General features: G+C 34.4%; 1 protein-coding gene across 4 annotated transcripts; it reads left to right on the top strand.

The window, feature by feature from the left end:
* The first annotated feature begins 30,350 nt into the window (after window positions 1-30,350).
* On the top strand, window positions 30,351-139,037 carry LOC123552095 (discoidin domain-containing receptor 2-like). 4 transcript variants are annotated; one of them, XM_045341503.2, is made up of 14 exons: window positions 30,351-31,259; window positions 78,775-78,880; window positions 110,129-110,270; window positions 118,378-118,467; window positions 123,251-123,398; window positions 125,846-125,983; window positions 126,383-126,772; window positions 127,379-127,513; window positions 127,987-128,313; window positions 128,978-129,288; window positions 129,525-129,661; window positions 131,074-131,268; window positions 131,844-132,078; window positions 132,999-139,037. In XM_045341503.2, exons 1-14 carry the CDS (start codon window positions 31,145-31,147, stop codon window positions 133,317-133,319), a joined length of 2,790 nt encoding a protein of 929 aa, XP_045197438.2. In that variant the 5' UTR covers window positions 30,351-31,144; the 3' UTR covers window positions 133,320-139,037. The 4 variants fall into 4 exon arrangements, with proteins under 4 accessions (XP_045197438.2, XP_045197424.2, XP_045197431.2 ...); XM_045341489.2 differs by having other exon boundaries at window positions 128,909-129,288; XM_045341496.2 differs by having other exon boundaries at window positions 128,906-129,288; window positions 129,525-129,652.
* Window positions 139,038-144,179: the final 5,142 nt, after the last annotated feature.

Below are 144,179 nucleotides of genomic sequence, written 5' to 3'. Positions count from 1 at the left end.
CGAGTAATTCAAGGGCCATAATCGAAGAGTGCCTGGGGCAATTTGGTTGGTTATCGGACTTGGCTGAGATATTATGCCCACAAACATTGTCAGCAAGTTTGGTGAAGATCGAATGAAAACTGTTTGACTTAGAGAGCGGACAAGGCTAAATTCACCGTTTTTCAAGTAATTCAAGGGTCATAATCCAAGAGTGCCTGAGACGATTTGGCTGGTTATCGAACTTGGCCGAGATATTACGCCCACAAACATTGTCAGCAACTTTGGTGAAGTTCTGATGAAAACTGTTTGACTTAGAGAGCGGACATGCTTTGGACGCCGACCGCCCGTCCGCCGCCCGCCGCCACGGGTGTTCACATAATACGCCCCGCTCTTTCAGAGACGGGCGTACAAAAAATATATTGGTTTCTCTCTTATAGTTTTCTTTTAACCATTCTAATGCCTTAAGATAGAGTTCTGCTACCTCTATTACCAACAATAAATTAAAACAACAGAACCTCTTGCGTTAATTCATTGACATGAACAAAATTTCAAGCACAAGTATTTAATACATGTATATGGAATTTATTGTAATATAATACTTACAAATGTAATAATGTCCTACCAAGATACAAAATCAATGCAAATGAAGAACAGAGAGATAACAAACGATTTAACACAAAATTTGACTTCTCGGAGATGACTCATAATGCTGTTATTCTACCTTCCAGCTCGATTTTTTAAGAAAAAAAGGCTCTTCTGTAATGTACGAGGGTCCTGCAAAAAGTTCTGTCACTAATGGGCTTCCGTAGTTTTATCCCAGGTATTTTTAAAACGCTTAATTTCACTTGAATGGGGTGTCCAATAGCTAATTATTTGTCGAATATGCTACCTATTCTGGTAGGCCTAAAACCCCTGTTATCAAGGCAAACACCGCTGCTGTAAAAGCTGTGGTCGAACAGGATTGCCGGTGAAAGACATAGCCAGTTGTACTGGCATATCAGAAGGCAGTGTGCAAACAATTCTGAAAAAGCGTTTGGACCTGAGAAAGGTTTTGCGCTAGATGGGTACCTCATTTGCTCACTGAGGAGCAAAAGAAACAACGCCTTAAATGTGCCCTGGAACTTTTGAAAACATACAAAGGCTGTGATAATCGGGCTATTTTTAATAATAATTATAATAATGACTTTATTTTACGAGGCAAACATATTTGGCAACCAATCTTACATATGGGCCTCAACTTAGTTTATAACTTGCTAACAGGTGACAAAACCTTGGTACATATGTTTGAGCCACAGAGAAGGGCTATGACAAGCAACGGAAGCGAAATGATCAGAAACGCCCCTGTATTGCCAAGAGAACCATAAGTTCGAAAAATATGTTGTATGCAATTTTCTTCAATTCTAGCGGGCCAGTGGTTCAAGTGACTTGTCATACAGTCACTGGACGATTCTGCAAGTACTCTGTACCGAAGAATGGTAAATGGTTTACAATAAGAAACCTCCAAGCAAAGGATGGTCAGGAGTCCATCTTATACACGACAACGCCTCCTCTCACAAGTGCGGGGTATATTAAGTCTTTTTGGCTTCTGAAAAGGTGGAAGTTATAAACCATCCGCCTTATTCACCTGATCTGAGTCCCTGTGACTTTTTTTATTTCCAAGGCTTAAGAAAATGCTTTCTGGGAAGAAAAATAAGTCCAGAAGTTCTCTTGGCAGCGCCATTCAACAGTGTCTCAAACATATACCAAAAGAAGACTATTTATCTGTTTTTCGCGATTGGGTAATAATGATACAAAAATGTGTTTCGGTAAAGGAATACTTTGAAGGTTTGTAATAAAAATATTTTTGATAAAACGTAGCGTAGCACTTACGAAATCCGAACCCAATGACAGAACTTCTAAACACATGTCACTAATTAGGGCCATTCGCAACGTTAACGTTGTAACTGGTCAAAACAGATCCCTTCGTTCATGTACTTCATATCTATGTATTGAGGATCTTTCCAATGTTCACATACGTGTATAATTCTACTAAAATTTTAAAGCCTATTGTGTATTACACAATAATGCTAGAACATTCAAACTGTGATGTGTTCTTAAACATGCTTCTTCCGTAGTAAATTCCTTTCCACGATATTTTTGAAAAAGCCATAGATATGTTTTGTTTCTATAGCCGAAGTTTGTATGAAAAACAGTATCAACAAAAGAAATCAAAAGCATCTTAATATTTTTATTGCTAAGTATGGAAAATACAGAAAACACGAATTCCCATAACAATTTAGAAACAACATGTTTTAGTACGAAACTCTATAACCAATTGCTTAAAATGATATTTCAAATGTACCTGAATATTATTGATGATGGCGGAGAAAATTGTACTCTCTTATATCCCCTTACACCCGCTTGACGCGTGATAAATATAAAAAGAAACGAGATAGCAGTTTGCCCTTTCTAACATAACGTCTATAGACTTTTAGAAAAAATATGATGAACGCGGTTCTGATGTAGTTTTATCCAGCAAGAAACATATGATAGCGTATAAAATATTCGAAATATCACGGTAAATATTAGCATCTGAATGTATTGTTTTCCAATCTGTCAAGTTTAAACTGCAAGCCTCGTGTCTTTGGAAATATATTTTTTAACAGTCTCGTTTCCATGGTAATCAGTTTTAACATTTCGTTAAAAATGTGGATTACTTAAATGTCAAGACGGAGCATCAGTTGCCCCCTCTGTAAAAAAATTGTGTTTGCAATGGTCAAGATGGCACCCCGTATTTAATTAACCAAAAGTGCTAAATGAAAATGTTAAGCAATTCATCTGTCGCACTTAATACTTCATTTGAAGATTTTAGCAAGTGTTTCGCCCTGACAAAGCTAATCAATATCTTTTAGCCTTTAGGAAGCTATTTTTGGAGGTTAGCAAGGTAACATTAAATGAAAGTAAGGGCTTTTCTGCCTTATCTGAGAAATGTTACCGATGCAACTGGATATAGAAAAGAAACTCTTTTATCTTGTTATGATAACATGTCTATACATAATCGCCAAAATTCATTGGTATATGAAGGGATACTTGTGTTCGTATTGTTAGATTTTACGATACATTGACACAGTTCCAGTTATTTGGCAACTTTGTAATGTTTAACGGCCATGACCAATCACCATCCCCCTCCCCTCAACGCCACCGCTTCCACCAGGTGTCCATTTTTGCGCTATTCAGACTGGACTGTTACATAGCGCATGTGCGCTTTTCAAACAAACAAGTGCAATTTATTTCAATGTTGTGTGATAGTCAATATGGCAGCTAGATAAAGCCCCAAACCCTCTGAAAGCCAGTTGTATGGTGTCCTCAAAAGACGACCCGAGAAACACTCTTATAGATTAAGTATTATCAAATTATCTTGAAAACAAATTGACATGTTTCTATCACTTAGTTTAAGGACATAAAATACAAGCGTGTAACTCAAATCTATTTTCGATGAATTAAGGGAAACAAAAAGGAAGACCGGGGTAGTTATCTTCAAAAAATGGCGTCATGCCATGTTCTACCATACACCGAACGAAATGCATCTTCAAATGACACATAATGATGTAATATTAATACTACATATTATTATGTTTTTTTAGATAAGCTCTCTTATTAAAGGAATTGTGTAGCATTATGAGAAATCTACAACAAAGAATCTTTTCTTCATATTTTTGTTAAACGTTTGGCAGTTTGAAGAATAGCGCTAAATTGTCGGTGTGAATGTACGATATCCCCTGTTCAATAAAACAATCAAATCATAATAAGATTAAAAGATCGCTAGTTCTTTTTTCTTGCTGGAATTGAAATTTACAAATCCGCTTCATCCTGAAATCAGTTTGCTCAGAAACCTATACCTTATACCTTCAGGGATCATATCTTTGTGTGACACATCTCCCTAATTCAATTCTGCTTCCCAAATTTCTTCAAATTGAATTCAAAGCTGTTATCAAACATCAATGAATTGTAACGTTGCTTTATGTGTATATGATTTTTGTTTTCATCATAAAACGGAATTTAGGATATCTCTGCAAAGTCGCACCATAACCTAAATTGTATCGATGTGACTTAAAAACAAAATATTTGTTTAATGCATCATTATGAAATGGCAACACGTATTCAATATAATGTATTAATTGTTCGTGTTTAACCCTACCGACTTAGTTTCCAGCATCACGACTAGGCGAGAGTTCAGGTTTTATACTAATTGCTTACATCAACTATATAGCACATTACTGATAATACTGAGAGCACTTTTTTCAATTAAATCTAAGTTCAAAGCAATATCAGTTCCACTGTGTGAAACATTTATAGGATAGAACTTAAAATCGCGTAAATCTATTCCCAGTTTTAGCGCTATATAGTCATAACAAGAGCTATAAACCTTACATATTTTCCGTAGAGCTTGAAATTGATTACCCATGTACAGGTATATCATCAATATGTTGAGAAATAGAATGATTTTTCTAAAGGTGGTATTTTATTGAGAAAAAAAATTAAAATTGTCTCTTGTTTCTCATATTTAGAAAATGTAATTTAAAATTCTATGGTATTGTACTGCAGCATCAAAGGTTTCATACAGCGTATTTCGTTCGGAGTACGGTAGAACATGGCATGTTGCCATTTTTTTTAAAGATTACTACTCCGGTCTTCCTTTTTATTTCAAAGACATATCTTCCTTAGTTCATCGAAATAGATATATTCTTGTATTTTATGTCGCTCTACTTAATGATAGAGAGATGTCGATTTGATTTCAAGATGTTCTGATCATATTTAATTTATAAGAGTGTTTTCCGGTTCGTCTTTTGAGGTCCCCATACAATTGGCTTTTAAAGGGTTTGCGGCTCTACCCAGCTACCACCCCGTATCTGAAATATTGACTATCACACAGCATTGAAATATATTGGACTTGTATGTTTGAAAAGCGGGCATGCACTATGTAACAGTCCAGTCTGGATAGCGCCAAGATTGACACCTAGTGGAAGGGGCGACGTGAAGGGGAGGGAGAATCGTGATTGGTCATGGCCGTTAACATTTCGAAGTTGCCAAAATAACCTGAAAGGTGTCAATGTGTCGTAAAATCTAACAAAACAAACCCGAAGTATCCTTTGATATGCCAATACACTTTGGCGATTATGTATAGACATGTTATCATAACAAGATAAAAGGGTTTTTTTCAATATCTAGTTGCATCGACAACATTTCTCAGGCAAGGCAAGAAAGCACTTGCCTTATTTAATGTCACCTTGTAAATCTCCAGAAATAGCTTACAAAAGGCTCAAGTATATTGATCAGCCTTGTCAGGGTAAAACTGCTAAAATCTTTAAATGAAAGTGCCGCAGCTGAATTGCTTAACATTTTCATTTGGCGCTTTTAGTTGATTAAATACGGGATGACATCTTGAACATTACAAACACAGTTTTACAGAGGGAGGGGGACTGATGCTCCGTCTTGAAATTGAAATAATATTTTAACGAAATGTTAAAACTGGTTCCCATGGAAATGAGACTGTTAAGAAATAAATATCCGACGGTTCAAAGACATAATGCATGCAGTTTAAAACTGACATTTCGCAAAAACAATTAAGAATGTAAAATATATGTAAACGCTTATATTTACCGTTGATATTTAGAATATCAGTAACATTCTCCGTATGTTATTTCGGCATTCTTCTTATGTTATTTCGGCATTCTCCCTATGTTATTTTGGCATTCTCCAACATTCTCCGTATGCTATTTCGGCATTCTCGGCATTCTCCCTATGTTATTTCGGCATTCTCCAACATTCTCCGTATGCTATTTCGGCATTTTCCGTATGTTATTTCGGCATTCTCCAACATTCTCCGTATGCTATTTCGGCATTCTCCGTATGTTATTTCGGCATTCTCCAACATTCTCCGTATGTTATTTCGGCATTCTCCCTATGTTATTTCGGCATTCTCCGTATGCTATTTCGGCATTCCCCGTATGTTATTTCGTCATTCTCAAACATTCTCCGTATGTTATTTCGGCATTCTCCGTATGCTATTTCGGCATTCTCCGTATGCTATTTCGGCATTCTCCGTATGTTATTTCGGCATTCTCCGATTGTTATAAAAACATTGTTCTGTCATTTTCTAACAATTGCATGCCAAGCATAAGACAGTATTTATAAAACTATACTAGAATAGTTTACTTATGTACAGTCTTAATTATTCTAATGAGCCCTTGAATTTGCAGACAGATGAATAGTCTAAGAGTCTTACAAGACAAACAATGTTTTCCGAGGAGTGTTTTAAAGTAATTGAACAAGGGATGACAGCTTGAACTTTTCAAACACGATTTTCATTTCTAGAAACTGGTTCTTCGTCTGGACATCTGTCCGGGGAATCTTAAATAATCAAAATCTAATGGAAAATTTAAACACTACGTTGTAGTTGTCACGGAAACGAGACTGCGGTTAAAGAAGGTTAAGAATACGATTCAGTGTTGAGGCATACATTTAAAACTTGACGTGTAGAAGTGAAGTATTTTAAACAACAAAAACATGTGCATTGAATTTCTAGTACCGTTTTTGTACCGGACAATTTGATTTGCTGTCATAAGAGAGTTAAAATAAGGGAATTGTACGACATGAGGGGAGCATGGGGTCTTCCTCCACCATCAAGAGCTGTGACCGAATTTGAGGTCCGTAATCAATGTTTCAATCTCAGTTTCAGTTGAGACTGCTTATTTTTCGTATACGAGTTTGAGTTCAAAACTGGTGGTCACGAAACATTTCGAAATCATTATCTGTTGAGATCAAAAATCAAACTCGACTGAAACTGATTTTCTTATATGTAAGCGATTCTACACTCTTCACACTGTAAAACTTCGTCTGCATCTGTGAATGTTATTATGTCTCAAAATTTGAAGTCATGATCAAACTCAGATCGAGACCGAAAATCAATCTCAAGTAGTTTTGTATACGCAGTACTGACAAATTTAACTTTTCTTCGCCACCAGCTTCTAAACTAAACAAGCGGCAATGATTAGCAGCTGTGCAAGATCTAAGATATAATAAAATGTGTTTATAGTTTTCATAAAGTGGAACTTCTCATATCCGTAAGTTTGTTACAAATCGCGAAATAGTATTATTATCGTTTTAAAATTTGTACGAATACATCAACTTATCTACATTGAATATTGAACAAAAATACCACAGCAAAATTATTCGAAATAAAAAAATAGTCGAATGGAATGGGGTACCAAAACATCAAGACAATAATATGATGTATAAAAATACTTACGAATTTTGGCCATAAAGTAGGGTATCTTGTTTAACAGGTAGGTAAAAGATAGGCATATAAAATGGCTATCAAATACTCTACAAGCCCATCCAGACGAAAGTTCATAGCATTTTTATGGTCAATATAAGTGTTATACATATGTATGAAAAGCAAAATAAGTACGTACAGTAGTTTACTGTTTTTATCGTATAACTTCATAAGGTATATCAAACATATAAAGTCGTATCTAAAGATATAAAGTACTTAAAAATGAATAAATTTATAACAGTTAGGAAAATGTGAAAACCACAAAGACCTCCTCTCCCGTGTCTTTATCATAATGTGACGTTTATAGTTTTGATAAATGTCTATGATTTGTATATGATAGTTTAATATACTGATTACAACTGATTCAGGGTTGTTTAGTCCCTTCTCGTTTTTATTTTCAAGTTACAATACAAAAAGGCGATAATGGTACCAAACGTTATTGTCTATTAAAGTGTATACATTTTTCTTAATCTGTTTGCTTTACTGATTGGTATGAACATTGTAAAATATTTTTTCTTAAGCTACATTGCTTCTAATTTATTTGATAAATGGTTGTTTGAAACAAAAATTAGATATATCTAACTAAAATTCAAAAGCACCAGCTGGTATCAAACCAATGTATGTCTTTGACCTTATGTTTAAAACTAAACGTATTTCAACCAAATTTCATGAACCACTCGACCAAGGATAAGTAAATGGATCGGAGATCCCTGCAAATATGAGCATACTCCGCAAGCTTGAGAGACTAACCTTTCTTGCCTACTAATAGGAGAAAGATAATGTTATCCGGGTAGGATATCACCTTATTTTTCCCCAAGGGAAAGGGTAAGCTACACGTGCGCATATGAACGTCATGGCTTGACGTCATAGTTAATGAGTGATTTTTAATTTAAAATATCTTTGAAAACATTGCAATAATATTATTGGTAGGCAAGAAAAAGGATTTAACATGACTGCCTGTGTTAGGCTTGTGTTTTCTCAAACTTCGTGACCGCGTGGATAAAAAAACCTCACTATCGTTCGGTTTTCCATTCCACGCTGCCGGATGCGCAGGCTGGTCTGGATCCATGCTGGTCGCAAACCCACTATGTTGGTTTCTTATGGCGCGGCTCAAATGTGTTTCGTCTGAAACCTCTGTCTCAAAATTTGTCTCAGACACTACAAAGTTTCAGCAGAGTAATCTTAAATAAATCAACTTTAACTGCGAGAAAACAAGCATGAGTCAAAGTCGGAAATATAAGGGAGCCTCGCCAAAATTATCTTCACCAAAGTCCCAGTAATAATTATGACTAATCCGTTATTTTTTTCTAAAATTTTTCTTGGATTTCTGTCGAGGATCCGATTGGCTTATTGATGTCGGTTATATACGGTTAAACATAGAACACTCTTTATCAATACCTTTAGAAACCAATTTACTTGTCAATACTTGAACCTTGATCTTGCCATGTACATTGAGGTAAGATTACTAATTTCTGGTGAAATTTCAACAACAAACAATTTACGTTGTACAGCTTTAAACGTTACATTTACGAACTCCCTTTTTAATAACCCTAAAAGCACGAAAAATGCGAAAAGAACCAATATCGCGACAGAAAAAAAGTCAGTTCGACCGTGAGTCCAGCTGAAGGTAGGAGACACGTCATAAAATGGCGATTTTTGAGTTACGTGTGGAATCGGCTGACTATATAGACCGAGTATTGCTGAAACTACATCCGATAAAATGTAATCGTATGGGAACTTTACCTGGCCCTGTACCTTAATAGGTGTCCGTCGCGTGATGGTGAAGACATCTTTCAGATATTTCCGGTTTGCTTCTTTTTTTAGTATGGCATTAGACAGTGGATTAAAATTCAATCCGTAAAGTTACTGCACGCGGTTTTTGAGAAACTAGGGTGTCTAGTCAGTCAGCAAAGAAAAGTTTACGATACCATTCAGACAAAGACATTTTTGATTATGTGAAAATTTTACTTTCTTGAAAATAGGCGATCAAAACTCCAACATTGGTATTTAACCGTTTCATTGCATTCGTCCTCTTGTCGGACTGTATATGCCTGGACACATTGAGCCGCCGAAAATGCAGTCTCGTTTCCAAGGAAACTAGCTTTTAGAATTTCGTTAAAATTTTGATTATTAAAGATCCCACGGACAGATGCCACGACGATGCATTCATTTTCCGAACTGTAAATTGGTTTTCGATATTAAGGAATTTATCACTGTTAAGTTAATTACAAGACATTGTTTGGCTTGTGAAAATGTTTAGCAAGACACCAACGGTCAAATGTCGTTTTGGAGAGTTATTTTTTTAATTATTTTATAATTCTAGCAATAAGTTTTATAGCATAAGATATGTTTTCCCTTTTGTGATCTATATATTTTATAGTTATATTTTGTTCCATCAATTCAAAGAGCTAAAGAGCCAAAAGTGTATATGTTTATATATTTTATAAATATGGTAGAAAATGACACAAACCTTTGAGGTTTTTCCTTTGTGAATAACATTTCGTTAAACGTCCACCTTAGATGGACTAACCAAGTAATATCTTAGGTTGGTCATGCTAATTAAAATACAAAATAATATCTTAAATTCGAAAAATAAACCGTCGTCATCACTAAAATACTGTCTTAGATCTGACATTTCGATTTAAACTCAGATTTTCTGTTGTAAACAAGAAATGTTATCTTTGGTTGGACATGTCGTTTTAACCACAAAATACCATTTTAAGTCGGTTATGTTGTTTTAAACAAAAATGCTATCTTCAGCCGGATATGCATACTACCTATAGTCAGAGTGGCGATAAGAGGGAAAGGGGAAAAAAACTTTCAGGTTGCAATTTCATTGAATTGGGTCAATATGTAATTAAAGGATGCATTAGTTTAGATGGGATTTTAGTCAAATTGACACAACTCATGTCATTGCGGGTTTTAATGGAGCCATTGTAGCCCATGACCACCTCTTTGCATTATTTTAGACTAGACTGTTAATCTGCTCATGTCCGGTTAAGGAAGATTCATTGGACAGACACCGACCTTTTGGATGGCGAACGCACCATAATAATCCGAGCAATATGTCTATAAATTAATAACATTACGAAATTTCATACCTTACTTCCATTACGTATGTATAAGGACAGTTCTACAGGTTTTAAAAATACAAAAATAAAAGTAAAATTTGTATTCATTAACTAAGGGGGATAATCATATTAAACAAAATTGAAGGCTAGCCAGTTATCTTGGAAAAGGGCGAGTTGCCATGATAGTTTCTCGTATAGCAAAGGAAACACACTGTGAGAAACCTTTGATGTTGTAGTGCATATGAATCTGATTTTATTTTATAGAGTTTTTATTGAGTATATAACATTTTCGAAACATGAGAAACAATTATGTCCGCTGATAAGCCTATCTAAGTTTTACTTTATTCAATAAAAATCGCATCTACAGAAATATTATCCTATTTTTCAAAATACTTATCCTAAACACACGCTCATGATGTACTGAAGTAATCTATTTACAGTTCTAAGGAAAGTTTGAAAGTTAATAATTTTTTTATTATGGTTTTATGGCGCAACAACAAGGAATGGAGGTGTATGCGATTTTGCAGGGTTAAACTGGAATCAAAAATGTTTTGCAAAGGGGAAAAAAGATGCTGTTTAATTCGATTACAAGCTAACCACAACATGCTTGATGAATGATAAAAACGTTCAGGATTTTACCAGAATTTCCACCCACCCTTGATTCTTGAAAGTAAGCCGGTAGGATGAAAAACACAATACGTTTACATTGAATAAGTTTGTTTTGATCGAGTATGTTTTTACTCTTTATTAATAACGTTTTCACATCGTGTTATCACGCTATCGCATCTTCGCGTCTTCGCATTGTATTATCTTACTGTCGCACTTACTAGCCTACGAAGCGAAGTGGCGAAACAACGATGGACCGAATCGAACATCATAGTTGCCTGCTTTAACAGACATTAGGCCTACAGTGGTTTGTTTTGCCATGCACATCACTGACACCGTTTGCAAAACAAATATTTTACGCTGCAATTTTATTTACATATTTAAAATCAAAATTTTATACCGTTTTAGGCTTGTACGCATACGCTAACATGTATCACTCAACATTTAACATCACACAGCAAAAATAAACCCGAAATAAAATAATTTCGAAGACGAATGGGGTATCAAAGATTTCAGAAAAAAATGGATATATATAAAAATCCTGACGAATTGTGGCCATAATGCAGGATATCGTGTTTAGCAGGTATATATCCTTTCGACTACCGCTATCGTACACCGACGCACTACCTGAGACGCCAAATGCAGAATATATTTTTGGGGTTCTCCATTACCGCTACTGTTTTGCAGGCGGGCTACCGCAGACGACTAATACGTACCAGAAAAATGGGGGTGCTCATTTCCATAGCGTATAATGCAGTATTTGGGTAAAAATTGTATATTTTCGCAATTGAAAATAGAAGGAATTAACAAAAATATACTACATTTTTATGCTGCGGTAATTTTTATGTAAAACGGTTGCTACACTATGGTAGTTATGTCCATTGTGTGGTTATTGGTATAACTACACTGTGGCACAACATAGTTTCTTGTTTCCTGCAATAGTCTACTATGGTATTTATATGCAGATAAAACAAACAGTTTATGTTATTTATTAAAAGTCACATATTTAAACGGCCACTGCATCACTGTGGCAGTACATGCTATTTTGTGTGAATATGTATTAATACGCTGCGGCACTCTCTTTGGTTTCGCATGCCCTGCATTAAACTACTGTGGTAATCGGTGGAATAAATAATGCCTACAGGATAAGTTTTGATTACTAGTATAATCCTTTCGCAGGGTAACTTTCTCAGCACTGTGGAAAAGCACTTAATTTCATTTAATATGTATAACTACAGTATGGCACTGACGTAAAATTCAAGTTTCTCACAAAAGTCTACTATAGTTCTTAGTAACAGGACGAGTAAAACTACACTGCGGTACTACATTGAAATTCGTTCTTCCTGCAAACGTCTACTGTGGTAATTATTTGCAGAGTGGTTTGGTTGCTGTACCACTTCCTCCCTATGTCAGCCCCTCCCCCTCCCCAATCCCGTCTAACAAGACATATGCATCCCCACTCCTATACCTAGATCCTCACTCCCTGTAATTACTATAAGTACTCTTTTTTTCAGGCACCATAGTGCTTTGGAATTCCCTTCCAGTACAACTTGTGCAAGCCCCAACCCTGAACCAGTTTAGGCAGGGTGTAACCAAACTTGCACACAATGCTTAACATGATAGACCTGTTTCTTTAAACTGCTTTTATCTGTAAATCCTTCTTGTTTTTAACACTATCAACTGTATTCATGCTTGCAATACACATCGTGTATTACTTTTATTCTCCTGTCGTTTCTACTTTTAAAATTCTTGTACAGGCGCGCAGCTGCACGTAATACTCGTAAAGAAGAGTGATGCAGTCTAAAAAGATAAATAGATAAACATTTAGTTAATAGTATGTATTAAAGAGAGGCTTTAAAATATTCGTTTTAGCAGATGCAGTTTCTGCATATCTTTGGAAGTTTAAAGTTTATATTAGAGGGGGAAAAAGAAGTAGAACTAACGAGGAAGGTTGTTGAACATCTGGTTGAACCGTATAGTGCTTCTAGACACACCCCTTTGGCACAGTCGTTCCTTGCCAGCTCAACCCATCTTTGTGGGTCTTTTAATAAGGGCGAAAATTCTTGCCATATGATTTGAAACCACAGAAATAAGTCCGACAGAAGGATGTTTCGGCAGGAATAATGTAATACATGTAATACATTATAATTCCTGGTTTCGGTTAGTACAATGAACAAAGGACAGCATATGACACGTCAAATCAAAGATGGAAACATGGTAGCTAGAGTATGGAAGGTTACCGTTCAGGAATTAGGAAACCCAAACAAACGCAGGTAGTTGATACCATTGACCGAGAGTTTGCAGACTCACATGAAATTATCTCAATGTCAGGGCGAACAAATGCTTGTCAGTTTTGCAGTATGAAGAAACTAAAGACCGCCGGTGGTCACCGAACACCAACGTCATCATTTGGTTGTAAGCAGTGTAAAGACAATTTACACAGGTATAACAATACTCTTCTTATTAAAAAGTTATATTGATCTAATAAGTAGTTTTAAAGATTTCATGGTATTATTGAGTCATTGCTATGTTACGTGAACGTACTTTCTTTTACTTCATGTATATAAATTGGGTCTGAGTCAACAAGTCGCTCAAATCCAAAAATGTACTCAAATAATCGCTCTGGGTCAAATTTCTCGAAATATGTAAGCATGTCAGAAGAGGAAAAGTCTGTTATTGCATTATATATTCGATTGCTCTTAACAGGTTAATCTTCTTAGTACAGGATAAAATGTTTCGAGAAATCCAGCCCTTAATAAAAAAAGCCAGTTTCAGAGAAGTTGTGCAATAATTGTAGTTGAAAATCAAAATGTCTTGCTTACATAAAAATATTTGTCATCTATTTTCAGGGTTAATCCCCGTGATCTTTTAAATAATACTTTCAGGGAATGCTTTCTTTCGTATCATGCGTGCAGAAACTGGATCGGCTAACTTAAAAGACAAGTCATACAGACCTCCATCCGAAAACGTCCGAAAACTTATGGCAACAAGAGCAAAATTGGAAACTCCAGAAAATCGATTTTAGTATATAACCATTGCAAATCACTAAATGTTATAATTTGATACGTTTTATTATTGCTCATTATTACTACATTTTAATAAGAAATCCCTTCCTTCAATTTAGCTACATAACGGTTGCAAAAAATCACCCAGGAAGGTACATATTAAAATAGAAACACCCTGTAAAATGCCAACAAAATTATCTTGGAAATCGACGAAGAAGAAATGACTGTCTGACTAGCGGACAATAAGCACAAACTGGAGAAAGAAACAGACAGTGTCTAAGATTAGTGACAACATTACATGGTGTACACATTTTTACTATGTGTCGTGTGTATATGTACGTTATGTTTTTAGTACGAATGAGAAAGTTTGATTGATTCATCTTTTGATAATTAGTTTTCACATGCAATATACTTTTCTAATATGAACTGTCTCAAGGGAAAAGATGTTTAGAGTTAAAGTTTTGAAATTCAAGAAAAACATGTTTCATAAAGTTTGGCTTCTTGTGAATTTTGATACATTGTAATATGGTATAGAAATAATAATCATACAACCGGGGATATTAAATATAGACACATAACTAACTTATTAAACAGTTCTACCGATGACATGTTTATCACAGTAAATTTTGGACATTTTATCTTTCTATGCGTCATTAACAATGCTAATTACCCTACCCCCACCCCCTTGGCTTTAGACGGATATTCAAAAAATACATGTATATATAGATTAACGGTTATTGTCGTAAGTTGTTGACAAAATTGTTTCATTTTTACTCGGTTTAAACGGACTACAGTACAAATTCAACAAAAAACAGGAATTATTTCATGACTTTCAGTGAACATTTTGTGTAACATTACATATGCTCTATGTTACCTTTTGCGATGATTTGTAAGTAATGAATGATCCTCATCTGTTATAGCTGTTACAACTTGCTTTTGTTTAAATATATTTTGTTTTATTTTCTGTCAAATGTTTTTGTTTGCTTTTAATGTTTTACTTTTAGTCTCCTACCCGTTTCTCCGGATCGGACTATAAGTAGACTGTCTATCATGAAATTTAGTCCAAAATACATTGTTCAGGTTGTGTAGCATTTGATATATGATTCTTCTTACTCATACCCGTTCATAGGAGATTGCCTGTACTGTAGTGTTTTCAATCAGTTGTTAATTTTATTATTTCATCTTATTATTTTCTGTTATAAAAATGTTTTTGTTGCATTTTACTTTTAGTCACCTACCAGTTATGTCAGCGGATCGGACCATGTAAACGCGTCAACTATACGTTATTAAGGTTCATTTAAATTTCTTTATATTCATAATCTGTTTTTGTGGTGTATACGATGCAAGTGCCAAAACAAAACTCAAAAATGTCGAATGACACTTCGTGGTAAAACTTATAATAGTAGCTAAAAGTGTCTTTTTCTTAGCTTGTTATGCCTTACTGACTTTCAAACAGATTTTAAAATAACTGAATTTATTAATAGCATTATATCTAAATTAGAGCATATCCCAGTTGCGAGCTGTATTCCGTTGATACTTTTCTTTAAAGTCCCAATTAAGGTATCAATTGTTTAATCATATAATGAAGAATTGTAAGATCTCATTTCACCGAAAGCACATTCATGTACGGTTTTGGAAACAGATCATTTTAGAGTCTGTTTTTGTTTGAATTTACGGCCATTTTCAACATTATTCCAGTTATATCAGGCAGCCAGTTCAACTAACCATCGTTCATGGGAAAGACCAGTACTAGTCGCCAAAGTCCGTAAGCAACTGTCTACTTTCTCACATAAAAAATCCTAGTCGGTAGCACAGTTCGAACCTGCGACCCTCCGTCAGTGAGAGGATTCAGAGATTACAAGTGCACGAATGTATCTCCTACATTACGGACCCGGACTATAAATTAATATAATGAGTATACAAAGGCACATGTGAAATTCTGAATACTGTACCATTTATAAAGCATTCCAGAGTATCCATGCATTATAATGAATAATGCATGGAGCTCAAAGTCAAAATTACCATTGTGTACTTTGGGATAATTTAAATGCATTCTTACCTAAAGTTTGAGTTTTAAATTTGAAAAGTGCAATACTTCCATAGTGGATAAATTTACACACGTCTAGTATGCAACTGGAAGAAGCGATGTGTGCATATATATTACCGTTGCGGCGTAAAAACGATGAAGCGTTCTGTAGAGAATTACCACAGTGTATATATGTATGTTCCATGTGCAATAACAATTTAAAATATTACTGCCGTAGTGTATAAATATACACTATTTCTGATTACCACAGTGAAATTTTGTATTTCAAGGAAAAAAATTGAGAACTACCGTAGTGCCACAGTAAAAGTAACTGATGAAAGTCTACAAAACGCATCAGTGGCAGACCCGTGGTTTTCACATTTCTAGAATGCCGGAGCCGCATAATGCAGACGTAGTAAAATAGCTTTAAATACCGTAGCGTAGAAATGAGTAATTAATTAAGTTTTAAAAACTGAGTTCGGTAATTACCGCGACGAGCAACCATCAAAACTAATGGGTATTTTTGGAGAGTAATGATCCCTTAATTGTCTGAAAAGGATTTTCTTATCAACAAATTGCGATAACAATGATTTTATAACATTATTGCGCACGAGACGTTTGTTTTTGTTTTTAAATTTTATGGAGACCTGTAATTTGTTGCGTAATATTATTTAGTATGTCATATGAATAATTTAACTTATTAGTTTAACTGATTCTATACCGTTTTGTTAATAACATAAATGAAAGTTTACACTTCAGATCAAATTCTGCAATAAATAAAAAGCATTCAAATTCCCCCCAGATACAAAGAAAATTTAAAAATTCCGGTAGTCCTACGCTGTACGATGTCGGTAATCTGGACCCTCGTTTTGATGGTACGTTTTAGGCGTCTGCGGTAGTCAGTCGGTGTATGATAGCGGTAATAGCGACCCCCGTTTTTGTGGTACGTATTAGTCTGCTATGGTAGCCGAAAGGATATAAGCTCACATTCATGTCTCTGAAAAGCAAACGAAGACCTTAAAATGGTTTTACTGCTGTTTTATCATATAACTTCATAAGGTATAAAAATTACCATCTCGTAACCGTATATAGAGATATAATATTAATGTAAATTACATGTAGGAAAATGGAAAAACAACAAAGTCCTTCGCTTCCGTCATTGTAAAAAAATACAGACATTAGAAGGTTTCGTTTATGTACGTTTTTTAAAAAAAACTTCTCGCAAGTTTTATGGCTGTTAAGTCTAGTATAACCGGTTATCTAGGTGGATTTCAACAAAGCATGGTAATATCCAGTTCATAGATGAGTCTGTCCCACTGTGGGGTCAGATTAGCCTGGAATCGATTCTGACAACTGACTACAAATTGACAGCCTGGGGAAACCTATTTTCTGACCACATTTTCGCATATATTACACCCGATGCTTACGATGCCAAAATCGTTTCACTCATAGACCTTTTTGATTATATGAAATTTTACTTTTCTGACAATAGTCGGTCAAAATATCTGGCATTGGCTTTTAAACTTTTCATTGCATTTAATATAGAACAATAACTTCTGAAATTAATAATCCATAACTAAAAATAGAAATGGTTTATATTATTATATTGGCTATATTATACCAATTAAATTTTCAGACTTAAGAGCATTTTAGTGGTATAAAAGCCATATATACCCATTAAGTATAACATGTATGCTTATTAAAAATCCAGAATTTATTGAGAGAAAAAAATATAAAAATAATTTGTTTTGCTGAAAATGCTCCCATGAAAATGTTTGTCGAGCAAATACGCGTAGGTAGACATTTGCTCAATGAATAAATACTAAAACATGGGAATGCACAATGACAGTGATTTAGATTTTTTTCTCAATACAATCAGCAATCAAACTAAACCAAAAATGTAACTGTCACATTATATCATTTTCTCAACAGTATGGAAAAATATTTTAGAACATTTTGACAAAGGACTTCCCAGAGTAAGGTCAGATTTGCGGGATTCTGATTATATCCACCACGTGATGTTGAAGCCGGTTTTGGAGCTAATTTTTCCGCAGTTTCCTATTTTACCAGTATGGCACGAGTCAGTCGATGGAAAATCGAATCCAAATTTTGGTCAATGCTTGGATATCTCGCGATCAAAGAAAAAAAATGAAGATTATGACTTTATCACAAAATTAAAAACATTGTTTACAATACAAAAACCTCCTTAACATGAACATTTAACTCTCCTCGTGAGAGCAAATCAATTGATCTGATACAATAGTGGAATTTCAATGCATTTTACATTTTGCTTCGACATGTCAATTTTCAAATGCACGCCTCGTCTCTCTGAATCGCCAGAATTGTATTCTTTAACCACAGTCTCGTTTCTATGGTAACTAGTTTTTTGACATTTCGTTAAGATTTTGGTTATTTAAGATTCCCCAGACAGATGCCTAGACGAAACATCAGTTTCTCCAGCTGTAAATTGTGTTTGCAATGTTAAATATGTCACCCCTTGTTCAACTGTTTAAAAGCGCTAACCGGAATGCATTGTTTTTCTTTTGAAGATGTTTAGCTATTCGTTGGCCTTTTGCACTTTAATGTTTCATTATGGAAATTCGGCTTACTCAATAGAAAGTATTTAGCAATATTTACCTAGACATTCCTTTATTAATCTCAGATTGAGGATTTTATTTTTAAAACAATAGACAAATATGCAGTTTTAATCACAAAATGTTAATTCAAGTCAGACATGCCACTTTAAACCCAGTCGTATGACTTAAGTTTGCTATGCCATTTTAAACATAGACGTATGGTGTCTGCAAGGTATCATTATAACAAACAGTGTGCCGTTCCGACGCTTTTGAAATAACGGAGAAAATCCCCATTACTAACACTTATTTTCATTAAATTAAAATTTAACCATTCCATATACACACATTCTATGCCAAACCTTCGTGGAAATGTACTTGTTGAAAATTTTCACCCAAACTATGGGCGTGTAGCTTTAAATACATAATACAATCAGCCGCGTGAACACATTGTGTGATCCTCTTGCTAAATTGTTACACTTTCAAACTTTGTTTCTACGCTGCGGACAGACACATGGGTAGAACGAACCAGCAGGGTGACGTACACATATGATGATTCAAGTAACGCACCTTACATTTTTCATTACATGCGTATATGCGTTTTCGAACAGCTCTGCCATCATTTTTTTATCAACTAAGGGAGATCATTCAAATGGATAAATATGAAGACAAGTGCAGTTATCTTGAAAACTGGTGACTTGCCACCGAACAAAGTACGCTGTATGAAACCTTTGATGTCGAAGTACATATTTTTCTTATTTCATTTTATATACTCTTAAATGAGTTTGTAACATTTTTGAAACATGAGAAACAAGAAAGCCTTTGTTAGCTTATAAGCGTTTTACTTCCTTCCAGCAATACAAATAGCATCTATAGATCAACAGTAATTTTATAGAAATAGTATCCCATTTCTCAAAATATTTGTCCAAAACATACTAAAGAGATTTAGAAGGGCAATTAAATGTTTTAATTGTGATCTTACAGTTGTAAAGCAAGGAATGTAGGTAGACCTATGCATGGCTTCCTTTCCAGAAAAGTTAACTTGTCCTGATTACCTCCCTTTCAAACTTTGGCAAAATCTACGCCACATTAGTTGTCGTCTGCTTGTTATGTGAAACGGAAAAAGAAATGAATAACAGCATAGTTAGGTAATGCACTGGATTCTTATATTAGGGATTACGGAAACTGGAGTAAAAATCAGTTCCAAGACGGACTCGGACACCCAAAAGGGACAATTCCCATGCACTGACCATCACTAGATCTCTTTGCTGAAACAGTACAAATGTAATAATTTTACACAGGTCTATGCTTCAAAGCAGATGCAAGCTGTTATTTTATAGTTTTCTGTTTGTTATATCTTTATATTCGTTTACATAAAACGTGTATACGCTAACTCGTCAATTACACTATCATTTGACAAGCATGCGCAGTGGAACAATCTAGATAATGAAAAGAGTTTGGGGTATCAAAGATTTAACAATAAGATTTAAAAAGTATGTACTGATGAATTTCGGCCATAAAGTAGGATATCTTGTTCAGCAGGTAGGTATAATGTAGGTACATAAAAAGACAATCTGATATACTATGAGCCAATCCTTAACATAGTTTATTACATATTTTATGGTCAATATAAGTATTATATATACATGTGTGTGCAAAGAAAAGTAAGAACTTAAATTTTTATAACATTTTTATCGTATAAATTCATAGGGTGTATAAACCTGATAACGTATATGATAATTAGATGTACCCAAAACTATATATAAAGTAGGAAAATACGAATTCAGCGAAGAAAACTTTAGCCTGCTGGGGGGGGCAAGTGTTTCTGTCTTTGCGACCAGTGCAGACCAATAAAAAATGGCACCGCCGAAAATGAATGATGGGCCAGCCCATATTAGTAATTTAGCAGGGTAGAGATGTGACACTTGTAGTTATAATATGAGTATGAATTCTATATGATCGTTTATACCTTTTAATGCTGGTATAAATTTGTCAGACTGTGAGGTCTTTGAAATGGTGAACACGATTAACATTCTAATATTCACTATGGGGTACTGAAGTATTTTGTTTATCTAATTGTGAGTAAATGAACATTTTCAAAACTTGTGATTATTTTCCTCCACCGGTGACCGAGTCACTGAATCAAGCGCTTTAGTTCATTTTGAAGTTTCAAACAAATTCATGGTATTTTCGAAACCCGGACTTATCGCTTGACCACCGCAGTAATTTCTTTGTTTGATATTTGCTTAATTAATTCAATTTCTGTCTAATGAAACTAACCAGCTCCAACTCCTTTTACCTAAATTTATCACACATATTTGCATATTAATGCGGAAATTCTATTGTTTCATTTCGTCAGAATATATTTATCTGCGTATTTATCATCGTGGCACGTGACGGAATGTACGGTTAACTTATCGTATTGCGTAATCGAAGTCGCACAGATGATTAGTCGGTTAATGGGGAATTGATTTACGGGACTATTTGTAATAGTTTGGTGTGATTTGGGACAGGTTGTTGTAGCGTAAATCTTTAGATAGTGCGCACATGTCCCCCGGGTAACATTAACCTTGTAACGTACAGTATGGTATATCACCTCTGGTACAGGAAACTGCAGTCATTGACAACTTTCATAATTAATGTACATCTAAATATTCAAATTATCAAAAACGGGAGAAAAACAATTTCCATGTCACAGTGTCCGCCATTTTTGTTTTCCTCCCAAGTTTTAAATGGAAATGATTTTCTTCCAAGATATGTTTCTTATGGTAGAGTCAAATTGTCGCATCCCCTGTATGTACGAGACAGCACTTAAAATGCATTTTTTTAAAGTATTTGATATTGTATGGGTGTTGAATATACAAAATAGTTCATATATTTTCAACGCGTACCTCTGACAGTGTTTTTCTATAAAAATGTTATCATTTTTTAGTATATTTTTCGAACCTTCGGGTATTTTGGTATTTTTAAAAAATATATATATCATTAAATGCCGCTTTCTAAGATACCGCATTTTTTTGTGGAACATTATCTTTTACAGTTTAAAGGCCGCGCAGTTTTATTACATCTTTTTCAGTGAATTATCGAAACATTAGAGTGAGATGGGTAAATTTAGTCAAAACATAAAATTAAATGAAAATATTTTTGTTTTACATGTAAGATCAATACACTCATGGTAATGCCACTTAAGAAAAAAATATTGCATCTACAGTTCACTCGTGAAAGATATTTCAAATTTAACTGAAACAAACAAATATCCTCTATGTGTTTTTCACATTCTTTTTTTGTTTATTTGTTTTTTCGGACATTTATTTCTCCCAGTCCATTATTATGTAATCACCGTGTATATTATGTTTAGTGTCTGGAGCATCATCAATGGACATTGTCTGTCCAATTTACCGTTGTTTATTAGACGGACTGCCAAGTGTCAAAAGTATACTCCAATACACAAACCCCAAATGAAATACGATAGCTGACACGCAAATAAGCGAAATTGACGGTATATGATAAGACATTGACTTATGCTTCATACACATATAATTAAACAAAATGTACCTTTAGGTGGGAAAAGACTCTTTTTTGTGAAAGGTCCATTGATTTGAAGATTTATAAAATCTCCCACCCACTCGTTATTAGAGAAATTATTTTTCTACGAAGAGAGAACTTATACTCAAACGTACGGATAGCTCTTACTTATTAAACTTATTTAAAATTAATAAGTATGACAAAAATAAAGAAAAGGGGCTTTTCTATTCAAAATGTTTATATCAAAAATGTTCACACAGCTTGAAAGAAGTCCATTCAACGTTCAGACTTCTTTACTTCCACCCATAGTATTTGTGATGTTTCTTCAAAATTATAATTGTTTTTAGATATTCCTATTATATTTCTACTTCATATTATGATTATTTTTTACTTACCCTTTAGCCTGCTGGCGACAAGTGATTTTTCCTTTGCGTTCAGTGCAGACCAAGATCAGCCTACACTGTTCGCTATTCATTCAGTTAATTTTCAGTGAAAACCCCTTTGAATAATAAGTGGTACTTCCAAAAATGAATGACGGACAGTCCATTTTAGAAATTTAGCAAAGTTAATGTTTTAAAAAAGCCGGACACGTTTAGTCAGTCAGTCTTTTATGCAATAGACACAGTCTTACATTTTTTTCACATAAATGAATTAACCTTTTCCTATTTATTCGTGAAAATTCAATTCTGTTTTAACGTTCAACCATCTGGTCTAATAACGGGAGAGTTTTTTCTCCGAGTGTTTTAGAAATGAGAAAAATTTAAAGCGTAAACATCGGTAATTAATAAATGGTTGTAATGTTAGATCAAGATAACAAGGTGCAGTATTTAACACGGTAACAATTACTGCCAAGTGAATAGCTGACATTATTCGTAAACGACACAGCGAAAATACTTGCAACGCCATTATGTATTTGATAGAAAAGGAAATTGATACAGTATTCTGACAACCCCACCCCACCCGCTACAGACAACCCCTCCTCCCTACTCTCCCTTCGAAAAGGCGGATACATAGACAGTGTTCAGACCCTATGTTTTATTTTCACAGAAAACTCCTGAGGTTATTCAAATGTTGTACGTCCATTTTCTTAGACTGAATTTGCTAAAATAGTATCAATTTTAAAAGAATTATTAAAAAAAGAAAATAAAAAAAAATAATTATTCTGTAGCAAGACTAGAGGAAACGATATCCCTTCAAATATCTATTTTGCTTGAAATGCCAAGTAAAGAATTTTAATTAGTGATAGAATATGTTCGTTTTATTGAAGTAAAGCACATTTATAGGCAAAACTTCTCCTTACAAAACATAATTTATGTGCTGTCTTTAAAAGAAAATGAGATGCAAGCTAAAATTAAGGCGAGCGAAGCGTTCTCTGGAGCCGGGGATATTGAAAACACGCATTTTAAAGAGATTTATTTCATGTTTAATTTCTTTCATGTTACATATACGATAAGCGTTAGTATGCACAGTGTGAGTTTGGGGGAGCATGTGTGCGTGCATGCGCGTGTATGCGTGCGTCCAAGTTTGAGCTTACAGTCGCCGCTGGTAGTCCATATGGGCAACCTCCAGAAGACAGTTGTTAATCAAATAAAGACGACAGTGCAAGATACAGAAGACGCTCCAGTGTCAGAGGCTTTCCTGAGTCAGAAGGGGCCTCCGTAACCGGGTTGTTAATGTAACTTTATGTAACTTACGTCAAAATACTTGCTCCTTTCCAATGTGGGTTCGAAACCTCGCTTGGAGTTAGAATTCTTTCATTTGAGGAAGTCGTTCTAGTTTGCATAGCTACAGACGGATCTTTTTAAGGTATCCGATCCACAAATAAGCAAATTCTATATAACAGTGCTATTAATATATATATATAAAATGATGCCTGGTAAGCTCATATAAGTTTGGTATCATTTGAAAGTCACGGTATTGTCTACTGAAAAAGAAAATATGAATTACATGACAAAATATATTACAGAATTCTTATTTTTTTACTTTATAGTCTTCAATGATATTTCAACAGAAATCCAGTTATTACAGTGTAAGATTTATCATTTCCCAGTCCAAAATATAACTCTTGCATATTATTTATGGCCATCTTATTCAGCAGACGAAACTGTCACAAATGATACCAAATATCGAAATGGTACCTATTTGTGGATCGGATACCTTAGCTCAGAGTATCTATGTAGAAGGGAGTAGAACATAATTGATAAATGTAAGAATATTTGAGAGTTATCTCCAGTGCTATAAAACACATTTTAAATATAGCGGTCAATATAAAGCGGCTGAGAGATAAAAAACGATCTGGTCAGATCGAAATGCGACATCTGATCTCTTGTAAGTTCAATCTTCAATGCAAGAAGCACCGTCTAATCTAAGGACTAGTTTGCACTGCCGTTTCGCATAATGCGAAATAAATACTGTCAAAAAAAATTGATTCTGTGTCAGTTTTGTGGTACAAGAAACTATCTTATGCAAAATAAAGATTTTTATTACAATTACATTTTTGTACTATAATACTAGAAAAAGTACTCGGCTGATTAACTTTGAGACGTGGTCTGCATATTGTTTTCTCGGCCTTATTAAATATTCAGTCGGTAATTTACAGATTTTCAGGCAGTCACTTACAACTGCACAACACAATTTAGCATAATTTAGTGTAATTTAACCTCCTTGAAACAGAGGAAATAGAGACGAAATTTTTCAAACAAAAACACTTCAGATAATGTTCCTGGGAAAAACTGTGAAAGGATCTCTTTTTTACTAACTGATTCGGTAACTATTTCTTTTAGAGAATGAACCAAGTAGTCACTCTTGAAGTGTAAAGTGGAACCCTGGCGCGTGTCATAATTTACAAGAGACTGCATTGCAATCCCCTTGTTTCCGCCCCGGGGTAACGCCGGCGCGATAATTAGGAACATGATTCTAAATAAATAAGCAGGCGTGCCAACATTTGTTATGTACATGTTAAATATTATGCAAATTATTTACATTAAGAAGTGTCATATGTATAATATGATATACTTATATTTGTATTTACAAGTGGTACTTATAACACGTTTGGCATCTATTTTGCAAACTTCTCAGCGGAGAGACGCAGCGGACCCCGGGGGGTTGCAGCGAGATATATCACTTGATGACCGAGGGGGATTAAGCTATATCAACACCTGCAATGCATCTATTACGTTACAATAGTAAGTATATCAGTCTTTTCTCTCTTTTTCATCACTAATATAGTCTCCGGCAGGGTAGATTTTTATCTTGCATTCTTTTACGAATTATCAAACATCTAACATCGTTATCATCTTTCATCTGATGGCGGCATTGTGTTAGCCAGGTCCCTAAGATCTGACTTCGATATTAGATATATTTGTACTGCCAACAGTTCATCATCGGTAGTCTATTTATATTATGATTAAATAGCTGACAGGGCAAATTATAGAGTTAATTTAGTTTCTCCATCCAATTTGGTGTATTCCTAAATTAAGTCTCGTTTTTCATGTCTCGTAGTTAGGGATTTGCTTGGAGTCAGATTTTGATGGAAGTATATCACGGCTGTGACTGCGCATAAAGAATGAATATTAATATGCAGACTCACGTTCCTTGTGTGGGAACTCGGGAAATGAGTAATTGAGCTGTATTCATACATGTTGAAGAATCAAGAAATAAATGCTCCTTCATTATTACAGCATGTTGTATTCTCACTAATTACATTCAATTTGGTGGGATGAAATTGTCAGCTTACTTTTCTGCAGACTGCATTTACAAGTGACAATATTCCGAGTCATTGCACGTACACTTTGCTATGAAAGACACATTAAAAACAGAAGACGTCCAGACGTAAGTCTTAATTCAAAAGCGGGTTGTAACGACAAATTGAGGGGGCTCTGTGAGGAAGGCATCTAGATGGCTTGCAGAAGTCGGTGGTTCTACCCAGGTGCCCGCTAGTAGAGTGGATATTCATAGCATAATTAATAACTAATTATTAACATAATTAAATAGCATAATAACTGACAACCTGCTTAACTTGAACCTATTTCGGAAACATGTGGAATATACACGCGATTGCTTGAACTTAATTGTTCGAGGCCCTGTAAACAACAATACACGTTTTAAAATGTAGTAAATGAAAATATGAAAAATACTTTGTATTTTCAGTTTTCATAACAGCATGTTATAAGTACTGCCTTTTTGCCTCGAATGTCTTCTCTTCCCTCAATAAGGAATCGGATTTTCTACAATGTATATCAAAATAAGAAGAATATCTATAGTGGTAGAGCGTCCGCATTGGTTGCGGGAGGTCGTGGGTTCAATCCCCGGTCGCGTCATTCCAAAGACTGTAATTGTACCGGTGACTCCCTTGCTTACTAATCAGCATTAAAAGTGAAACTGGTTACCCTCGTGGTGATGGATTCCACCAGAAATGAGGTGTCGACAGTTGTTAATGTAAGTTGTAACACTTGCTTCTCAATCACCTATTAACCCTTACCCTGCTATATTTCTATAATGGACTGGTCCATCTTCCAATTTGGGCAGTACCATTTATCATTTGAAGGGGTGTTTACTAAAAATTTACTGACTGAATAGCGAACAATGCAGACCATGATCAGGCTGCACGGATGTGCAGGCTGATCTTGGTCTGCACTGGTCGCAAAGGCAGAATCACTTGCCGCCAGCAGGTTAAGGGTTAAAGTAAAATTAATTACTAGTAGTATAAATATACCATGAGAATGAGATGCGATAAGCAAGACAGTCTGTATTATGACCGTGCATTTAGTTCATAAGATGTAACTCCCAATGTTATTGAAATTTTTTAAAGATAAAGTAGATTATATAGACAGTAGCCATAGTTTGATCAGGAAAAAAAGAAACCAATTAATAAAAATAATTGTAGGCGCATTCATGTTCAATATCTGACTTCATAATGAATTATATTTGATATATTATATTTTTGATTCGGAATGTCCAAAATCTGCTCCCCATCGTTCTGTCCTAATTTTTCTTCTATTTATTTTATGATTTTAAAAATATATAATGTTGTCATATATGGGTTTCTTTGAAGCATTTAATGAGATTTTTCTTATAACCATAACTTTTAAACGTTAGATGGTATTAATTTCGTGCTCTTAACGAATTTATCTTTTAAATATATATCAAAGTCATATTTATAAATGATGCTTTTAGAATCACTGGCGTATTCCTGGAATCTTTGTAGTTCAAGCTACTTTAATTAAGAGTTACAGACATATATCAAACAGAATGACCATAGACGTGTTTTAAGCTAGCCAGTGATGTATGGCCAATAGCTTACTTTTTCCTTCAGAACGTAATTTCAATTTTGATACGGCCGGCAAATGCTGTTGAGTAGAAAGAGGCGAATTGCGGAATTTCACAAAACCAAGAGAATTGGTTTCTTGTCAGCATGTTGACTTTGATAATGCAACCATTCAATTATCAGTCCATTGTCGGCAATAATTGAAGTCCACATTGCACAGAAGTCTAGATAGAATCTAACGTCTACTTTCTATGTATATTAGATCTATCAAAGGTCTCATCACCCCACCCAATTAACTCGTGGACGATCTTGAATCGCTAATGTGACGTGTATCGATGTTATCATATAATCGATTACGTCGAAATAATAATATGCTAACGGAGTTTCGGAGAAATCAAAGTCAGTGCGCCGATGCGTGCACATGCGCAGTTGATTTAATTTGGATAGGAAGAGACGAAACCTTTGAAACCGGTAGCACAGGTGTGTTCCGAACTAGTAATAAGCAAGGGCGCACCTGTTGCTCTGTTAAAGATATACACAAGATCAGGAACGAACCATAAAAGCGGCAAGCGATAACCTAAATTTCAATAACCGCAGTTTTTTTAAGAATTAGAAAATCGTTACATAGATTACGCAGAAGAATGAAAGAAAAACGCTTTTATAGAAATAAATGCAAAGCTGAACTATTTTTATCTTACGTTGACTGCCATTCCCTTTCACTTCCAACATTAGACATGACATTCGTTTTTTATTCCCGGGCACCAAACCTGTATCTGCTACCTGCCGTGTACCAAATCCTTTGCACCCATACAACAGCGATCAAATCACTCGCCCCTCGTTCGAGCCCCACTCAGGCGTTGAATTCTTCATTTGAGGAAGTCAGCTGGCTGACGGAAGGTCGGTGGTTCTACCCAGGTGCCCGCTCGTGATGAAATAATGCACGGTGGGGCACCTGGGGACTTCCTCCATCATTAAAGCTGGAAAGTCGCCATATGACCTATTATTGTGTCGGTGCGACGTTAAACCCAACAACAAAAACATACAACAGCACATGCGTCAAACTAACAGAAAGCGTATGCATTTCATACCTACTTCTTCAGTCGGTAACCCTGTATACATTTGTCTATTACATTTTATTCTCGTGACTTAATTAACATATAAATATTGTACGAAGTGCACTTTACAAGAAATATGAAACGAATACATTATAAAAGGTTAAATGTTCGTGTAGCTCATAGCTTATTAAAGCAATGCATGACGATGCATAATTTGATATTTGTAAAATGAAATCTGATATCATTCATACTGAAGGAAACTTACTATTCTACAGCCTGTATTGCACTAAATTAAAATTTAAAAAATTCGAATTAGATAAGGGTTAGGTGTTAATATTATACGTGTTCAAACTGTTGTAGTAAAACTATGCGAATCTTAATTTAATACAGAGTTCGGTATGGAATATATTTGAGCCGTGCCATGAGAAAACCAACATAGTGGGTTTGCGACCAGCATGGATCCAGACCAGCCTGCGCATCTGCGCAGTCTGGTCAGGATCCATGCTGTTCGCTTTCAAAGTGTATTGCAATTAGAGAAAACGTTAGCGAACAACATGGAGCATGGATCCTGACCAGACTGCTCGGATGCGCATGCTGGTCTGGATCCATGCTGGTCGCAAACCCACTATGGTGGTTTTCCCATGGCACGGCTCATTTGATTATTACATAACTCCTTATACAAATCGCCGGTTTATAGTTTGTGCCATTGATCGGTCTAATGTGTAACACTCAATTTTGCTGAACACTTTCAGAAACAATATGAAAATTATTATTTTCTGATGTCATGTAATATCACACTTTGGACTGAGGTTCAATAGTTTTGACAGATAAAAACAATTAAGAAAACTCGTTTCAGACGTTTTTCAACTTTCGGATCTTTTTTCACTAACAAGGCATAAAAAATATGTGCAGAAATTCATATTCCCATTTATTTTCTACATAGGGAGTTTCATCATGTGACAAATAAAATACGTTTAGCAAATTTGAAACTGACCACCATTTCTCCCACGTAAGAAATGTGAAAAATTGCTGTAACATGATTTAGGGTTAAAAGCCAAATTGCCTATACAGGTATAATAAGACGTTTCAATATTTATTTTGTATTTCTCTGTTTCCTACAAACCCTCAGATAACATCAGTTTATAAGTCCATAATAAAGTCTCTCTTGTTGACGTATTTTTATAACATTTTACACCCTGCTGGATTTTTTTGTTTAATTTTGGCGATAAGTTCAGAAATACTTTTGTTCCCTACTCGTTACTATTGATTTATTTTAGAAGTTATTAATTTGTTTCTATTACTCATATAAGTATTCACTTTTACATAAAGTATTGCATAGATAAAAAGATACAAGTAACATACACGGTGACGATAAAAGTTATAATTTATAATGGTTATTATATATTATTGTGTTGTAATATTATCTATTTATTATATTATATTATTATATTGATTATTTTTATACATCATATATTATTATTTTTTATTATTATTATATTTAATCACATCATTCATCTTATTATATTTATTATTATTGTATCATCAGTCATATATCATTATTATTATTATTATTATTATTATTATTATTGTTATCATCATCGTTAGTATTATCAAATAGAGAACTTTAAGAAGGAAATCATACATGTCGTGGTAGCTTAAAGTTCCAATAATTCTTAAAAAAGTCTCCGCGCAAGGAAAATTGATATTCGATTTTTATTAAACTAAAATTTTCGACTTTAAAAATAATTTAACGGTAATAACGATCAGATACCAATAGAATTAACTCAATCAATACGTAAAATACGCCAATAACATCGTTCGTAAGGAATTTCCTTCCCTTGTCTAATAAATAATGCAGACGAAGAGAGGCAAGTCACAGTGATCCCCCTTCGATAACAGTGGACTAGCCCGCAATCGCATAATGACAGCAATAGCGAAGAAGCTACTATTAATGATTTGGTGTTGAAACGGTGAGGATGAGCGGGTTATTGTGCGGAATGTAGAATTATTATACGGGTACATTTGATACACCTTCCGTGACAGTTAAAGTTTAAAAGTGTTTCAAATCAAGGATTTATTTTATTGATAAAATATTTGAGTGGCAGACTGTTCGCTGATTTTGTAAACATATATCGTCAGTGGTTAATTGAAGAAGTTTATGTTTTTTACAACGAAATAAACACTTGTATATCAACTGGAATATAATAGATTTTTATTTTTATATATAAAAAAAAATAAAAAAAATATCGAACGCTGGAATTAATTGTGTATAAAACAAAATACATAAACGGGGTGTTAAGTTAATATTGTTCAATGGTCTATAGATGTGCGAATATAGTATAATTTGATTTTCCAGGGAGAAATATAAAAACTCAGAAATATTTCACGATAAATAATTGATATGTACTCTCAAGTGATTTACTAGAAAATTCATGAATCGCATGATGGAAAAATTGTTCTATGGAGTGACGTTTTTATGCGAAATGTGATTTTATTGTTTAAAGTAGGAGCTGTCACCAAAAGTATAACTAATTGAAATATACATGTACAGAATTGATGTGTTATAGTCTGTCTGTATTCTAATCTTAATTTCAGGATATGTAACACGACATTTCCCTTAACTTTGAAGAAACTTGGAATACTTGGAATTAACATGCAGATATTATTCTTATATGATTTTAATGTGGATTGGAGTGCTCTACAAACGGAATGAAGGGATTTAGATGGAAAGAAGAACAAGTAAAATGAAAGAAACAATGAAGTTTAAAAAAGAGAAGTTCCTTCTAATTTTAACTTGCGTTTTGGATATAATCAATGGAATAACTGCACTAAATATAGGTAAGTAAAAAAAATATTTTGATATAAATGTAATTTGAATCATGTCCTTGATACTTTATCACTCCATCACGTATATTTCCAACGGGCAATTTGTATAGAATTTTAATTAGCTTTAATGGCATGTATTAAATTCCGTCAGTTGATTCGGTTCCAAGGTTTTACTTTTTATTTTACAAAATTTATATAGAATTTAAAAATTAAGTCTTGAACTATTAAATGATTTGATTTCCTTCTTTCTTGGTGCTGAATTTGAAAGGTAATATTTTCAGGCGGTTGCAGAAAAAAATCCCTTTATATACTATTATGTTAACTTAACCTGAAGTATGACTGAATATTGACTGCAAGATGTGAAATATGACGGAATATTAACTGCAAAATGGTGTTGATAACGGTTTCGTTTAATTCAGCAACACCAACCACAACAATAGTTCAGACACACATATATGGATAATTTATTCTTCATAAAACAAGACAGACCAATTTATATATATCAAATTTGCATACACATTACACATGCATCATCTTAATATACCGTAGGTAGTTAAAGATACGTTCACAAATCAAAATTAGCATGTTATTATATATTTTGCGATGCTCTAAAATATATCCGACAACATTCCACAACCAAAAAAAATGCACTGCATATACTGTACCTTAATTATGCGTATTTTTTATTCAAAAGCACACATAATTGAGTAAAATACCTGCGTTCACTTAATAGAATTAATGGCATGATAAAATTCCATTTAAGTTAATTGTTCTCTGTCTATGAAGGCGTTTAAAATGCTTTTCCTGATAGAAAAATCATTAAGAGTGATAAAAACCCCGTACAAATCACTTGGACTGTAGATTCCTTCAAAAGAATTTTATCAGAAAAGTTCTACTGGAAACACAATGACATTTTGTCTTCAGGTAATTTCTATATATAAATAAATACATTAAAGGTCCATTACTAAGGGAAAGTGAGTTGGCAATTTTTTTCATAGCCAGTGCATAGACTTCTGCAAGACACTAAATAATGAAGATTGGCAGGTCAAAATTTACAGAAGGTCTTTGGAACTCAAAGAAATGTATGTGTATTATGTTGAAATTTCAATGAATCGACAGAATGACCCCCAGGTCTTTTTAACTTTCTTCATACTTCATAGAAAAATAATTGTACATATACTGCGATTTATTTCGAATTTCTTCATACCAACTTTCATTTTCCAATAAAATGAAATAGTTTCTGTGCTTTTTAAAAGAAATTAAAATATTCACTTTCCTTAGTATTGGACCTCGGAAACCTGGAATCAGAATTTTGATTTCTTAATGTCTTACGTCGATATTATTATCATTTTGAAGGAATTTTGCTGTTGTAGTTATACGTAGCCGAGTGAAATGAGTTGGCTGTGTTTTTTTTTTTTTCAAGTACATCTTTGGTACACGAAATTCACTGTCATATTGATTTATACCCTATAGTATGTAATTTCGCCAGTTAAGGTGAATTTTATATGATAAATTTGATATACAAATTTAAGTTCATGATCTCTTGAATTGTATATCTAAAACGTATTTGCTTTCGCCATTAAATATTTGTGAATACGTTGCCTGTCTAATTTGTTTCCATTTGTTAATCTTATATTGACACGGGCTATAAATCAGCTAAAAAGTAATATCACATCTCGACGCGCATAGATATTTTATTTATGCTTTGTTGATGTCAGAATAGTAATTTTTCACCATATCTCTTTAATAATACCACTTAGGAAACCTCTAAATACAGTTAAACACAGACTATTTATAGTAGGACTGTGATTTGCCTTTTTAATATTGAATTTAAAACTTTCCTTTGAAATGAAGCAAGTCTTTAGTCTTGCTAGAAAAAATGCTAAATTAGACGTTTTAAGATTGTCCTTTTTAGCGCAACGAGTCACATTTTTTAATGAGTTGATGAAGGTTCTGCCTCTGTTTGCAGCTTTATTTACATAAATAATGGATCAACATCATTTGTCTTCTTCTAATAAGGTAGAAATTTGCTGAAATGAATATTCAATTTTAAACATGTAAATCAACAGAAAAAAAAATTGTCGTGATTAGCATAAATAATCTTAAGAGTTAATATGTATTATTTTCAAGAACAGCTTTCATGAAGTACAAAAAAAAACGATTGATAAAGTAGAAACTTCAAAACGGCTTAGCGAGGCCATAATTCATTTGAAGTATAGTTAGTGGTGATAGTATAATTGTAACAAATGAAATTTCAGTAATATTTATTGGCCCTAATTTACTGCAGTCTATCCTTTTTTAAATTAATTATCAATGCTAGAGAGTTCTGATAAATTCAGACGACGAATTGGCAGGTTTTTTTAGTGGAGTCTCCCGGGCAATGTGTGTTGTCTCAACATTTTCATAGCTGTGTCTAAAACTGTGCCGAGTTTTATTTAATTCGCTCAATAAATTCAGTACTGAATGTACACTTTGATATCGTCAGTTCATTGTTTTTTCTTTTGTTATTTATCTTATCTATCCACTTAATATGTTGATCACAAATGAGCCGCGCCATGAGAAAACCAACATAGTGGCTTTGCGACCAACATGGATCCAGACCAGCCTGCGCATCCGCGCAATCTGGTCAGGATCCATGCTGTTCGCTAACGGTTTCTATAATTGCAATAGGCTTTGAAAGCATACAGCATGGATCCTGACCAGACTGCGCGGATGCACTGGCTGGTCTGGATCCATGCTGGTCGCAAACGGCCACTCTGTTGGTTTTCTCATGCCGCGGCTCAAATATTCTTCAGTTATATAATACGTCTTTCATAAATCCAACAAATTGACCTCGTTTGACATTGGAGCTTGAGCTATTTTGTTTCCACAGACATGCACTTTTCAGTTCCATAAATGTTCATATATATATCTCGAATAACAAAAGCCTCTTAAATAACAAATGATGCAAATTGCGCCGCAAAATATTATTCATAATCAGATCTACAAAGACTTCTACACTGCAGGTATACAATTTCTAATAGAAATTCTAAGAATAAATAACACAAAAAATTGTTACAAAAACAGCTTTAACCTTCCCAATAATGATATGTGTCTTTGGAAATCAGATAGCGTTGTAAAAGACAAATATTAATAAGCAAAACATGAAGGTGGTGGTGTTGTGTTGCATTGGATATATATAACCCTTAGCATTGGTGATACATGGACGAGTTCAAAGACTCCATTATTGTCAGAAATTCCATTCTTTAAGTGCTATCAGGAATGGTGTCGTGTTTTCCTCGAAAAGATGCAAAACTGTCATCAAATAAGAAATATTGCTTTAAATTAAACCGAGTTTGTTATTATATTGCTTCGTTGCTTTCTGTGCCCCCAAAAGCTCTTCTTGCAGATTTTTTTTAGCTTTTTAATTTCTATATGATATTTAAAATACATTATCTGTTTTCCTTTGAAATGACAATATGATGCAGAGCTGATAATGATGTTATTATTATTAGGTGTATTAAAGATATATCTCAAAACCGTTTTAAAAAATCCCACAACGATATTTTGCAGTATCATATTCGTATCGAATTTAATGTTGCATTTTGATAAAAGGTTGTAAAAGATTTTTTTTTCAAAGAAACTGTGTTATTAAGCGTAATGCCGCGGCTTAACATAAAATTGAACTATTCACTTCTGTGCTTTTATATCTTTCTTAACAAATTAAATTCTTGCATCAAAGAAAACCTTAATATTATGTGAAGAAAGATTTACATTTTCATTAGCGTTTCGCTGCAGCGTTCATTACGTAAAAAAGGTAAAAATGAAATACCTATGATTTTACTGATAACATTTCTGCAAAAAAATGTTTAATAGAAATATGGGCGAGTGAAGAAACTTGAAATTGCATTGCTGTTAATAAAGTACAGCTGTCTGAGTAAAAATTTTGTTTTCCGAAGAATTCCAACATTTCATATGTTTTACTATTGCACACATTTTAAGTTCACACACACATTTAGCAAAAGTACATTTCATGAATCACGTGTACTCTTAGTTATGTCTGGACCTTTTTTTTAAAAAATAGAAGCCGACTGTTCTCGCGAAGTTACCTTGGATTTCAAGCAATTTGTAAAATATCTAGATAATTCAAACACTTATCAACTTAAAAATTTGAATTCTTGGTGCGCCCTATGAAATCTAATAAATTACACAACAAGAACACCTTTACGATGGCGTTTGAATTAGAAATGTTATATTATCAAAAATCTTGCCTATCTTTAGGCTATACTCATTTAAAAAATATTATGTACAAAGTGTTTTGCAATAAAAACCCTCCTGTTGAAACTAACTTTAGTAACAAAACTTGAAAAATGTAATTACACTTTTTGACAATACCAGTTTTATACAGTGTAAAAACAGTTTTATACAGTATGAAGACGTTAACGCATTTTTCTTGTTGATAACTTATCATTTTGGCATGTAATTCAATAAATTCCATTTACCCGTGCATACAGGGAAAAAGTACAAGTAGCTCGAATAACATATTTGTACGGATTTCTCTATTTCTCTCTTGCCAGGGAAATATATCGCAGCAATATTATTGTTCGGGGAATATTGTACAAATTAAATTATCAACACCACGAACAAAATCATTCTCCCACGTGGCTGAAACATATCCTTGATTTATGTTACGAGCGTACTAAAGTTGCTTCAACATAAGAAAATGTCATTATCGTCTGCTGTTACTTATTTTTAGGTCATCTCTTAGCAACACTGACCCTCAATCATGCTAATATGCAATCGATTTTTATAACTTCATATAATTAACCTTTCTGGGGTCCAAAATCATGCTTTTCTGTATTTTTAAAAATTCTTTTGTTTTTAAACAGTCCAGTGACTGTTCAACACTCTGATATCGTCTGCTGCCTACATCAAAACAGGTCAACATTTATCGGACACAGTCCTGGTAACCCAGGTCGGCCTCTGGTATGCGAAAATGACAATGACTTTAAGCACAACTTCTGCATATATAAACGACTGACTGTTCACATCTTGTCTATTGTCTTTTAAATAGTATGTTGAACCCCTTATTTTATAGAACTGTTTTTGGAAACACTAGAATTTCAGTCTTCAGAATCTATAGTGACATTTGTCGTAAGGGCATTGTAATTCTGTTACAGATTTAGAAATAGCTCGGTTTTGTTTATCCTTCTAAATTAGATTGAATTAAGCTGACACAGATTTTTTCTTGGGAACAAAGGCGGCTTTGCTTTCCCCGTATTTTCCAAGAGAAACGTCCGTACGTGTCATACAAATCTTTTGTTTTCGGGCGTATCTCTAGGCATTTACTGCCGTAATTTCTTATTACTGTCAATTTAAGAGCCGGTATTTCCTAGAATATCTCTGGTGTAAGCGTTATTGGGAAATGTGATGAAATCGATATGGAATTTCCTTCGAGTTTAGCAGAACAGTAATAGAAAAAAATGCAAGCTTAGCCAAAACGTTCCTTGGTGGTCAGTCTGTGATAGGCAGCAAACAGATGAGAGTGTGAACGCTGATTTTCACTTTTGATAAGGAACATGTGAATGCTAATCCTACTGTAAAAAATGGCATGTGAAATTTCTTCATGTACATAGATCTGATCCGTTCCCGCGATCTGAATTTAAGATTTCTAATGCTTGTCAAGGTCTCGATCTTTCCATTACCGAAGTTGAAGTACAAGTACTTCAAAGTTCATCCAAAAAAAAAAAAAGACAGAATTTTTTTTAAGCCATTGCTTATGGCAAAATGTAAAATACGACAAAAAGAAACATGTTTATAAAGACAGTGTCCTGCAGATTTTGCTGTAAGGATGAAATGAGAATTGGCGTTCCTGCAATTTATTGCAATTCTAATATTTTATCTCGCCATTTTACAGTGTCTTTTTTTTCTGTTCCATGCACGGAATTTGTGTTCTGCATGTTAATACATCACAAATAACGCAACGAGACGCGGACTGCGTTTCGAGTGTCACATGCAATGAAAATAAACCTCCTCAGACTGTGATAAACACATATGTGTTTTGTTTTCATTTTTATACGAGATAGGATCGGCCAGACGACATCACACCATGAAAATGTAAGATTTGTACATGAGTACTGTTGGTGATTTCAGCGGTTTTTTCCTTCAAGCATGATTCTTTCCAAAAACATCTAAGACCGAAGAACCGAATACTTGTAAGTCGCCACGTCATAAGGCTTTAACGTGGCAGCTCCATTTAATTCAAGTTCTATTAATCGTAAATTCAGATAGAGCAAACTTTAAAATTTCACCCAGGTCTGTCAGTTTAAACGATTTAAGAAAAACACATTAATCTAAAGTGGATAGAAACATGAATCTTTAGCAATAATTCACTGAAATAATGTTTATAATGATTACAAAATTTTATCAAAACTTTCAATATCTTTACCAAAATGTCGGCTTCCCTTTTATTGTAAACTTAGGTAATATATGGACTGCGGTATATCAAATTAATTACTTTTATCTAGACCCTAACAAGATCGCAACCGATGTTATCAGTTATCGACAAGGTGATCTGATAAAGGTAGATAAAAAAGAAAAGCTAGACCATTGAAGAAATAGCCGAATATTGGTGATCAACCGATAACAGTCTTATTTGTTATATCTTCAGTCAAATACCCGGATGACGAAGTGTGCACAAATGTGACAATAATGGTGATGGTGATATTAATGATAAAAATGATAATAGTAATGATGATAATAATAGTGATGATGATAATAATAATAAGAATAGTAATAATAATAAGAATAGTAATAATAATAATTATTGGAGGAGGAAGAATTATAACGATAATGATTAATAATAATATACATTATATTAATGAAAGTAATATTAATAAAGATAAAAAATTATGATAATGATAATGATGATGGAATTGGTGGTGGTGGTGGTGGTGGTGGTGGCAGTGGTGATGGTACTTCTGCTACCGCTGCAAAATGATATCTACACAGAACAAAAGAGAGGGAAAATGAAAAATTACTTATATTAAACAGTTTCCTGCAATTATTCTATCTATTTAAACAGTAATGGGCGTACTTTTATTTACCATTTGTTTAACATAATTTTGTTAGTGTCTATAACCTTTGAGTTAAAGAAATTTGACCAACTTAGTGAATCGCTTAAATACTCATTTGTTTGCTGAACGAAAGTGTCTGTGTGACGGGGGTAGCATTTGAGTACCCATTTGTCAACATTTTTATCACCTAGGAATGTTGAAGTAGCAATGTTTGTAAACTGACAGTATTCAAGGCGCAAAATTTATGACCTTGTTGGGAGATTTTGACACTTGTTTTAATCGAGTATGATCGCCCATACAGAGACGGACATGCAGTGAAATATTGGAGTTGAAGGACTGGAAACGATGTTACGAGTATTTGAACTTTTGTAATGAAATTTTATGGGATCGTAGAGGGGGTGTAGATATTCAGTTGTTTTAAAGAGAGTGATACTTACTTCCCACGAAATTCCAACTCTGGAGACCACGTTAAAATGAATTATTTATCTTACAGTCTGAAAATGAGATATTAATGTACTTCGATATATTTGCTCTCTTGATATATGAAATAAGGCCTAGTTTTGGAACATATACGAACTGATATTTGTATTATGCTTTAGGTCTTGTTAAAATTGGAATCAAAAGTGCATTGTTGCAGTTTGTGGTATACAAATATGTAGGATGTTCTTGGGGAAGGTTTTGTTGTATGTTTTTGCTTAGGAAATAATATATCACAAAGGGTGGTTTTGTCGTTAAATAAAATCATTGTTTGGAGCTCAGGTGCAAAGATATTATAATAGTACAAATCTGAAATTTTATTCAAGAAAAAATCACTAATTGTGATAATGTTTTCCTATTCGAACACGATATCAAAGATATAAATATCTACATCCTCGTCTCTTCAATATAAACGAGATCTCATTTGGCCGCCGCGAGATTTAGAGAGAAATCACTCTTATGTTTTTCCTTTAGGGAATTTCAGATCAGTTTTATTTTATAGATACCTGTCTAGACCAACCAAATTTAGCAGACTTAAACCTAACGCTGATTGGCTTATAAAATATGCATGAAGTTTGTTGATTAGGTCAAACAGGGGATGCCATGACGTCATTAACACGATGATTAAGCTATGTAGTGCATGATAAAAGTACTTTATTTCAATTAACCGCTACCGAATTTATGATTCAATAAAAGATCTCAAAACCTTCCAAAAAACAAGTATATTAAATACTCAAGTGTTTTCTTTTCATCCCTCCCAGGGAGATATGACAATATCGGTACGACAGTATTTGTCAGGTAGACCTACCCAAAGTACATCAATCTAATTTTATCTGATTTTATTATTAAACAAGCATGCCTTATCAGTTTAATGGCTGAATTTGACACTTTGATATACCGCTTTACAAGGTTAAATTCGATAAGCCTGCAACTGTTGACCTTCGACAGAAAGACAGATAAACCTATTGACAACTAGCTGAGCCCAAACTTTCAAACAAACATTTATCAGTTTGCGAAAGATCATATACCTTTTTGAGATCTCAAGAGGTTTTATAAGAAAGTGCTAGAGAGTCTTGGCAAAACTAAATAAAAACCAACCTCTCTCTTAATTAAAAAACTAATTAGACGAATAAATAATTTTTGATAATGTCAAGCTTATTAATATTTGGTAAAGAAGTGCTGGTGATCAAGTCCCGGCGTTGTTTGCTGCCCCCCCCCCCCCCCCCCCCCCCAAAAAAAAAGCATTATTCAGTACGGCTTTGTGTATTAATGACGGCTTTTACAAAACTATTGCCTCCACTACTGAGGATCTGAAAAAGTTCAAACATACACAATCTAAAAGGTCCTCATGAGCTTTTGCAAATCTAAACTAAGCCGAACTTTAGCAGACTAGCTTATCAATCGGGAGCTGTTGCTAAGTTAGGGGATCTTAATCTAGATAGCACAAACTGTTTTGAAATACCGGATATGGGATATTAACATGTCAAAATTTTATGCAGTGCTACGACAGAATGTTAATTAATGTGCATTTATTTCTTTATTATCCAAATTACGTATTCAGTAAAATGCGTTATTTTAATACAGTATATAATGTTACGAAACACTGATTCCCACGAAAAACCGTTTCACAAGTTTTACATTGGCACTGACAAAAGTCCCGTTTTGGCACTGACAGAACACCATACCACTACTTTATTAACCCAGCATCGTTTATATTTCATTACGCGAGTGCGACGTGGATTTTTATTACATGAAATCAATTTGTCAGTTGACGTAATTGTTCTTGAACCTTTACGTTTAAGATAAAAGGTTTAACTTAATAATGTTATTCATATTAAGCAATTCATATACAGAACACTCAGGCGTAGAAGAGCTTCTTCAGAAATAAGTTTTTGTACTTGATAATATTCAATTTGTCAAACGGTAAATAATTCACTTATGATCTGAACGATAAAATATCGCAGGCTACGCAAGATCAAGTAGATGTAAAGTCAGACAGAGGGTATAAACAAGACAAGTCCTCATCTTGCACTATGATTTCAATTCTGATGCAAGCAGCTTTTGTTTATGATCACATTTAGGAGCTCGTGTGTCACGTGGAACTTGATCGTCTCTGCACGACTTTTTTCTTGCGCACTTTTATTCCCTTTCTCCAGAATAGCAACCGATTCAGAAAAACTAGTCTAGAGCTTGAATTATCTTTCTCATTACATTTTCTTACAAAATTTGTAAGTTTATTTATGGAAAATGGAATGTTTCTATATATGTTTCTCTTTTAGGTAATGAAAAAGGTTAAAAATAAGTCAGTGTTTTAGTCTATGCTCAAACGTATTACGTCAGTCACTTTATCGCGCTATACTTGTCTGTTTCAGACAAGTTTGTTTCACACTGTATTTTCTACATTCAGACCAGCAATTATGAGATCTCAATTTCACTTTATAGCCTAGACAGTATGTGAATTAGTTTTATAACATTTTCTCGTATTTTCTTGTATTTTCTCGACTGCATTGTCGCTAAAGACTGAGATAATTTCCCTGTGCGACAATAATTCTGATCTGTTACCATGGATACCGGTGTCCTTTTTACATGTCTAAAATCCGTTTTACTTCCTAATTGAAAAAAATGAGACATAAACTTGTCTAATAATGTCTAAACATGGAACAATAGCTTCGTTATGCCTGTCGACATAGGGAAATTTATCGCCTGCAAGCGATGTCTTTTGGCAATTTGCAGAAATGTAAAAGGCATTAAAATGTAACGATTTGACTTCGAAACAGTGATGTATTTTTGCATGGGCTTGAGAAAAAGAAGTTTATTTCGAGGTTTAATAATGTGTTGCCTTCAGTCGCACCGCAGAAACAAAGCGTCCTCCGTATGATAACCAACAAGTTTTTATCTATTATATTATATTTAATTTTATGAGATATATGTCATCACCCTGTGGAATTATAATAATCAAAGTTTTCGTTTATACTGGCTACATACCGTATCGTTTAAAAAAAACAAACAAGTTTGTCCTTGAGTTGTAGCCATCATATAAGCCGTACTATGAGAAAACCATCATAGTGCATTTGCAACCAGCATGGATCCAGACCAGCCTGCGTGTCTGGTCAGGATCCATACTGTTCGCTTTCAAAGCCTACCTCAATTAGAGAAACCGTTAGCGAACAGCATGAATCCTGACCAGACTGCGCGGATGCGCAGGCTGGTCTGAATCCATGCTGGTCGCAAATGCACTATGTTGCTTGGCTCATATAAGGAATCTACATGACCAGTGACCTAGAGCGCCATAGGATCCACAACACGTTTTTTTTCTTCAAAAACTCATAGCTTGTCACTTTTTATTTTCAAACAACCGTTGTTATCTATAAAATCAGTATCTGTCACTAGTAATTCTCACACGCGTATGAATCTGACGATTTAGAAAGCCTGTTTTATAGCCAGATGTGGTAAAAGATAAACGCGATTTTTAAAAAGTTAACACCATAGCATTAACTTTTATGACATACCATGCTTTCCCCCAAAGTTGATATCATATACCCTCCTAAATTAAAACTTTTAGATAAATGAGAAATAAAATTATTTTTGACAGTTTAGTTTCTTCTGTCATTTTTTTTCCGGTATAAGTTCGCAGCTATAAAGTTTGGCACGTCTGGCACAAGATTAATTCTACAATAACTGTTAGGGAACTTTCAAGTCCGGACCCTGGAAATAAAGGAGCAGCATTTCTCAACTAATTTCAAAATTTTCATATTTATCTAGCTGAAAAAACTATTAAACGAGTTTAAAGTAACAAATAACTAGACAAGAACCATACTTTTGTTACAACCTATCCTTATTAACATGTTTTACTGTCAAGGAAATGAATTAGTATAAGTTTTCGATGAAAGCTTGTTCTCAGATCCTGTACATTATTTTGATTGTCAATTTTATTGTATGTATGCGATTTATGTACATTATATATTAATAAATACTGTTTAAACTAAATAAAGACCTTTTTACGATGCTATTGGTTGCTATGATGTTTACTGGATGTTATGATTTTAAACAAGTACAGTTACCAATTTTAGAGTCAGTCTTGTCAATTTTTCAAGCGCATGACGGAGGTCAAAATCAACCATTTAAAAGTTGGTTAAGAGGTTCAGGGCCTGGACTGTCTCAGCTTGCAATATTGCCGTTAGCAAATTTCAAGATTTGTATCCAAAAGCTTGAATTTTGTCTATGTTATCTATACTCCACGATGCATTTTTGTATTAAACACCGGACCACCCAGGACCGATCTCCAGGCTGATGGTGGTTGTAATGGTAAACCTTTGAACTTAACTTGTCATGAATCACAGTGAAATTCTGAATTAGAATGAAAACAAAACATGTTAAGCTAGATTGTAGTTATCTGTTTGTTATCAGCTAGTACATAAATTCCCATATTGATATTGTTCTTGTTTCAAAACAATAACAAACTCTTCGTCGGTTAAAACAGTAAAAATTAATACGCACACCCAAACATAATTATACATGTGTAAAATCATTTATTTGACACGAGTTCCTTTTAAAATATTTTATATAGCTGTAGTTTCGTTCACTTATCTTGACTTTATTGAAGTCTGTTCAAAAATTAATATACAATAGAAACGTTTTCTCAATATTTCATATCTGATAACTCAGCTAGATTTAATAATGCAACACTTTTGATAGCAATCTCTCCACCAATGGTCTTAAATATAGCTTTTTATGATGTGATTGACGTTTGGTCTAAATTTTGTCATCGTAAAATCTCGCGAGATCTCCGAAAGACTTCAAGGGAACGAGAGCTGAAAGATCCATGGTTAAGATACAGGCTTATACATTGCCATCGTGTGCAGTTAGTAGATTCGCATGTGATAATTCAAAAAACAAACAAAAGAACATGACCTGACATGAAGTAAACACACCGATATATCTTTTATCGGACTTTTTATCCTTTATCATGTTTTGTATTGTTCGCTCCTGTATTGTGCAAAACTTTGTTTTTCAGTTAATTTGCAATTAGTACTAATCTCCTCTTTAATAAATTTTTATTTTTTTTGTCTATAATAATCTCTTTAATATTGTGAACTGTCCTTAATCACGTGGGGACTTTGAATCGCTTGTGCCTTGCCTCTGTGGGTAAGAAACTCGCTTCGCTCGCAGAACAATCTTAATAACCAAGTAGTTCACGTGGTTTGCTAATGTTGGTTGTTCTTACGTCAAATAATACCTTTAGTGGCTCTTGGGGTCCTCCTTAGTCATCTGGTACCATGGGTGGACTTCAATTGATCACGGTGAGGAAGACAATTATCAATGTTTTTTGTGTTCCAAAAAAACTATTTTTATTAGAATGAATGACTAGGCATGATAATGCAATACATGCCAACTTCAATGAAATTCCACAAACTTCAATTTATCATCGGTTACAGGAAGACAAATGAGCAAATAAAAGATAATGTTGTGTTCCTTCACCAAAAATTACTGCTCCTTAACTTGAGACTGAGATTTGTACCTTAATGTCAGTTTGAGAAATTTCTACTTCATCATCATAATATTCATTACGTCAGTCTTAGCAACATGGATCTCATATTAAATAATGGAACGAATTTTTCGTGTAAAAAATAGACATCAGAAAAAAAATGCAAGAAATATGTATATCGAGGGGTTATAGCAAGAAAATCGTAACAACTTATACGATAGAGAAGGTATCTACTGCACTCTGTGGGCACTAACACCTCGAATTATATTTCTGTTCACTCAATGATATTCGTCTTCTATATCATTTTGATTACAACTTTTACTATGCGGGTCGGAACTCATTAGGCTTAAGCATTATAAAGTGAAATGTTCCCGGCCAGTCTTGGTGTTATTAAAGATTCATGCTAATGGCGTGTTGTTGGTTTTTTGTTCTTCAAGTAATTAATGTTTCAGTGTCGGGGTGCCATGTTGTTAACGCACCTAGCAACTCATCAAAAATTGATGCGAATTACCAATGTTGTGAAGGAACGTTTTATTTTCTTTTTACGATTAAGTTCGGATCAATTTTATAAGGGTTTTAGGTTCATCTGCTTTTGCACTACAATAGATGCAGTATAAAAATGTATATATGTGGTTAGACTTTATGAACTCTCCTAGTACCAACCTGAAAATATACGGTGCACTGTTGATGAATAGAATGTCATTGATGAATTTATTTTATGTTAATCGCATTTAATAGATTCAGTATGGTTTTAAATTCTTTAAATTATGCAGTGATACATTTATCTTGATAAGGTAACGAACATTTTAAAAGTGTTGATTTTTTTTTTCAAACTGACTCTTTTTGTTCATATTGTCAAGAGAGTTCCAAAGATTGGGCTTTATCTAACATAAGCACTTCTGTGATAAACCTCTTTTTGGATTTTTATATCCCAAACCTTTCTTATTAGTAGGAAAAATAGTTTTGTATAAATCAGAATATCAAACCTGTGACTTTTTTCCTTTTCTCTGGATCTACAAAATTTAAAGTATCTGATATTAAACGGTACCATACCATTCTTAATGTTGTGCGCGAAAATAGTGTTTTTTCAATTTTATTTTGGCCAACATTTTCAAATAAAACATACATATTATAAACACTTCAGAACAGACCGTAATACATGGATTCCTTTCCTAGAATCCTTTTTAATAGAATACACTGTATATGTTTTCATCGTACTCGTATAAAAGTTGCTGAAACTGTATTCATCGGAAATCAATTGGTAATATTGATTGATTGTGGAAATTCCAATAGTTGATCACTCTTTGGCGTAACTCACGTGAACTTTGAGCATTATTCACTGTATAATTGCGGCAGCATAAAATATCTGAGCTTTGAAAAATGTCTTTGTACAACACAAAATGTGCGAGGTTTGCGTGACGTGAGATATTTTCTTGCCGCACTGGTAATTTCCCAGTCCTGTTGATTTCGATTTTGCAGGAAACGATTTCTGTTGTCGGATGTTCTATTTGCTCATAAATAAGGCAAACGAAGGCACAAAAACGGATAGCCTATGCTGGGGACAGCGTGGTTTAAGGGGTGTGGGGGGCGGGTAGGGGCATTCTCATCCATCAGAGGTTCGTCCAAATCCCGAGACGAAAATAGGGAACTTCTGGTATGCGAGAATGGGGTAGGGGTGACATGGGCGGCGAAAGTCTGAAAGTTTTTATATTTTTTGTGCCACTAAAAGAAAAGAAAAACTCGTCAAAGGCCCTATTAGACACACTGACATTTTATATGAATAAAGTATGTCAGTTTGAAGTCGTAAAGTAATCATATTTTCTGTCCTGTTATTGTGCAGTTTCACCAGTTTCCGCTTAGGCGGTCGTTGTAGATCTCCCGAGTTATATATCCGTCAGCAGACGACATTCCTTTGATGGCGGGAAATCGCGCGAGGAGAATTGCAACTGGCCACAGGCGCGTTATAAATTAGTGAAGCAAGGTAATTAATTAGTCCTTTTTTGGTGTTTTACGACAACTGAAAGCCCTTGTTCATCAGGATGTGACCTAAAAGAAAATAAAGATGATGAGACTGAAGATGGGAGGTGTGACTTTTAACACTTGAATGTCGTAAAAAAGAGAATATTAAATTTTACGACATCTCGATGCTCATCTGTTAAATAATTAACAATTATGTTAATATGTCAAGATAATTCAGCGATTACAGAAATGTGTTGTTCGTGAAAATAAATTAGATGTTATCTATGCAGACAACAGTAGCCTAAAAGCAAATTAATGATATTAAAAAAAGAGCACCTTTGCATGAAAAATTCATCCGGGATTTTAATTCTAGATCTAAACAAAATCCGGTATTGTCCCGTAAAATTTGAGAAACTTGCATTTAATAATACAAAACAAACATAACATTATTCGAAACTGACGTAGAATTAAAGAATTTATTTTGTCTTTTTATAACCTAGGATATTGGTATAATTAAATGGGAAAACGCGAAAATTACGCTTCCAGTCTCTAAAATTTAATTATTTCCCGTGTTGTAAATGGAAAAAATGCGTTTCCACGAACCCGAAAAACATAAATTTCGCGAAAGGTTTCCAGTGTCACGGAATAAATTGATTTTAAGGGAAGCTCTTCCGAAGTAATAGGATTAAATCCGATGGAAAACCTAATTCTGCCGTAAGGAAATAATTCGTGTCATTCTGGATCAATTCTAATTAAACGAAAGTATATATCTTTGAAGACTGATGGAAATTTACTCAAGAAATAGAAAACAGCCATGCAGAGAAAGTTGATGTTTAAAAATGTAAAAAGTTCACTTGTAAGCTCGGTTTTCCAAGATAATGTCTGCATGTGTCAGGAAAAGTTGAACAATCAGCATTATCTTAACCATGGCAAATGTATAAAAAGTAAAGAAGATGTCGCAAAAACAATCTTACATATTGGCTGTAAAGTAACATTTTGTTATAATATCTACTTCAGTCAGATTGAAAGGCGGGGCTTCGCAGCTGTGTGATTTTTAAAATCACTTGCCCCAAACCACTGTTGATTCGAACTTTTCCTAAATAAAAAAATCTGTAAAAAGATCCCTTGGAAGCATAGAATGCAACCAAAAAAGAATAATAGCAGACTCGGTTTGATTGAGTCTGTTCATAAGAGGTAATAAAATGTGCAACACCTCTCACGCCCCCTAGCACCGGTTTAAGCGGAACTCTATTACACATCTATTGAATGGACTCCATGATCCCAAAGGACTAGGAAATATAACAACACTGAAAACTAAATATGGTAAAGCCGTCGAGCAGGTTTTAACGGAAGGGTCACTGTCTCATTGGACCTTCGCACGTCTTTGTCCGTGCACGAACTGATTCCTTAAGGGTATTTGGGGTTCATCAACCACCATTAAAGCTGGAAATCAGCCATGTGACTTGTATCTAGCTATAGTATAGGTGCAGTACGATAAAATGACACAAAGGTTCCAGTATCTGGGAAAAAAACAGAACATGTACAAATTCTCTAGAGAGTTTGAATTTATATTCATAATTATATCGTGATGAATTACCCGCTACTGCAATAACAATAAAACTGAGTAATCAATTACTTGATGAATACTTGAACTGGTGTGGTTCGATCAGAATAGGATATATTTTTATGACTGTTTTATACAAAACATAACTGAGAAACGATAAACTATCTTGAAAGTGAACTTCATGATTTTATAGGTAAGTTTGGTTTTGAAAATTGGCAATCACTTCTCTCATACCTTAAATCAAGGTCGCTGACATCATAAGTTTTATTTATATCTTAAAGAATTCTGTTCTCTATATTTTAAAAGAGTTTAAACTGTTTCTGGTTCAATACTAAAACGCTGTATTCTTGATATATAGCTGTTGCTACGTTTGGGCTAAATAAAATCAGCTGTGTGTGTTTTGTGAGTTTTTACTTACTGTAACAAAAGCAACAGGCTTATAGCAAGGACTCCAGACAAATAGTTTGCTTTAAGACATCAGGACGTATTGATTTACCCACACAATCTTAGACAGACCAGCTGAGAACCGACGTAATTATTTCCTGGAAAATAAATTTCTGCACAATGGAAACAAATTATCAATTTTCCCCACAGTTCTCATTTTTCTTTATTAGTAAAGTGGAAGTATATGATATAAATTTCAATTCCGTGCAAGCCTTATTTAGTTAGGTGCCGCTTATTACATCCTAGACTAATTTGATTTTTGTTCATTTTGTATTTTGTAAGCGTCAATACGTTTTGCTTATCATATATCAAGAAGTAAAGGTCGCGAAATTATGTGACATACGTTTGTGAATGTATGAGAACAACACATAGATACCTAGGGAAGTCTGGGGCTAATATGTCTGTATGGACCGTTGATTGGTGACAGGTTATATGTTTCTGTTATAAAAAGAATAAAGAATAAAAAAAGTGAGAAAACATAATGACAACTTTCGGCTTTTGAGGTCTGAAATAATTGCTACTAAAAGTGCTGTCAGTATTTTTATTGTGAGTAGTGGGGCGGGGGTGGGGGTGGGGTTTGGAGCCAGCCCTAAAACTACTGTTTGGTCTTTTGAATACATCACGGTACCAAAATCACGACACTGGAATATCAAGCGAGTAGTGCTGACATGCTATGTTGCTCTCGGCATGCGAAATTGCTTTAAATCATCCAACTTTGCATGGAAAAAAAAACGTTGAACTGTTTTGATATTTTTTTTACAGGATCTGTTTCCCAGTAGCAGACGACTTTACATTTTCCTCTTTAATACAAACATATCAACAGGATTTAGACAAAAAGAGCCGGCGATGATAAACCCTAATTCCAAACTGTCCCAAAATCTTGTTTTACTACTTGAATCTTAATCGTTCTAGCATTTAGGCAGACGATAAATGTATTATTGCGCCTTTTTATCGGCGTGTATAGGATCATTTCACTCCTCAAGTGCCCGTATAATCAGATCCACTTCATAACACATTACCCTTAAGTACTAAGTATACTACTGGAAACTGTCAAAATTATTCAGACGCTTTAAGGCTTATGTTTTGTCTCTGTGAAGAAAGAAATGTGGGACTGTGAATATTTTCTTCCGTCAATGAACTTCATATAATTAACTTATTATGGGCGTAACATCAATATCGTTGAAAGTAGTTCCCCCACCATCCCTTCAAAAAAAAATCTAAGAATTTCCGCAGCCGGACGCATTTCCATGGTAGGGATTAAAATGCGACTATGACAAAAGCCTAGTTCTAGAACCATGGTGAAACTTACCATGTTTGGTCCTGTGGAGTGTTAAAAAAAGTTTTTTTTTAAGATGGCTTCTTTAGTTAACTTCGTCCTTGCAGTCTCAGCATATTTTCTCTTTTGTAATTCTCATTTAAGAAAAAAACAAACTTTCAGCACTTTATTCCCCGGTGGCTCTTAATTTAAACAAAACAGCTAGCTGTACTGGAATCTGGATTACAGTTTAGAGAAACTTGCATTAAAAGTGTCGATAAGAATCAGATTAGCGTTGGAAATAAAATGCAAAATGCTATTTTGAAATAAATTACAGGATGGCGCTATGTGATTTTAGTTTTTGTGCACAATTACCGGCGTGACATTTTCCTGAAACATTTTCCTGTCACACAAAATTTATGAGGTTAAATCTAACGACATATCGCGAGGAAATAACTCACACCCCTGTAGATGATATTATCTGGAAGTTAAACATAAAACGATGGACTTCTAAGAAGATGTCATTTACATTTACAAAAATATTACATGTACAACTGTGAAACATTGATTATTTTATGAAGAGTATGTTATTTAGATGTAGATTAGAATTTATAGTTAAATTTAATGACGGAGCGAGACTGGCTAGCGTTTGACTTGTAACTAGTACGAATCCCGTGTCAATGTACATTCGTACAATTAACCATTCGCCCCATTCTCTCTCAGAGACTCCCGACTGAGAGGTAATCTAAATATCGAGATAGTTTTATCACCAGGTGATGGATTAGTGTTTTGTTTGTTGACAGAATTTCAAAACATTAAACGCTACTGATAAATGGGTTTATTACATGTTGGGAAAAACTTTTACATTCAGCGAATTCCTTTTCGCTCCATGCAATTTTTCTCTTATTTCCTATCGTAATGTTTGTTTTGTCTAAATATACCGACAATTATGATAGAAATCTCGCGGCTGAGTGTTTATTTATGACTTCCTAATACTATAATTACAGAAAAATATAACGAAGTGCTACAATTTCAGGTTCTTTAACCTTTATTCCAGCGTGGTCTTGTAGCGGAACTATGTCAAGAATTTGGATAGGTATCTTATTACGGTTGGTCCGCAGTTCGCAAATGTCAGTTGTATAAAATCAAGCGAATGAGTTTCTTTTCAATAGTTTTGTATCAGTCCTTTTCGCTGACCCTGATAATGGACCATATGCAAATGTTTGATGTGAGCTATTTCTGGTAGAAGGTCCTAAAGCCGTGTGAAAAATACAGCTGACACCTAGGACTCATTGCAAAATTGGAAAGTTATATGTTGTCGGTTTATCGCGATTCTTCCAACTTGAGCAGCCGAATCAGTCAAATCGGATGTTTCGGTGTAAATTTTAAGTTTCGAGCACATTCTAATTGCAGTTTATCTAATATCATATACAGCAAAAAGAACTGTTATTAACCTAGAGAATGTCATGCCCCTGGTAATTTCGTATTCTCGATGGAAAGATTGATGATACTGCGTTCTCGCGAGATGTCTCCCCGACCGCTATACAGTACGGTATACCTTTTGATTGATGCTGCTTTTGTTTTCTTTTCCCAGTCACAACACAATTTATGCAAACGTCATCAGTCATCGAAATCTCGCGAGATGAGAAATGCAATTTTTGCATGTCGCTATGGTTCAATCACAGGGGAATTCTTATCGCAAAGCTGGAGCGACAGATTTCTCAAGCAAAATCTTGTCTAACGAAAATATATCTCGTATACATATATTTTGATAAATATTGGTTGGAAATGGTTTTCCAACCTCTGGGTACAATCTCTGTCATTTTACTTACCATTCAGCTGTCAAAACGAAATTCAAACCGACAGCCGCGTATTACACTAGAACACTGAAAAGGTTAACAGTAACATTAAAAATCTGAGAAGGATCGGGATCAGCTTTTAAATAATTTTGATGAATACCAGATTAAAAAACGGATCTTCAAGGCAATAAGCTAAATAATTATATGGAGAGTTATGGAGACAAATTTTGTCGACTTTAAGGGACGTATGCAAGTATAATAAAATTAATTAATAGTGTTCATTTTTGTCCTATTGGACATAGCCTTAATGTATTTGTTTTGAAAAGTATCGTTAATTGCCACAGTTTACTTCCTATAAAGGCATTCACTTAGTCTTGATATTACGATTCACGTGCTTTTTTGATATAATATTCCTCCCGCTGTCACTCGAAGACTCAAATTATGTAGTGTTGAGTAAAAGTATGTCATAGGCAGGAAAGGTTTTTACGCCTAAACCGAGTGAAATCTTCAGATGAAAAATGTATGTTAAAGTAATTGGTTTGCACCTTTGTAGATATATTTATTGCTCACAAGACACAGTCTTGACGAGGTATGAAAGCCGGGCTGATCAGCACGCAGTGTATTACGTAGTCTTTTGATTTTTTCTCAAACCCCGATCTTCGATCTGATACACCGAATCTCAAAACTATATCTAAGTTATGAGTGCAAGAGGTCCGTATACATCAGAGAAAAGTATCTGTAATTCTTCTTTAATTAATGTATATAGCGCTTCATGCCCAGAAACAAATCGTTTCTCCATACCGAAGCTCAGCACGAGAGGCACAGCACGAGAAACCGTCTTTCATCTCCAGAACGCATTGGCAGATATTTATGCATTTTCGCGATTTCTAAAGATACAGGAATACAGGGAAATCCATCAGTATTGTGATTGGAAAATGCTTCAATGTGACGAAAATAACGCAAAAATGTAAACGTTTCCAAGATGTTCGAATTAATATGAAATAAATTACATTAATTATGTAAAAAATGAACATAGTGCCAGCATATAGAGCTAAAAGTCCAAAGCTTGTTTTATGTAATGCAAAATTACAGAATATTTCAAGTGAGCATAAACGCAAAATTATTATTGTATGATTAAGCATAGATGGTCAGTTCATGATTTTTTTTTATAATCCAGCCGAATGTTTTAAAAAGAGAAAAGTTATTGTAACCCATGAGGTAAGTTAAAAAGTTACAGTTTGAAACAGAGAGTTATAGGTATGTTATTATGGGATTTATTAAAACTTGCGGAAAATGGAGTCAGCCATGAAAAGAATCTGCTAACCTTTTCATCTTCTTTTTAAAAGTTTTCCAAATTACAGTAAAACACATAGTAAATTCTCTGTCGATCCTTTGATTGCCTTTTAAACGTATAAATTAGTGCATCGCAGTGCACAAAAAGAAAGTTTTGTATTCAAGCCCTGTGTTTTGTTAATAGGAGAATACAACCGTTTGAAACGACTAGACGGTCAGTCTGTCCAGTGACAAGGTCCAGTGCCAACAAAGTCCGACACAAGTGGATGCAAAAGTGCATCGTTATATATCATTGCTATGTAATTTTGTTCCGGTTAGCAAAAACAATTTTCCTTTCAAAAAATAAAGCGACAGAACATAAAACTCATGACATATATCTGCATTCGATCTTACATGTATATTTTCATTTCCTATTACTTATTTTCTAACAAAACATTTACGACCCTATTACATTAAACCGATATAGCTTTTGATGAGACGGAGAACAAATTAAATTTTTATGAAATTCATTTTCTTAAGTGCATTCTAGACCTGTTATCAATCCAACAACACGTTAGAGAAATCCCCCAGGACGGTGCTAAAGATGTTCGAGACAGTAAAATGACATATGATATTTTAACTCGTCGATCTTTTGGTTCGATATCGTTACTTTTCGGTCATTTGAAACAGATTTAGGCAAGCGTTTTGCCGATCATATCGGGTAACGTGTACCTAAATTGTATATTTCAACTTCAGGTCGATATAATTTCCTTGGAATATTGTCGGAAAGATTGTATTTTACGAGAGCTATCTCGTGTGTGGCAACGTTTCATAAGACTTTTACGAGTTTATTTCGTAATGAAATCTTCTGATTTTCAAAATGGCCGCCGGTTCTCTTCCTGTGCGGTGCTTTGTTTTCTAAACATTCTGTCTTTGATTGCTTATTACTGGTATATTATAGGTTGCAACAGTCAAAATTATGGGGTATGAAAATTTTGGAATGAAGCTGGGCAAATTAAAGCGAGTTGTAATCTGCTTGAATTACCCCGCAACTATATATTATTGGCGGGGTCCCCGACACTACATCTGCTGTTCATTTAAGCTGTGCAATAAAAGTTGCCTTTTGTTAACATAGCTTAATTTGAGGTTTTATTACACCCGTCATATAGTGTGTTACTCTGATGCATCGTTACATTTATAGTAGGGCTGTTCGGAAAAAAAACATTATCAAAATGCTTATATATATTCACGTTGCTTGGAAACAGTATTTTTTACATTTATGCAAACCTGGTCAAAATGTATGTACTATTACAGAGGTTTTTTTTATCAATTTTGTGATCTTTCATTTAGGTCTATAGCTAATGAGTTAGGGTTCTGTATAGGTACGGTTTTGTTCCCCTACAAGTAACTGACAATGACCCTGTATGATTCAGAGGTGAAAGGCGAATAATGTCCATGAGACACTCTGCCTTATATGACATTGTCACGGAAAAACATACATACACTTGTGGAACTGATGTCTGTATGTGTTTAAGCTAAATTTTGGTCGCCACCGGAAACCCAGTGATTTTCAGTTGGTGGATAGTGCAAGATGCGGAAGATGCTCCAATACTAAAAGCATCTATGGTTCTTTTGCTTACCTGGTTTCAAAGTATCCATGCACGGGACTCTTATCCCAATGTTAGTAATGTTAGTTGGAGGAGCGAGAGCTTGAACTCTTGACCGCTGGTTCATAGAAAGTTTGTTTCAGCACCGGACCACTCCGTCCATCCTGAAAGATTGAACTCGCAACGTTTTGGGCCATATTCTTACGCTCTGTCTACTGAGCGAAGCAGTAATTGGTAAAAAAAAATAGATCGAAGAAAGCCTGGGAAGATGAAGAAATCTTTTGTACTTTTTTAAAATAACTTCCTTTTTTCCTAAAGAGTACCTCCTTCCCCCGTACTCTCATCAATACGTCAGCGTCAGACGTAAGAAACATTATAAATATTTTTTGAAAGAAGTGCTGAAATAGAAGACTTGACGTCAAGATGGTTTATGAAAAAAGGGACTGTAACGGATGATGCTAACGTGGGTATTAAGCATGTTAAGCCTGCACTTTAATGCGGATTAATTATAAACAGACAGAAATGTGAAGTGAAGTTGTTAACTATCGTTTCCTCATTCTCGTCATAATCTTACGATTAATATAATTTCAAACAGGCCTGAAAACTTCATATTATGTTCCGTTTGTGCAATATAAGTACACTCAAATGCATCTGTTAGTTATTCAAATGCAATTTGATCATTTTGAGACCACATAACTGTGGTTCAACAGGGAACTATTTTATTATGCAGCAGAAATTTCAACGATGAAAAAAAAAGTTTAATCACACTGGTATTACTCCACCGAGAGACGCGTTAGATTATATCGCTATTTCATTAAAGATATATATTCTAGTGGAAACACATAAAATCAAGAACAAGCTTAGGTGAATTTCCTGATATTCTGGGAAATTCTATGATATATGTGTTTCGAAAATAGGATCATAACACACTCTTGATGAAATTTCATGACTTCAGAAATGAAATTTATAAAGATAGTCTCTCTTTGTGTCTAGAAAACAAGTTTTGTCTTAAGATTCAGATTGCTTGCAGAAATAATCTTGTTTCGATCTCGTTTAAAACAGTTGCTATATTTTAACCCGGAGCAATGATATATCTTCCCAGATTTTAACTTAGCTTAGAACAATGGTAAAAGTGTGACGATTAAAAATTCATTGTAAATATTCGATAATGAAATAAAAGCAGATCAAAAGCTTCTTAATTTCAACTTGCAATTTAGTTTTACCGTTCAAAGACGCCAAGCTTCTGACATCTGATATAAATTTGCAGAACAAAGCAAATACTTCTCTATGATGTTCATTTAAGATCTTTTTCTGCGTTATTTGCATTGAATTACAAATTATTTCATTAGTGTCCGTCTGGCCGGTGTCGGATGAACAAATTAGTAATGTAAATACTGTCACGCAGCCACAAAATCGCTGTGCAATTTGCTTTAGAATGACCTTTCTGCCACCATAAATAAATTGATGGAACTTCTTTTTATGGCGTAATAAGATCCGGTCAGCGGCAGATGTTATAATACTGCTCTTTGATTGGATGAAATTAAATTGTTTAGATTACTCCAACGTTCAGTGACCGGTAATTGTAAAATTGACTCTTAGTTGACCACCACTTTAATGAAACAATAATTGACCAATTTACATGCGGATACCTGATACCCTAGACTAGATGTAATAAAAATTCAATTAAAATTTAGATTGTTTCAGGCACTGTTTACCGCAAAATGTCGGTATGATGTAACTCGTATGTAAGGTATTAGTATAACAAGCTTGTCGCAAAGAAGTTGTCAAAAGTGAAAAATTAAGCAATTATTTTTTGACCAGCATTTCAAAACGAAAGTGCGTAACTCGCAGCAGGTTTGGTTGACAATTTAAGTGGAATATACATAACCTGACGGCAAATACAAAGTTACTGTTTGTTTATAAGTGTCGGTCTGTCATTTATGATTTACGTGGACATTCATCATCGTTTTGTGTGAAAATAATTAGTTTAATGCGCATTTTTATGCGCATATGTCAATCAAAGCGCACCTTGGCGAGTTTTCGAACAGGTGCGAGCTTTTTAATCACGTTCGTACAGACTTGTCATCTAGTTACATCAATATTATCTTGTTAAGTAATAAATATTGACTGTGCCCCATTTATCATGCTTTTGGCCCGACTTAATGCACTGAAATATTGAAATTAATCATCGTTTTTTCATATCTTATATGACTGCGGTCACTTGTAAATTGATAAATCGAATTTCTTGTGATCAATAAAATATAATCATTGATGGACCGCAAAGTTAAAGATAGCATAAATCAGTCGACAATCTCCACATCTTTGTTATTTATATTCTAATATTAATACTCAAAGATGACGTTGCAGAATAGGCTTAATCCTCTGATCTTTTAAAATATTTATATATTTTGTCCCCGGGGCTGTTTTTCTTCTGATTCATATAATGATACAGATTTTATGCCTGTTGATAGAGATAGAATTAAGTTGAATGAATACAGTCTGTATGTATTCTATACAGCTCCGTCAGTGCAGCAAACAAACACGACGGCCATTCCAGTCTCCGACCGCCACCCTCACCTCTTATTGTTTTTATTATTCTTATTAATAACATATTTCCTGAATTTTAGACATGAGTGTAACTATTTGGTCATGAGTTTACCAGAATACATTTTTCACTGACTGATATTGCTATTTTTAAAGACAATTCTAGAACCAGTCGAATATATTTGAAACTGTTCAGACAAGAATGCCACGAAATGTCATTGTTCAGCATGTGCTGCTCTCGTGCCTAGAGTCCAATTAGGTTGCGAAAGATTTTCCTACAGTTCGCATGACCAGGTTTCCCTACTGGTGAAAGAACTATAATTTTTCGTACTTTTTCAACTTGAATGGTGCTGGCGAAAAAATTAGCTAAATCAGCATAATTTTGTGGGCTTCTCTGTCCCAATTTTAGTGATTAAGTAGGAATAATTTGTTCGCGAAATCCCGAGACGCCAAAATAATCACGTATAAAACCTTTACTTGAGCCGGCCTTATATAATTGCGGTCCTCTTCAAGACTTAATAATCCGTTGGAATAAGGAAACGTCCGTTTCCTCGTGAAAAATGGGACCCTGATGAATAATTAAGAACGTTGTTAGCGTATAAGGCTGTTGATATATGTCATTGTGAGGTTTGGACATCCAGTAAAAAGCCATTGATCGTGGAATAACAAGAAATAAAGTATGTCCAGGGTGAGGTATATATTATTTCTAATTAATGACGGAAGGTTGACGTACTGTCGGCATCCCTATGAACAATTGTCAACCAAGATTAACACCCTGTCGACTCCGTGTGCAGTTATTTATCATTTCTTGTGTAAGCGATTAATCAGGGGTGATAAACTGGCTTTGGTATAATATGTACACACATACGGAGATTACAGCTAACAATGTCAAGACACCCTTACAAGCTTGTCAAACACATTTGTTTGACCGGCTCTTAGGTCAGACCTTTACTAGTATGTTTCAGGGAATGTTTCGACATTTGGATGTTTATAGTCAGATTGAAATTCCTGAAACTTTAAAAATTATTAAAATCACACAATAGGCCATTCATTCCATATTTGGTAATACTAGATGAAGGAAAATTTTATGACGTTACACTGCCAAAAAAAAAATGATTTTACTGGTAAAGTAGATGCCTTTTACGGCGGTACTAAAGTCAAAACATAGAATTATAGTTGAAATCATTATTTGAATTAACTGATAGTCGAAATATAATAATAGTATAATATATTAGTTCTGTATTGTATTGAAAAACAACCTATGTTATGCATTTGCCAAGAGCTCGTGGGTAATTTTACTTGTAACCTCTAGAAAGGTTGATGTCCAAAAGTTAGCCGTTCGCAAAAAGAAAAAACATGTTTTTGTCGTGTGCAAACCTTCCTTTCATCTGCTAAATAGAAAACGCCTACAGCTTCCTGTAACTTAAGCCAACTATTTTCATAGATAGATAATTGAAAATAAGGTTTGTCGTCTGCTCATTATGCAGTATAAGAGAAAAAAACTTAATTTATTTGATAGAAATATTTTATTGCGTACTTGCATACTTTTCCATTGAAAAATACGATAGCGACAACATTTTCCCTATAATTCTTTTATTTTTACAGGTTTTTGTTTCGGTTTTATTACCGGATACACCAATAATGATTCACTGTATGGAAACGAAAATTCCAAATTTGTAGACGAAACAATTTTGTGGGATTTAAAACATGGGATGAAAACAAAAAAGAAAAGAAAACGAAAAAGAAGTAGGAAATGAGCAAAAAAAATATAGATAGGAAATGAAATCCTACGAACGAATTTCCCGTGAATCACCGATAGATAGCTGTGTTTGCACAGCAAATAACGCACTTTGTCGGCTCTTGAGAGCTCTCCACACCGGAGATTTAGCAAACACAAAACCTCTATTTCGTTATAAAACCAGGTGTAATAGGGAACTTCTTTAAAACACATAATATTGTTATTGTGCACACCTCATTTTTGTCATCTTTACGTAGAATTTGAAATAGGCTTGAGTTCATTAATTATCCGTGCCTCCCGGTGGATTTTAAGGACTTCAGATGTACTTGAATTTCATTAAAGCTAACAAGTTAAAAGCGAAATAGCTTTAAAGCCGCTGTTTAAAGTTTGAAATGAATGTTCACTTTAATGTTGACCAATTAATGTCAAAAACCCATGTGGGAGATTAAAGGTAGAATGTAAGATAAAGTACCAGATTGAGCAATTAATCCGAAGGTAAAAATGCGCATCAAGGTGTGCAGAAATGGGCCACAAGTGGCATGTGCAGGGTTCTGTTTCCAATTAAAAAGTAAAATATACGTAATAATTTGCCTTGAGAAAGGGTTCTATTTCAGTGATAACAGACAGTTGCGCCATTGTAGGTCTGGGTGTGAGGAGATTCTTTTTTCTTGTTTAATATATAAAAACAAATTATGCGTTTAAAAAAGGCTTAGATATAAGTGACCTAGACTACGGTTTTTTTAATTAATTGTTTGTTCAGGTGAATTCTTAACTATTTTAGGACAGGTCTCTCGTGAATGCAGGAGTTATATAACATGCGGTGCACCCAAAAGGCATCACGTGCCCAGCGGCAATTTTCGAGAATCACAGACAACCTTTTCTACCTGACTAAAATAAATAATTGAATTTTTCCGCTGACGATGTTTATATTTCAGTTATATCACGCCCAGAGATGCTTAATTTGCAGAGATTCATGTAATATCGATGCAAAATAAACAATGCACGAGAGATTCATCATACTGTTACATCGCACGGAGAATGTTATATCCTCTTTTGAATTTTGTGTATCAAGCCAAACAAAATATCTTTGATTATTTACAGTGCCGTAAAAAAGTAAAATGCAACGTGCCACTTGGGATTTCTATGAAATTAAACTATTATCACTAGGTGAAACTAGTGCTGCCGCACGAGACAATTGTTTCTGCAGAAAACCCAGCTGTGTTGTTCATTCCTTTTGATTACATGATTTTCTTAAGCTATATACTAAACACGTGCACCTTGGTCTCAGATATCATAACACGTGCATTGCACTTCTTTTGATATATGGAAATTTCGTTCCGGCTGCTGGAATTTGATATTTGTACAAAGCATAATACTTTCCGTTTTTTGTACTTTTAAAATGTTTTGCGTGCACGTGCACATGTTACATAGAAAATGCTTAAGTATTGAGCACTGGTGTAATTAAATACTCAGTCACATTGTAATGCCTATGTACTGTGTTGTCGAAAATTGTAAAATAAGAATCGAATTAAATTGTACATGACTGTAACGCCTTTTCATTCAGTTACGTAACAGCGGCCCCTTAACCTACCCAACGTTCAACGACATCGTACTATTCTCCGCAAGTAAGTGACAACCTCTCCACAGGAATCAATATTGTATTAATTTTCATCTGCTGAAACAAATTAAATAAGACAACCATCTATATCTTGTTACAAGTGAGTCGTCTCTAGTGGGGATATGCATTTTTCCCCCACAATTTTCCATTCTTTTCGTATTGTATATAACCATTGAAAACAAAAATGACATAGATATCGATTAAAGTATACATTGCTGGTAATAAGTCATTTTCTTCTTTTATCTTTCTACGGAAAAGAAAACCTCAACAATATTTTATTAACGCGAAGAAAAGAGATAGTACTATATTGCTTATATCCATATTGAAAACATATGACAGGTGGCACATTTGTGCTCTAACTGGCCAGAAAATGTTTGTTTTTTCATCATGTAGTCATTTTGTCTTATCTTACCTTCCTGGTAAAGACTTTATTGCTATTTTATTTCTTTAAGATTTCTTTAATTGTCCTGAAACTGTTCATTACTGTGGAATCTAGTATGGTTTACCAATTATTCAAAATATGGTTTAGCGATAGTAGACAGAAAAGTGCCGAGATCAAAGTTCCCGCAGTCAATGAACTGATTAACTGTACCCAATTTTCTTCTATTCAGTAAAAAAAAAGTGAGGATTTTATTTTCGAACGGTCAGCGTAATGTTGATTAAGCGGGAAGGCAAAATTGAATGAGCATGAACGAACAAATGAATTTGACTTCTTAATGTATGACATAAAATAAGACACACTGCTGGGATTAATGACCGAAAACGCTACTATTCCAGGCAATGACCTTTATAATCCATGTGTGTAAGTATATTAAAGACAAAAAGCGTTCATGCTTATGCTGTCAGACAAAACGGACGGAAGACGGATACATCTAAGTTTTAACTAATGACGATAACGATGATGTAGTTTCTGTTCGTGAACAACTTTGCTATTTCCGCTTAAAAGAAAGAAGATAATCGAATATTCCAGTGTTCTTTTTACTGAGGACTTCGTTAACAGCCCTTATATCTAGATATCCCAAACCTGTTTGTGTTCTTCACAAGAAAGATGGTTTATGTTCCTGGAAAAAAAACTCGAAAGCTCCCAGGATTCAGCGTGTGAGTTCTATGATCGAACCCCGTGAGAAATCATTATCTTTCGCCGGAGGTTCGACGTAGTCCCGAGGTGGACAAGGTAACCATTGTGGACCTCTTGAATACAGGACTAGTAAAGAATAAAATTTGTATCTGGCGATCTGAGTTCTTATTTTGCAGTGGTTTGAAAGAAGAAAAAACAAAGCAATACCCTTTCGCAGATTGCAAGAACTTGTCCTAGACAAAATGAATCAAGATAGGCCCGAACTCCTTTATATAGTTCCAGATGCAAGTCAGGGTAATAAATTATTAATGGATTTAGCGAAATAAACATTAGAGGTAACAATGATATTGTTATGAATAAAATATTTAGAATATAAATCAGTGTCAAAGATTCATTTGTGCAGAAAATGCGGTGATGTTTTTTTTTCTTATGAATATAAATGACGACATAATATTATAGAAACAGAAAGTTGGCAAAAAACCTTTTATTTGATTTCGTCTTTAATGAGAAGTTTTCGTAAAAAACATGCAATCACTGGATATCTGTATTTGATAAATGACATTAAAACGGGAAACGCAAGAATTTGTCAAAAAAGGACACTAAGTCAGAGTAATTTATTTTTGTAAAAAAATATAAAACGCACCAAATACCCGGGGAATGTTCTTAAATACCCGCACGCTTTTGGAATTTTCCCCGGATGTTGACTCGGTTGATTTTAATTAACATGCCCAAAGTTTATCAAAACTAATACGGTTACATAATACAAAGTGTGGTATTTGGATAAAAGCCGTGTTCCGCCGTGCTTTATCTGTTTGACTGCGGCTTCAGATTGTTATGAAATCTTCCTATCTAAACAAGTATATAATTGTAAATATGCCCTCAATCTAGACCGCGATCGAACTTCAAACAGACCGTATTTGGGATCAATTAAACTGGGTATTAAAATCAAGATACCAGCGAAAAGGTAATTCATATTGCCTATTTGCGAACGGATTCTGTGCGTTAATTCTATTTAACACACAAACAAGAACGCCTGAACGAGCCAATATCGCGTTCAGGAAATTTCCCGCGATTTTTACTTTTTCGTTTTTAATAATTTGTGATATTTTTTTAAACATGGCGCTTTCTGGTTTCCCGAAAAGGCCTTCTAAACGGGGAGGGACATTTGTAATTTCCGCGTAGTGACGTAAATTTAGTTTAAATCTATGAATCAAAACCCGTAGAAAAAGTACATCTATCAAAACATTTGTGAGGTCTAATTTAAAAAGAAATTGGTAATAAAAAAGTAATTTAACACTACAGAGATGAAAAACCTGCGTACAGCTGACCACATTCCGAATGCGTTTATACTTGAAGCTAAAAGTCACCTCATGAATAGGAGGCAATTTCATTTAATGTCAGAAGATATGTTATTATTCAGTCAACAGGTTGTTTCTTTGAGTAAATTTGACATAAAGGCTTTAAAATATTTAAATAAGTGATATTTCATCCCCTGTCAGATGTTTTAGACCAGTTTCCAATTCAGTCAAAGCGTAATAATTATAACTTAGTAGTTCACACGAAAACACCGATAGCTTTACACTATGTCAAATGGGTCACACCCTTTGGGATACGCTTTCAGCAATAAAGCTGAAAAAGTAGCGAATTTAATTTGCTAAATAATAAGGGACCCTTGCGGTCATCTCTGAAAAAGCAAGGTGGACTCTTCCTGTGGTTTTTAAGTGGCACATTGTGACAAAGTTAGTACAACGCCATCTTGATTTGTGGCGACACGGCGACGTCAACAATAATAGGGCGTGCTTGATTAGGTTTGAAGAAGTGTTGACATTTGTGCAACCGGATACCTTATGGTTAAGCAAATTAAAGATTTGAAAAGGGAAAGGTGTTTTTCCTGATAAATGTTTAATCAATCTTGATTTTAGTGTACATTAGTGTCCTCAATAGAAGTTTTGACCCCGCTTAAAAATCAGCTGGGTTTGACCAAATTATGTAATGCACACACAAGACTTGAAGTTGTAAAAGTAATTTCAGATTAGTATTTTGCTTAATTCTGTCATTGTGTGATATTTCCTTAATTACTTTCTAGCGTTATTTTGAAGTTGAACTGGAAATTACTTTAATCCACTATCAGCTTGGTAATTTAATTACTTTTCACATGCTAGGGAAGTATACATTTTTATAGAAATCGCACTTAACACGGAAATGCATAAGGTGAACATTTTAAAAATAAAACTACTAAAGAAAATATTTGCACATATTTCTCCGATTGCAGGCATTTCTATCCAACTTACTATCAAAATATATACGAGAAAGGTTCACTGGCTGACGAATGGGCAGAATACAATACGTTTCTTTAATATGGAACAATGCGCATCAAAACAGAACAAAAATGAAAAGTAAACATGAAATTAGCGGAGAAAAGACAGAACCGATCGCTGAGAACTAGTCTTCCCGGCGCTAGCTTTCATGTATATATGTCTACATTTCAACATAGATAAGACTAAAACATGACATTTTTTCTTCAGGTATTTAGTGTAAACCAGGTATTGTCTATGAGAACTGATTTGTAAGTACAGATTGTTCCTAAATATCTGTTATCTAGAGGGGGAAAAATAGCTAAATTAGTAAAGTTGATCATAAAGATACTGGAATAAAACCTAATTCGTTTTACAATTTGTATTTGGCACTGATGAGAGATTTCGTTGTATTTATAGAATGTGAGGGGAAATTTCAGAGCCAGCTATATAAATGTGATGAAGCGGCTCATTGATAAAGCACACGTACGTAAAAGTACATATTGTCACGTTTTTTCTCGTGGAGGAAAGCATGATTAGTTTGTGTAGGTTGAATTAAATCATGATTTTGAATTATCTCTTGAATTCTTTTTCACAGACAACTGTAAAGCTGAATGAAGTTTCTTCTCTTTAGGAACGCCTACAACTTTTTTTAAACATAAACATAGTTTATTTATCATGCTCAGTGAATGCTCATCTGTCTTAGAATGGAAAGGAAATCTTGTCCATTTTTTTTTCTAAATATTTATCTGTATTAAAACAAATGCTGGTAAATTTTAATATATCATCTGACTTATTCGACATCCGCCATTCTACAGTGTTTTATTTTTTTTAAAAAATCCGGATGCCATTTTACTTTTGTGGACAAAATGGAACAAAACATACGACAATAAGTCTTGTATTATCTTATCAAAACGTGTGTGTTGATATCCAACAACGACTTTCATTTGTTTGTATGATTTACGAAGAGAAATATCCATAGAATGTTGCCGAGCATTCTCGTGCAGATGGCATGACTGACAGGTACACGTCAGCTCGGCTCTGAGAGGAGAAATATCCCATAATTCCTGCCAATCTTCATTACCCACTCTTGATGTATACAAACATGCTCACATTTCTAATAATGCCACATTTGCCGTTGCGATAGCTTTGCCGAATGAGTATATTGTATATTCTTCGGCCGCTACGATAGCTTGAGTATTTTTTTTTTGCTAAGCAAATAAATGTGTGGCATGACAGCAATCCTTAATTGAAGACGATTTGTATTCTTATTAGGGAACAAAGCATAATTAATCTAGATAATTTATCCTGATAATAAATGCTCGTTATGACGAGCACTATGCTGGGCACGTGTGATGATTAGTGCGCACATTTTATTTCATGTAATAAATCAAAATAAAAATGAAATTTTCATTATTTTTTATCTTTGCTGTCTGAATAATTGCACCTTTTTAAAACACAGACTACGCATTTAAGTTGAAGAAATTCCCAGCTGCACGCGCTCTGCGATTGTCATATCTTTTATTCCATTTAAAAGATAAAGGAAAAAATAATAAAAATCATGAAAAATCATAAATCTATACTTTCTTATCACAAAAACTTCAAAAATCTGACGACAGCTTAATCGTAAAACATCCTTAAATGCATGTTTAGATATGGATGGGTATAAAAATAGCATAAATCATGAACGGTTTAAGAAATTCTGGATTTATAACCCTCTCCACTGCTATGATGCGTTGACAAGCCCTGTCATTACGTTGGGCCATTAATAACTCATAAACTTCTTCAGGCAAAAAGCGTATTCTTGCAGGAATTTGATACCCTTAACGCACGAGATGTTTGCACGAAATTATGAAAAATTCAGCGATTAATCACGAAAATGGCACACCGTGCATGTTGAAAAACATTTTTGTTTTATAAAAAATTAGAAATGAATGATTCCATTCATTCGTTGATTATACATGAACTAATATGCATTCATATCAATGTATATGTAGCTTTTTATGCCCCCGAAGGAAGGCATACAGTTTTTGAACCGTCTGTCTGTCGGTCTGTCGGTCTGTCAGTCTGTCCGCAATTTTCGTGTCCGGACAATATCTTTGTCATCGATGGATGGATTTTCAAATAACTTGGCATGAATGTGTACCACAGTAAGACGACGTGTCGCGCGCAAGACCCAGGTCCGTAGCTCAAAGGTCAAGGTCACACTTAGACGTTAAAGGATAGTGCATTGATGGGCGTGTCCGGTCCATATCTTTGTCATCCATGGATGGATTTTCAAATAACTTGGCATGAATGTGTACCACAGTAAGACGACGTGTCACGCGCAAGACCCAGGTCCGTAGCTCAAAGGTCAAGGTCACACTTAGACGTTATAGGATAGTGCATTGATGGGTGTGTCCGGTCCGTATCTTTGTCATCCATGGATGGATTTTCAAATAACTTGGCATGAATGTGTACCACAGTAAGACGACGTGTCGCGCGCAAGACCCAGGTCCGTAGCTCAAAGGTCAAGGTCACACTTAGACGTTAAAGGATAGTGCATTGATGGGCGTGTCCGGTCCATATCTTTGTCATCCATTGATGGATTTTCAAATAACTTGGCATGAATGTGTACCACAGTAAGACGACGTGTCGTGCGCAAGACCCAGGTCCGTAGCTCAAAGGTCAAGGTCACACTTAGACGTTAAAGGATAGTGCATCGATGGGCGTGTCCGGTCCATATCTTTGTTTTCCATGGATGTATTTTAAAATAACTACGCATGAATGTGTACCACAGTAAGATGACATGTCGTGCGCAAGACCCAGGTCCGTAGCTCAAAGGTCAAGGTCACACTTAGACGTTAAAGGATAGCGCATTGATGGGCGTGTCCGGTCCATATCTTTGTCATCCATGAATGGATTTTCAAGTAACTACGCATAAATGTGTGGCATAGTAAGACGACGTGTCGTGTGCAAGACCCAGGTCTGTAGCTCAAGTTCAAGGTCCACTTAGACGTTAACGGTCATATTTCATGATAGTGCATTGGGCGTGTCGGTCCGTATCTTTGTCATTCATGCATGGATTTTAAAATAACTACGCATGAATGTGTGGCACAGTAAGACGACGTGTCGTGCGCAAGACCCAGCTCCGTAGGTCAAAGGTCCTAAACTCTGACATCGGCCATAACTATTCATTCAAAGTGCCATCGGGGACATGTGTCATCCTATGCAGACAGCTCTTGTTTATTTGTAGTTTTTGCAAAAATGCTCTATTTCTGTTAGAACGTATAGGTATTAGGTAGACTTTACAAAACCCTATTTCTTTATTCCTTAGACTTGTTATAACCCATTGATACATTTCCCTTCACCCTTATCATGCTGGACACGATTGTGTCTTTACGACCAGTGTAGATCGTGATCAGCCTGCACATCCGTACAGTTTGGTCAAGATTTGCACTGTTCGCCATTCAGTCAGTATCTTTTTGGTAAGCACCCCATTTAACAGTTAATAGTACTGTCCAAACTGAAGATGGACAAGTTCATTATAGAAAGTTAGCTGGATATGGGCTAAAATATTGTGAAAATTGTATTTATGGCATCGGTAGTCTAGTGACATTGCGTTCTTTACTCGCATTTCATATTAACATGTGTTCTGTATTTTGACAGCAAAGTGTAATGTTATGATAGTTTTTACAACGTTAAATTTAGCACGATGTTCCCGCTCTCATCGGCACCGCTTTGTGTACATTATACATGCGCATCTGTGTAAAATAATATTTTTATGTTTATTTTTGTAGCATCGCATTAGCAGAAAATCTTAGATATTGTTTGACATTAAAGAACTAAAGCTCTTTAATCCAAATATCAGCACGCCCCCCATGGGTGTAAGTGATAATCCAGAAACCATGTATAAAACATCTATTCTGAGAGAGAAAAAATAATGCCGTAACTCTTTGATGTCAAAAAGAGCATCCGCACATGTTCTTTGGCAAAATGTTACATGATCAGTTTTGCAAACGTTTGACGACATATGATCAGTTTTGCAAACGTTTGACCATATGATCAGTTTTGCAAACGTTTGACGACATATGATCAGTTTTGCAAACGATTGACGACATTTGCTCAGTGAGAAGACTACTTACTTACGCTACTTTACTTTTTTTTCGCAAATAAAATCAAGACACCATTTGAAAGTACATTTCTGGTGGGATTTTTAGGACAGGTCCTTGACTACCAGATTTTGCCTATATAACTTTATTATAGGGTGAGGGAGGTAGATGTTCGGCTACATTTTCTCAGTGTGGAAACCGTATGAGGGACATAATTATATATGTTACAGAGGTATGACTACATCAGTTTCCAAGTAGTTTTGTCATGTAAAGTAAAGGAGTGATAAACATAAATATCCCAACCTTCTTCTTAAAACTGGAATTACATTCGCACATCTTTGGCTTGATAAAGACATGAAAATCATAAAAATGGATGAAAATTGTTCGTGAGACAGTAACTGAGGCCGACCAGACACTGCAGCTTTGCTCTGGGATGTTGTAATTGGCGGTAAATGTGATATTTACAAAATGTCCCTTCAGACATTTTCAAGCTTTAGTACTGTTTCATATATAATGATCTGCACATTTTATGAACCATTTCTACTTTTATTACAAAAAGAAAAAAATCACTCGTCGCGCTACCAACGTCTGACTATGTGATTTAAACAATTTCTGGCTTGCACTTGAATGATATGTAATAAAAACTTCGAAAGGATATACATTAAATGCTGATGTTCTTGGAGTTTTTTTTTAGAAAAAAAACAAGTCTTTTTTTTCGTTTGAAAGTGGATAAATAATAATTTCTTTCAACATGCCTGCATACACATAAAGTACCTGCAACCCGCCCCTCAGTGACAAATGACTTAATGCACATTGAAAATGCATCTAAATAAATTGAGATTTTCCAGCTTTGAAACCGTTCTGTCATTTAATACTCATTTCGCTTTATTTTAATTCTTCTATGTTATTATGATATAGCAATTCATTTTCATATCCCGACGTTTTAACATTAGCAAACGGCGAAGAAATTCATTTCCCTCTCTGAGATGTGTTTTTGATGACATACAACATAAACTTTTCTTTTTGATGGAGACGTAATATGGTGCAGCAACTTGCTCTAAATTCGATTAAAAATACACTAAGTGATATTTTAACCAAGTGCTCCCCACTGAGAAGGAAATTCCACCACAAAATTCACCGCTTTGAAAACCATCATATTTAATCAGATTAAAATTTCATTCACCAGCGATGTATCAAAAAGGAACTGGTGTGCATCAAACGGATATAAAAAGGGATTATATATCATTAGACCTGAATTGACAAATATATATGCGTCTGTGGTTTAATTTCCTAGCCGATTTTAATGTAAAATTTGTTATAATTTATGAATACCACAGGTGTCCCTTATATTATGATTTATTAAAGATTTATTACTATTTAGAAAACTGTAATTATTTATTTTGTGATTTGATACTAAATCGTTAACACGGTACAACTTCAAAGGGATCGTTTATCATAAGGAAAACGTAAATATACACGGGGCAATAAACAGAAGTACAAAAAAGTGGTAAAAGAACAAATTGAACAAGCAAATTCGATGAATTGGTATCCCCCGCCGAATGGGTTTGTGGTGAGGAATGGCAAAGAAATATATCTGGCAATAAGTGAAAAATAATATTTTTACATTTGAACATAAAAGAACTGCACAATCAAGAATCTGGAACGTAGGTGATGACAGGGGAGGGGGGTTACAACTTTATATGTTGATAAATATTCATGGAAGGTTTGCAAAATTATAAAAAAAAAATGAGTTATTTCTTTGGTGTTTGTGTGTGGTTGGGGGGTGGGGGGTGGGGGGGGGGGTTGGAGGTGACCGGGTGGTACAAAACTTCACATGTTGATATCGATGGAAAACTTGACGTGCCGCATTTGCCTATAGTGGTGAACATATATATGAAGTTTTGTTTAAATATTCCATTCTTTCTAGATATGGCTCCGTGCGGACGGACGGTCGGATGGACATAGCCAAAACTATATCCCTCCGCCTTCGGCGGGGGTTAAAAACTGGAAGCAGATTTGAGTGTTCTTTTCGAACAAGGCAAATGGAATTTTAAAGAAATTCTAATTTTAGAATATTCATATTCAAGAACTACGATCCCGATTTTCGAAGACTCTTCATTTATGGAAGTACACAGCACATATTTTCCCTCAAGAATACAAGCTTTATCTTTTTGTAATGATTATTTCACTGCATTTCCAAAGTTTATTGACATTAAAACGAGGGAATAAATCATCCTGAAACTATATAACTTATAATGTGTTATTTAATCTCTAGAATCAAGTAACATTTCAGATACTAAATAAGATAAACAAACTGAAATATCTTTACACATTAGTTGTTTGAATTTAATATTGAAATTATTCTGAGCAAGACTATACATTATGAAAACACTTCTGTCAGGCTATGATGGGCGCCATTTTGTATTTCTGTATCATGAAGGATCATAAAAACAAACGTGCACGGCATACAAACTGTAATCTACATGGTATATGAAAGACCGAGGGTAATAGTTTTGGCTATTGACCTTCAAACCATTCAGTAAGTGTTTTATTACATGACACTAGAAATACGTGTTCATATCATAGTTTTTCTTCAAGTTTTGACTTCATCCCAAAAAATTTTAATGCTAGACTAAAGACTGGTTAATAGCACAGAGTATTAACCGGTGACTTGTTTAAAGATTCCTGTAATAAAAACATCTAGTGCTGTACGTTTACCAGATTGTTTCTCAAATACATCACAGATTTTCTTCTATGAATAATTTTAATATTCTAGCATTGATAAATCTATTTGAATCAATAAGTTAGCTTATTGCAGATTAATGTGCTGGAAACTTGTTCGCACATTAATCTCTGCCTCTAGCAGTGGGAAAAACCTCCCTGTTTCAAAGGTCGTTCGATGGTCTTTAGAGTACAGCAAATAACATTCATAATTTATACAATTTATCCTCACTTAGAGCATTCCCGACTATTCATCTGTAATTTTCTTTCTTCCGTACCGCGGCTTGATGAACGATCACTGGGTTATTGAACAAAATTTATATCGTCATTTTCCATATTGTTGCAAAAAAGAAATCTGGATTTTTCACTTATGTAGGACTTTTTAAAGCTTTTATGAGTTTTTGATTACCAAATTTATTTGCATCGAAAAATAAATTCACATACTTCATTTCAATATTCATACTGATTCACAGTTTGGAATGAAAAATAAATTGAATGAATTTATTGGCGTAGAGGGGCAATAAAAAAGACACGCGCTTACAAGAAAATCTGATTAAGATGATATCAAATTTTAGATACAAATTTGAAATTACCATGTGAATTGTTGATGAGTTTACAATCTGTGCAGTTATGCTACTCCGCATATGAGAAAATATAAGCGTTTTTAATGGTAAACAAAAATAGCGAAAATAGCCCGGCGAGATATTCCTGATGACTTGTGATAACACGACGTATGGAAAAAAAAAGTTCGACAAAAGTTTAAAGTGTAATTAAGATGTCATCATGTTTTTAAAAACATTTTTATCAAGTATCATTATACAATAAAAGTTGTACGTAGGGAAGTTGATATTTGAAGACGCATACGTGTACGTGTACGTGTAGACTGTCCATAGTAAGCGACTGCGGAAACATGTCCGAACAGTTCTGTTGAGTGTCTTTCTGCACGCAAATCTACACGTTTTTAACATCAGATTGTTTTTGTACATGTATAGCATCATTATGTGAAAATTTCAACGTTTTTAATTTTGACACTGCAGCCGTTAACTGAAATAAAGAATAAAATCTTTACACGTACACGTACACGTATGTAATAACAACCTGTACATTATCTGAGATTGGATGCACCATTTTCTTTGTAAACTGATAGACGTTAAATATAAATTTATAATCCCTCCAACGCAATAAGACAACAAAAGACACTGACGAAGTTTCCAGCAAAGTAATTGATTTTATCCTCATAGGGACTAATGTCTGACTTTTCGAGCAAACACAGCATCGTGTTCTGCATTACATCTTATTCATCAGTATTGTTTAATTAGTTTTCTTTACGCTTCCTTACACACTGTCTCTCGTTCCAATTTCTTAAAAGGATTGAGTTTAATCCATCTCATTGATACACATCTCTTACGTAATTGTAGAATAATCGCTGCACATCCTTTGATACAATTCTCTTACATATTTGCAGAGATCTCTACCTCCCCTTTAATACAACTCTCTTACATATTTGCAAAAATCGCTGCATCCCCTTTGATACAACTCTCTTATAATTGCAAAAATCACTGAACCGCCTTTGATACATTGCAAAAATGACAGCATCCTTCTTTATACAACTTGTCTACATAATTGCAAAAGTAAGTGCACCCACTGATATTCCTCTCTGATTGCAAAACTCACTGCACCCTCTTTGATACAACTCTCTAAAAATAACAAAAAATGATTGCCAGAGTGCCATCATAGTAGAAAAAAAGCTATTAATTAATTAAGATACATTGGCATCAGTCGGCGATTGTTAGTCTAGATCATGACGGATGAGCGAATTAATTGTGTTTAAGTATCACTATTGTTCCTGGTCCTGAACTAATAACTAGGTTTCCTAAAATAGTCATGTTACTTTGAGCGAGGTAAATGTGTGATTTTATAAGGATGTGGACCAGATGTTACAGCCACGATTTCCTATATAAGTAATACCTATTCGAAGAACACTGCAACTCAGTGTTATAGATCATCATTTCACGGAGCTCTTACAGAGGTTTAAATCTTTTCTACATGATTCAGTTTGAATTTTTAAAGTTTTAAAACAAAAATGGATCCTCGAGATGGCCTGAAAACTGTTATATACTGCTCGCACTTCAACTTCAATCCTGTTCCATACTGAAACACATTTTCTGCTCATAAAAAGGATGACGATTTTGCAATTACGTGATATATAGTATGGCATGTTACCTTAAAATACATTAAAACTGTAACAACGAAAACGTATTATTTTAATGTTGTTTACCCATGTTCACCCATAATGAGATCTCCAATAAATTGTCAATTGTGTGGAAATATTGTGTCAGCACGGAAGCGTCCATTATAGACACAAATATCATCGCCTTTATTAATTGAATAGTAAAGGTCGTATCATATTACCTTGCCGGAGACCCGCATTTCTTAGGACAAAAGCCGATAGATCGATAAGTCAGTGGGTAATATTTCAAGTGTTATTCCTGTTAGATGGCTACATTGTGATTTAAAATTGACACCGATCGCTGTAATTGACGACATATGCAAATGTAATAGTTCTAGTCAATATATCTGCGCGGTTGTTTTTGAATTATAGACAAGACATATGAATAAAGTTAATTTACCTTGAGGACTTTTTACATTGTACGTATGCATAGCAAATTACTAAGTCATTGTTTCTAAGCCGGTATATCGTTTCACCCACATGGGACAGGAAATAACAGATGAAAGACAATAATTAACAAACATTTTTAAAAATCTTAATAAAAATATTCGTTTCTGAAAAACAAACCTTATCAATTTTCATATGAATGTATTGATTATGAATATCATCGGAATTTCTTTGAAATGACACGGCTGCTGGGAGAATGAAAATCGAAGCCACTGAAACAAGCGATATTAGATCGGCGATATTAACGCTTGGTCAAGTGTTTTAAGACAAATCCAGAAAGAAAGATGACCTTTACCCTATTCATTATGATTATTACAGTTAATAATGTACTATTAGCTATGTCCGCATCAGATAATTAGTACTTTCTTTCGACACGGCACGTGTAAGGACGATCCTAACACATGTAAGATCACGACTTAATATAGACGTCGAGGGCTGTTAAAAGCTATTTTTGATTTCATATCATCTTCTTTCTTTGAAATATCCTTTTTCTTTCCATTGTCATTAAGTAGTTGTATTCATCATGTATTCATAGGAGATTTTACTGACATTAATTATTATGTGTTTTGACGTCACTAATTGTTTATTTTGTCATTTGTTTCATCGTATTGCCATATGTGACTCCGTGTTCAGTTTCCCCATTGTGAGGGTGTAAGTTTACACTATTGCGTGTGAAGCAAAGTAATTTCACTTTATTTTGCTAATAAAATGATAACGATGACTAATATTGTTCAGTGACTCTTTGTGTACCTGTGCACGGGTGTCTCGCGCGAAAGTAATATTTTATTACAAGCAGACTTCACTTATATTAAATCATAACGCCGACGGAATTTTCAAGATAAAGAGTTTGAAATTTCAGAAAACGGCAGATCATATAACGTACGTTATTTCTACAATAAATACTATTTCACCGATCCTATCACGCAATCATTCCATGTGAGGTTGGCTTGGATAAATGCCTTACCTTGACGACAATAGTCTGATAAACTCTGTGCTACGACAACGATAGCAACCTGACAGTTATATAAATTGTCTGTGCGTAGGTACTGACTATATATATCCAAGATTGATCGGCATTTGTCTCGTACAGTCAACGAACTAATCAAGTCAGTCAAACACAAATGCAGTAAACGACGCGACCCACTTTGAAGGGTGACCTATTTGACATTTTTTTTTGTCCTTAACAAATAGGGTAGCATTCACAAATTTAGAGTATGTACTTACATACGGGCCATTCAGGCCTTGTTATCTTTCGTACATTTTAAAACGGCAGCTTAGTTTGTATTCAGATGTTAACTTTCCAGAAAACTGGTTACAAAAACAGAATGATTGATAAGTTCTAAGCCGTCAGTACATTTATTTTCGCAACGAAGACAATATCAGACTCAGCAGCCCCCAGGGATATATGTCGAAACACGCAATTTATCTTCTTCGAAACAAGTACCAACCACAATTTATTGTCTAAAACTGTTGACGTCCTATAGCATTAACTAAACTGCCTTTGACGACGTCAGCAAATTTTAAGAAACGATCTCTTAAGTGAAACAAGTTCTAAATCTAGCAGAGTTATTACCGCCACGCTGAGACAGGGGATAAAATAAAACCTCTTTTCACTTGACATGTGTCAGTTATTCTCAGAAACACCAAACCCTAAATGGATATATACTTGATAACTTTTAAATTAGATTGAACTCGATGGTAACAACTTAGAGAAAGTGGGCGCAGTCTACAATGAAGACAAACTAGGATATTTTCACTGTTTTAGGTGTCTACATCATTGGCAAACGAATTTAACATCTAATTAAGAATTCCACTTGTTTACTAATTAGACACCCGTCGTTTCGCAGTACATTAAGATTAGCTTCATTTTAAGTCGGCAAAGTGTTCCAATTGGGTTTTTTTTTGCTTACCATCAGTGTTTGTGGACCATAGCTTAATAGCAAAACATAAGGATCTAGGAAACCTAATACATTTGTAAAAACAGCACACACAAATGAAGATACATTCAATGTCAATAAAAAGATGTGTTTGAAACGAATGGCTAACTGAACCTCAAACATAAGGCGACCACTTCTGTCGATGCTTTAATGGATGAAGAAATAAACAAAATAATAAATGAATGAATAAATAAATGAAAAGTTCTCTGCAGGGTACTGTGTAATTTTCCATTAATCATCGATGGTCGATTAAAAGCTGTTCAAAGTATTAACTTGGAGGTTTTCCAGGTCATGTGTTCTTAATAGCTTAATAGGATAGGACGGTACTTCCGACCAAGAATTTTCTGAACCTCCCAGCATGCATCATTGAATCAATGGGCACCTCGGGAGTCTTTGTATCAAAATATTGAAGTGACTTGGAGCGCCATTGAATGAATATCAGTGTCCCGTAGTATTCTATTTATAGACAGCTCTTCGTAAAAAGGCGCTTTCTTTCTTTTTTCTTTTTTTTTTTTTTTTTTTTTTGATTGACAAGCGTTACTAATGACTCGGATGGAAATGACAACATGGCGGTTTCTTAATTTGAATCTGTCGGTTTTGACCAATATTGCTCCGCTAAAATGTGACAAGGTTGGGTCAATCTACGACTGAGGAATAATGAGATAGAGGAGAGAAATGGATTGAAAAAAAAGGAAATATGTTTTTATTCAGTATCAAATCATAAAAAAATTAAATTGACTCTGCAATGACCAATTTAATGAAAGGGGGTTTGAATTACGTAAATCATTATTAACATGGACTCACAGCTTATTCAACAATAGATAGGAATAAAATTTTATATAGAGTAAATTATGGGAACATGACCTCCTCCGAGTTCCCTTTAGCACATATTATAAACAACTCCGAGCATATCTCTTTGTTTTTATGAAGGATCCAAGAAATGGTTATATCGTGTTACATGTAAATTATACATGACAGTGGATTTTTATCTGGGTCTGTATATTCACGGTGGTAAAAACGTTGAAAACCATCAATTATGCATGTTTTGTGCGGGGTCTAGAATGAAACCAGACTGCGGAAATGACATTTATCTATCTTATTAGCTGCATTGTTAAAAATACATTGAACTGCATCTGTTTTCAACATTTTTTTCTTTAACATGTCAGTTTTACCATCTGTGTTTTAATTCTCGTCTTCAAACACTTCGAGGAATTGTTAAGAAAATAAAACATGTGGCTTGCATTTTTTCTTTCATTTCAGAGTTTGTAGTTTCCTTAGTTGTGTGCACTATTTTCGCATCTGTACGTAGTCCACGAAATTTTTGCTGTCTTGCTATCAGAATTTTGTCTAGCAACATGTGTATTTTGTTTATCTGTGTTTTTATTGAAATGAACGAAAGCAATTTTTAAAATCATCACGATTAACAGGGAAGTGTCGGGTTGCTGTGCAAAAAATATGACATATCACATTTTCAAACAAAAACTCAAAATGGGTAGCCTAGTTTATTTGGTATCATAGATGTTTATATTTGTATACTAGTATATTTTCAAAACAAAAACAAAAACAATTTCTGTAATCATTTGTTATAAAAGTAACGAACTTAGCAAAGCACAGATTGGTGTTTTGATTTAACGGTACGATAGCCTTACTTTTTTCTACTTTATATTCATAGCCTGACTTTGCTCAGTCAAGAAGGATTCCTAGACATCTTTATACATCCCGGAAATAAAAGATCTTAACTGAAAAAAGAGTGCTTCTGAGAAAATTGATAAACTGTTTATTTTTTTTTTTTGTTATTTTTTTTTTTTGTTATCCGTATTGAAATATCATGGCTATATTTTTCAAAAACTGACAGAATAGTCAAATATTTATTGAGTGGAAGTTATTTAAGAACTTATATACACACTTTCTTACAAAGGTCGTATCTGTTACTTACACCAATTAACTACATGTATATAGTTGTGACATCCAAAATCACGTAACATGCATTCTTAATAGGTTGAAAGTGACAGATGCGACCCTTTTCTTCCGTAGATATTTCTACTACTGAAAAACTGGATCGTTATTAACAGATACAAACTTCTTTATACTCATGTTTATAAACAAAATAAATGTCATTTTGGTTCAGTGAACATGGTCACAATTATGATTGTTATATGATTATGTAATGGCTTAAAATGCAGTTTCCGAAAATGTAAAGATTAAAGGCTGTATGTAACAGTTACGACTTCATGTTTCTAGGACGTCGTTTTACCCTGTGCCATATACCTGTTCTCACTAAATGCTTGGAAAGTCTTAAAATACAACTGCATTTCTTTGAATGATCGGTTAATTATCTAACTTGTTGAAACAGGACAACATTTTTATTGCTCTTCCTAAAATATCTTTGCAAATATTTTGAAATAAGTGCTTTTTGCTACGCCGCAGTGCATCTATATTTTTGTCTGGTATTTTATTTAGTGGTACAGTTTCGGCGTTGAAGGCTATGATAATTACTCTGGTCGCCTGCTTCGCTTCCTGTGTAATGGCTCATGAAATTAACATATCAAGAGCTGTTTCAGTCATGAAATCGAGGAAATGAGATTTTTTTCTTCCAGGAATTGCAATTGTAACATTTGATCTTATGTATAGACAGACAAAAAAGGCTTTTTGATATCTTAAATTTGATCTTATGTTCACAATTGCATTAGTGCATTTTTGAATTCTTTACTTGCCTACATTGGTGGGCAATTTACGTCAGTTTTAGTTTCTGTCATATCAAATGTCGTTTGCGTTTTAGATAATGGGGGATTTACAAAAATCACTCTCATATAGCATCTAAATTGTCAACTAAGGATAGCCGTACAGTCTTTGAGTTCGAGTCGCAGCTTTTGACATGCAATTGGACTTTTATGTTCGCCTGATGAAGTAAAGTAATTATCTAAGTAGATTTCACTTTGAATCCGTAATTCTCTGTTATACTTGTCTCATTTATTTGAGTGATAAATTAATCTTAATTGTCAATCAAAGTTGTTTTTTTAGAAAGTGCCGCACCATTGTACAAGATTGCAAAGTGTAGAGCTAAAAGCTAAAATTGATCAGGTCTTTGAAGAAAGGTCATTTGGTGTGAATGACATGAATGATCAGCATTGATAAATACGTCACAAAATTTTACGTTTCAAATAAAAATCGCTGTGGAGATAAACATCAGTATACTAAATTACATCACATCAACAAGATTTGAGTCTATCCTAAATTAACACTTGTACAGAAGTGTTAACAGATGGTTAACTGAAGTGCCTCTTCTAAAAAAATGAAAATATGAAATGTTTATGCATGCTTGAAAATCCAAAGTTTATTAAATAAAATGCTTGACCAGCAATATTTCAACATGTTTGGCAGGCAAGGTCACATGATAACAAAAGCCTATGGTGCGCAAGAACTATGAATCAGTCAGAAATAAAAAAAAACTTGGCTTTTACACAAACAACAATAATTGTGCAGGAAGATTCGATTGAACGTTGATAGATAACTTTAATTTCTGTGTTAATGGAATTGTCTTAATTTCCGTTATTTCACTGAATCACGTGATATCTATCTGAGGCAAGCATTAGTCATCTTGCAGACGACAATGTAGATGAAAATATCCGTTTCAGAAACTAGACCGCCTTAGTCGACAACATGCAATATAAGACAATGTGCAAGACGAGAAGAGCCTGTCAACACAATAATAAACATGACGTGAACACCAAACCCGCACGACCATGCACCGCACATCATCTTCAGAGATATATTCTATTTTTAGAAAAACATTAAAACCAGACGTCATCAGCACCTGGTCATGTTTACGCTAGTTTCTATTTTTAGAACAAAAATGGTCAACAATAAAAAATATGTACAGATCTTTACTTTTACCACTCTTTCTGTTTTCAGATCAATGTCAAAATCAGCTTGGTATGGAACAGGGTCGTATTCGTGATGACGCAATTACCGCCAGTTCAACACATAACTACAAATCTGTGGGACCGCAGAATGCCAGGTTCGTACATTTAGTTATGCTCTATACTGAAACTGTTTCCGGTTTTGCTGATTGTGTATAATATTTTCCGGAAACATATGAAAAGAAGCAGACTCTCGTCCAAAACTGTCAAAGTATTCACTTATCAACAGATTACATCATCTGACTTTAAAATTGACATATGAAATCTAAATTACACTTTAATCTGAATGATTCAAATAATAACTTGATTCAAATAACACGTCATTTGACGTAAAACAATAAGCATATTATTTATTATAATACCATTTTTCATACAAAATTCCTACAAAAATATATACTATGTAATTAAAAGGAACAAAAATAGAAATTTGTTCCTCAAGAAGGACTTGAACAAACAAGATGCAGGCTGTGTTTTGGAAGTCTTTTTGGCTTAAAGTACACGATCAACAGTATTTCAGTGACACCTCGCAAAGAAATCAGTTAAAAACAACTGAGATTAACACAAGGCAGCAAAGACGCTTTTTTATATTCATTCATAAAGAAAAAATATCTAAATTATCTGAAAATGCCGATATACATTTCATCGTACTCGACATATGATACCCAGCCTTATCGTTGATCATACTGTACTTATTAATATCTTAATAAAAAGATTTTATTTTATCAGTACACCGTTTTGTCATTAGTAACCATGACAACGGCTGAAAATAAAATATATACACCTGTTTGAGAATATATCCGTACGGCAGGAAAGCTATATAGAGCCTGGCTCAGTGGTGATCAATATAACATTCCATCTATACTATCTCCACTTTCCTGCCGTAAAAGGCCGTCAGAAAACATCAAAGAAAATTACTTCGCATGCTTCAGGCGAAATTCAAATGCCAACGCTATATAATAAAAGAAGTGATGTCTGTGTGATCGAGACAAAAAGAAGAAAATGTATCTTGATCGATAGGGCTGCACTGGCATAGGAAGGTGAAAATTTTAGAATGCAGTCAATACATAGTCAGATATGGTCTAATTGTTCACTTTCTAAAAGACACTTAGACACTCTAGATCGAATCACATGATGAAATGAGAGTCAAGGTGAAATAATTCCATATTAACTTTTTACGAGCAACTTGACTGGTCTAAACAGGTCATGTGACTAGAGTTTATACTTTGATAAACCGAGTTGCTGCCACCACTGATGGAGCATTAATTATATAAACGATTGTTAAAACTACAGTTTCTGTTAAATGTGTGTCATTGTGAAATTTTGTCTCAGTGCTTTCTGGGGTTCTATTGGTATTTTTCAATTGCTAAGAAATCTAAGCGTCTGGTGACCTTGACATTTGAACAACCTTCCGTAACTTTCATTGAAAGTCAGTGTCGATACATTTGACAGATTTTCCGCTGTAAACAAAAGTGGTTATGTCAGGTAGCCGTGATTTGATTAAACAGCCTATTTCTATCGGCATGCCAGTGAGATTTTTAATTTAATTCTGGAGAGAAAAAGCATCGTTTTATGAGCGAAGTAATTTTATCAGATCTTTTTTTATGGACAGCGTGTGACAGCATCGTTCATATAAACATGGAAAGGTGATCGTAGATTAAAGCCTTGGCGGTAGACCTGATCAATACGCGGAAGAATACAATATTGCCGTTGTATGGAACTCACATATACAAGAATTTGCCAGCAGAGGTGCTGACAGGTGGCGAGGGAATCTGTGATAGTAAATATAATGGAGGCAATTAGGCAAAAAATGTTAGAGGAAGGATTCGCTGTCGTTTCATTATAAAGATGTGACTTTATGGACTTTTCCTTTTAAGTGGTCTCATTAGTTCTTGAGGAATTTCCTATCGCTGGAGATGACAGAGCAAGTTTAATGACATTGCATGATTTACATACACATATTCCAGCAACTTTCTTTTTTTTTTGTGTAATTTGTAGAAATAATACAACAGTTTTTCTATAGCTGATAAAATAATAGGGAATAAATCATCTTCATTATTTCCCCTTTACGATCATTTAAGATATGAGCCGCGCCATGAGAAAACCAACATAGTGCGTTTGCGTCCAGCATGGATCCAGGCTGGTCTGGATCCATGCTGGTCGCAAATGCACTATGTTGGTTTTGTCATATGTGCGGCTCATATGTCTGTCACATATATTTATCGAGACATTTATTTAAGCAGCCATAATTCAAAAACATTTCAAGTTGTGAAGATCTAAATCTCTTGGCTTCCATTAGGTAAATGTATATAATTAGATGGAAGTATAAGATGTATATAGTATACATCTTATGCTTCCATCTAATCATCTAAATATAATATTTACTTATCATTGCATGTGTTACATTCAATTCTTTCCCTTGAGTTGTACTCATCCTTAATCCATTGAAGAATTTGCAATTTGCAATACCTTAATTGTCTATCAATTAAATTGTACAGACCCTGAAACTGATGCAATTCTTATACTATCTTGTCCACTGAGTTATGTTCGTGTCTTTATGACATTTCTGCTCATCAAGTGTACAGACCTTTACACATTTGCAATTAATTAATTGTCCTATCCATCGAACTATACAGATTTTGAAGCCTTTGTAGAACATAAACTGTCTATCGATCTGTCTCAAAATAGTTAGAATGCATGCATTGTCTGTCCATCTAGATGTACACAGACTATTCATCGAAGCGTTGGATTCTGGAAGCATTTGCATTACATCCATAGCCTATCCATCGAGTTGTACAGATCTTGAAGCATTTGGAATGCATACATTATCTATCCATCGAGCTATACAGATCTTGAAGCATTTGGAATGCATACATTATCTATCCATCGAGCTATACAGATCTTGAAGCATTTGGAATGCATGTATTATCTATCCATCGGGCATAACAGATCTTAAAGCATTTGGAATGCAAACATTGTCTATCCATCGAGTTGTACAGATCTTGAAGCATTTGGAATGCATACATTATCTATCCATCGAGCTATACAGATCTTGAAGCATTTGGAATGCATAATTATCTATCCATCGAGCAAAACAGATCTTAAGCATTTGGAATGCAATTTTGATCTATCCATCGGGTACAGATCTTAAAGCATTTGGAATGCATACATTGTCTATCCATCGAGCTATACAGATCTTGAAGTATTTGGGAATGCATACATTATCTATCCATCGAGCTATACAGATCTTGAAGCTTTTTGAATGCATGTATTATCTATCCATCGGGTTGCAAAGATCTCGAAGCATTTGGAATGCATACATTGTCTATCAATCGAGCTATACAGATCTTGAAGTATTTAGAATGCATACATTATCTATCCATCGAGCTATACAGATCTTGAAGCTTTTTGAATGCATGTATTATCTATCCATCGGGTGCTTAAGCATGAATCTCTTAAAGCTATAATTTGAAGATTAAACATTGTCTATCCATCGAGCTATACAGATCTTGAAGCATTTTGAATGCATGTATTATCTATCCATCGGGTTTAACAGATCTTAAAGCATTTGGAATGAAAACATTGTCTATCCATCGAGATATACAGGTCTTGAAGCATTTTGGAATGCATGTTCTATCTATCCATCGAGCTATACAGATCTTGAAGCATTTGGAATGCATACATTATCTATCCATCGAGCTATACAGATCTTGAAGCATTTGGAATGTAAACATTATCTATCCATCGAGATTTACAGATCTTGAAGCATTTGGACTGCATATATATGTATCCATCGAGTTGCACAGATCTCGAAGCATTTGGAATGTAAACATTATCTATCCATCGAGATTTACAGATCTTGAAGCATTTGGACTGCATATATATGTATCCATCGAGTTGCACAGATCTCGAAGCATTTGGCATGCAGATATTATCAATCCATCGAGTTGCACAGATCTCGAAACATTTGGAATGCATACATTATCTATCCATCGAGCCGTACAGATCTCGAAGCATTTGACATGCAGATATTATCAATCCATCGAGTTGCACAGATCTCGAAACATTTGGAATGCATACATTATCTATCCATCGAGCCGTACAGATCTCGAAGCATTTGACATGCAGATATTATCAATCCATCGAGTTGCACAGATCTCGAAGCATTTGGAATGCATACATTATCTATCCATCGAGTTGCACAGATCTCGAAGCATTTGGCATGCAGATATTATCTGTCCATCGAGTTGCACAGATCTCGAAGCATTTGGAATGCATACATTATCTTTCCATCGAGTTGCACAGATCTCGAAGCATTTGGCATGCAGATATTATCAATCCATCGAGTTGCACAGATCTCGAAGCATTTGGAATGCATACATTATCTATCCATCGAGTTGCACAGATCTCGAAGCATTTGGAATGCATACATTATCTATCCATCGAGTTGCACAGATCTCGAAGCATTTGGCATGCAGATATTATCAATCCATCGAGTTGCACAGATCTCGAAGCATTTGGAATGCATACATTATCTGTCCATCCAGCTGCACATATCTTGCAGTATTTGGAATATATACATAACGGATCTATCGAGCTGCACAGATCTTGAAGCATTTGGAATGCAAACATTGTCTATTCATCAAGCATTACAGGTCTTGAAGCAATTCGAATTCATTCATACTTTGTCTTTTAATTCAGCTCTACATGCATTGCCGTTGGGTCAGTACCTGTATTTAAAATGACCATATATCAGATGACCATTACATGCCTGTACATGAAAACTGGACATCCTCCCGGCAGAGAATGTATTGAATAAAAAGACTTTGTCCATTGTTAAGTTGATCTTTATACATATTCGACGTGCATAAGCACCGCATTGTGTTGTTAGACGTTAGTGCAACATGGATGACTCATTCCCTGATATTATAAATGACAATATAAAATGTAAGCCAATGCCATTTATCACCTTATTTCTGATTAACTGGAATTATACTTTCTAGGCACCTGACGACTGGTGGAGTACAGATTCATGATTAAATGTGTAAATCAACCATAACAATCTGATTCGTGACATAACAACAATAAGTCATAAAAGATTCTTAGAAGATGCCATGATATATCAATGAATATGAAAGCCAGTGTCACAACGAGTGACATTTTCATGGCTCAAGCGATATTGTCGGGCGTCAATATTTGTACTGCTATCTGATGTTCCACCGGGAGCGTTTAAACTACAGGAGAAAAATACAAATTAATTATATTCATTCGATGTAGACTGATTTAATTTGCTTAATGGTTTTTAGCGTAACATTGAATAGTTGAGAGATTGTGTAAGGGCATCCTTTATTCAGTTCCGTATTACAACAAGAAGACCGGTGTATGTATTATCAAGATTTTAGGCCAGCTTTCCAGCAGGCTGAGGTTACGTAATGGCGAAAAGTTAGCCTTGTCAGTGTTTCTGGGTGCATACCAGCATATACGTGTTCTCTGCAAGTACTGTCAACTGCCCCACGTGAGTCAAAGGTGGAGGACGAATGGCTAGAGAGGAACTACCGCCCTTTCAAATGATTACAAACAACATGTTGTCGTAGGAGGAGCAGTTGTTTGTTTTAGGTTTAGCTGCGCATTTCAACAGTATTCCAGTAAACCTAACTAGTGTTCCTAGATTCTATACCAGTGCTAACCATTCTTCGCAATTAATGTCAACCCCACCTCATGTACGGCAGTGAATTTTCGGATTCAGACACAATATCTTCCATCAAATAGTCACGGAGAACATACACCTCCGAGGATCGGACTCGGGATCCGTAATTTGCACTCTCACTATTTAGTGGTGCGGGCGGCGCAGGAGCATCGAACTGTCGACATTTAGATTAAAAGTCTAGTGATGTACGACCTCAGCTATTCCTAAATAAAGCTTATACAAAACCAGTTCGCCATATCGGAATATAAATGCAAGTAATCCCGTTTTGACATTCTTGGCAAATGTTTACCGACTCAAGCCCTTCATTTCGCCCTCGATGTCACTCGGCTGTCACCTTTCAATATACTTAGATACTTCAAATTGATTATCCTAATGCGGCGAAAGTATACTTAATCGCCTTACGTCACCCTTCCAGACACCATAAAGTCTTCAGATAATTAGATGAAATAATACTCTACTGATATCCTTTTACGTCAGCTAGTATATTTAATAAGACTTTATGAACGGAGCAAATTCTACTGCTGTAGCATTGAAGACTTTATGATGGCATGCTTCAAGTTTAATGACTATAAGTTTGGTTTACATGTCTGTAGCTTCACCTATACTTCAAAGGTTTAGGAGAAACATAAATATGGAAACATGGAAACAATTGTGTCCTACTTGAAACAAAATAGTCTGTCTGCAGTCTTGGAGAGGGGGAAGTGTAACAACTGTTTTTTTTTCTTCTAATTTTCAGTAAAAACTACATTATATTGTAAAATACCCAAGTATTTGTTCTGAAGGTTAATGTAAGAATGACTTTGAAGACTAGACGAGGAAAGAAAGTGTGTCATTGGTCAGTTTTGCACGGAAAGAAAGAAACATTGTCATTTGTCAATTTTACACGGAAAGAAACATTGTCATTGGTCAATTTTGCACGGAAGGAAAAAAAAACCTTGTCGTTGGTCAATTTTGCATGGAAAGAAACAAACCTTCTCATTGGTTATTTGTGCACAGAAAGAAACCGTGTCATTTGTCAGTTTTGCACGGAAAAGAAAGAAACTTTGTTATCGGTCAAGATTGCACGGTAAAAGCAATCAGATACTTGGGTTTTGAGTGTAGTCTTTAAAATCTTTTATATAACCATGCTACTAAGCAAATCTAAAATGATTAAAGCTATTTTTGAGTTTTTGCTATTTCTTTGTCTTTCAGGAAATGTAATAAGAGGAAAAATGTGTACGATACTATGGCGATATTGTTTATCTGAGATATTTGTTATTTACGAAAATGTATATCTGAGACATACTGTATATTTACGATAATTTATATTGGAGAGATAAAGGTCTCAGAGATTTGTAAACAGAGGACATTGTGTGTCAGCTAGTCAAACACACTGTTACTTCAAGACGGGATCCGCTTCATTATTCAAGATTTAAAGTCTATACGTAATAAAGAAGCTTTACATCCATATGTTTCACACAATTTCTTCCTTCGTTCTGATAAAGGAAGACAGCATTGATCCAAGTCATTATATTTAATGTACAGTTCTCATTAAAATGTTTCATGTCATTAAGAGGAAGACTAACATTTTGATACGTTCCTAAGTAAAATGTCTTTACGCTTAATGACAATAATTATTTTGCAGTATTTCTGAGTAAAATCCTGTTGTTGTCTACTCCAAGTCGATTTGTATGTAACATGACTCGGTATGAGGAAATAGTTGTAGTTATGGAAGGAAATTGTTTACAGGAACTCGGAAACCTGTAATCAGAATACGCATAATTATGAGGCCAGAGCAATATTATGTCTTTGCTACCGTCTGCCGCGACGGCTGAAGTTTTATGACAATTTGTTAGTTTTTAGTTCGGACCATAACTCCAAGTGTTCCTGTCTGAATATTGGTTTTAACGATGATACAGAAGACCAGGCCTTATAAAAAAACTTGATTGGACTAATTATTCACAATGGACGTCTGGTGACTATACTGTAAATATCAAAATTTCACGCTCTTTAGTTAGCAAAATTCGCGAAGACAGTACATTCGCAATCTTTAATAGTCGCGAGATCACCGCTAACTAAACATAATACAGTGAAACACCGCTCGCTCGAGCATCGATGACTCGAGCACCCGGGCTCACTCGAGCAATTCATGTGGTCCCGGCCGATTTCCTTCTATTTTCTATGTGAAATTACCATGGCTGGGTCGAGCGTCGATAACTCAATCGCTCGAGCATGACACCTGGTCCCTGTGTATTAATTTACTCTTTGTTGGTTATGGCAAACTCGAGCAGAGGTGTCAAAATTTTCACACCTTCGGCGGTCAGAATGTATCGGTTAATTTAAAATTTTCGCACGCCGTTAGAATTGCATGGTCTATTCCCCCACTGTCTTAAATGTTTGTTTGTCGGTATATTTTATCTGATAACGAGATTAATTATTGATGAAGGTGGAAGAAAAATTTTATTGATCAAAATTGTTATTAATTATTACTTTTGTCTGCGGGATCGAGAAGATAATTATGAGATCTTAATATTTTAATCAACAGTTGTTTGCATGCAAATAAAGCCTTTTCATAAAATTGAGACGATAATTATGAGATCTTAATTTGGAGAAGAAAATTTCGAATTCAATTACAGTATTTCAAGTAAAAAAAAAATGTCTTAGCTGTTTCTTCACATGTGCAATTTACGATCTATCATAAATAACGTTTGTAATATGTTTTTTTTAAAATGTCACGAGTGTGTTATTATTACGAATCACCGTTTCCTCTGCAAATGGTCTCGATGACAATTGGCAAACCAAACTTCAATTTTCTTCGTATGTTGGTCAATGTTTGGGTCGCTCGAAACCATCGATAACTCGAGCATTTTGCTCATCCCCTTGCGACCTCGAGCGAGCGGTGTTTCACTGTACAATAACATCATTGTCCGTACATGACTATTAATAGCTGCAGTGATGTCAGTTGGCGGGAAAACGCGAAATACTGCCATGGTTTACAGTAACATAAAGCTAGTGCTTACAAGCCAGCTTCCTAATTCTCATGGCCCTCGTTACTTTCGTTACAAATTCTTGTAGTGCACTTAAGAGATATTTTAATGATCAAACTATCAATCATTTTTCAAGATAAAAACAATTCTCACAGAATTAGTTTTTTTTTTCAATCTAGTTTTATATCTTAACTTCAGGCGAGTAAAAATAAAGAAAAAAAAATGGCATACTGGCAAAAAATCAGAAGTCAGTGGTTGAAAGCAGAAGCGAGAAATTGACACAGATTTTAGCTTTTAACTAAATAACTGGGAATTTAAGGATAAACAGATTAATTATATAAAACATAGTTGACTTTAATGTCTACCTGTCCGTGTCTGTAAAATGCCTTTCATTTATAAATTCTGACAATTTAACACTTTTCCGTTTTCAGAAACACAGTTCAGAGAACGAAATTGAAATGCAACATTTCTCTTCCTGCCTACTTTGACAGGTTAAAATGTACCATGCGTGCGCGTGCAATATTTCAAATCACTCCGCGTGCTACATTTGCATTTTGCTTTTCGCATTGAAGAAGCTTCAATTAATTCAGAGAACCTCCATCCGAAACATCACGAGCTAACGGTTCATTATTTAAATGATTCTTGCATTTATTTCTGGGGATTTGAATGCCAAATTGACGGGAACTCTTTTCGAAGACAATAGTACACGCTGACGTATTCAGTGCATTTTCGTATGCAATAAAGGCTTGTTAAATACACCCCTTATTGCTTCATTTAACGATGTGAAGAACAACATATCCGACAATGAAATCGTCATTAAACATGTAAGAGATATCTGAAACATTATACTTAAATCTATTGACATGGATGCATCTAATCGGGAGCATTTGAATAAACGCAAATGAACTTACTTCAACTTGCTGAATAATATAATAGCGGAATAAAGAGATAAAGTTGTGTAAAGCTGAACCTTGTTCCCAGAGTCAAAGATTGTAAAATTGAGATTTGAGACCGGTCTAAAGAATGCAGCCTTACCATTGGTCAATTTCAAAGTTCTGTTTAGGAACAACCAATCAGATGTCTGAATTTTGAGACTGGCCTGCAAAATCTAGTATGAAAGTTGATTTTTTTTTAATTTGCTCAGAATCAACCAATCAAATGCTCGAGTTTAAGACTGGTTTCCAATCTCCTTCAAGCCAAATTTTCAGAACTGAACCCAGTGCGTGATACATGTACTTGTAAATGAGTGGGATAAAAGCTGTAAAGATCTGTGAAATTCCAGACGAAGTACATAAGCCGCCTTGTTTAAAGCCCTAATGTCGTGACCAACGGTAATGGAAGGTTTGCTCTGATGCTATTACTGTTGTCTTTAATTAAGCATACTTTACAACTTTAGATGGTCTCAATGAATAAACGTCATCAAATACCATATAGGATGAAGGATCACCTTTTATACCTTAGATACAGGCGCTATTGCGCATTGGCCGTTGTAATGTTGATTGAAGATGGAACATTAAAAACTTAATTTGCAAAGTTCATGTAGTAAAACCATTCGTTCGATTAATCAGCGTATCAGTTATTCAATTAATCTGTCAATCAATTAATCAATTATTCAAACAAGTAAACAATCAATCATGTTCTAAACCGAAACAGTTGCTGACCTTACCCCTTGTATGCATGACGTCAAAAATTACAGTATACATTTTTTGAATCAATAAAGTCAATAGCCAGGTTCCTTCAACCCTGCAATGCCGCCAACAATCTAACAGCAGGTTCGTGTTCCAACAGCCGGCTTTACTTCAATAATTAATATATCCAGCAATGCCACTGAGAGTTTTATATAGTTTGAAAGCTTTTTGTCTCCGTAATGAATTGCAATTACCCGAAGACAGATGCCATTCCGATACACTGCCGATGGAAATCTATTTAAATGACAGTAAAGTTGGTAGGCAGTTGGTAGTTGGTAGTTGAACATTCGAATAACCAACTACGTACTATTTGCCAGTTGGTTATTCAAAATGATAACAAGTCTGATTACCTTTTAAAAACAAAAATATAAAAATCATTCACCATGTTTTGTTTTTTTAATATGAATTTTCATTTTTTAAAAATGCATTCAAGTCTCAAAAGTCCCTTTGGACCAGTTGAAATTTCGCGATATTTTTCAGAAAAGCTTCTTTTTTAGCACAAATGGTAAAACTTTTCAAATGACATTTTAAATGGTCTTTCATATAAATATCCGACACTTTAACGAAAAATTTCAGCGTGGAACCCCAGGAGAACAGGGGGCCAATTCGCGTGTGAATAACCAACTGCCTACTGGAGGAAGGGGGTTTATTCGATTTTTTACTACATCAGTCTTTTGGGAACATGATAAAAAATTTATTCAAAACCCTTGTTTTGTTCTTTAATGAAATATTTTTTCCTTTTAAAATGCTTTCAGCATTCTAAAAAGCAAGGAGAGCCAGTTGGCAATTTCGCATTGTTTCAGAAAACCCCCGATTTTTCAAAATATAAAAAAAAAATATTTCAATTTTTATATATTTCGTTCTTTTGTATCAATACCCTACACTTTCAACGAAAGGTCTCTTGGAAAACAATCAGAGAGCCATTGGCAATTCGCGTGCGAAAACCAACTCCCTACTGGTGGCATTGGTTATTAAACATTTTACAACGTCAAAGTTTTTGTCGAAAATGATAAAAAATCAACTAGTCCTTGTTTCTTTCTTTAATGTTAATTTTATTCCTTTAAATGCATTCAACGTCTAAAAATGCACCAAGAGCTAGTTCCCCAATTCGCGATATGTTTTCAGAAAAGTCGATTTTTCAGCCTATGCATAAAAAATTCGTTTTACGAGTTTGTTTTTTCGTATCAAAACGACCTTCCAACGTATAGGTCAGCGGAAAACACTCAGGAGACCCAGTTGCCATTTCGCGGCGAATAACCAACTCCCTCTTGGGCAGTTGGTTATTCGACTTTTTTAAAACGACATAGTTTGGTTTTAGAAAATGTAAAAAATTATTCAACCCCTTTGTTTTGTTTTTTATGTTAGTATTCATTTTTTCAATGCATTCAATAGTGGGAAAAACACACCGGGACAGCCAGCTCCCAATTTCGCGACTTTTCAAAAAAAACCCGTTTTTTTCAGAACAAATAAAAAAAATAATTAAATTTTTTACAATATTTTTTTAAATTTCGTATCATACCCGACCTTTAAACGTAAGGTCGTCTTGGAAACATCGGAGACCCAGTTGCCTTTGCATGCGAAAACCAACCCTACTGGTGGCATTTTGGTTTTTCGACATTACACAGACAGTCATTGTTTTGGTCAAAAAATGATAAAAAAAATCAATCATTTTCTTTTTCGTTTAACATTTTAATATTTATTCCTTTTAATGCTTTAAGAGTCTAAAAATGCACCAGGAGACCGTTGCCAATTCGCGATATTTTTCAAAAAACCCGATTTTCAAACACATTTGAAAAAAATAATTAATTTTACATATATTTTTGTTCTTTCATATCAATTCGGACCTGTGAACGTATAGGTCAGTCGAAAACACTCAGGGGCCAGTTGCCAATTCGCGTGCAAACCCCAACCCTACTGGGGGCAGTTGGTATTCGCATTTTACACACAGTTTTTTGTTTAGGTCGAAAATGAAAAAAATAATTCTTTTAACCCCTGGTTTTGTTTTTTTATTTAGTATTTTTTCTTTAATGCTTTCAACAGCCCAAAAATAACCGGAGGCCTTGCCAATTCGCGAAATGTTTTAAAAAACCGATTTTTCAGACAAATATGAATAAAAAAATTTTAATTTTATCAATTTTACTTTTTTTTTTTGTTCTTTCGTATCAATATCTGACTTTAAACGTATGGGGTCAGTTTGAAAACACTCAGAAGACCCATTCCCTTTGCGTGCGAAAAACCCAATGTACGGGTGGGTAGTTGATTACCGCCCATTTTACGGACAGTAATATTTTGGTCGAAAATGATAAAAAAAATCAATCTGTTCTGTTTCTTTTTTAAAATGTTAATTTTATTCCTTTTAAGCATTAAAGGGTTTCAAAATGCCCGGGAAAGACCCATTTGCCAATTCCGATAGTTTCAAAAACCCGTTTTTTCAACAATTGAATAAAGTAATTAAATTTTTAAAATTATTTTGTTCTTTCATATAAATATCCGCACTGGAAGTTAGGTCAGTCTTGAAAAAAATTCAGGAGAGCCAGTCCCAATTCGCGTGCAATAACCAACTGCTACTGGTAGGCAGTTGGTTATTCGCATTTTCAACGTCGGTTAAGGCAAATGATAAATTTTCATTCTTATCCTTGTTTTGTTCTTTAATGTTATTTTTTCCCCTTTAAATGCATTCAAAAGTCTAAAAAGCCCCAGGGAGCCAGTTGCCAATTCGCGATATTTTTCAAAAAAAACCGATTTTTCAGACACAATGAAAGTTAATTCAATTTTACATATATTTTGTTCTTTGTATCATTACCCGAACTTTCAAGTATAGGTAGTCTTGGAAACAATAAAAGAGAACCATTGCCAATTCGCTTTTCGAATAACCAACTCCCAAAGGGGTGGGCAGTTGGTTTTTCAAATTTTTTTTTTTACAGACGTCATAGTTAGGCAAAAATGATAAAAAATCGTTATCCTTTTTTCCCTTTTTAATTTTAATATTTTTCCTTTAAATGCTTTAACACTAAAAATGCCCCAAGAGAGCGATTTTCCCAAATTCGCGATATTTTCAAAAAACCCAATTTTTCAGACACTTTCGCATAAAATAATTCAATTTTACATATATTTTGTTCTTTTAATCGTTTTCCAAACACTTTCAACGATAGATCCGTTTTGGAAAAATTCAAGAGACCCAGTTGCCAATTCGGGGCGAATAACCAACTGTTACTGGAGGCATTTTGGTTTTTCGGCTTTTATGACAGCATTGTTTTGTCGAAAATGAAACAAAAATAAATCTACCCCTTTTTTCTTTTTTTTTTTAATTTTAAATATGTTTTCCCTTTAAATGCATTCAACGTCTCAAAAGCCCAGGAAAACCCAGTTGCCAATTCGCGAATGTTTCAGAAAAGCCGATTTTTCAAAAACCTATATAAAATAATTCAAAATTTATATAATTTTGTTTTTTCGTATAAATTTTTCCGCATTTTTTTTCAACGTAAATCCTCTTGGAAAAAATCAGGGGAGCCGTTCCAATTCGCGTCAAAATAATCAACTCCCTACGGGTAGGCAGTTGGTTATTCAACTTTTTAAAGACAGTCATGTTTTGGTCGAAATGATAAAAAAAACAATCTAGCCCTTGTTTCGTCCTTAAATGTTAATATTTTTTCCCCTTTTAAGCTTCAAAAATCTCAAAATGCCCCAGGAGAGCCATTTCCCCAATTCGCGATTTTTTTCAAAAAAAAGCCGATTTTCAGAAATAAATAAAATAATTCAATTTTACATATTTTTTGTTTTTCATGTCAATATCCGACACTGTGAACGTATGGGTAGTTTTGGAAAACTCGGGAGACCCAGTTGCCAATTCGCGTGCAAAATAACCAACTCCCTTTGGTGGCGTTGGTTATTCGATTTTTACGAAAGTCTGTGTTTAGGTGAAAATGATAAATGATTCATTTTATCCTTGTTTTTTTTTTTAAAATTTAATTTTTTTCCCTTTAAATGCATACAAAAGTCTCAAAATGCACCGGAAGCATTTTGCCAATTCGCGTATGTTTCAAAAAACCCCTTTTTTCAGCACAATGAATAAATAATTTAAATTTAATATTTTTTGTTCTTTGTATCAATATCCCCCCCTTTTCAACGTATAGGTCAGTCTTGAAACACTCGGAGAGCCATTGCCAATTGCGTGCGAATAACCAACCCCCCTACGGTAGGAGTTGGTTATTCGACATTTTACGACAGCATTGTTTTGGTAAAAGATAAAATTTTATTCTAACCCTTTTTTTTGTTTTTGTTTTTGGTTAGTATTTTTTCTTTTAAGTGCATTCAACGTCTCAAAATGCCCAGGGAGCCTTCCCAAATTTCGGTATGTTTCGAAAAGCCCTTTTTTTCAGACACAATGAATAAAATAATTAAATTTTACATATATTTTGTTTTTTGTTCTTACCGACACTTTCAACTATGGTCAGTCTTGGAAACAATCGGGAGACCAGTTGCCAATTCGGTGCAAATAACCAACTGCCTATGGTAGGCAGTTGGTTATTAAAATTTTTACAGAATCAATTTTTGGTCAAAAATGATAAAAAAACAGTTAGTCCTTGTTTCGTTTTTTAATGTTAATATTTTTTCCCTTTAAAAATCTTCAAGATCAAAAAATGCCCAGGAGACCATTTGCCAATTCGCGTATGTTTCAAAAAAACCCGTTTTTCAGACACATACCATAAAAAATTCAATTTTCCCATTTTTTTTTCTTTGTATCGTTTTCCCACACTTTCAACGTAAGGTCCGTTTGGAAAAATTAAAAAGAGCTAGTTGTCAATTCGCGTGCGAATAACCAACTCCCTATGGTAGGCAGTTGGTTATTCAACATTTTACAGACGTCAAGTTTTGGTCAAAAATTGAAAAAAAAAATCAATCTAGTCCTTTTTTTCGTTTTTTAAAGTTAATATGATTCCTTTAAATGCATTCAACAGTCTAAAAATTGAAACTATATATTTATATAGTTGAAATATGTTTTTCCACCCACTTTAAAGATTTGTCATTTTACCAAAGGGGAAATTTTGACGAGTTTTAAATATGCTAAAAAAACATACTATGTGTAAAAAACTTGATTCAATTTAAACGCCCATTTTATTTAAATAATACATGGCAGTGAGTGTTTTTTTGATTTTTACGGCCGGTTTTTTAAATAGGGTTTTTCGGGTGACAAATCAATAACAACCTCTTTGCATGGTGGGGGTGAAAATCTTTTTTGGGGTTTGAAAATATCAAAACCCCCTCACTGCATCGGCCAGGGTAAAAATACAGTTTTTTGGGTTTGGGCAATACAATAACACCTTCACTGCATGGGTGAGGGTGAAATACAGTTTTCGGATTGCAATATCAATAACACCCTACTGCTCGGTGGGGGTGAAATACATTTTTCGGGTTGAAAAACAATGACACCCTCACGCAGGGGTCAGGGTGAAAATACAGTTTTCGGGTTGACAAAACAATGACCCCTCACTGCATCGGCTGGGTGAAAATAAGTTTTGGGGTTTGACAAAATCAATGACACCTTCCTGCATGGGGCTCGGAGAAAATTCATTTTTTGGGGGTTACATATAATAACCGTTTTTCCTTTATTTTAGAAGCAACAAAACAAGAAAAATATAAATAGCAACTGAAATTTTATTAGCAACAAAGAAAGCTTGCAATTTGGCATTATTTAAACTGCAACTTTTTTTATATTAAGGGTTTTCCTTATATATAATCATATTTCTTTACATGGATTCGTTAAAATCCATTACATAAAGAAAGTACTTTCTTTATTAAGCGGAAACTTTTTAAAAAAAAGAAAAGGGTCCCTAAATCCTCATACAAAAATTTGCAAATGCCGTAAAAAGGGTCGTTTTTAAATTAAATTGAAGAGGATATTTGTAATATAATCATTATGTCATTATGCGTGTGGATTGTTCATTTTTAGAGTAGTTATGTCTTTGGTAAATAGGTCAAATGCGGAGTGCTTTTATCACTCATATATCAGGTCCAGATTGCAAAAGAGATGCTGTCATTAATATTACCCCAAGTCAAAAAAATGGACATTAACACTCAGCAGCGGGCAAGATTCGGCAGTGGTCAACTTTTGTAATTAACTAGCAGTGTGTGAAATAATTAAAAGGGGGAATGTGTAAAACAAAAACTTGTTATATGAGCTGCACCAGGGAAAAAACCAACATAGTGTGTTTGCGACCGCAGGGACCCAGCCCAGCCTGCGCATTGCACAGTCTGGTCGGATCCAAGCTAGCTGTTCACTTTCAAAGTCTATTGCAATTAGAAAACCCGTTAGCGAAACATGGATCCTGCCCGACTGCGGGATGCGAAAGGGGCTGGTCTGGATACGGTCGCTCCCACAATTTTGGGTTTTTTCATGGCGCGGCTCTTAGATATAGAGTAATAAAATCATGAATTTGAAACCCCTCAACTCGACTATTTATTTTTTGAAAATATAAAAGCAATAACCAAAAAAACTTGTTTTTTAAATTACATTTAAATTTTATGGTTAAAATGAAACAGACGTACAAATGAATGTTGAATAGAGTGTTTACAATATACTTACATACAAAAAAAAAGCACTGATTTTTTTAATAATCAATGAAAAATATCAACCCTTTTTTTTTTTGTAGTCTAATATTTGCTGGATTTAGAAATATTGACTACAAATTCAACTAACAGTTTGTTTTTCGGTTTTTATCGGGAAGACCAGTTTTTTTTTTATTCACCCTTTTTTGTGTCTTTTTCCTTTTTCACATTTTTTTCTTTTTGGAAGGTTAATTTTCCGTGGGTTAGCAACTGGTTTGGTCAGCTTAAAACTGAAAATCTTTCAATTTTACAATGCCTTTAAACCCTGTCCTGAAATGAACTTAGGATTTTAACCCCCAGCCCGAGTTCAGCTCGATGAATCTGCACATTTTTTAAAATTTCCCCGATCGTAATACCCCATTTTGCAAAACCCGTTATGCCCAAATTCCTCGTCCAGCTTGATTTTGACTTGAAACTTCTTAAACTCGATCTCTGAACGGTGTTATTGAACTGCCCTGCGCTTTGTTTTCCCCGAGGTTTTTTCATTGGGACTTGCTCCATGTGAAATTTTTAAAGGTATGCGTTGGTTATTTTTTTTTGTCAAAAATTCACTATTTCGGGCGAAAGTCATTTGAAGATCAATATTATTTGATATATCCATTTTAAAATTTTGTTTGTTTACACATCAATATCTGACATTTCATTTGGAAACATTTAAGAGCCTGTGGGTGCAAAAAAAAAAAAAAACACCTACTTGTAGTCGGGATTAAATCTCAGCATTGAGTTTTCGCATACATTTAATGTACACAGTAAAACCTATGTTAAAACCAACCCAACCTTTAGCAGTATAAAACACACAAAAGTGCGTATATTTAAAAAAGGACGATTTAAAATTGACGCGTACATGTGCATAAGATTTTTTATGCCCTTTTTAAGCGTAAAAAGAATTTTTTTTTTTATTTTTTTTTTTTTCGTTTTTTTTTGTGTTTTTTTTAATGCATTTTAAAGGAAAAAAAAAATAAAAATTTAAAAAACAAAAAAAAAAACAAGAATAAAAAAGAATTATTTATCATTTTCGACCTAACACTGACTGTCGTAAAAAGTTCAAACCCCCCCCCCCTACCAGCGGTTATTCCCCCCGCGAATGGGAAAAGGCTTTCCCGAGTATTTCCAAGATGACCTATACGTTGAAATGTGGATATTTATATGAAAGAACAAATATATGTAAAATTGAATTATTTTTTGCATATGTGTCTGAAAAAAGGATTTTCTGAAATATATCGCAAATTTGGGAATGCTCTCCCGGTGCATTTTGAGATGTTGAAACACTGAAAGGAATAAAATTAAATTAAAAAAACGAAACAAGGGGCTAGATTGACTTTTTTACATTTTCGACAAAACTATGACTGTCTGAAAATGCCCAATAACCCAAAAGCCTCCAGTAGGGAGTTGGTATTCGCACGCGAAAATTTGGGAATGGCTCTTGAGTGTTTCCAAAACGGACTAACGTTGAAAGTGTCGGAAAACGCACGAAAGAACAAAATTTTATTAAAATTAAATTAATTTTAAAGCTAGGGGGTTTTTGAAAAAACGGGTTTTCTTTAACAAAACGGGGGTTGGAACTGGCTCTCCTGGTCATTTTGAGACTGTTGAATGCATTTAAAAAAATAAAAACTAAATAAAAAAAAAACAAGGGTTAAATGAATTTTTTATCAGTTCTCCCAAAACAATGACTGTCAGTAAAATGTTTAATAAACCAACTGCCTACCAGTAGGCGTTGGTTATTGCCGCGAATTGGGAACTGGCACTCCCGAGGTTTTCAAGACTGACCCATAATTGGGGAAATGTGGATATTGATAAAAGAAAAACCAAATATTGTAAATTTGAATTTTTTTATTCATATGTGTCTAAAAAATCGGCTTTTCTGAAACTATCGCGAATTGGCAACTGGCTCTCCTGGGTGCTTTTTAGCTGTTTTAATGCATTTTAAAGGAATTATATTAACATTAAAAAAGAAACAAGGACTAGATTGATTTTTTTTATCATTTTCGCCAAAAAATATGACTGTCTGTAAAATGTGAATAACCCAAAGCCCACCAGTAGGCAGTTGGTTTTTCGCACGGAATTTGGGAACTGGCTCCCCCCGATTGTTTCCAAACGGATCTATAGTTGAAATGTGGGGTATTGATACAAAAAAACAAAATATATGTAAAAATTTTAATTATTTTATTATTGGGGTTTTTGAAAAAAAAAGGGTTTTCTGAAAAATATCGCGATTGGCAACTGGCCTCCGGTGCTTTGAGACTGTTTAAGATTTAAAGGAAAAAAATATTAACATTAAAGAACGAAAAAAGGAAGACTGATTTCTTTATCATTTTTGACCAAAACTATGGCACCGTAAAATGTTGAATAACCAACTGCCTACCGTGGAGTTGGGTTTTTCGCACCCATTGGCAACTGGTTCCTGATTGTTTCCAAAACGGACCATACTTGAAAGTGTCGGGAAATGAAACAAAAAATCAAATATTTTTAAAATAGAATTATTTTTTTCATATTGTCTGAAAAAAAGGGTTTTCTGAAACATATCGCGAAAATTTGGGAACTGGTTCCTGGGCATTTTAAGACTGTTAATGCAATTAAAGGAATAAATATTTAAAATTAAAGAACGAAAAAAGGACTAACTGATTTTTTTATCATTTTCGACCAAAACATGACAGTCGTAAAATGTTGAATAACCAAATGCCTACCATAGGCAGTTGGTTATTCGCCCGAATTGGGAATGGCTCCCTGATTTTTTCAAAGACGCCCATACGTTGAAAGTGCGGGTAATGATACAAAAGAACAAAAAATATGTAAAATTGAATTTTTTATTCAAATTGCTGAAAAAAAAACTTTTCTGAAACAAACGCGAATTGGAATGGCCTCCTGGTGCATTTTGGACTGTTGAATGCATTTTAAAAAAAATAAATACTAACATAAAAAAAACAACAAAACAAGGGTTAGAATTTTTTTTTTCAGTTCTACCAAAACAATTACTGTCAGTTTAAAAGTCTAACCAAACTGCCACGTAGGCATTGGGTTTTTGCCGCGAAATTTGGGAACTGGTCTCCTGATTGTTTCCAAGACAGACCTATACGTTAAAGTGTCGGTTTGATAAAAAGAACAAAATTTTGTAAATTTGAATTTTTTATTCTATGTGCTGAAAAATCGGCTTTTCTGAAACATATGCGAATTGGGAATGGCTCCCTTGTGCATTTGAGACTGTTAATGCATTTAAAGGAAAATAAATTTAACATCAAAAAACGAAAAAAAGGATAGAAAATTTATTTTTTTTCATTTTCGACCAAAACAACGACGTCATAAAATGCCCATAACCAACTCATACCAGAGGGAGTTGGTTATTCGCATGCCCAATTGGCAACTGGCCTCTCGAATGTTTTTCCCAAAAGGATCTATACTTAAAGTGTCGGAAATCGTTACGAAAGAACAAAATATAGTAAAATTTAATTATTTGTGCAGGTTGAAAAATCGGCTTTTTCTGAACAATCGCGAATTGGCAACTGGGTCTCCTGGGGCGTTTTTAGACTGTTTGGGGCATTTTAAGGAACAAAAAATTTTAAAATTAAAAAACGAAACAAGGACAGACGATTTTTTTCATTTTTGACCAAAAAAATGTGACGTCTGTAAAATTTTTAATAACCAACCCCACCCTAGGCGTTTGGTTATTGACGCGAATTGGGAATGCCTCTCCCGATTTTTTCCAAAAGGACCTATACGTTGCAAGTGTCGGGTAAGTACAAAAGAACAAAATAATGTAAAAATTTACTTATTTTATTATATTGTCTGAAAAATCGGCTTTTCTGAAAAAATATCGGGAATTGGCATCTGGCTCTCCTGGTGCATTTTTTAATGTTGAATGCTTTAAAGGAATAAATATTAACATTAAAGAACGAAACAAAAGGGCTAGACTGATTTTTTTTTTATTTTCGACCAAAAAAATTACAGTTGTAAAAGTTGAATAACCAATGCCTACCAAAGGGAGTGGTTATTCGCACGCGAATTGGCAACTGGGTCTCCCCATGTTTCCCAAAACTGCCCATACTTGAAAGTGTTGGGAAGATAAAAAGAACAAAATATATGTAAATTTTAATTATTTTATTCTATGTGTCGAAAAAAAAGGGGTTTTCGAAACATATCGCGAATTGGCAACTGGCTCTCCTGGGGCATTTTGAATGTTGAATGCATTTAAAAAATAAATTTTAACATAAAACAAAAAAAACAAGGGTTGAATGAATATTTTTTCTGTTTTACCCAAAAAAATGACTGTCTAAAAAGTCGAATAACCAACTGCCTTCCAGTAGGCGTTTTTTATTTGCACGCAAATTGGAATGGGCCCCCTGATTGTTTCCAAACAGACCTTACTTGAAAGTGCGGATATTTATACGAAAAAACAAAAAAATATGTAAAATTTGAATTATTTTATTCAAAGTGTTAAAAAAACGGCTTTTTTTGAAAACCCATCGCGAAATTGGCAAACTGGCTCTCCTGGTGCATTGTGAGACTGTTGAATGCATTTAAAGGAAAAATATTAACATTAAAAAAAGAAAAAGGATAGATTTTTCTTTTTTTTTTCATTTTCGACCAAAAATATGATGTCTGTAAAATGTTAATAACCAAATGCCCACCCGTAGGCAGTTGGTTTTTCGCCCGCGAATGGCAAGGCTCTCCAATTTTTTCCCAAGACGGAAATTTTTACTTGAAAGGTCGGATATTGATACGAAAAGAACAAAATAATGTAAAATTTGAATTATTTTTTCATATGTGTCTGAAAAAACGGCTTTTCTGAACATATCGCGATTGGCAAATGGCTCTCCTGGGCATTTTTTAGACTGTTGAATGCATTTAAAAGGGAAAACATATTAAAATTAAAAAAAACCAAACAAGGACTAGAGATTTTTTTATATTTTCGACAAACAAGACTGTCGTAAAATGCCGAATAACCAACTGCCTCCGTGGCTTTTGGGTTTTCGCACGCAAATGGCAACTGATCTCTTGAATGTTTTCCCCAAAACGGACCTATACGTTTAAAAAGTGTCGGAAATCGATACGAAAAAAAAAAAATTATGTAAAATTGAATTATTTTATGGTTGTGTCTGAAAAATCGGTTTTCTGAAACTATGCGAAAGGCAACTGGCTCTCCCGGTGCTATTTAGACTCTTTAAGCATTTAAAGGAAAAATGTTAACTTAAAGAAAAGAAACAAGGACTAGATGATTTTTTTTTTTATTTTCGACCCAAAAATGACAGTTGAAAATTTAAAAAACCAATGCCTACCTAGGCAGTTTGGTTTTTCGCAGCGAATTTGGAATGGCCTCCTGTTTTTTAAAGCGACCTAACGTTGAAAGGTTGGGTAAAGATACAAAAGAACAAAAATGTAAAATTTAAATTTTTTTTATTCATAATTGTCGAAAAAAAAACTTTTTTGAAACATATGCGAAAAGGCAAATGGCTTCCTGGTGCATTTTGAACTGTTGAATGCATTTAAAAAAATAAATATAAAATAAAACAACAACAAAACAAGGGTTAGAATGAATTTTATCATGTTCTACCAAAACAAGTGCAGAAAAATGTGAATAACCAACTGCCCAGTAGGCTTGGTTTTTTACGCGAATGGCACTGGCTCTCTGTTGTTTCCAAGACAGGGCTTAAAAGGTTTAAAATGTCGGATATTGATACAAAAAAACAAAATATATGTAAATTTGAATTATTTTATTTATGTGTCTGAAAAATCGGCTTTTCTGAAAAAATACGGAATTGGCAACTGGCTTCCCTTTTGCATTTTGAGACTGTTGAATGATTTAAAGGAAAACATATTAAAATCAAAAAAAAGAAACAAGGATAGATTTTATTTTTTTATCTTTTCGACAAAACAAGATGTCAGTAAAAACCGAATAACCAACTGCATACCAGTAGGCAGTTGGGTTTTTTCGCATGCGAATTGGCAACGGCTCTCTCGAATGTTTCCAAGACGGATCTATAGTTGAAAGTGTCGGAAATCGTTCGAAGAACAAAAAATATGTAAAAATTTAATTATTTGAGCGTATGTTCTGAAAAAAAAGGCTTTTCTGAAACAATGCGAAATTTGGGAACTGGGGTCTCCCGTGCGTTTTTAAAAGTTGAGTGCATTTAAAGGGAAAAAATATTAAAAATTAAAAAACGAAACAAGGACTAGACTGATTTTTTTTTCATTTTCGACCAAAAATGTGACGTCTGTAAAATTTTTAATAACCCAAGCCTACCATTTGGCAGTTGGTTATTCGCACGCGAATTTGGCAAATGCTCTCCTGATTGTTTCCAAAACGGACCTATACGTTGCAATGTCGGGGAAGATACGAAAAAAAAATTATGTAAAATTTAATTTTTTATGGTATGTGTCTGAAAAATCCTTTTCTGAAACATATCGCGAATTGGCAACTGGCTCTCCTGGTGCATATTTTTAAATCTTTAATGCATTTTAAAGGAATAAATGTTAACATTAAAGAACGAAACAGGATAGACGATTTTTTTTACATTTTCGTCCAAAACTATGACTGTCTGTAAAATTTGAATAACCCAAATGCCTACCAGTAGGGGTTGGTTATTGCAGCGAAATTTGGGAACTGGCTCTCCCATTGTTTTCCCAAATCTGACCTATTCGTTTTAAAATTCGGGTAAGTACAAAAAAACAAAATTTTGTAAAATTGGAAATTTTTTTTTATTGTTCTGAAAAATGGGTTTTCTGAAACATATCGCGAAATTGGGAACTGGCTTCCTGGAGCATTTTTAATGTTGAAAGCATTTAAAAGAATAAATCTAACATAAAACAACAACAAACAAGGTTAGAAGAATTTTTTTCTGTCTACCAAAACAAAGATGTCTGTAAAAAGTTGAATAACCAACTGCCTACATAGGCGTTTGGGTTTTTCGCACGCGAATTGGCAACGGGTTCCTGTTTTTTCCAAGACGGATCTATACGTTGAAAGTGTCGGATTTGATCAAAAAACAAAATTTAAAATTAAATTTTTAAATTTTTTATTCAATGTGTCTGAAAAATCGGCTTTTCTGAAAATATCGCGAATTTGGGAATGGGTCTCCCCGGTGCATTTTGAGACCCTTGAATGCATTTAAAGGAATCATATTAACATTTAAAAAAAGAAAAAAAGGACTAGATTGATTTTTTTTTCATTTTCGACCAAAACAAGACTGTCAGTAAAAAACCGAATAACCAACGCCTCAGTAGGGAGTTGGGTATCGCACGCGAATTTGGGAACTGGGTCTCTTGAAGTTTCCCCAAAACGGACCTATACGTTGAAAGTGTTGGAAATCGATATGAAAGAAAAAAAATATGTAAAATTGAATTATTTTTTGGTATGTGTCTGAAAAAACGGCTTTTCTGAAACTATCGCGAATTGGGAACTGGTCTCCTGGTGCATTTTTGATGTTGAATGCATTTTTAAAATTATAAATGTTAACATTAAAGAACGAAAAAAAGGAAGATTTTTTTTTTTTATTTTTTCGACCAAAAACTAGACGTCTGTAAAATGTTGAATAACAAACTGCTACCATAGGCGTTGGTTATTCGCACGCGAATTGGAAAGGGCCCCCGATTTTTTCCAAGACTGACCAACGTTGAAAGTGTCGTGTATTTATACAAAAAAACGAAATATTGTAAAAAGGAAATTATTTTTTTATATGTGTCTGAAAAAACGGGTTTTTTTTGAAACATACGCGAATTGGGAATGCTCTCCTGGGGCATTTTTTAATGTTGAATGCATTAAAAGGGAAAAAAGTTAACATTAAAGAACGAAACAAGGACAGACTGATTTATTTTTTCTTTTGGGCCAAAAATAACGTCTGTAAAATGTTGAATAACCAAGTGCCTACCAGTAGGCAGTTGGTTATTCGCACGCGAATTGGCAACTGGCTCTCTTGAATGTTTCCAAGACGGACCTATACGTTGAAAGTGTTGGAAATCGATATGAAAGAACAAAATATATGTAAAATTGAATTATTTTATGCGTATGTGTCTGAAAAATCGGCTTTTCTGAAACATATCGCGAATTGGCAACTGCCCTTACAGAAGAAAAAGGCCTGCTGCGTACTCTTGCTGTGTACATACAGCGTATATGATGCGTACATGAAGTGTACTGAAATCAATAGTACGCAGGATATACACCGCACATACACCGATAGTACGTTTGTAGTACACTTTTGACATGCAAATGAGCTCTGCCGCGTACTACTTGCTGCGTACATGCTGTGGACTACATAGTACACAGGATGTACGCTGGAGGAATTTAGTATGCGAGAAATAGTACGCAGCATGTACGCGGCACATACACATTTGACATGCAAATGAGCCTGCGGTGTACTACCCCTGCGGCGTACATGCTGTGTACTCCTGCGGTGTACATGCTGTGTACTCCTGCGGCGTACATGCTGTGTACTCCTGGCCCGAGTCCTGCGGCGTACATGCTGTGTACTCCTGCTGCATACATGCTGTGTACTCTTGTGGCGAAACTGCTGTGAAAATGTAAATTCCTTACCCCACCAACTTTCGTATGCAAATGCTGATCATTTGGACAGAAAAAAACAGAAAAAAGATAAGTGACATGCATCAATAAGTATTTACCCTTACCAAAATAATGTAGATTGATGTTATCAAATAAATTAGTATGCTCTTCTCCATCCACTTTTCAATGAAATAAATCAATTTTTGTAGCATGTAATTTGGTAAACATTTGAAGAAAATGGCGTAACTGCATCAAGGGGAAACAACTTTAATGCAACTAAATATAAGTGTTATGATTTATTATAGATGATGTGTGCGTAGTATGTATTTATTTTGATTAAAATCCATCTGAGAACAATCTAGGACTGGAATTATATAAGCATTTATACACTTTTACGTCCGTAAAAAGTAGCGCACCAAAAAATATTGGATTGATTTTTTTCAATGGGGCAAGCGCAATCAGCCAAAAACGTTCTGAAAATATACGAGCGGCAAATCCGATGAACAACTTTAATTTGGTGAGGCCTTAATGAGTTAACATAATGAGCATTAAAGCCTTTATAAAACATGATAGAGTGGTGTTTTGCTTAAGAATATTCAAATAACAGTGAGAGCTATTAATTCTTCTCATTCGGGCACTGTTGAGGCATTATCTTGGTAATTATTTCATGTATTACAAAATGTAATGCAACGAAGTTCAAATAAGGCTTTTCAATTATCCAAGTTAGAAAGCTCTAGGATTAATTCAAAACGAAAAAGAATATATTTTTACACTGCATGCAAGGTGCAGCTCAGAAATCACTAAGATGTAAGCTTCACAAATGAACATTGCAAATAGTTTGGCAAATTTTTATTGTTCAGAATACCGGTAATCTGAACTATTCTATGCTATTAAGATAAAAGTTACTCAGAAATCGAGTTCTTGCTTCCAAAAAAAAAAAAATGTACAAATCCTTCCTGCATGAAGTCCCTCCCGCGTATATGAAGTTTACTTCAGACTTTAACTTATAAAAAAAAAACTAAGTATAAATGCCAAAAGAAATTGTACAAGTCTTTCCCGCGTATATGAAGTGTACTGCACAAATTTCAAAGTATCTGCGGTGTACATGCAGTGTACTATTTTCTTGTACAAGTCCCTCCTGCGTACATGCAGTGTACTCCTTAAATTTTCAGAGTCTGTGCTGCGTACTTGAAGTGTACTAGTGACCTCCTGCGTACATGCTGTGTACTCGTCGAAATAGTACACGGCATGTACGCGGCATGCGGTGTATGTAAAATGTACTCCTCTGGCGTACTACTGTGTTCGCGGCATATACACAGCAAATACGCAGCATGTACGCCACAGAGGCTTGCTTCTGTAAGGGTGGCTCTCCTGGTGCATTTTTAGACTGTTGAATGCATTTGAAGGAATAAATATTAACATTAAAGAACGAAACAAGGACTAGACTGATTTTTTGTATCATTTTCGACCAAAACTATGACAGTCTGTAAAATGTTGAATAACCAACTGCCTACCAGTAGGCAGTTGGTTATTCGCACGCGAATTGGCAACTGGCTCTCCTGATGGTTTCCAAGACGGATCTATACGTTGAAAGTGTCGGATATTGATACGAAAGAACAAAATAGATGTAAATTTGAATTATTTTATCATATGTGTCTGAAAAATCGGCTTTTCTGAAACATATCGCGAATTGGCAACTGGCTCTCCTGGTGCATTTTGAGACTGTTGAATGCATTTAAAGGAATACATATTAACATCAAAAAACGAAACAAGGACTAGATTTTTTTTTTATCATTTTCGACCAAAACAATGACTGTCAGTAAAATGCCGAATGACCAGTTGGTTATTCGCACTAGAATATGCAACTGGCTCTCTTGAATGTTTCCAAGACGGACCTATACGTTGAAAGTGTCGGAAATCGATACGAAAGAACAAAATATATGTAAAATTGAATTATTTTATTCATATGTGTCTGGAAAAATCGGCTTTTCTGAAACATATCGCGAATTGGCAACTGGCTCTCCTGGTGCATTTTTAGACTGTTGAATGCATTTAAAGGAATAAATATTAACATTAAAGAACGAAACAAGGACTAGACTGATTTCTTTATCATTGTCGACCAAAACAATGACTGTCTATAAAATGTTGAATAACCAACTGCCTACCAGTAGGCAGTTGGTTATTCGCACGCGAATTGGCAACTGGCTCTCCTGATTGTTTCCAAGACGGACCTGTACGTTGAAAGTGTCGGGTAATGATACAAAAGAACAAAATATATGTAAAATTGAATTATTTTATTCATATGTGTCTGAAAAAAAGGCTTTTCTGAAACATATCGCGAATTGGCAACTGGCTCTCCTGGTGCATTTTGAGACTGTTGAATGCATTTAAAAATATAAATACTAACATAAAACAACAACAAAACAAGGGTTAGAATGAATATTTTATCATGTTCTACCAAAACAATGACTGTCTGTAAAATGTTGAATAACCAACTGCCTACCAGAAGGCAGTTGGTTATTCGCACGCGAATTGGCAACTGGCTCTCCTGATTGTTTCCAAGACGGATCTATACGTTGAAAGTGTCGGATATTGATACGAAAGAACAAAATATATGTAAAATTGAATTATTTTATTCATATGTGTCTGAAAAAAAGGCTTTTCTGAAACATATCGCGAATTGGCAACTGGCTCTCCTGGTGCATTTTGAGACTGTTGAGTGCATTTAAAATAATAAACACTAACATAAAACAATAACAAAACAAGGGTTAGAATAAATTTTTTATCATGTTCTACCAAAACACTGACTGTATGTAAAATGTCGAATAACCAACTGCCTACCAGTAGGCAGTTGGTTATTCGCACGCGATTTGGCAACTGGCTCTCCTTAGTGTTTCCAAGACTGATCTTTATGTTGAAAGTGTCAGATATTGATATGAAAAACGATACAAAATGTCATATGGAATAATTTTATCCATTTGTGACTGAAAAAAAGCTTTTCTGAAACATATCGCGAATTGGCAACTGGCTCTCAAGGTACTTTTTGAGACTGCTGAATGCATTTTAAGAAATGAAGATTAATATTAAAGAACAAAACATGGATTAAAACAATTTTTTATCATTATGTTTTAAAACGTAATCAGACTTGCTTATACATTTTGAATAACCAACTGGCAACTAGTAAGTAGTTGGTTATTTGAATGTTCAACTACCAACTACCAACTGCCTACCAACTTTACTGTCATTCTATTTAAACGTACGCTGTCAGGGATTTGACCAGCGTAATTTAGAAAGCCTGTTCAGAGGATTTTTCCGTGGAATCTAGCTACTTAACCAATCGATCTTTAATGAAATGTTTTTCCTGTTCTCATTTGTAGCACGTTATTCTCTTATATTCTTTTTCAGTGATTGATTTTTTGTTGTTGTAAATGGAAGTAGTTTATTAAATTACAGTAAGCAGGGAGAATGTTCTATATATTAACCAGAAATAACCGTTAGAAACACATAAGTTCTACTACCAATCACCCTGCTTTTCTAAAAGCTTTATAAAAACAAATTTGAAGCATTTGAAACACATTGAATCCATTATTTGCGTTAGTAGTTTTATACCAGATATTAAACAATTTACTTAGGCAAGCCTAAAATCACTGGAAAATGCATTTTCCCATACTTTCTGCTTGGGGTAATTTGATAAGAATTCCATGAGAGAATCGACTATCTGATTTGTTTTGCTGAATGTGCGAGGTGCAGAGACTTACCCCTGAAAGGTCATCAGTATGACATTGTTGTGGAACAGAAACGAGTTATGAACGCAACAAATTCTTTTACTCGATTATCGTTTATTTCATTAGAGAGACGATGCTGTTTAAACGTTCAGTCGACCCATTTCCTTTTGGCTTAGAAACAATTTGCACGATGTTGTCGTGCGTTGGCCATACACGTTCGATTGTTTAGGATTTTAGCATTATATTCAGTAAACACGGTTAGGTGCCCTATCTTATATGTAGAAATTCATCATTAAGCATTAGACAATATAAAACGAAACCATGAAACAGCGTACCAAAGGAATCCGTGTAAAAGGAACGGGTTAAAAGAACAAGTATAAAATTCCGACCTAAGGCTTTAAAGTTAAATCATTATCCAGAGCGCTTTGTTTTTTAATGAGATTTTCTGAACAGAACATTCTGCCAGCTTGCCCTTCGTTTTATTTTGATTATAAAACCTTGGTATTGATCTCGAGACAGCGAGAATGTCGCAGAAATATTTGCAAAGTCTTCACTTCTATCTTATACGATCGATACGTGTGTGAGGCATAATTACTAACTTTGATTCAATTTCCTTTTACCGCGGTATTATAGAAGCGGCAAGATTTGGCGAAAAGATGTGCGCGAAGCTATTGTTAATATTGTTGGGAATTGTTTGGTGATTGAAAACCCGTCAATCAAACTGTAGAGTAGAGATTATTGTTTGATGAAAAACTCCTATGGGCCATATTGTGAGGGAAATCTATCAGATATTCGACAGTATATTGGATGTTGACAGTTACGGTATGTCAGGAAGATTCACTCTGATGAGCTCCTGTCAGTGTCTCTCCGGGTTGATCAATGACCAGACAATTGTAAAACTGGATGAGATTGGCATGATTAAGTCCTGTACACTTTATTCACTAAAGACAGATATTAAATCAGACGAATGCATAATTTTACAGTTGCAAAATGAATACTTTACATCTCAACAATGAATATTTTATTTCTTCGGCACGAATAAAACAACATTATGTCTCCTCTGGCAGACATTTAATAATATGATTATTTCTTCTTCGTAAAAGAGGGACCTCCGTGGCCGAGTGGTTAAGGTCGCTGACTTCAAATCACTGTGCCTGCTCGCGATGAAATAATGCACGGAGGGGCACCTGGGGGTCTTCTTCCACCATCAAAGCTGGAAAGTCGCCATATGACCTATAATTGTGTCGATGCGACGTTAAACTCAAACAAAAAAATCCTTGAAAAGGATGTAACCCAACGCAGTTTTTTTTTCAAGGTACCCAAGTCTGGTTACTTTTCTTTTTGAAGATGGTTAAATGAAATTTTGTTTGTCTAAAGTATAAAAACAATGCACGAATTAAGTCTCTTTTAATCAAGAACAAAAACCATGTACGAATAAAGTCAAAATGTTTAAATAAAGTCCAAAAATATAATGAATAATGTCCAGAAAATGTCAGTTACAAAAATGGTTACACCTAAGGTCTAGTATCCAACCCTAGTCATGAAATACTGTATGAATAAAGTATAAAATGTACGGATAAAGTACAAATGGGTGAAGCGGAGTGCAGAAATGGGAAAAAAAAATATATGTAAAAAATTGTTAAACCTAAGAGCCAAGGTACGGAACAATACGGGAGAATCTATTGGATATGTCCAAGATTTACACCTAAGGTCCATCTTTTGACTAGATTGTGTTGGTTCTTGATTTACACAGCCATGATTTACATCAAAATTGGTCAAATGCGTTACTTTTGGAGCTCAAAGATAAAAAGGATTGTAACATGATTATATTGCGAGTTAGCATAATTATTGTAATCACATTGATACATATACTCAGTTCCAAAAGAAAGGGTGCACTTTTTAAGTTTAAGTATTTCAAAAACTTCCCCGACGTTTTTGTTTCATTTTTTTTTCATACACTAACGCTCAGGTATAACTCAAAATCTAAAATGCACACCAATTTGTTTACGAACTGATTTAAATTTTGGTACCAAACATTATAAGTTTTCATGAAAATAACCGAGAAAAAAATAACAGAAAACTAAGTGCACACTTTCTTTTGGAACTGAGTGTATGCTGATATGTCATCAAAATTATATAAATATGTTATATTCATTCTAATTCCAGAATTAGAACAGAGAAAAACGGAGGCGCTTGGTGTCCGAAACAACTTGTTGACAAAAACTCCTACGAATATCTACAAATCGATCTTGGTAAACTCATGGTCATCACAAAGGTCGAAGTTCAAGGTCGTTTTGGAAATGGAAAGGTAAAGAAATCTTCTTATGACCAGTACCCAGGAATTTTGTTTCTTTTTCAATGGTATTTTAGTTATGTCATGACAGAAGCCCATGGGATTGAACTTCAAAGAGGATTAAATATTACAGGCCGTATTAATTTTTTATCGAATTTATTTGATTAAATGAAGAACAAAATTTGTGAAATTTTTGCCCCGAGGGCATCCGTGGCGGACGCCAAAAAAAAAAGTCTGAATGTATTGTGCAGTGCGTTCTCACATCCAGCACCGTCTGCGTACATATGGCGCTTTTGTTTTAATTTCAAATAATTCGTAGCCTCGAGCAAATTTTCACTTGAATCGACAAAGTTCATTAGAATTTCATTTCGCTGCAAATTTACTATGTAAATTGCAGTTCTGGGTTTCGTTTCTTTCACATTCGAATTTAAGACAAACCTTTTCCCATTCTCATCCGGGTAATTGCTTTGTTTGCTTAAAACGCAGACAATTCGTTGCAATTATGTAATTACGGAAGTTTTTTCTCTTCTGTAAATTAAGGAGGCAGCTGTTCCTCTACAGAAAATGAAAAGTTTCTTATTTCAGAACATTGTTCCATTTGGTGGGAGAGTTGTAAATCAAACGAGACAAAAAATAAATCAAGTTGATACCATAGAGTTGTAACCCTAAAAGGAAAAAAAATCATACGCTTTAAGGAAAAAGTACATATTAGGGTTGATATTCTTCGAAAATTAACTTACCGGAACAAATCATTTCTTTTATGTAATTTTCGTCTTCATAGACCGAATACATGTACGATTCTTTTTACAAGAAAAGATGACGTTACTTTAAGAGTTTGGAACTACAGCGGTAATATTTTAGAACATTCCTTACAGACAGTGCCTTTTTTTCAAAACATATACGTATGAAGTTAAAAGCTTTGAATTGCGTGCAAAAGTCCATAATATTTCTCAAACATAACTACATTGTAGTTATAATATTTTATCCACAATTGTGCATACTTAAAATCATTTAATATGTTCATATAAAGCAATTTTATCAAGGAAATGTAACTCTTCTTGGACATGTAGAGCAGAAACATAATAGGGGCATAGTGTATAGGATGTTTTCTAGAATCCATCGTCCTGTACTAGAGAATACATACGGTCTAGTACGAGAGAATCCATAGTCCTGTACTGCAGAATCCATCGTCTTGTATTAGAGAATCTGTCGTCGTGTACTAGAGAATCTATCGTCTTGTAGAATCCATCGTCATGTACTAGATAACCTATCGTCCTGTGTTAGAGAAAGTCGAATCCATCGTCCTGTACTGCAGAATCCATCGTCTTGTATTAGAGAATCTATCGTCCTGTAGAATCCATCGTCATGTACTAGATAACCTATCGTCCTGTGTTAGAGAAAGTCGAATCCATCGTCCTGTACTGCAGAATCCATCGTCTTGTGTTAGAGAACCTATCGTCGTGTACTAGAGAATCTATCGTCCTGTAGAATCCATCGTCATGTACTAGATAACCTATTTTCCTGTGTTAGAGAAAGTCGAATCCATCGTCCTGTACTAGGTAACCTATCGTCCTGTGTTAGAGAACGTCGAATCCATCGTCTTGTACTAGATAACCTATCGTCCTGTGTTAGAGAAAGTCGAATCCATCGTCCAGTAGAATCCATCGTCATGTACTAGAAAGCCTATCGTCCTGTGTTAGAGAAAGTCGAATCCATCGTCCTGTAGAATCCATCGTCATGTACTAGATAACCTATCGTCCTGTGTTAGAGAACGTCGAATCCATCGTCCTGTACTATAGAGCTAGAGAACCATTCGTTCTGCACTGAAGAGCCCGTCGTCCTGTACTAAAGAACCCATCGTCTTGTACAAGAGAATGACATTTGTCTAGATAATGTGTATACCTTCCATTGAGGCAGATACACCTTGAAAAGTTCATGCTTGTAATACAGAAAGTGTTTTTCAACATATAACTTTCATTTAGGTTCATTGATTCGCACAAATGTTTTTCATTCTAATATCGCGTAAAAGCAATCTCTCAATTTTGCTTAGTTAATAATTACTCTTCCGAGTTTGTAAACTGAAATCGACTTTTAGCATGACTGAGTCTATAGATCGCGATATATACTTTGTGAGCGAACATGTCAAATGGGATTAGAATATTGTCGCATTATCGTTCATTGGCGTGCAAAGTTAATTAATATCGTTCACTGTCACACAGTTAAAAGCAACTGATTTCGTCTTTACTTAAAGTATTTCCTTGATACATAAATAGACGTATGTAAAACCATATAAGAAGAGTTTCTTAAATTCAACATTAAGGTGTTTCTTAAGTGGCATCCCAAAATACTTCATGGAAGCGGGTCTACTTCGATGTGGATTTAATATGTCAGTAAAAAGGCACTAAGCGTTCTCGTGATGCAGCAATTTGCTAAGCGAAACTTTCTGTTAAGCAATAAATCGGATGAAACCTGCTCTTATGCGGCCCAAAATAGGTCTAAAACAGTACTTTTTGCTTCATTTGTTTACGTGATGCTGGCGGCTGTAAAACTAAATCATATAACACTAATAACGTGTGACTTCTCGAGAATCTCGTTAACGTTACAGCGAACATTAATTTTCTCGCGATGTCTCGCGGAGACTGCGGGTGCTATTTTCTTTACGTTCATATCCGAGTTCATATATGGAAAATTGGCGGTAATTACGAAGCTCCAAGAGTGAGGTATTCTTAAGTCAGATGCCGGAAGATACTGGATAATAAATGGCCAAATAAGGCTTCTTCCATTAGATAGGCATTAATTGAAAATTGCCGCATGATTCTGTAGAACGTCGTTAGAATGGAACTCTTTGATTCCTTTCAAGTCTTATTTGTGATGAAATTCTTCGGATTTTAAAAATCTAAAAAATGAGGATAGATATCGAGTGTTATTTAATGCAGCGTTAAAAGACCGTTATTCACAAATTTACAATAACTAAACTTTAAACCACGACTGTTTTAATTTACTGTATTAATTAATTTCATGTTTGTGCATATCCAAGTAGTAAACAATTTCAGCTTCCGGTTTATGCAGTTTCTACCCAGAATTCCCATTCGTCATTTTTTTTTTAAATTACTGGGAATGGTCTTTTCCCCAAGGTTAAACATGATAGGGACTTCAAGTAGAGTAGACAGCTCCTAATTTCGCATAACAATATGTTATTTAAAATTTCTGTAAACGCCGTTGATTATTGATCAAACAGTATTACAACTTGCTTTATGAAGACAAATGTTTCCTTTATGTCAAAATTACTAAAGATTCGGAGAACCTCGCATTTATTCATTAAGGAAAGTTTGACAGCATTGTCCGAGATAGCACACCCTTGAGCATAATAAACCATCATCTTTTCTCTTCCATATATCATAGCTGTTCCAGATCTATTTGATTCAATTATCACCATGTACGGCTGTGCGAAAAATCTCACTTGACATGGAGAGCGTTTGATTATACGTACTGCGTATGATATATGAGTAACACGTTAGAAAGCCGGCGCCATAATACGAACATGAACCTATTCTGCTATTCTCCGCCATAATCCCAATAGAGCATGCCTCAAATAGAGAAATAAACCATAACCAAATTACCGCGGAATAATACAAAATTTGTCCCGATTGCCATGTGCGATCTTATCAGCGAGATGAAATTTACTTAATTTTGTATTATTTATATGTGCGTGCACAGAATAAGTTTGAAATTGTTTGATATACGGGTCTGTTATGTATTCTTCATGGCGGCTTTTGATGTCTGTTGTTTAGTGGTGGTGAACATCATTGAAGGAGCCGAATAGTAGTCGTTTTATAAGAAGTTGTAAGAGAATCACAAAAGCAAAAGCACTAACACAATGTGACCATGATACTTATATAAAGATGTTGCCTGTCTGTGTAAAGAAGAGCTGAATTACTCGGCAAGCCTCTTTTGACCTTTCTTTGTTAACTTTAAAATTTACATTTGTTTCAATTTTTTAAGAAACTGGGTTTCCAATTTGATAGAACTTTTTGATTTTTAACATTACCTCTTTATTATAAATATTAATAAAATAAGAAAGGACTTTTAGTCCATGCCAGAATGATACTGCTGAACAAACACACATTTTAAAACGAGTGGTCTTAACAAACTCCGTAATTTTTTACCAGTTAATTAAATTAAATATGAAAAATTGAAATATTCGTATAATTATCCCCACTACCCTCTGTGTTTTTTTCTTCTTTTTTTTTTGAACATGGCACCATTTTTGTTAAATACGTTACAATGGCCTGTGAACTTGGAAAATATCTGAACTGAGCCAAGATATTAGGATGAGTCACAGAACGGCGCTCAAATTTGCAAGATGACAATTTATTGCCAAGAAAGGGGCTCATTTCTTCATTACTAGAAAAAAATCTTCTTTTGAAATATGCACGAACGGGCGCTTTCAAAATAGGACGTTTTTGTGAGAAGAAAGACATTAATTGAAAAATATTGGATGTTAAAGGGCATCTAAGACACGTATTCCAGACAATTGTGAGATATTACATTAAAACATATAATTAGAACACTATCAGTTTTGCAAAAAGCTCTTTGTTTTCTTGTTTTATGGTCAACAAAATACGAATTTAATTACACCCGGCAAAAAAAAAAATCACGGTGTCACTGTGCGAACAACTTTGTCGTAAAACTTGTTTGTTCCATCCTAATTTTAGTTTTCGGAATCGCTGGCTCAGCAGAGGACGGCCTAAAAAGCATTTCTGTCAGTTGAAGCTGACGAGTGACATTTATAACCCTCGTTAAATCTGCACATTTTCCCAAAGATCAAGAATTCGCTTGAAAATATATATGATTACCACCAACTATGCAAATTGGGCACGGCTTTATATCGCTAAATGACAGTAAATGGTCGGGATTATAGTCTTGAAGCTTTTGTGTGAATTTTTATAGCACTGATTCTCATTTGAAGTGCATTGTAAAGATGCTATTAAAGATGTTGCATTATTTAGATGTTTTTTACATTTTTTTTTGCATGTACATTAAAGAGAATGAAGCAGATGGTAATTAACAAGGAATTGCTGACATGCCTTATGTATTTTGGTAGAAAACTTACAGTAGAGAGAATCACACGTATCATTTCATAACTTGTACTATTAACTACATAGTCAGACCTGCAATTAAAGACCACACATGGGTGTCCTCCGCCCCGCCGCCGCCAAAAAGGTCTTTATTTGAATGTGATCTTTATTGACACAAATATCAATTGGAAATGAAATTGGTAGTTTTTAGAGGCCGAGCGGTCCCTTTACAGAGATGTCCATAAGTGCATTTTTTAATCTTACGAAGCTAATGTTTAAGCTGTTTTTTTTTTTTTCATTTTTATTCTGTGCAAAGATGCAACACTTGTGTTGAGTTAGGTAAATATTACTTTGTTTGGAAAATTTGAAACCGTCCTTGAATTGTTTTGGTTATTCTTGGGTGAAATATCACACATTATTGTTTACATAATACAGATATTAATAAATGTATTTTCATAACGTTTTTGTAAAATAATGCTGAAATACTTTTCATTCACAACAGAAAAAACGCAAGACCTGTCATGAATCATCTAAACAATATGTTTATATCATTTCTTAGAAGATTTATCTCCCAGAAACACTTTTAAATTTTCTTCTGTTTTACATTTCTATCAGAAGCTAAACGATTCATAATCGAGCGCTGAGAAATAATTACGCCATTTTGCACACCTCACAAATTTTAATTAAAGGAAGCCTGTTTAAATAGTTTTGCCAAGAATCTGTTTGTTTTTAAAAGGCCGATTAAAGGAACGAAAATTAAATCAATCTGGTATCAGTTTGGCAGAAGCTATAGCTCAAAAGTATTGAAAAGTTTGGTTATGGTTAAAAAAAAGTTTGAGGATATTCAGTTAAAAGTTCTTATTTCACATTATATTATATTCATAATTTGTTTATACACACCCAGTGGCCAGTCATTTCCCGAAATAATTCCAAGTTGGACACCTGGAGTCATCCTCCACCCTTAAAAGCTGGAAAACCGCCATATAACCTAGATAATGTTCAATGATGTGAAAGAATCGTTTCAACAACATACCTTATACAGCTTAAAACGACTACACGAGAGTGAACCTTCTTCAGAAAAACCCTGTTGGACTTATCAGTAATTTGCGACAGAATTTAGGCGGTTTGGTGAATAAGGCACCGGCCACGCTTCCCAGAGCTTTGAAGCTCGAACTTTTAGTACACAGATCGTGACTATTCATGTGATACGTGTATTATTTTTACGAATCAAGCTTCTGATCGAAAAAGAAGAAATTTATTTTTATTTAGCATGAAGTTAAGCCTTTAAGTAAAATAATGTTGGTCATATTAAGAGATCTGAGCGTGCAAGCTCGATCACTGCGGATATTATAAGCTCGATCACTGCGGATATTATCGGGAATGCACGAAATTCATGACGAAAAAACGTCTTTAAGGAATTTCTGCTGATAATCGTCCCTCTTAAATCTGATACTGTGCGGCAAAACAAAGACGTTTTCTGTTTTTCAAAATAATTAATGAATGATATGTATGAATAAAATCTTCTGTATGACTTGCACAAATGAACACTTCTTTATAGGAGAACATAAATGGAATCTTCTGACTCTTCATCATAGGAGAACATAAATGGTTTCTTCTGACAGACGTGTATAAGCTCGATTCCTGGAAGATAATGCCAGTTAATTTCCGCTCTCTCAAACATGTTCTGCGATGACTAAGGCTAGGGGGCTATCGTGTTTCATAGGAATTAAATATTTAAATCGATGTTTATGATTTAAGTCTTCTTCAGTATAGGGCTAGAGCTAAACTGCTCTATATGCGTATAAAGAAATAGCAGATAGTAGATTTTAGCAACGGTCCTCTTTGTAAGAAGTTTATGGCCAAATTAATTGTCTCAGTTATTGCCAGTGAGGTATAGGGAATCTGCTAAAGCGCTTTAAAGGCAATTAGATATGAAAATGGATACCTATTATTTGACGTATTTTAAGACACATAAAGTATCATTGAACAATTATAAATTGTGAAATTGACAAAAAATAGCTATAACATAATATTTATGCCCCAAAGATACAACGGGGTCTGATAGAAGTTTGTGTCTTTTCTTGTCTTTTTAAAAGCCCGTTATTGTCTTTAGAAACGTAAACGACGTGCTACAGTTTAATAGTTTTCTTTCTATTACCTGTTTTGTTTCCAGTTAATATCAGTTCTCAAATAAGGATGTAAAATATATCGCAAGTTCACGCAGATACTTTTGCACATTCAATTTTTGCATGAAATTGACAATTCTGTACTTGACCACGAGTGTTATCAACACAGAAATTCTGAATTTTGAGACCAGTAACACATTCACTCAGTTCTATGAATGTTTCTCATTGCAGAGTTGGTGCAGCCGTTCTGCGCATGCGCGGAATTACTATCAAATGGAACGCACGGCAAAAATACTCATTTTTTTGCATGTCCGCACGCATTTAGTGTATAATGTGCATATTATACTGACTAAAGGTTAGGGGTAGAATCACCATGGTTACAATATATATATATTTAACGGGTGTTTTTGTTCAAATTTAGTTAATCCGGTATATACCGGAGTCTGTAATTTATCACGGGCGCACCAACTCTGTATTTAGTCACAGCCCAGTTCTATATATCACGGGGTTGCAAAGACTTAAAACCTCTTGAACAACTATTACATTCAGTTTTGATGTTGTACCTTTACTTAGAAACGATGTATGATCCTGTTACATGAACTTCTGTCTCACAAAGCAGAAAATGAGCTATAGCACATCTTAAGCCGACCTCCGCTCAGGAATATTGCAAAACGTATTAGGGGATTAACACTGTGCAGGTGTTTGATCTTCGGTTCTTCGTTTAGTCTTCTAGTCTCTTCAATCGTAAAACAAATAATTATGTTTGAAAAACCGAGAATGCACAGTGCAATAGTTTTTATACGTCCCAATCCGTATATTATCCGAGAGTATATCGTGTGTGAATAGAAGGACTTTATGAAAGTACTAAAGTTTGAGTTTTGATATCACGTTTTATTTAATTTGTCTCTTGTTTTTCAGGGTATGGAATACGCAGAAGCATTTTTGCTCGAATACCAGAGACAGGATGGAGGAGAGTGGATACGATTCAGGAACAAATTTGGCGAGGAGGTATGATTATCCAAATACTCATAAAGTCCATTCAGTCATTTATTATTTACTGTCCATCCTCATTTCCCAGTCTGTTCTGTACCCTAACAGAATAGACTGTGTTTATTTTCACTACCAGCAGAGATATACATGAACTCACGAAAACTCTAAATTTACGATATAGCCTGTTAGACTGTATCAACTGGTGTCAACTGGGCACTGTACTGAACCCGAGATCATTTGATAATGATGTGTCTAAGATAAAATCGTTCATAGATACAGCAGAGGGTCCCGCCTGGGAAGATATCAAAGTTCAACAGTAACGTCCGACTGCTAAGTGCAACGTGATTTTTTGACATGGACCCTTGAAGGCTGACCACCACTAAATGCAGACACAATATAATTCTATATAAACCACACTTCTAAACCAGCTCTGCAAATCCAATTTCTAGAATGTCAGATTTTGACAGCCTATCATCTTTCAAAAGCTCATTGTTAGTGCAACAAAAAAAATCAAAAGAAAATAAGGTGTTAATTTTTGTACTAGAAAATGTGACCAGCCGAAAACTCACCATCCAAAATACAGCAACTTTTTTCACTGGTTCCGGCTTGTTGACAGTGGTATCTTTCCACAACTTCCTGTTTTCATAATTACCTTTTATACTCACCCAAAGTGAAGGTATTTCATCTACACAACCTATATTACTTATAGCAGTCAACATCAATTGCATCAAACAATGTCCAATCAAAAATAAATCAGAAGAAAATTGCACTATATTTCAATTGGATCTTCTTTATTTAGTAGTGATCAGCCTGAATGAAGACGAAGACGCTGTAAGTTTGATAAAGCCATGATTAACATTTACATTAAATTGAAAACATTTTGATAGCACTTTCAATAGCAGAGTAAAAGTAAGTGACCATGTCTAACAATATAATTGAAAAAAAAAAGATTTACACGTGTATAAAAAAAATACCTTACAACTTTGAAATTTAAAGACTTCAGGCCTATGGTTTGATATATTCCCACCAACAGTGGTACATGGAACCGTATTATAGCGTTTTCAAAACACATTAAATAGCTACTGACACGTACATAATTATCTTAACATACCGTCTATTTCTTTATAAACGCTGATCAAAGGGACACCGCTAGACACACCCGACTCTCTTAATTCTCAGCACGCTTTGTGAAGGACCACGGGTAATGTTAAGCGTGTCCTTACTCATCTGGTGCCATCATAGCTGTCATTTCTTATTTTCTCGTGCTGCTTTCTATCTTTGTCAACATATTTTCATCCAAAGGATATCAATATTATCAAAGAGTTCGTCTGTGTGAAATATCTGCACAATTCCTTTATATCGGTTGTTAAAATGCAAAAATTTTGGCATTTATTTTCAAAAACGTCTATCGACGCACCTGGTCACCTTTGAAAAGTTGGCAGTAAAATGCTGAAAAGATAAATCGACGCGCAGTTTCGCATTTTTATAGATCCGCAGATGAACATCGATACCTACATTGCATACAATTTCAAACAAATAAAACTATGATTTATCGGAGCCTGTATCAATAGATGTCGAGAACATCGGAAAATGCCAATCATTTTCTTACAGAGGTTTTGATAACCATGATAAGCCGCTGTGGCTTTAAGATGAATGGATTTGAAGAAGAAAAAACCTGAGAAAATCGTTTTGTTGTCTCTTGCAAATTTCTGACATGAATCCGATTATTCATCTGCGGCAAATGATTAAAGGAAAATACTGAAGATTATTTATGATGGAAAAAGATACAATTCGTATACTTTTTCTTTCACCAGCTCTTTGTATCTAGTTTCAAGTTGCGAATTAGTTTTAAGCACTGTTGAATCTTTTCTAGGAAAATACGAAACTGATACTCAAAAAACAGTTGAAAATACGAAACTGATACTCAAAAAACAGTTGTTTGCTACGATAATGGAATTATTTCTAGTTGTTTGAATGCGTTTTTAAACAGAAATAATCCTTTAAATTCTGTAGATTTAAATTGCTGCTGGGAATAAACGCAGTGAAGGCGTTTGATCAAAGCACTTTAAGAATCCTAATCCTACTGTGCATATAACTTCATAACTTCGGCAAAAAAGAACTCTGCCTTCGTAGAGAGACATGTTACAAAAACCACAACTTCTGTCTAAATTACTACATGTTTTTGCTTTTTATTTACATGTAGTCTTTATCATTTCCTTAAAATGTTTACATAAGGATCGGAGATTACATGACTAACCAAGTAATGTTTATGACATTTGGTAAAGATAATTAAGTTAATTCATAAAAAAAAAAGAAATATAATTATCAACTCTTGCTTATTAATTGATTTATTTGTTTATAAATTTAGCTATATATAACTTATAATTTTATGTGTATCATATAGTTTTTCAGTTAAAACAAAACCTGATTGAATCTTATTTACATTTTAATATTTATATTCCCTGCGTAGATTTTGCCTATCACACATTGCTCTTTCATAGCGCTGCAGCGACTAAACGTCTTGACCAGATATTGGAATAACGATCTTTTCATTTCTGATACGGCACCGTGATGGGGCATATCAAAGATTTCTATCAAAGTCGCTGTCTCCCGTATCAGTCGGCGTCAATCAGTCTTACAACGTTGTATGATTAGAATACCCTACTTAATGAGCTGGTAAACAGACTTAACTAGTAACGGATGAAATATGGCCGATATATGCCGATAACGCCGATTTTCTCGTTCCCTTTACGTCTATCATGTAATGATTTCTCCATAATATGTTGTGATTTATGTATTGAGAATGTCGATATTGTCATAATAATTCTCAGAAATTTATTACAACCATTTCCTCGCGGTTATTTGAGACATCTTAGAAAAGCTTTTTATTTCGTTATAACTCTTCCTGACGAGATCAATTTGGCGTAAAAATGCATACACACATGTATTACTTCTGATATATGATTCAGCAAACATGCACCGTAATTTATGATAAGCCATTATATTATGTTAACTCAACTAATTCGCTCTCAGGAAAATATAATTTTTGAAATAACCTCGGAACAGTTTGTCTTTATGAAATTTATTGTATATGAATCATAAAACTTTACGAAGTTTTTATTCAAATATCACGTATTGTGTAGGCATGTAACATACAGAAGACTGCATGCTGTTCAGAAATTGTAGCGAATAATTGAAGATTTATGTCTGCCAGATTCGTAGATGCTTTCTATTCGTTACTTCAAACATCTTAATTTTAAAATGGTTTCGCAGAAATATCATAGAATATTTTAGCCAGAGACAAGTCTAGCGTATCAAATAATTTACATGCTTAGTAAAAGATCTTCATATCTTTATATTGCCTTTGCTGTATTACATTTATTGAAAATTTCACTCTACAAATATTTTTCTTATTTGGTATAGATAAAGGGTAGAGAAAGCGACAGGTTAAGGTCAACCGGTAGAGTAGTCAGATTTTCTGTTACCAGGACTGATAATGATGTCTGACCAACGGCTCTGATCTTAACTGACTTGTAAACAGCATTTCAAGGAGTGAGGTTGAAAGAAATCTAAGTACTTCATTATTGATTATGCATTTTCGTTTTTACTCTCCAGCATGTGCTAAAGAGCTTTCAGGTGTAACAGATCTGAAACTCTCGCAAATTCTCGCTCCATCTCGTGAATACTAAATGTGATCACTTTTATTTTATGAAACACCTTTTTCCTCGCATTTTATTAGTGAACTTGTATATGCTTGCTTATATGGCAAGGGGGGTGATATGCGAATAATTAAAAGTAACGATCCTTTTTTGTCATTTCATGCATTTTATTTAAAGAGCTTATTTTAATTATAACTCCAACAATACAACAAAATACAGTTTTAAATATCATAACTTACTCATTGTTATAGTTGGGTCTTTCCTTTATTTCCTTAGGGTTTAGTATCTTCAAAAAGTATAACTCTAGACAGATGATTTATTCATTCAAAAGATAAAAATACACGAACCAACCGCTATAAAACACGGCAAAGTAGTAAGAATAACAATAATAAAAATGATCTGAATGTTGATACATCGCGTGAAATATCAGCGTTTCATGCAGATATTGTTGCCATAAAACAGCAACTACATTGAAGTTTTTGTCAATATCTACACAATAAATTTCGAAATGTCGGTAATAAGACAACATACCCAAAACATGGCGGTATACTATTACAGAGCATTCATTAATGTAATAACGTGCATCTCTGTGACCGTCCGGTGCTTCAGTCGCAAAGATATAGAAAGGAAGTCCACACCGTGTGCACATTTACTTATATTTCCATCACCCTACCGTAACCACGATTGTCAAAATATAAAAAAAAATATTTTGTTACAATAGCAAAAAAAAAAAAAGCAAGGCAAAAGATTTCCGACTTCTATTTACATTTGTTCATAGACTGCAACAAATTTCATCAGGTTCACACAAGCAAAATACAGTATGATAGCATATTGCTTTTATAACATTTCTCATTCTTTCCTCAGTCAAAATTTAAGTCATTAGTCAAAACGTGAATTTTGTAATAATAAGACAAAATCAAATTATTTCTGTTTCATTTATACAGAAAGAGAAGTGGAAAACACTTACCAGGAAATACGCATGCGCCAAATCTTTATTAAGTACGTAAAAAGGAAACCAGAACAAAGAGTTCAGTTGCCTTATTTAATGAAACCCACGAGATTATCATGTGTTTATCAGGGACTGAAGTTGATGAGATATAAAAGCATCGTGACATTATTGCATTTTCTTGTTGTAATTTCAGAAATTCGAAGGCAACGAGAATACTTATTTAGAAGCCGTGCGTGACGTGTCACCCCCAATTATTGGCAAGAGAATACGGTTTATTCCTTTTAGTCAGAGCCCAAGAACAGTGTGTATGCGAGTCGAAATGTACGGATGTGAAAGAAAAGGTGAGTTTATATTGGGGCCGTGAGAGGTCGCCGATAATATTACTTCTCATGACCAGATTAAGTCAAACCGAGCGTGCTATTATTTTGCTTGGTTGCTTAAGATCTTTTCACAAATTTTATTAATTACCACAACAGCAGTCTTTAAGTGCCGTGTGACGGCTGTAAAAAGTCTTCTTGTTCTTAGACTCACTGTTGTTATATCTTTTTAATCTTACTATAACAGAATTCCGACTAGGCTTATGCTTGGTTGCGTGAGGGCTGTTTTACATTTCATTACATGTCATGAACAGACTGATTACACCGAGTCTGCCATTGCTTTGCCTAGCAGCTTTCTATGCGACCAAAGGATGTTCTCACAGATTTAATCATATAAGTTTTCTTGTAAATAGTTTGTCCAATATATGAAATAGATGCAATTTTGTACACAGTTATATTATACATACTAGAACGGGTTAGCTTAAACGGAAAGCTGTACACTACTTCGTGAGAGCTAAATAATGCCCAGTTAGAAAGTCAAGACACTTATATATGCCTAAACAATGTTTTAACCATATGTCAGAATAAAAAAATTATTGAGTGGGTAAATAAATATGCAAATGTTTGAGAAATGTCAAATGATATATCAGATCAGACTTTTTTGAATTCTGTAAACTTGAATAAACATGAATATTTGATATATTTAATATACATGTATTCTGAAATTAGCATAATGTGAAATTAATAAGAATTGCTTTTGACAGAAAAATGTCGTCACGGAGGTGTATGCTCATGCATCACGTGCGGTGTGTAAAATTAAATTATATCGCGGAAAATATATGGTAGAATAAATGAGGCAATTCGTAATGTTGCTGACATTTTACGTTATCAAATAATTTGTCTGTGAAAGCTCGTGTCTGGCAATATCCTGGGGAGAAAACGCGCATCTCGAAGTTTATAAAGTATGATTTCTGCAGACGTCTTGGGTGATTTAAGACCCAGGTTGAATAATCACCACTCACATCTGAAAACTGGGATTGGGAGTGCAGCATGTTTCTAGCAAAACGTTAATCATAATCTTACTTATGGCCTACAGTATTTGCAATGCACTCTGGGTAAGCACAATTCCAACACCCAGAAGAATTCTACGAAGCTGAAACCATTCTCATTCCTTAATAAGAGCGTGCATGTCAACTTTCACATGTCCTCTTTAGATCCACGTTGCGACCGGAGAAAAAATATATCATGCCCCTGCATGTTCACGCATTCTGAAGCCGGGAAAAGTTAAAGTGCTTATACACTAGTTCAGGATCAATAGCAAAAATTTGATGAAAGTCTATTTGTATAAAATTATCAGTGCCAGAGGAAGTCCCACCTTTTTCTCCCGCTCATGTAGATTTTGTAAAAGGATTACGTTCAATGACAACTTAATTACCCGCAAAATGACATTTAGAAAATAGAATGGCAATGTTATATATTCTCTGATCTCTGTAGCTTATGTGTACGTACAATAAAGTAAAAATTCCATGACAGTAACAAATACAGATAGATGGCTGATGAAAGGAATATTTTCAAAATCCGCGGCTTAAATCTTCCTTTCATGTTTTACATTTATATTTTTTTTGTGGTTATTAAATACTCTTGCGTAACTTCGAAGCATCAAGTTTATTCTATAATAAGATTTTTTTTATTACTTGTTTATCAAATATATAGCAGAATTTTATTGCTCCTATAATCACCTCCAAGTGATTTATTTTATGTATGATATCAATACTTTGTACCTTTTCCTGTATCAAAGATTTTTTATCGTTTCAACACCTTTCCCTGTTTTATGTGCAATATGTATGCATTTCTGCCATTGTTCTAAATGTTTCAAAGTTCAGTTATTGATTAATTTGCACTTTGTGTCAATATCTGCAATTGGTTGATTATATATATGAATGAAACTTTACCATTGGTCAATATGCATTGTTTAAAATTCTAGCATTGGTCAACATACAGTTTGTTTCAGAGTCTATCATTGGTTAATATGCAACGTGAGTCAACTCCAACCAGTGGTATATCATTTTATAGCATTTATCAAATTTTGCAAATGTATATTAGGTTTAACCAATGGATGAATCACATTATTTTATTGGTTGATATACAACATTTATTGTTGGCTAAGATATGTATTTTAAATTAAGCAATTACTTAAACGGTATTAACTTCTACATGTATTTAAATTGATTTGTTAGAACATGCCCTGCTCTGAGTCGCTTCCGCCAAAAAGTGGCAAATTGCTGCTGCAATTCATCTCCTTTTATACTGCGGCGACGATATACATGTTGTGAAATCTAAACACGAGTGCAGTACAACCCGTTTTATCTGCCACGTTATATTACCAAATTAAATGTGTCAGATAAAAGAGGATGTCGGTATGAACAGGTTATGTACAAACATTACTCAATGCGTTATTTTCCGTTCTCCAGATGGTTTGGTATCCTATTCAATGCGTCAAGGAGATACACGAGGTTCAGAGACCGACTTCTTTGACTTCACGTACGATGGTATACGGGATAAAAAATACCTTAACCATGGACTAGGTCAGCTGACAGACGGCGAAAAAGGTACCAGATAAATTTGTTTTGCAGTTTTATCACATTCTATTTAAATCGTAGCTTTTAAAATTGAATAAAGTACTAGTAAACAGGTTGTTACTATCTGGTTAGATACTTTTTTGCTGTTAACGAAGCTATATACAGTTAGTGTGTTATTTTCATTTCTATAGGTATACAGAGCTAAAATAGTCGCATTCAAAAGGACCTTTTCCATAAATGTCACAGTTATTATATCGACAGAACTCTTGGATGTACAAATTATGTATCATTTTAACAACAGTAATAGCTGATCATCCTTTACATTATCTGAATTATTACCATTTTCCGATTATATCGCAAAACCAGAAATGTCATTTGGAATCCGATAATTACTTTTCTATTTATACACTATGACCTTGACATTTTCAGGAGAGCATAACTTTCGCCACACGGACAACGATCTTAATATAAAGGGATACGAATGGGTCGGATGGCGCAATGATTCAGCGCACGGAGAAGGACCTGTCGAAATAAAGTTCGAGTTTGAAAACGTCAGAAATTTCTCGTCAGTAACAATAAACTGCAATAATTACTTTTCAAGGAATGTGAGAGTGTTTAAGACAGCGTTAGTGTACTTTAGCGTTGGAGGAAAGTACTTTTTCGGTGAGCCGGTGAGGTACGAATTCGAGCAAGACAAAGTTATAAACTATAATCATGAAGTTAAGATCGATCTTAAGCACAACACCGGAAAATTCGTGAAGTTAAAACTCTTCTTCGACTCCAAGTGGATTATGATAAGCGAAGTGGAATTCGAATCAGGTATAATAACTCTAAATTTATGTATTGATTTAGGTGTAGTTTGTCTAAATTTGTGTTTTGATTTATGAATAATAGGTCTAAATTTACATGAGGTAGAGATGTTCTTTGAGAAAATAGGTAACAGGGATCTAAGGCATAGGTTGGTTAGATGAAATTGGTTCGGGTATAGAATATCTTTCAAGAGCATTTGATGTAGGTATAATTAACGTAAATTTATGAATTTGATTTATGAATAATATCCGTTAACGGGTAAATCTAATTTAGGTTTGGTAAACGTAAATTTGTGAATCTCATTGTTATCTCATGTATTTTCTTCTGATTTTGTCAAAATTTATGCAGTCGTAAAATGGGTATCAACGCTGCGCATCAATTTATGACACAATTAAATTGAAACCAATTTTGAATTGAATGTTATTCCCTGTAGTTTTCTTCTGGAGAGAAAAGTAAGTTAAATTAAAAAAAAACATCCGATTTAAACATAGTCATTGAGATTTTATCGTATGTTTTATTAAAAAGACACCATTTTCAATCCATATATCATTACGCTCTGTCAGAGACAAATAATATAATTCAGTGAGTGGTACACAGTCTCTTTCTTGTTTGCAGTTCCTGTCACTGGAAATGTCACAGAGGAAGAGGAAATCTTACCAACGACAATCCTTGTGCCGACGCCGACGGAGACAGATAAGACCATCACTGATCAAAATATCAACATCAAAGTTGATGGCACCGACGATACAGGTAGGATTTTCTTTGCTAGGCAACGCTGTACACTTGATACGAAAAGAATACGTATAAAATAGCCCCTGAATGAGATTCTATTCACTACTGTTATCACATAGAAGCACGGAACTGTCTGTCTAAATTATAATTAGGAGGACATCAAAGCAGTTGCATGGATGTTTTTCTGTAAATCAGTCATTAAAGGTAAAAGGAAAACCAATCTTTTTGCAGGCTCATACCCTAGCACTCGCAACGCAACCGTTTAATGGTGATGCCTCTTTGATTTTCGTTACCATGTCTAACTACAGCCCTGTAATCTTCTGTAAAGTCCTGCTGATAAACTCAAGTTCAGATTTCTCCAACTGGACTGTCGTTTATTATAGTCATTAAATCGTCAGTACATATCTAATGAACATTTTAAGGTATACGATGTAATGAGTATTTTTAACTTACATTTGCCAATATAAACATGTACATTTTGTTATAAAAAGGTGACCAGTTTGAAGACATTGATGGAGACGATATAGCAAAAGTACCCGGAGAAACAGCGCCTAAAGACGAAGATTATATCAGCATAATCATCGGGGCGCTTGCAGCGCTGATTGTCATATTGACAATTATCGTCATCTTTGTTATTGTACGTCATAAACGACGTCAGCGTTTGAACAGGCAGAGTCTGAAACCCGTCTCTGATACCGTGTTGAATATTAACCTAAACAATTTCCAGAACAATGTGAATGGAAAAGTTTCTAACGGGAACGTCTATAATGGCGTTTCTACTGAAGATGATGATCATATAAAAGAGATGAATGGGAAAGGTAACATTAAGTGTATTTTAATATACATATCGCTTTTTATTGTGACAAAAACTGCCCGCAAAATTGCTATTATCTACTTCTTGTAAATGCATGTATTTCTCCTTCTATTTTTCATATTTACTATAAACGCTATTAGTAATTCATATGCTCTATGTAGTACAATAACTTGATTGATATTGTTAAGTATTAATCAATGTACAAAATTAATGTGTTATAAAAAGTTAATTTGTTATGTGTATAAAAGTTAATTTATCATGTGTTATACAAATTATGATGAACATTAAATATGTTTGATTTATTATAATAATATATCATCACTCATCCATACTTAAAATTTAATTTTCTTTTAGTACTAGCTTACCTTTTTGATAATTTTCTAGCTTTGTATTTTTGTTGTGCACGAGGATCGTCTCCATGTTTTGTAGTTTTTAACTTTGCTGCTTTTATACCTATCGTTGTCACCTATTTCAGTACGTAAGCACGAGCTCTCCATGCTTTATGCTTGTTTTTGTTCTGGCGCCATTCGTTGCACAGTTTTATTTTGCTTTAGACTTTATTTGCATTTCGCTTTTCTTTTTCTGTTTCCGCACAGCAGTATTGCCAGTAAGTGTCAATTCATACTACTACGAGGAACTTGACGACTTCAAACCACCTTTAATTGTAGCTCTACCTCCCGTGACGTCACCAGTGACGCCAGTGACGACATCACAACATTCCACGTTCAAAGCCAAGCAACAAAACACAAGTATGAACGCACTAGACAAACCACCAAATTATGACGCATTATATGCGGCTTCGGACGTCATCAGTTCTTGTGTACCCAACATTCCAAGCCTACAGGGCGTGAGCGGAAATAACGTATATGCTGTACCTAACTCGGATATCCTAGTTAGCAGTGTTGACTGTAACCTTGTCGAATTTCCTAGAAGAAATCTTAGATTTGTGGAAGTTCTAGGAGAAGGAGAGTTTGGAGAGGTAGGGTATATTTAGTGTTAAAGAAGAAATTCTATGTTTTCGCTGCGTTCTGATTGATTGGTAAAAGTCTATTTCAGCATAAATAAAATACTCTAAAAAGCAGTGCCACAAAGTTATTCACTATTAATCAGCGTAAATGATGTGCCAGGAAACAACGGCATCAAAATTCTGATCAATTTCATTACGGACAATGCGCTTCATTTTCGTTTGCAACTTTTCTTGATCTGACATTTCAGGTACACCTGTGTGAGGCATTTGGTCTCCAGGACTCCTTTAGTGGAGAGTACATGATGACAAGGAGGAAGTCGGGTCCAGTTCTGGTGTCTGTGAAGATACTGAGGAAAACAGCAGACGATCGTGCCAGGTGTGCAAAGTACTGAACCTTTACTAACACTCTTACTATACCTCTGAATTAGACAAGACTGGTCTTTGAAACTCGTTTCTGCACATATCTGACCCTACATTTCTTCTTGACATATTTCTCAATGTATAATACAAGCCAGCTAAGTATCCGTTCTCGGTTTCCATTCTCGATTTCAATGCCTTTATAAAGCCTTGCCGGTTAGCTCAACAGAGCACAAGATCAGCAGGGAACGTGCCTTTACTGATAATCATGTTAGGCTTACTGATTGCAGTTACTTAACTTAAATACTGTTCAAAACAGTGTTAAGCACAAACAACACAAACAAACTTTTGTTTCATTTAAATAAACATGTTAAAGGTTTGTATGATTCAAGCCAATCCGATTTCTATTTATCAGAGAGCTTTTCGGTTTCTGAATTATCGGATACACGTCCATGCACGCAAAACCCGTATCTGTTTGACACAGTAATGCTGATATGTCTGTTTCTGTCAGTTGTACTGCTCTTTAGACTAACATTCTTAAAGTGCACATTTTAAAAAGTTTTACTCCTGGAAAACATCGTCTGCTCATTCTCTACTTGCATAAAAAGCATAATGCAATCCTTCATATCGTTTCTTTCAATCTTCTGTGGATGAAGGCCTTCATACAAAAGAGAGAAAAAACTATTTCCGTCTTGTTTAAGCAAAACGTACAGTCATTCAGTCTTTCTATCATTTTCATTTCTCCTCTTCTGAGAAAAGATATATAGATATGATCAGTGGTAACAAAAAGACATCGAAGTGTTGTCTCTTGTTATTTATTAGAATAACCAAACTTCAAATATACACTGACGTCAAATATACATTTGTCCCATATCCACATTTGACAATACGAACAATTATTTCATAGTATCTATATAAAATGAAATTTACATGTTAGCGTGTACAAAACCGTTGTGTGTGTTGGTTTTAAAATACTACGCACCTAATACATATAGTATATATATAGCGAAGCACAGAATAAAAGTGTATGGAAGTTTTGTTTAACAAACAACTGTGATATACATGATATTTAGTTGTCAGTGAAGCTCTACTATCACAGTCTGTTTATATATTTCGTCAAGTGAAGAGTATTTCTGTGTTTAAAGTTACGTATCTAAAACAAAACTATTGTAGTGAAAGATCTGCATTATATATCTTTAAATTGTTTGCAATGTACCCGTTCCGTTTTCCTGTAAATTCAGTTACTTTGAATTAGTGCTACACTTTCTAATAATTGCGTTGCACAGCTTTCGAGAGAAAAAAAACAATACATTTATTTACTGAAACTTAGACAATGATGTAATAATTTACCCTGATACCGGTATGTCCCTTTCAGTTTTGAAAGAGTGAGCATTCATTTATATGGAAACCTTTATTGAAAACATTTTTGTTCCATGGCAGGTCTGATTTCCACCGTGAGATGAAAGTGATGTCCATGTTAAAGGATCCTAATATCGTGCGGGTTCTAGGGGTCTGCACAACGGAAGAGCCTATGTGCATGATAGTGGAATACATGAAATATGGCGATCTTAACCAGTTCTTGCTTGACCACTTGCCAGAAACACACATACAAACTCCAAATGCCAAAATACTGAGGTGAGAACTTGATATATTATTACAACAGCCGCTGTTCGCCAATTCCATTTGCTAATTCATCAATTTATAGGCATATAACATTGAAACAGACACGTTGAATTGGTCTGGCGATCACCAAAATGTAATATTTACGTCATTATATTACTGCAAGTATGCTATATCAGTTCTTAGGTTACCATAAACATTAATGATAATGCGTTTTCTCTCTTGTTCTGTCAGACTCTTTTGTTTGCTGATCTTTTCCGTAAATTAAGTTTTAATACCAGGGGTAAAGTTTTAGAAAACAGCGCTTTCGTATTAAAAAGAATGAGTCCATTTACTATACTGTTATGCTCGTAAAGTTTAAATAATGAGTGACTTTTTGAAATGTTACAAATTGCTGTTTTCAAGCAAATGTATAGAGCTACAGTAAACGTAAATTTTACTGTAATGAATTGTGTGACGTAAACCATTAAATACAAAAACATATTTTTTCACATAAACTACGATTTTCAAGAAAAAAAAAAGAGTCTGTTATATGGTTTTCATTTATTGATTATTTTAGTTGTTCATATTTATTGATTTTTTTTTTGCAGTTACGGATGTCTAATCTATATGGCATCGCAGATAGCTTCCGGGATGAAATATCTAGAATCTCTCAACATGGTGCACCGGGATCTAGCTACAAGAAATTGTTTAGTCGGCCCTTACTGTACCATCAAAATCTCCGACTTTGGCATGAGCCGGAGTCTTTACAGCTCTGATTACTATAGAATCGAAGGTCGCGCCGTGCTCCCGATAAGATGGATGGGTTGGGAGTCGATCTTGCTGGTATGCTCAAAAAAGCAGCTACGTTTTCTCCAGAAATTGATCAGTTTTAACCGTCATTTGTTGAATGTTTTGTCTAATACTGCATGTGTTATTTAAATAGTCCTCTAAAGTGTAAACGGGGTGCGAATACATGTATATTTGAATGTACGTGTCCCTTGTAATTTTTTTTCTTAAAACAGCATGAATATTCCAGATTCGGTGGATGGAGTTTTTCTTTTCAAAATATTTACCCAATTAAAGTTTGTACTTTATTCCTTTTCTAACATTCATCAAATCATTCATGTATTAGCTTTAAATTTTGAAAATATTGCTCAAATGTTGTCTTCAGTACGTTACATTACGTTTTGCTAAGGTGACGTCACATTTCGTTTTACCAACAAGTTCGCAGAAACGTAAAGGACACTGACGATAATACATAGGCTCCGGTACGGTCTTTCAGCCAGTGCATTAATATACCAGCTTGTAAATTATTTGATAGGCTGGTAACGATACGGGTAATACATTTTTTTCTTTATTGCCCGGTCCAGTGCAATTTTTTTTTTCTGACGACGTCTACTTTAACGGCAGTAAGTATGCCATAACGCTCGGTAATATTTTAAAGTTTAGCGAAATCGTTTGACTGACATCTTAATGACATTTGAAAGTTATCATGTGTGTTAAAATCGTCAATTTAACGTGTGTTTTCGTGATGGCTCAGTAATATATCCCTTGATCTGTCGAATTGGTCTCCTGTCCAATACGACATCCCTCGGATCTGTTGCAGTACCAGTTTAGAAACGCGTGCTTGTTTACATTATATTGTTACGGCAATCCATTATATTATTCCAAAGCTGACTGAAGGCAACATGCATTAGAGTAATATGCCGATTTGCCCCATTTTTGTATGTTATTCTAATTATCAATATTTACATATTTTCCAGGGTAAGTTTACAACAAAGAGTGACGTATGGTCGTTCGCAGTAACATTATGGGAGATTTTAACGTTCGCACGTGAACAGCCGTTTGAAGGCCTCACTGACGAAGAAGTGATCTCTAATGCTGGACATTATTATAGAAATGATAGCGAACATGTGGTGCTCTCCCACCCACCAAATTGCCCTAAAGAAATTTATGACCTAATGTGTGAATGTTGGAATCGACAGGAAAGTGAACGACCATCGTTTAGGGAAATAAACATGTTCTTGTGTAGAAAAAACATGGGTTACGATCCCAGGAAGGATAATTTGGATCACGTGAGCTAAAAAGACGAAACAGCATGTTTTATTCGTATGTGAAATAACAAAGGAAATCAATACTGTTCTGGAAGTTTTTGTTAAATTTGAAATATAGGCCAATAGTGAAGAAACAATTCTTTATGTTTTGCGCTCTTCATCACGGAACACAAAAACAATGTTATTGTTTTCACCCGATGTGCTATATATAAGCCACCGTGCTTGCTAAGGCACGTGCTTAATGTCGCTTCTGACTTCAAATTAAATGTCGTCTGCTCGCTTCGAAACTTTTTTAAAAAAAATGGTGGGAAAATGGATGACGTTGAAAGAAAATCAGCAAGGTTGTAAATAATATGAAATATACACACACACGTGACATTTTTAGATAATCATGTTATCTTTATTCGGTTGTGCTAGAAGTAGTAGATCACTGTGAATATTAGTGAAGATATTTTAGGTGAATTGTTGTTACTGTCGGAACTTACAAACTATATATTCAAAGCAGATACACTTATTACTATATCAGTTAAATTATATAAGTAGAACATTTTCAGGTCAGCATAAAAGCATCATTTCCATGTGAAAGAAATTTGTAAACGTTCAAAACAAAGTTTAAAATTTTCATGCGCCAGAATTTTACACAGGGCAAAATACATTTATGGCCATAAATTGGACATTTTCCTAGATATCTTTAAAATTCTAACAGATCCTAAGACCAACCCATGTAGCTTTAAAATAATGTGAGCCGCGCCATGGGAAAACCAACATAGTGGCTTTGCGACCAGCATGGATCCAGACCAGCCTGCGCATCCGCGCAGTCTGGTCAGGATCCATGCTGTTCGCTAACGGTTTCTCTAATTGTAGTAGGCTTTAAAAGCGAACAGCATGGATCCTGACCAGGACCTGACCTGGTCTGGATCCATGCTGGTCGCAAAGCCACTATGTTGGTTTTCTCATGTCGCGGCTCATGTATTACTTATTCGTTTTATTCTTCGTCGTGCTTTATAAAGCCACAATGCACGAATTACCTTATTAAGGATTTAGGGGATCAAACAGCAGACAATGTTGTTTAGACTTTTTTCAAATTCTTTTGCAATAAACTCTCGTTATCTATACCAGTAACATACATGAGGTGCTATGATATAATGTTTAAGATAAACACGTTGTTTTGCTATGAAAATGGTACAACTGAAAGTTACAGATATGTTTCAAAATTCAGTCTTTTAAATTTACTTTAAGAGGATTTGGCTGGCACCTATAAAATAATAAATATGCCGTTCTTTATTCTTAGAACTGGCTCAAAATGATGACCTATAGAACCATTGACATTACTGGTAAAATGTACATAGTAAATAGTTTATTTATTGTTTGTAAATACAAAATTTTGTCATAATATAACTAAATAACAGATTTTATTGATACAATAAGTATGTGTTATTTTTATAACAATTTTGGTGATATTGATCTAAGTTACATATAATATTTTTTCGCATAAATCGATATTGGAGCGTCGCGTGGCTTATGTAACAACGTAAGTTTTTTTTTCTTCAAATGTGTTTCTCTTGAATGTCCTCAAAATAACACAAACGGGTCACTCAAAAACCGGTTATACAGGGTCTGCCATACACGATTTGTTTTTGTAATATCATCCCATGTTTGAAGTGCGTCATTGATCAAAATACTTTTTTCTTTTTAGATGTATAGGTGTAGATCTATATACATGTACACAATTTCCTTTTGCAAGAAAACAACAACAAAAAAAACAGCTACATTTTTCTTGAAAGACTGAAACTAGTTCTACATTTGAAAGATGCAAACGATTTTTTTTAAAAAAGCATTATTTAAGCAGCCGGTAGCATTATTGTGATGCCATTTATAACATGACATCATCATGTATTATTATGACGTCATTTTACAGCGGGATTTCTTTGTCATGACACTTAGCATCATTCATTATAGATCTATGTGAAAAAAGAAAAAAAAAACACTAACAGTTTATAGACAGGTCTGCAATTGGCCTTTTAGATTTCATTAAAGATTAACATGAAAAATCTTATGTTTATCGGTATTATCGATTTTTCAATACCACCATAAAATAATTCGTGTGTCAGTAAATTAATTTATTCATAAAAGTGGTACAATTTTTTATTAAGAGTCTTCTGTTTTCTTTAATGTTGTTATTGGTATTTTTGAAAAAAAAAATCAATATTTTCAGAAAATCGTTGATAATTGGTCGATGTTGTAAATTTCTGCATCATTTCATTAACCATTGAGATGGAATTCAGATGTGTATATAATAATGTAATTGTATGAAATTGCTAAACTATTAGCTTTTGTACAGTCAAGTTATATAATATTTGGAATATCGTTTAGTGATAGAAAATGTGATAGATTTTACCTATTCTGTGGATAAACCATAGAGTATCTAGGTTTTCCATGAGGGATGAAGTCATTCCTTATTTAGAGACTGACATATACTAGTACAAGGCTGAATGTGAAACTTTCTGTATGCCTATATAAATGCATTCACATTAGGTTATATTTCATATGTAAACACATGCTAAAATCCTGCTTTCTGATATACCTTAAATCGAATAAAAGGGAATTCTTTAAAATCCGAAATTAATACAAAATTTTATGTGATGTGATTTTGAAGAAATATGGTAACTCATTCAAAATACTATATATGATGTCGTCGTGACGTCATTTCTTGATTTGATTTATTCAAGAAAACATTCAATAGATAAGAAATTCGTTCTTAAGACCTCATTCATGACATACATTATTTTGACGTCATTTCTGATATCATTAGGTACGTCAGTTTCAGTTAATCAAGATCGGCAAAATTTGGGGGAAAAAAGATCGGCAAAACTTGGAAATTTGTTCATGGCCCTTCATTAAATTTCAAGGAATTGTTCTCAGACGAAAGTGGATTATCAGCACGTTTTGCCTCTTGGCGAAATTCAAAATCGTATATCAAAACAACAGACTGTTTACAATAGGGTGCGTTTGTTTCACAAACCAAACTAATCTCATTGCGTAAGTTTGATTTAAATCGTTGAGGGAATGTTTATTTTCTCCAGGTCTGGTATTTTCTGGGCAAGATTACCACACAAAACTTCTCCCTTTTGTTTAAGCACTATTTATTAACTTTGCGTTGATTTCTAAGCCATGGGATTGTAAATATTATAGTTACGTTTTATGTACTGGACAGTCTGGACTTTTGCAGTCAATTATGCTTCAGACATGTTTTTTTTTCTGTTGACAAAAAAGTAATTTTCTCAAACATACCAGGGTGATTACTTATTCATAGATACTTCTTATGTCTAAGAATTTAGACAGGAAAAGAAGAGATGGATTAATGCTGACCACATATGATTTGCCAGACAAGGGAAATGGCACAAATTATATTTTTTTCTCACTTTGCTATTAGAAATACGATTTCTAATGAATGTTATCTAATTGCCGGCGCTTTTGTCTGCAGCTGAAGTAATTTCTGTAATTTTTGTTATTATATAACAGTATCTCTTGATTTCAGACTTAATAAACAACCGAAACACAAATTAAACCTGGTATTCTCGTAACGATACTGTTATAAATGATTATGTCAATTCTATGAAAGTTTTTTTGTAGTGTATTTGTGTAATTTTTGACTTAGAAATGGTTTATTGAATTGCCATAGATCTAGTTATCTCGAATTAACATTTTTTGTGAATATCTGTGTTGTTATTGTGTAGTGACGTCACATTTGTGACAATAGCGCTCCGGAAATGGCGTAAATTATCCAATATAGCGCTTTTCTGGAAGTGACATGTAGATATTTATTTCACAAGGTTGTGACATCCCAATAACTAACGAATATTGTTCATGCCAGGTTCCTATTGATATTTAAAGTGCTTCAGGTCCTAAGGTGGGGTGATATATAAAATGTTGCTCGTTTTATTTCTCTTTTTATGAGTTAAAACGCAGTAGAATAATCTCATAGGATTTGTAGCACTCTTGTCAAGTTGTGTCTCTTGCTAGAATGACCTTAGGACCTCCTGCACATGCGTAAATGTTCATTGAATAAATGCAAATATTATTTAAACCTGTGAATCTTCACAAAATTTGTTTAACCTTTAGCATGCTAGGTAAATTTTGTCTGCTGGAAATGGCGTCTGCTAAAATTGTTAAGTTCATTCAATTTGCTCCAAAATTGGAAGAAATATTGTCAGAGTAGCAAACAGCTTGGAACCTGATCAGACGCCGATTTAATCGGCGTCTGATCTGGTTCCAAGCTGTTTGCAAAGGCTGTTAAATTCGCCTGCAGCAGGCTAAGGGTTAACGGTCAATTTGTGTACATCTCTTTCTGTTTAGTTTTAATTTTCAGTATATAACTGCAAGACAATCTGCAGATTGACTAATGTCTACACTATCAATTGACTATTATTTTTTCTCAGTTTCTGTGTTAAAATAGTTTTAAGTCTCGTATTATTTAATGTCATTAATACGGCGTTTTTTTGTAGCTCTTTGTCAAAAGAAATATAATTGTATTGCTCGCTTGTTTTGTAACAGAAATTATATTCGTTTTTTTCTGTAATGAATGTTTGAAACTAAGTTTCAAAAGAAATGTTAAGGCTAAGAAATTGAAAATTGCTTGTTTTCTCTAACTCCTGTTCATTTCAGTTTGATATAAAAAAACTAAACTTAATGTGCTATTTTTCTATAAATACGTTTCTTAGGTAGATCTAAATAAATACCTCAAGTTTGAACATATTTACAATAAATTAATTCCAAATCACTTTTAAGTTGAATTACAATTTTTTATTTTAAACTGATAATATTTTCGAACTAAATCTGCTTCAGTATGACGTCATGGGAAACAAGCAATATTTTCTATTTTTATCCCTGTGATTAGGATAGTATTACATTGTGTAGGTAGAACGACATCAGTTGTTCCTCTGTAAAAATTTGTCTCTTGAGTAAACTTCGTTCACATGTTTTGTTAATTTGAATATAGTTTGCCTGTGTGGGGAAAAAGAAATTATTTCTATATAGAAACTATTTTTACTAATAATAATTTACTTTTTATATTACAGTTTATTTCGTTATATAATCAGTTTTACTGCAGTTACTGTTATCGAATAGGAAAATGACCGTCTAAGGAAGATAATTTGAATCTGAATGTGCAGTTTAGATTTGTCACATATTTTCGCGACGTAACTTATTGTAAGCGGTTTTTAAAGAAACATTTTGTTTGGGGTAAATTACTTGCCTTTCTTAAATTTAATGAGTTTTATAGTTCATATAATTATCGACCTTTAGCTTACTGGCGGCAAGTGATTCTGCCTTAGCGGCCAGTGCGGGCCAAGATCAGCTTACACGTCCGTGCAGGCAGATCATGGTCTACACTGTTCGCTATTCAGGTCAGTAAATTTTCAGTGAACACCCCTTTGATAAACAAGTGGTATTGCCCAAATTAAAAGATGGATCAGTCCATTTTAGAAATTTAGCAGGGTGAAGGTTAATGAAAGAATACTGAACTGAAAAAAATCTAATTTTGAAATTTACACAAAGGACAAATATTTATATTTGGTTGTTGTTTTTTTTGAAGTTGTTACAAAATGTTAGAGGTTTATTCTTTGACGCACGTGGTCTGTCTGTTCGTCTTAATGATTATAAGTTCTCCCTGGACGACAAATGTTCATTATTTAGTATGTGTGTCAGTCCAAACTGGCAATTATTTTCTAAATAAAATGTTAAAATTTATACGATATGTGTTGTTAACTTCTTATCAGTCTCGCACAGAAAGCAGGGTTGGGGAAAATAAATTTGCGTTTAGTCCGTCTTTACTTTATACAGCCATCTAATTTTTGCCCTTTTAATTGATAATTCGGCATGATCGCTTTTCAAGTAACTTGGTACAAATGTTTACCGAAACATACCTATATGACGGACGCGTGTTTGACTCGAACCTATATGATCACCTTAGAGGTCAAGAGTTTTTTCCCTTTTCCTGTCTGTAACTGTTTTAACATCGATTATGCAAATTTATTGAAATAAACATCCATCAATTCAAGACATCGTGTCACGTGTAAGGCTCAGACAAGGTAAAAAGTCAAGGTCACACTATCACAAGGCTCAAGTTGTTTTGCTTGCATAATACATAACCTTTTATGCGTTGATTGATATTCGAATTATATGGTACCAATATGTACTATATCAATACAAGGTGCCATGTGCAAATATCATATCCCTAGATTAAAGAACTTAATCGCACTTTGAGCTTAAATAGTTTCTTCTCCGATCTATAACATCTTTATGCATCGATGTATGTTAAACTTCCTTTGAACAGATGTTCGTTTTAACAAGACATCACGTCACTTTCGAGATGCGGACACCAAGCTCAAAGATTCATGTTATATCATGGGTCATAAATTCTGAGTATTTATTCTTGACCGGACTACTACTTTTTACTTTGTTTTGTTTTTGTTGGGTTAACATTACACCGACAAAATTATATATCATATGGCGATTTTCCAGCTTTTGATGGTGGATGTAGACCCCAAGTTAACCTTCAGATATTATCTCGGTAGGCACCGTGGTAGAACCACTGACCTCCCGTAAGCCAGCTGTATGGCTTCCCACAGGAAAAATTCTACACTTCAAGCGAACTTTCGGACTCCCAGCGGTGAGCGAGGGACAAGTAAAGTCGGCAACCTAAACCGTTCGGCCACGGAGGTCCGTATTACTCTTATGCATTGGTGGATCTTCAAATCACACGGATCGACTCATTTTGATTTCTTTACAAAATTTGTTGACAAAATTGGAAGTCAAATATGATTTCAATGATCATTTTCATCACGTTATGGTCATAGATATTTATCAGGAAGCAAATCTACACGAACTTATATCACACCAATTTTCTTCACGAAAAAGTCATGAAATCATTAGATGTATAGTATTTTTCCCTATTCTCGCATTTCTGTTCACTGTTAAAAGATGACTATTTTTTTCTTAGTTATGATAAGACTCCGCTATAAACATATAACATGTTTGGCATCAGTAAATAAGGCATGTTCTTTCACGTCCACACATTGTTTCACATATGATGGACAAGTTGAAAATCCGAACAAAATGGGAGGCGATGGCTCCATGTCGCAAGTAGTTCTACCGTACTAATCAAGGTTATCGCAAAACACGTATATGACACTATTTAGGTTGTTATAGTCTCATAAAGAGGTACCAAAGCTCATGTGTTTGAATTCCCGCAATACCGACTAAATTCACTGTTACGATAAGAGTCACTGGTATGGGGGTTTATACCTTCCACACAAAAGAACACAGGCAAATCTCTGAAACTGAGTCATCTTCTGTTTCTTGTGCTTTGAACTAAAGCCGAAATCGACGAACATTGTTCTTGTGGAATCGCCTATATGTTAACCGAGGGTAACAGTAAATAAAACGGACATAGATTATAGCCTCTTATTATATTATTACAACAATTAGTGCTTACATTCTATAAAAAAAAATAGAAAATGAAGATTGGGTTATTAATCGTTGTGTTATAATGTAGCAATCCCTCATTTTGTCTTCTTCAAATTCATCTAGATGTTAAATATTTTGAATAACGTTTAATTTAATGTTTTATCGTATTTGTTAATGGTCATGCGTATACTGAAAACATAAACTATATTACATAAAAATTCTCCGAATGATACCAATTTAAAGTACTGTTTTCCAACGTCAGGAAAAAATCTTATTGACTGGTATAGCTTTAAACAAATTCAGTTCGATATCAAATGAGAAAGGGGGCATGGCGATTTTGTTTGACTAATGAACATTTCATTACATCGAAATCATGAGCGTTTACGCTTTTACTATGACCAAACCATCAATTTGACAACCCACTTTGTAAGTGCAATTAAACCATTTCTTAAAGCAAATAACCACGTGTAATTCATTTAATAACTCCTTGACTCACCATCTGCCCATTTAAGACGAAAAACTGGTAATTTTGACAAAGATTTGCTCTTCAGTGATCGGTTGCCATGGAAACTATCAATCTGTGAAAGTCAAAAAAAAATTTTGGATTTGTTGAGACTAGATTGATCCATTTGGTTCTTTTGACCCTGGTAACAATTTGTCACAAGCGAACTATTTGTCATTGGTTTTAATTTAAAGATTGAAAATGTCGCTGACTCGTGTGACATTCCCGCTCGAAGATTCCACGCGACGATCTATTACAGCAGACGACATGACAGAATTCAATCTAGATAAAAATCGATCATACATTGAATCAGATTTTAACAAAGATTTGTTCTTTCAACACAAATCCTGTGCGCATAAACTTGCAGTATTTCTATATGTTTATACATATACTTTTAAATCATAATATTATTGGCTATAAAGTCACTCGTGCATTTTGTAAACTGCAAAAAGTATGTAGGATAACCACCTACAACGTTAGTCATACTGTAAAAAAATGATGTGAATTAGAATTAGAAGAAAATTAAGGTCGTAGACCCGTTATGACAATCGGCAAATTTCGAATTATCCGTACGCGATTTAGGCATTCTCCGTTCTTTTACGGAAAAGCCATGTAAGCGTTGAGCTACATTCACGAAGAATGCCGAGTTGCGACACGAGAATACGTAACCACACGGAAATTGCCGAGTGCCATTACGAATCCACTTATTAACCTTAAATGATAATTTGAAAAGCATGACACCCATTTCCAAATACTGAGACAAATTTTTTTTTCAAAAATTACAAACCTTCTTTAAGTATTTCGAACTAAAAGCATGCGTGAAAACAATCAAAGATAAATTTAATTTTACTGAATCATGTGTCAAATTGTCTGGTTGACAGTACCCATTTTCTTGTCATGTTAGGTTACTTCAAATCACTAGAAGTTAAAGTCATCCTGTGTCAGATTTCAACTAATCACCATAATTTTCGAATCAAAACAGATTTTATTTGTCAACATTCAATTTTGGACGACGTTATTTTGGATTATTCTATCACGTTCGGTGCTATAGCGCACTAAAACCTGTATTTTTCCGTCTGTTTGTGACATATCTTCACTATTACCCGACATTAGCAAACTTATGAGAAAATGCAGCCATATAATTATCTAGTTTATTTTATGTAAGGGAAACAAATCAGTTTCAATTTCTATTGAAGTTTCAAGTTTTTCTTCTGCCTCTTATAAAAAACGCAGAAAACGATATTTGATTTTGATAATTATGTGCGTTGCATGTTTGCAGACGTAATAATGGGTCGCCGTGGGCAAAATTACAGCATTTCTAAACAGTGCACTGAATTTGTCCGAAAACCAATTTCTACGCTACTCTAATTTAACTACCGCAAAAAGCATCATTTGTATAAACATGACAAATGAATAAAAAAACATACATGTTTATTTGCTATTTAAAAGTTTGAAAATTTGATTGAAATTAAAACGCCTGCCAGAAATACATCGCAATACATGTATAAAAAATTAGCGACGTATATATATAAACAATAACAGATTAGTCATAATATTTAATCTGATATTGAACGGGCATGATACATAGCACCGCTAAACCATCAAAAAAGGGTTATGTTTTGTCCGCCAGAAATAAAATTTAAAACACACTTCAATGAGCAAAATATGCCCTTGAAAAAATTTTATTGGGAGAAAATATCGACCGTTTTATCAAACAATAGCAAAAAAATACATTTTATAGACATTGTGTTATTTCATAAAATTATTTGTTTTAAGAATAGTGTCTTATTGGATATAAATAATAGGGGCACTGATCCATACGCACTATTTAACCCAGACAAGATATTTATTTTTGCTGAGGGAATGAAAAATAGTTTAATGAATGAATCATAGCTTAAAAGTCTTATTGTCGATGCACATCGCTTGCATGATGCACTGTGTTGTCAAATTAATCATTAATTAGCTGACTAGTGAATGCATGCATTCTTTCACTGGGACCCTTTTTACCGGAAGCCGACTGTTACTAATGATAGGCTGCACGATGCATGCTCATCTTTATTATATTTTATTTCTTCATTTGTCCGACATTTCTTTCACTTTAGGGGTTTTGGTATAATCTATATCTGCGCTCGCTTTTCTTCGGGCAAGGGTAAAAACAGTCCGGAAAAGAGATATGGAAATCGGATTTTGAACGTTTTCAATGTCTGATTTTCTTAGGCATGGATATATATAAGAACCATGAGCAGCTAATTGTTTTGTATAAACAAAATGTAGTTTCAGTTTTCTCCACAGATGGTTTCAAAGAAAGAACGTCGAAAAATCTATCATGACTAGTTTTTCATAAATAGATCTACATTCAAAATATGTGTCCATTATAAAGTTCACATCATACTGCACAGGTAAAAAGTTAAGAACTGTTTCATTATAAAAACTAAAAATAAAAACTTACTTGTTCATTGTATATGAAATGACAAGAAGCCTCACTTGTCGTGTGGTTAAGGTCCCGTGTGGTTAAGGTCCCGTACTTCGGATCAATGTCCTTTAATGAAACGATCATCCGACAAGGACATATTTGTTTTTTATATAAGTTTATTTATAGTCGCCACCGTCGACCCATATGGGCGACTCCTCTAGAAGACTGTTAGTAACCTTAGTGGGAGGATCCAGAAGCTTCCCTGGTTCTTTAACGTGCCAGATGTATTTAGCACCCATACACGGGACTCTTATCCCAATGTTAGTAATTTTTATTTGGAGAAGCGGGGACTCGAACTCGCAACCCCTGGTTTCGTAGTCAGACAGTGTTACCACTGGACCACTGCGTCCGCTCTAAGAAGATATTTAACTTACTGACAGACATTTTGTAAGCAACGCCGCATTCGGAACATTTCTGTTGTCATCACCATATATACAACAGTTCTCGT

This window comes from Mercenaria mercenaria, chromosome 15, assembly GCF_021730395.1.
Source record: "Mercenaria mercenaria strain notata chromosome 15, MADL_Memer_1, whole genome shotgun sequence".
In the NCBI taxonomy this organism is placed as follows: domain Eukaryota; kingdom Metazoa; phylum Mollusca; class Bivalvia; order Venerida; family Veneridae; genus Mercenaria; species Mercenaria mercenaria.
The sequence above is the reverse complement of the archived record's forward strand: the minus strand, read 5'-3'. Positions and strand labels throughout refer to the sequence as shown.

Bases quoted from the DNA above. Each gene is read 5' to 3' on its own strand.
- LOC123552095 (XM_045341481.2), top strand. From the start codon at position 31,145: ATGGAAAGAAGAACAAGTAAAATGAAAGAAACAATGAAGTTTAAAAAA. The intron at 129,662-131,073 runs GTACTGAACCTT...GTTCCATGGCAG, and splicing joins GATCGTGCCAGGTGTGCAAA to GTCTGATTTCCACCGTGAGA. The intron at 131,269-131,843 runs GTGAGAACTTGA...TTTTTTTTGCAG, and splicing joins CCAAATGCCAAAATACTGAG to TTACGGATGTCTAATCTATA.